The 140,957-nt window shown below is 37.9% G+C and overlaps 12 protein-coding genes and 2 long non-coding RNA genes across 33 annotated transcripts; 9 read left to right on the top strand and 5 right to left on the bottom strand.

The window, feature by feature from the left end:
* Positions 1-7,293: 7,293 nt before the first annotated feature.
* On the bottom strand, positions 7,294-14,381 carry LOC126586254 (serine/threonine-protein kinase CDG1-like). 3 transcript variants are annotated; one of them, XM_050251053.1, is made up of 11 exons: positions 13,779-14,381; positions 13,199-13,332; positions 12,783-12,880; positions 11,667-11,986; positions 10,487-10,936; positions 10,195-10,355; positions 8,760-8,836; positions 8,505-8,652; positions 8,204-8,353; positions 7,804-7,922; positions 7,294-7,681 (listed from the first exon to the last, which is right to left on the bottom strand). In XM_050251053.1, the coding sequence occupies exons 1-10, from the start codon at positions 13,948-13,950 to the stop codon at positions 7,842-7,844; spliced, it is 1,791 nt and encodes a 596-aa protein (XP_050107010.1). In that variant the 5' UTR covers positions 13,951-14,381; the 3' UTR covers positions 7,294-7,681; positions 7,804-7,841. The 3 variants fall into 3 exon arrangements, 2 of the variants coding, with proteins under 2 accessions (XP_050107010.1, XP_050107011.1); XM_050251054.1 differs by having other exon boundaries at positions 13,792-13,923; XR_007610768.1 differs by lacking the exon at positions 7,294-7,681 and having other exon boundaries at positions 8,456-8,652.
* Positions 14,382-16,724: 2,343 nt separating this feature from the next.
* LOC126586253 (pentatricopeptide repeat-containing protein At1g43980, mitochondrial) lies at positions 16,725-19,200 on the bottom strand. Its single transcript, XM_050251052.1, has one exon. The coding sequence runs from the start codon at positions 18,915-18,917 to the stop codon at positions 16,992-16,994; it is 1,926 nt and encodes a 641-aa protein (XP_050107009.1). The 5' UTR covers positions 18,918-19,200; the 3' UTR covers positions 16,725-16,991.
* A 1,351-nt stretch (positions 19,201-20,551) lies between these two features.
* On the bottom strand, positions 20,552-22,845 carry LOC126586259 (pentatricopeptide repeat-containing protein At3g26540). The gene has a single exon (XM_050251060.1). The coding sequence runs from the start codon at positions 22,628-22,630 to the stop codon at positions 21,086-21,088; it is 1,545 nt and encodes a 514-aa protein (XP_050107017.1). The 5' UTR covers positions 22,631-22,845; the 3' UTR covers positions 20,552-21,085.
* A 21,928-nt stretch (positions 22,846-44,773) lies between these two features.
* On the top strand, positions 44,774-52,415 carry LOC126586264 (uncharacterized). Its single transcript, XM_050251071.1, has 2 exons — positions 44,774-45,934; positions 52,108-52,415. Exons 1-2 carry the CDS (start codon positions 45,051-45,053, stop codon positions 52,166-52,168), a joined length of 945 nt encoding a protein of 314 aa, XP_050107028.1. The 5' UTR covers positions 44,774-45,050; the 3' UTR covers positions 52,169-52,415.
* Positions 46,127-46,995, top strand: LOC126586265 (uncharacterized). Its single transcript, XM_050251073.1, has one exon. The coding sequence runs from the start codon at positions 46,158-46,160 to the stop codon at positions 46,812-46,814; it is 657 nt and encodes a 218-aa protein (XP_050107030.1). The 5' UTR covers positions 46,127-46,157; the 3' UTR covers positions 46,815-46,995.
* Positions 52,416-55,910: 3,495 nt separating the features above from the next.
* Positions 55,911-58,622, top strand: LOC126586255 (DEAD-box ATP-dependent RNA helicase 47B). 2 transcript variants are annotated; one of them, XM_050251056.1, is made up of 2 exons: positions 55,911-56,144; positions 56,707-58,622. In XM_050251056.1, exon 2 carries the CDS (start codon positions 56,732-56,734, stop codon positions 58,379-58,381), a length of 1,650 nt encoding a protein of 549 aa, XP_050107013.1. In that variant the 5' UTR covers positions 55,911-56,144; positions 56,707-56,731; the 3' UTR covers positions 58,382-58,622. The 2 variants fall into 2 exon arrangements, with proteins under 2 accessions (XP_050107013.1, XP_050107012.1); XM_050251055.1 differs by having other exon boundaries at positions 55,913-56,144; positions 56,676-58,622.
* Positions 58,623-60,315: 1,693 nt separating this feature from the next.
* On the top strand, positions 60,316-66,874 carry LOC126586257 (TOM1-like protein 3). Its single transcript, XM_050251059.1, has 10 exons — positions 60,316-60,458; positions 61,073-61,223; positions 61,810-61,888; positions 62,160-62,258; positions 62,390-62,503; positions 63,522-63,667; positions 64,510-64,591; positions 65,323-65,408; positions 65,487-65,675; positions 65,858-66,874. Exons 2-10 carry the CDS (start codon positions 61,114-61,116, stop codon positions 66,510-66,512), a joined length of 1,560 nt encoding a protein of 519 aa, XP_050107016.1. The 5' UTR covers positions 60,316-60,458; positions 61,073-61,113; the 3' UTR covers positions 66,513-66,874.
* LOC126586251 (TOM1-like protein 3) lies at positions 60,316-88,964 on the top strand. Of its 10 annotated transcripts, XM_050251041.1 has the most exons (15): positions 67,944-68,101; positions 68,248-68,820; positions 68,905-69,086; positions 69,861-69,994; positions 70,118-70,393; positions 70,506-70,836; positions 73,800-73,950; positions 79,585-79,663; positions 79,976-80,074; positions 80,217-80,330; positions 81,349-81,494; positions 82,214-82,295; positions 87,545-87,630; positions 87,709-87,897; positions 88,080-88,964. In XM_050251041.1, exons 2-15 carry the CDS (start codon positions 68,324-68,326, stop codon positions 88,732-88,734), a joined length of 3,021 nt encoding a protein of 1,006 aa, XP_050106998.1. In that variant the 5' UTR covers positions 67,944-68,101; positions 68,248-68,323; the 3' UTR covers positions 88,735-88,964. The 10 variants fall into 10 exon arrangements, with proteins under 10 accessions (XP_050107002.1, XP_050107001.1, XP_050106995.1 ...); XM_050251038.1 differs by having other exon boundaries at positions 67,942-68,101; positions 68,297-68,820; positions 68,905-69,994; XM_050251039.1 differs by having other exon boundaries at positions 67,943-68,101; positions 68,905-69,994; positions 70,506-70,827.
* Positions 66,333-88,957, bottom strand: LOC126586266 (uncharacterized). The gene is made up of 2 exons (XR_007610770.1): positions 88,810-88,957; positions 66,333-66,591 (listed from the first exon to the last, which is right to left on the bottom strand). It is a non-coding gene; the product is annotated as an uncharacterized LOC126586266 (long non-coding RNA).
* Positions 88,965-90,072: 1,108 nt separating the features above from the next.
* LOC126586252 (disease resistance-like protein DSC1) lies at positions 90,073-94,973 on the top strand. 2 transcript variants are annotated; one of them, XM_050251049.1, is made up of 6 exons: positions 90,073-90,213; positions 90,338-90,863; positions 91,427-92,516; positions 92,621-92,896; positions 93,009-94,103; positions 94,189-94,973. In XM_050251049.1, the coding sequence occupies exons 2-6, from the start codon at positions 90,352-90,354 to the stop codon at positions 94,648-94,650; spliced, it is 3,435 nt and encodes a 1,144-aa protein (XP_050107006.1). In that variant the 5' UTR covers positions 90,073-90,213; positions 90,338-90,351; the 3' UTR covers positions 94,651-94,973. The 2 variants fall into 2 exon arrangements, with proteins under 2 accessions (XP_050107006.1, XP_050107007.1); XM_050251050.1 differs by lacking the exon at positions 90,073-90,213 and having other exon boundaries at positions 90,220-90,863.
* Positions 94,974-112,796: 17,823 nt separating this feature from the next.
* LOC126586109 (disease resistance protein RUN1-like) lies at positions 112,797-118,177 on the top strand. Of its 4 annotated transcripts, none has more exons than XM_050250807.1 (7): positions 112,799-113,153; positions 114,007-114,178; positions 114,532-115,618; positions 115,719-115,994; positions 116,075-117,097; positions 117,256-117,742; positions 117,790-118,177. In XM_050250807.1, exons 1-7 carry the CDS (start codon positions 112,859-112,861, stop codon positions 117,828-117,830), a joined length of 3,381 nt encoding a protein of 1,126 aa, XP_050106764.1. In that variant the 5' UTR covers positions 112,799-112,858; the 3' UTR covers positions 117,831-118,177. The 4 variants fall into 4 exon arrangements, with proteins under 4 accessions (XP_050106767.1, XP_050106764.1, XP_050106763.1 ...); XM_050250806.1 differs by having other exon boundaries at positions 112,799-113,325; positions 113,606-114,178; XM_050250810.1 differs by lacking the exons at positions 117,256-117,742; positions 117,790-118,177 and having other exon boundaries at positions 112,797-113,325; positions 113,606-114,178; positions 116,075-116,788; positions 116,955-117,076.
* Positions 118,178-126,252: 8,075 nt separating this feature from the next.
* LOC126585803 (probable methyltransferase PMT24) lies at positions 126,253-131,797 on the top strand. The gene is made up of 9 exons (XM_050250333.1): positions 126,253-126,476; positions 127,018-128,066; positions 128,149-128,298; positions 128,786-129,056; positions 129,376-129,486; positions 129,583-129,757; positions 130,292-130,561; positions 130,947-131,141; positions 131,261-131,797. Exons 2-9 carry the CDS (start codon positions 127,059-127,061, stop codon positions 131,487-131,489), a joined length of 2,409 nt encoding a protein of 802 aa, XP_050106290.1. The 5' UTR covers positions 126,253-126,476; positions 127,018-127,058; the 3' UTR covers positions 131,490-131,797.
* Positions 131,798-134,858: 3,061 nt separating this feature from the next.
* On the top strand, positions 134,859-135,588 carry LOC126585807 (uncharacterized). The gene is made up of 2 exons (XR_007610656.1): positions 134,859-134,998; positions 135,090-135,588. It is a non-coding gene; the product is annotated as an uncharacterized LOC126585807 (long non-coding RNA).
* Positions 135,589-136,624: 1,036 nt separating this feature from the next.
* Positions 136,625-138,474, bottom strand: LOC126585806 (succinate dehydrogenase assembly factor 1, mitochondrial). 4 transcript variants are annotated; one of them, XM_050250339.1, is made up of 2 exons: positions 138,378-138,474; positions 136,625-137,234 (listed from the first exon to the last, which is right to left on the bottom strand). In XM_050250339.1, the coding sequence occupies exon 2, from the start codon at positions 137,151-137,153 to the stop codon at positions 136,854-136,856; it is 300 nt and encodes a 99-aa protein (XP_050106296.1). In that variant the 5' UTR covers positions 137,154-137,234; positions 138,378-138,474; the 3' UTR covers positions 136,625-136,853. The 4 variants fall into 4 exon arrangements, with proteins under 4 accessions (XP_050106296.1, XP_050106295.1, XP_050106294.1 ...); XM_050250338.1 differs by having other exon boundaries at positions 136,625-137,237; positions 138,378-138,464; XM_050250337.1 differs by having other exon boundaries at positions 138,280-138,430.
* Between the last annotated feature and the right edge of the window lie 2,483 nt (positions 138,475-140,957).

Below are 140,957 nucleotides of genomic sequence, written 5' to 3'. Positions count from 1 at the left end.
ACCAAATATGAATAGTGTCACGGGGTATGAGGATTGGACTCAAACGAAGATGGTTTGTGACGTGCCAGACATTACCAGACAGGACATGATCTTTCAAGGTTAGATGAGGTATGCTGAAGCGAGTAGGGAGAGAAGGCAGGCCATGTCCTCAGAGGGACGCTCTTCCAGGGCCTGCGCGGGTATCATTGCTGGGCATCAAGTGCATGGGTTGCCTCATTCTGCTGGGCCTCAACTAGTGATTAGAGATTGACAATCTCAGAGGCAAGTTAGGCAATCTGTGGGAGGATGCAGGAGTGCCCAAAATAGGAATGCCATTTGTGAAGAGTTGGATGTGGCTAGACCTATTGGAACTACCAAGATTGGCCTGAGCAAGCCAATTTCGGAGTCTCAAATCTTGAGGACATGCCCTATCGTTCACAGTCTTCCTACTTCGCATCATTCAATTCCGTAAATGGGTGAAGGGTGTTCAGAGAAAAACCACCTTACTGCAGTCTTTGGGAAGCTGGGAATGAAGCGAGCAACCAAGGGATCGATGATTAACTCAAAGTAGAATAACACGAAAGGGTAGGATGAAGGTTGCAGTTCGGGTAGTGTTAGGAGGAAAGGTTGGAGAAGATCGTCGAGGGGGTCAACTGTCAAGGTGGGGTATCAACACAACGTGGGTATCCCTGTGGAGGAGGATGATCTTTTGGAGGTCCCAATCCAGGATGTGGTCGACTGGAACCGAAAGGCTATTGACGTAGGGGAATCAAACTATGGCGGTGGTGGCAGGCCCTGAACAGTCGCAAGATCTCCATGATTTTTCTTATGTGGAATTGTCGTGGTCTTGGGTCGGACATAATGGTTTGAGCCCTGCATGAGATGATTGGGCAATATAGACCCTCTATGATTTTTCTCTTAGAAACTAAAATGAAAAATTACAGGAATGAAGGTCTGCGTAGGAGGATGGGTTATCAAGATGCTTTTGATGTTCCCCCTATAGGTGCTGCGGGGGGCCTCAGTCTATGGTGGAATGGAACGATAGAAGTCAACATTCTCAGCTCGTCAAAAAACCTGATCCATTCCGAGTTGAGGGTTAGGGGTGAGTCAGATTGGTTCGTAGCATCCTAGGTTTATGGTAACCCATATAGGGATGCGAATGGGGATTTTTGGAGATGGATCTCTTAGGAATTGGAACCAGTGGGAAGACTTTGGTTTTGTGGAGGAGACTTGAATGAAATTCTATGAGATTTCAAGAATGAGGTGGGTCTCTAGGAATGTTTTCTAGACCTCGGTTTCTACAAGATTTCATGGACACCATGGAGCTGATAGATCTGGTCCAAGAGCGTTTGGATAGGGGTTTGGTGAATGGTGCTTGGCAAGCCCCGTGGCCTCGCACCACCATCACTCACGGGATGGCCCGCGCCTTTGATAATTCCCCTTAATCATTAATTCGGACCCAGGTGGTATGTGGACCAAGAACTTGTTCAAGTTCGAAGCTTTCTGGTGTAAGGAGTCGGGGTGCAAAGAAATTATTGAACGAACCTGGAACATGGATGTTGAGGGTTCGTGGTTGAACAAATGGCACAAGAAAATCCAAGCAACTAAACGAAACCTTAAGAGGTGGAGCGATGCCTCTTTCAGAGGCCGGAAGAATGAGATTGCTTCTTTATCTAACCATCTGGGAAGGCTACAAGTAAATTGGGGGGGGGGTAAAAATGGATGATATTAAGGAGATCACAGAGAAGATCAACTAACTTGAGGAGCAGAAGGAACAATTTTGGCTTCAGAGGTCCCGCGTTCGGTGGTTAAAGCAGGTGATGCAAACATCACTTTCTTCCACCAATCTATGATTCAACGTTGGTAGTCAAACCATATTGGTAGGCTCCAAAATGCAAGTGGGAATTGGACGGATGATCTCTCAGGTATCTGGCGTGTGGTTAAAGACCACTTCTTGCGGTTGTTCTCAATGGATGAGAGTCGATGCTGGGGGGACATTTTGGAATGTGTTGACCCAATTGTTACTGCTGAGATCAATGTTGCTTTAGGAAAGCCGGTGGATAAGGGGGAGATCAGGGAGGCATCGACCCAAATGGGAGGGATGAAAGCGCATGGTCTGGATGGGTTCAAGAGGGTATTCTTTCAAAATTTCTGGGATATTATTTCTCTGGAGGTGATGGGGATGGCTGCTGAATGCCATAGTGGGGGAGCTTGCCCAAACTTGATAAATTCGACACGTATTGTTTTAATTCCCAAGGTCCCGCACCCGGAAAACGTGAATCAATTCAAACTAATAAGCCTTTACAATTACTCTTACAAGGTTTTATCTAAAATCCTTGCCAATCGATTGAAACCTTTTTTGCCGGAGCTAATTTCCCCCAGTCAAAATGCCTTCGTCCATGGTCGCCAAATCCAAGATAATAATATTTTGGCCCATGAGGTTATCCACTTCCTGAAGCTCCAGAAAGCTAAACACTGTTTTGAGCTGGGAATCAAACTTGACATGAACAAAGCTTATGATCGGGTTGAATGGGATTTTTTGGAGGCCGTGATGAGGAAAATGGGTTTCTGTGATGCTTGGGTGAATATTGTGATGTGCTGTGTTTCTTCTGTCCAGTTTTCTATGCTTCTTAATGGGCAGCCCGGAAAGAGTTTCAAGCCGTTAAGGGGGTTGCGTCAGGGGGACCCCCTATCCTCATATTTATTTTTTATTGTCAGTGAAGTTATCTCCCGTCTTCTCAAGAAGGCTACTGATCTTCAATTCCTGGATGGTATTCAGATCAGTGCGAATGGTCCTCGGCTAACCCATCTTCTTTTCACTGATGACACGCTTGTGTTCCTGAAAGCTACTCCTGATAATTGCAGGAACTTGTCGAGTTTATTGAAAGCATACTATAAGGCTTCTGGTCAGCAGGTAAGCCTTCAGAAATCAACGGTTTACTTTAGTGCTAACACTTCTGTTGCTTTGGCCCATGAGCTCAGTGGCATCCTAGAAATGCCGGTTGTGGAGGATCCGGGGACGTACTTGGGTGTTCCTACAATGTGGGGGAGATCGAAATGTGATGCGCTTGCTTTCATCAAGGAGCGAGTCTTGGCAAAAATTTTAGGGTGGAAGCAACAATTCCTCTCCCAGGCAGGTAAATAAGTGCTTATAAAGGCAGTTGCCCTGGTTGTTCCTACATATCCTATGAACATATTCCGGCTGCCCGATCGTCTTTGTAGGGAGATTGACGCATCCCTTGCTAAGTTATGGTGGGGAAATAAAAACAAGGATCGGGGCATTCACTAGTTGAGGTGGGATGACTTGGGGCACACCTAGGGGGATGGAGGGTTGAGTTTCCGAAGCTTGAAAGATTTCAACTCTGCCCTTCTCGCCAAACAGTGTTGGCGCCTTCTCCACGAGCTTGAGTCATTTTGGGTTAAAGTGCTCAAGGATAGATATTTCCCTCAGGACTCGTTTTTTACGGCAAAGCGGGGTGGGTGTGCATCGTGGGTTTGGTCTAGCCTGTTGGAGGGTCGGGACCTAATAATTCATGGTTCTAAATGGCAGGTTTTGAGTGGGAATTCCTTTAATTTGTGGGAGGATAATTAGGTTCCAAGCATCTTCAACGGTCGTTCGATTCCCACGGATGGAAGGGAGATTAACAAGACACGGGTGGTGGCCTCCATCATTGACACGGAACGCAGGACGTGGAGCGAGGATGAGATTAGGGATCTATTTTCTGAGTCTGCTGGGGCTGCTATCTCCAGGATTCATATTGGGGATTCGTGTTCCCCTGATCACCTCATCTGGCCTGCTTCTAAGACTGACGCTTACTCGGTTAAATCAGGGTATTGGTGGTTGCGCAATTCTATTCCTGTTATAAGGCTTGACCATCCATCGACCTCTCATTCTATTCTTCCTCAGGAGTAGGCTGGCATTTGGAAGCTATGGGTCCCTCCAAAAGTGAAATTCTTTTTGTGGCGTTGCGTTAGAGGTGCCATTGTTATTCGGGAGAACCTGTTTAGGAGAATGAGTGCTGAAAACCCATGCTGTCTTATTTGTCTTCTTCATTTGGAATCTGTTGAGCACATGTTGCTCCTATGCCCGTGGGTGCAGCCTGTGTGGTTTGGTGGTCCTCTCTGCATTCGTATTATTGGCGCCTCTATTTCCTCATTTGATGATTGGCTCTCTCACCTGTTTTCGTTGCAGCTGGGGTCCTCCGAGTCTAAGTCAAGGTTTTTGTCTCAGGTGGCTTTCTCTTGTTGGTTTATCTGGAAAGCCAAATGCAACGCGGTGTTCAACGGGCGATCCTCTTCTCCATCTCACACTATTTTTAATTTGTCCAGTACTTGGGAGGCCTTTGCTGATGCTAACTCCAGGATCCATGGCCTTACTCCCTCACCTAGGAACAACCATTTGTGTGAGGTTTCGTGGTCTCCTCCTCCTCCTTCCGTGTTGAAGATAAATGTGGATGTGAGTTGGAGACATGGTGCTTCTTCGGCATGGGTTGGCTTGGTGATTCATGACTCGAGTCGTAGGTGTTTGGAGGTCAGAAGGATGAAGGTCCTGGCCTCTTCTACTGCAATGGCGGAGTCCTTGGTGGTTTTGAAGGGGCGTCTTCTAGCGAAGGGTCTGAATTTCCCCCGGGTGGTGATTGAATCGGATTCAAAACTGGTTACTTCGTGTTTGCAGGATTGTTCTTCGAGCTGCGCTTAGGAACTCTTCCCAATCCGAGATCGTATTTGGTTGGTTGGGAAGGCTTTCCAAGCTTGCTCCTGGTCTTGGATTCCAAGATCAGCAAACTGTGCGGCGAACTTCGTTGTGAAGAACTTCACTCTGAAGATGTGCAACTCTGTTTGGGCTTATAGGCCCCCATCTTCTCTTGTTAGAATTTTAAATAAGGATGGTTTGCCTTGCCCTCCGAGTAGCTAGCTTCGGCTCTTGTTTTTTGGGGATGACGTGTTCGCCAGCTGTGGTAGCGTCTATTTTAATCCCGGGGCTTTGCTCTGTCGTTAGTTCCTTTGTTGCGTTAGCCTTTGCGACTTTCTTTGTTCTTGGCTGGCCTCTGTGCCTTGGTATTGTATCCTTGGTTCAAAAAAAAAAAAAGTGAATTGTTCACAATCTCAAAAAAATGAACACACATGCGATATTAAATGGAAACTCAATTTACTGTAAAGGGTAAAATAGTTAGATGAAAAAGTTGTAAAATAAATGAACTTGGTGGAGTGGAAGGTAGTTATACAGAAAGAGGCATAGACATGGAATGATTTCAGTATATAGCCATACAACTCTCACAATTTTGAAATTTTGAAATTCCGAAACTAGTTCTATTTCCAAAGTTTCAAATTCCGTATGATTTATGAAATCCCGAAATTCTAATTATAAAATTATAATTGATATTATTTCCCAAACTTTTTGGATTGGAATTATAAACATATATTTACGATCTGATCTAGCCTAAAATAGATCTAACAAAATACTTTAAAAATAATCTTTAATTTCTTGTGCAATTTCAATTATATTATCAATCTGAGTTGGTGTGGATAGCAACTGAGAATCTAATTTAACACTTCTTTTTCTCTTTTTATACTTTAAAGTGAATTTGGGGCAGTAATCACATGTTGATTAACCTCTGAGGTGCTAGTTCAATTTTCCTGCTCCCCATTTGTTGGGTGCTTTTGAGTCCCACTACTTTATTTTGAATCCACTACTTTCCAGTTGGGATATTATATATCAATTTCAGACCTACCATAATTAACTTGAGCACATAAATTTGACTGCGTAAAGCCTAGTGGTGTGACGTTGATATTTTAGTTGACAATTGAAGGCAAATGATGTTAGAAACAGTTGCCATGAGAGACACATGATTTCCCTCATTCATGTTTGATGTGTTTGACATATCAATCATGAAATCCGTCGCATAACAAAGGACAAGAAAAGAAGAATAAACTGTTTTCCTCTAGTTCTTATTATAAAAAAAATAAGGAGAAGTTTACAATTCTCAATACCACTTACAAGGTGAAAAGACGGCTTTTAATTATTATCTGGTATGAAAAAACGTTGCGTAAGTGAGTGTCACTTACAGCAAAGAGATGATGGCCATTGTTGTCGTTTGATACCAAAATCGTTGTTTGCAACTAAACTACATGATAATTTTATCTTTAAATCTGTCAAAACTTAATTTCTAGTTATAAGAAGTATACTGTATATTTATAAAAATCCATCTCTCTTGTTCTTTCCTATGGAAGTACGGATAACCCTAATGATATATTATACCTCACACACGTGACACATACAGTTTATGGCGAACACTATTTCTTTGTCCAACCTAGACAACAAATTGGAAACCGTCTTCCCATGAGAGGACGCGTGTTGCAGTTAATATTATACTGACGTCACTAGCCATGCATGGTTGTCCACCTGAAACGACTGCACATTCTCCAAATTTGGCGGAATGCATGCGGCAACTAACAACGGTGATCCACGATGCTCACAAATTATCACATCAATCCATATAATGTTGTCGCCATGGTCTTGTGCTTGTAGCACACATCTACTGTTTCCGAAGCCAAAATATGGGAAAGAAAATTGTTACCATCCACATCTTATAAGACGAAGCAAAACTTTGCGTGTGAGTAGGTTTCTTATTAGCACCCGGTGAATGTAATAGAGCACTTCATTTAGTTGCTTCATTTATAATTTGAGTTGGAGGCTTTTAAAAATGAGATCATATTGTGAACGGATTGGTTGTGTAATATGTTAGCATTTGATGTAAACGTTTCTATTTCAACAACATATGTTTTTCTAGTTACTAATATATAATGAATTGTCACTTAATACTGCGGTCTGATGGTATTTTATCAAAATTTGTATGATCACAGAGAAAATGCATTCTCATAGACATGAGACATCAACAAATAGTTATGTACCAATTCACCACCATTTTCTCCTTTGGAGTTTAGACTGTCGACAAAAACAACCAAATAAAAAAATGGCTCAAGAAGAATTGCATATTACATAAATATTCACAAGTAATTAACTTTTATTGTCAGAGTTAATCAAGAGTATTGTGGTTTCTACCTACTGTGTCTCAGGCTCGAAACTCCTCTTCCCCTAAATTATTCTACTAATTTCAAATCATCCCCTCAGTTAGTACTCCACAAATGCCATCATGCACTTCTTCCTTCAATGTTTTCTTCATATAACATGCAAAATTATTATTTTATAATGCCAATTACATATCCCTTAATCGTTGACGATTAAATTTCATTTAAGAGCTAAACCTTCCTGCTAAGGTGCAATCTTTTGTGATAAATCCAACATAATGCAAGTATGCAACAACCACAAAGTCTGGGACATAGAAATTCGGATTACATACATGTAGTTGTTTTTACAAAACTAGTGGAGAGTAATACTGATGATCCATTTCTTAGATGAAAAGGATCTTATTTTTAAGGCATCAATAGACAAACTTATTGTTTGCCTAAGCCAAACTTCACTCTATGTACGTTCAAGTTTTCAGAGCCTTATAATTAATGCCTCCTTTGATCGAAACCACGCAAAACCAGAGAAGCTAGAGCCACCTTCAAGAAAAACAAGAAAAAAACAATAACCTCAGCCGTCAAACGAAAGTATAGTGTGCCATTGTCTTCGTCGAGGTAGAATTGCTATCCTGGGATGCAGAAATGGTAATTTTTCCCTTCAAGAAGCTACTGCGAACTGGGACAGAACCAAATGAAACATATGTTAGATTGCACTGGCGTCTCACTGCCATGAAATACGACATATATTTGTACATGAGAAGATAGAAACAGTGGATATAACAATATAAACAGCAATACCATCTTCGAAATGAAAATAAACTGTGCCGCTGGATCCTTCACTTTGTGAGATATTGAGGTGCAAAGTGCTCTCCTAGGTGGTGGTAATTGTCATTTTCACCTTCAAGAACGCGGACAACCTGTTGGAAGAAAATCTTTTAAGTTCGTATTGAAATGCAGCATAGAGACATTTGTTGTCGGATACACAAGGATCTCTGTTTACGCCAGCGGTATTTCTAACTACCAACACGACAACATATATTTATGTGTGTTTCATGAGCATTGCATTTTTTGTTTCTTGAGAAAGGCGGTCACATTGTTGTCATACCAGGTTAGAGTATATGAGTTGATCTTGCACCAACTTCTTATACTAATAGTTCCCACAAAACCACAAGAACCCAGAGGGTAAAATTTTGATTACCTCTTGCATTGATGGACGCATTTCAGGATTTCTTTGTACACATAAGAATGCGGCTTTAGCCATGAGGTACACTTCATATGTGTCATATGAATCTCCTAGACGACGATCAATGAGTTCATGTAGTGCCAGCCTCTGGATTATTGGTTCTGCCTACATTTTGCAGATATAGACTTATTAGATTGGAACCCAGAGAATTAAGCACAGCTGTTTTCTGAGATTGAGTAAAAAATGGTTTTCTTTTTGCCCTTTTGCCAGTGAGTATAAAATAAGATGTAAAAACACATCTTGAAGCCCAACATACCCACTCCCGTAGGTATTGAGCTTGCCCTTCTCCGTTTGAATCAACAATCTTGCGGCCAGTTACGAGTTGTAACAGAACCATGCCAAAGGCATATACATCTGTCCGTACAGAAACAATACCGTTCTCTGCATACTCTGGAGCAAGGTAGCTACAAGGACCAAAAATTTACTTGCACAAGTTTAGTGAAAGTTACCAAGACCGGAGAATGTAGGATGTGAAAATCAAATGAAGAAAAAAGCGTATAGAAGTCCTCACCCTAGTGTGCCAATTATCCTTGTCTGGTCAGTGTCATTACTCGCCGTCTTCCATTTGGCGAAGCCAAAATCACCTAACTGTGCAGAAAATCATTCCATTAGCTAGAATAGTTTTTATATTCTTCAGATTCATTGATAATAACTACTCAGATTTTGCAATCAAGGCCTGTTAATTTCAGAGATCAAAACAAAAGATTATGCTCCAAAGTCAAACAAAAGTAGAAGCCAAAAATGCAAAACTTAAAGACAGCATTTCTATCTACACCCACAGAAATCCCAATCTTTACTAAGAACCAAAAGCACATATGGTTCATCTTCTTCCCCCAACAAAAGAATACCATTACTATCTTATTTTTCTCCAAACACCCTAATCTTTACAGCTGCATTGGCTTCATTTCATCGAATGCCACTTGTTGTCGATTGTTGGCAAACATCATCATATGCAAAGAAACAGCTCAAATAATTCAAAAAAGGAATTAGGATTACTGTCAAGAAGAAAAAGGATTTTATTGACAGAAGATCAAACACCTAACAACCCCTAGGACGCAAAAATTAGATTTGAAGAACAAATATATAGGTAATAAACAAACCTCAGACTTTCAAAACCGTTATGCTGTGAAAACGAAATATCTATTTGGGTGTCGAAAACTCAAAATTGTAGGTGCAATCTGTGCCAAGTATTTTCATTATTCAATTGCTGTATTGTTTCCAGATTAACCACGCACAACATAACAAGTAATTGCTATTGAAATTATTTTTCTGGATTCAAAATTTCAAAACACTAGTTTAAAGCATGCAGATAGAATTTATTGGTGTTTAAGGGTAGTTTTTAAGGAAAAAAAAAGTTGGCGTTCTTAGAATGAATTAAAATTTAAATGTTTGGATGGGGTGTAGATAGAAATGTGGGTGAACTTAGATAGGAGGTGGTGTGTAAATAACAAAACAAAAAGATGCGAAAAAAGGGAAAAGAAAGAGAAGAGAATTAATAATACGTAATCTACAAGTCCTCATTATTCTGGGTCGGAGGTATCTAGTTCCTAAAATATTCTTTTAAATATATCAATACTCCATTTGAAATAAGAGAAATGTTTCATGCATCACAATGTGTATTTTCGCACATAGGAAGAAGGGAATTGTTAGCACTCTAAAAAGGTCATCATGCACACCTCCCCTGTATATTTTTTACACTAGGGAGGACTGAAAGATGACCTTTTTTTTTAGTTCAAAGAGCTACTAGATAGAAAGAAATACAAAAATACATAATTCCTAGAAGTTTTACTTGCAGCTCATTAGCATTGGATCTGCTCTAGATTTTTGCACAAATCTGGAGGGCACCAAGACTACCCAACCAGATTCTTAAAGGAACTTTGATCTATTGACGTCATTACCCGCTAACCAAATATAAAGCACACAAAGAACATGGCATATTAATTTACCATTGGAACGTAATCATGTGTTAGCAGTATATTGCTTGGTCGCGTGTCTCGATGAATTATAGGACTTCCACGACATTCTTCGTGGAGGAAACGCAATCCCTTCGCAGTTCCAATGGCGATTTCCTGTCTTTGGTGCCACTCAAGAACTGCTGCCTTTTCATCTACAAATATAGCCAGTAAGGATTAACAAAGGAAGATGCACTAATCATTTTCATATAGTAATAGTATCAACATAAGAACTAACAATAATGAAAAACAAAATATACTGGGGAAAATTTTAACAGAAGTTTACCAAATAAGTGCCATTCAAGAGACTTGTGGCAAATATATTCATAAACCAATATATTTAGGTTCTCCTTGCAACAATAACCCAACAGCATGACAATGTTCTTATGGCGTGCAAAACTCAAGACATAGACCTCAGAGTGAAATTCTGTAAATTCTTGTGTACTTGCTTCTTTCCGCACCTTTGCTGCAATCTGCTGTCCGTCCTTAAACTCACCTTTATACACATGACCATATCCGCCTTCTCCCAATAAATTTTCCTTGGAAAAATCATTTGTTGCAAGCTGTATCTCTGAGTAGCTGAATGTCATAGAATTCTTGACATACATTTCAGTCCGTGTTCCACATATGGAACACAGAATTGGGGCATCTGAGCATCTTCCTCGGAAGGCGTTATTTTGCTTCTGGATTTTTTGAGGAACTATGGAGTGTTTATCGTCTGCTTTGGTTTTTACACCTGGAAAACAGAAAATATAGTCTTAATCTATACAGTAGTGAGTGTTATAGCCCTGGTCATTGCTAAAGTCATACTTTGTCACTACAAACACCTGACGCAATGAATTATTTCAAGCTAAGATGAATATGAAAGAAGGCATTGAGAACTTCTTTGTTATAAACAGAACCATGTTCTTGTCATCCCTTCAGTGGACTAGGCATATGTTTGATGTAAGGCCTTCACCTACTTGTGATTTCAAACTGAATGATGTAGATGGTTAGAAAGACCTGTTTGTTCTAGAGACCGTATGAATATATGTCATTCAAGCAATGAAATAATAACTTTATTCTTCTTCAAATGTGACACATTATCAGTCTTGATCATTTTGACAAGAAACTTATAAAAAATGTTAAATCCAAATATTGGAGAAACTAAGCAAGATTTCTTGCTGTGCTACCTACAAAGTCCGAACTCCAAATAATGAGACACGTATGCCTTAATATTCAACAAAGACAAACAAAGGATACAGACTGATAATGTTACTATTTTTAAATCTAGAGATAGATCGTAGAGCATACAAAAATTTTCTCATTTGAGGTTTGTATGATTTGATGAAACTCTCTACCAAAAGTTATGGCTAAGATTTTATGCATCGATATTACAGCTGTATGAAACCCTTACTGCAGAAACAACAGTATATACCTTGAATTTGTAAATAATATTGTAGAAAGGAATATAAAAAGTTTCTGACCTGAATTTTCTTGAGTAGGGGAAGACCCTAGATTCAATAAAGAACCATAGTCTCGTAACTTAACTGTAGGTGAAGTCAAATAGGTTTTCTGAATATCAGAACTTTCAGGTGAATCACTGAGTGGCTGTTCATTGTTTCTGTTAGATTGATAATTGGATAGTGGAACAGGCTTGGACAATGAAAAAAACAATTTGTGTTCCATGGTATCAGTGTCATCCGTTGTATGAGGTCTTACAACATCCACAGCCAAACTATCTTGTATTATTGCAACCTTGCATGGTATCTTCTTAAGGTAGAACCTCATATCCCGTCTAAGGTGCCTGTGTTAAGCTCTGCAAGTTACAATTGAAGCTAATTCGAAACAAAAAAGAGAATTTGACAGAGGCATTCTCACAAGCACACACAGAGGTAATATAAAAAAAATGGAAAGGAAAACTGAAAGTGCGACAAATTGGAGCTTTCTTTGAAAAAATGGAATGGTCATTTGTTTTCACTGCATCAATATTGATTCAATTGAAGATTTAAGGATATCTAACAAATAAAATTGTGGCAGAAAATTTCTCCAATATGCCAGTTTTGATTCAATTCAAGGTTTTAACTTTTGAGTTGAAAACATATACAAAAGAATATATTATTTACATGATTAAAAAAAAAACCGGTTAAGGGGATTCTTAGTTTAACTAGCTAATTAATCTTTAAGGGATAATCTGAAGGTGCCCATCTATTTTTAATTTTTCACTAATTGTATAATGACCGTTTGCAGTTCAGCACTAAAATGGAGTACTCTCTCAACGCTCTACAACAAAGGCAAGGAATGATGATCTTTATAGGATAGGGCCAAATTCTAGTGATCTTTCAATTAGCAATCACATTAAATTATTGCAGCATCATTGAAGCATGGATCCCTTTTCCATTCATATATAAGACCCACCGTACCTTATGCATGAATATAATATGTCATTCACTTCCTTAATCATCTAAAAGGGTGAAGAATAGAAGTTATGGGTGAGCGGAAATCATTTACATAGGAATGGGTTTCGTAAATCATGAAAGAGCCAAACAGATCTGATATCAACTGTAACTCAAGTGAAGTCTAATATACACAAGCAGAGGTACCTATCAAGTATAACCCAAGCTGCATTGCAGGCCATAATCTCTTGCAAAATAACCTGCTTAACGGGAAAACCAGCAGTAACTTTGACTTCAATGCTGACCTGATTACAGCAGGGAAACTAGCGAGGTGAGCAAAAATAGAAGCAGCAATCATATCTTATTGTTCAGGTGATGTTCATTATAACTATGAAAAAGAACAGGCACATCCATAGTCATCATGTGAATTGTAATGTTACAAGCAGTACAAAATGTAATTCATGATAAGAAAAATGAACTTTCTGCAATCTCGGAAAAAAGATGTCTTGAGTTAAGACTATCTGGTTGAGAGAAAGCCAACACTATGTTAAGGCAGGAACAAAATGAAAGCACAGATTAACAATCAATTAAAATAGCAATGCTTAGCTTCAGAGAATTTGTACCCCTTGATCTTCACACTTTCTCGCACTTTCAAGAAGCATGCTAACATACATGTCAACTTTCTTTGTAACTTCTTCCTCCACTGCACGAATGCTGGTTTCCAAAAAATCTGCGCATGGTTTTATGTGAAAGCCCACTGCCCCAACAAAGATACAAGAAGCACGGATACCGCATTTCAGAAAGAAGCAGACTTTATTATCATATAACCGCAGTACTCATATCTTCAGATCATTTTACTGATAGCATAAGTTGCTGAATATATACGAGCACAGATGCATTTTCCAGAAATGAATCATGATTAGATAGAAAAGATTTCAATGTGCAAGTAGGATCAATGATGGCAATGCAACGATCTTCCAGTAGGTAAGATTCAAATATAGATTCATAACCCAAACCCTTAATTGTTTGCATCTTATTAACCATCCAATCCAACTAATGATATGAATTTATAAGTAAATAGGCAGTGATAAGAGAAGTTTCTTAAAAAACCCATTAAATATTTCATGCCATTATAGGAGAAAACAAGAATAAAAAGCAATAAAAAAAAGTGCAGTTCAGCGAGGCAATTCATCAAACACTTACTGGGGTGGACTACCTTGTGCAAAACTCCAAGCATAATGATGGTATCCCCTGAATGCAAAACGTCACCCCTCTTCTGGAGACTGTCAACTGCGAGTGTAAGCTCATGCACGCCGCGGTCCTTGGTGGCGTCATAGGCGATGACAACGTGGGATGGCGTCAGAGGGCTCGCCATTTACAGAATATTACACACACAACACCAATTTGAAGCTTTCTTTTGAATGTTATGGTGGTGAAAATTGAAGATGCTATTTAAAGGAAGATTGTGGAATGATTTAGCAGTTGGAAATCGGTATACGAATAAACCCCAAAAGGGATTTTGATTGGTTGGCCAATGGCAAGCTTGTTTAGGAGTTCTGGCAAAGTTTTCTTCCATTTTTTTACTTTGTATTTTTAAGCTTTCACAGTGGGGAGCAGGAATAAATTCCATGGATATTCTTCTGCCATGGTGGGGAAGTTACCGTCGTCTTCAATGGAGCCAATGGAGAAACTCTGGCAGACTGGCACCGTGTTGGATTATGCTTTTGAAGGCTAAATCATTGGTCGCCCCGAAAGGTTTGGGGACTCATCTTTGTGTCGTTGAGTCATGTCCCGCCGTCTAAGGGGCATGCATACTTTGTTGCTACATGCATGCAATAAAAACATCGACAATATTTGGGTCTCCACTCAATGTCCACTTCATTTTTGTGAGCCCCACATGGATTCCACGTCACCATACAACATATGATTGCCCTCCGCTGTTTCGCTCTATTTGATAATGGTTTTTATGGTTGTGGTCGCTCTTTTACTCTGTCAAGAAGAGCCTTTGTACCGACTATGACTTACTGCACAAATTTGGATCTTTAAGCACCAATTGCTGTTTAGAGTTTAGGGGGTGGTTCTTGTGTTTCTTGTGTTTCATTCGCATGGCAAATGACTGTTAGAAAGAAGTTCGATGTTTGTTTAAGGTGACTGATACCCAGTTTTTATTCGACCATTACAAGATCATCAAATGATAGCACTACAACTTGCAATATTATCTTTCATGTTGGTTGAACGTGAGTCCTTAGAGACTAAGTAATTGTACTTTATTCCTAATGTGGTTACAATTGTAAGTTTTCTTTCAACGTGTGTACGTTCTTGATCGTTACTAATAAATTAAATTTAGTTACAACATTTGGTTCGCTTTGCCGTACAAATGACATCATAAAAGTCATTCATTCTTTTTATCGTCGATTAAAGATTACCTCTAGAAAATTTATTCAAAATAAATGAATTTGAACGATAATAAAAGGAATGGACAACTTTGTTTATTAAAAGATAGATAACTTGTACAAGTAAGGAGCCGAGCAATAATTGTCCGTTTATTATCTCCTCTCTCGTTGGAACCCAATGTAGATCAAGCTATATGCCATTTCAACCATTAATGAACCATCCAAAAAACAAGACAACAAACCAAAAAACTTTTAATCTCATCTCATTTGCTGTTTAAGTTTGATCTATTTTTACATGTTATTAAATTTTTAATTGTATGGGAATCTAGGATCATGCTGATTCTCTTCAGAATTTTGATTAAAAAATGAACTAATCCGGATCACTGATTATGTTTTTAAATTAAAAAATTGATATCCATATTTGATTTCATCGATGTGCCCGATGGAGAATTGAGCATCAAAATGGTTTCATACTGTGATGATTCTTTAAGAATTCTATTTTTTAAATGGCTCCTTTGTTTAACTTAACTTGGATTGGAATTAAATTATTTAATCGCAATTTAGACAAACTAGGTGTAAGGACAAAATTAGTTACCATTAAAAAAAAACTTTAGGCCAATCTAGGTGTAAGAACTAGATTAGTTAGCATTAAATAAGGAGTAACACTGGGGAGAACAAAACTTAAAAAATTTTGTTTGCAAATTTGATTTAAAAATTTGATCTTCCTAGCATTATCCTAAGGGACCGTATGATAACTATTTCGGTTTCATTCGGTTTCATTTTCGATTTTTAGAGGTTGTTTGATAAAAAAATTTGTTTTCAATTTTCAGTTTTTGTTTTCACCTTCGGTAACTATTTTCAGTTTTTTGAAAATAAAAAGGTGAAAACAAGTCTTGCTTTCAGTTTTCAATTCTCATTTTGAAAACTGTAAGTAGTTACTAGACAGATTTGCAACTGAAAACTAAAAACAAATAGCCGTTTAGTTTTTGGTTTCAATTTTTATTTTTTTGAAAACTGAAAATAATTACGAAACAAATTTTCTGTTTAAAAAAAAAATCAAAACAAAAACTGAAAACTTGAAAACTGAAAAACGATATGTCTCTTTTCCACGAACATTGGACACAAAATTAGAAAACACCACGAACATTGGAGCTCATCCGTGCTGAACTCGCTACAGTATCACTCGCCTTCGACCGGTCGCATATTTCGAGGGAAGAGGGGAAGGTCGGGTTGGGTGGGGGAGGGGATGCCTGTATAGGGCGGTTTGGGGTCATGGCTGGTAGTGTGGTTGGAGGGGGCAGCCTGGTTGAGGATGGCAGCATTATCCTGTCTCTTTTCCATACGACACACCAAACGTAGGACACAACTAATTTCAAGCCAAGCCTATCCAAATCAATCTCTACTACAATTAGTCCAAGCCAAGGCTATCACATGCAGTTCCAAGTATGCAAAATCTTCACGTTCTGCCGCCGAGCATAAAGCCTTCATCAGAGGCAGGCACCCTTCATGCTTAAAGGCAATAACCAGAAAAACTGGTGACAAACCAAAGCATCTTTCCATTTCAAATGGGCATGTTTTGGCTTTTTGGCCTTCGGCTGTCAATCATCTAAAGAGTAACGCTAACAACTTCTGCCCACACGCACCTGCGGCATTTAGTTGTAACTTGCATCCGGGGCTGACAAACCCATATTTGGGCGCATAAGCCACCGTCGCTAGTCCTATCTGAAACTAGGAGCTCTGGAACATCTAAAAACTATTTATTTTCAATGGACTGCATTGCTATTTCAAGTTTCAACAATGGTAAACAGAGTTGCAGCATGGTACAAGTAATTCATTAGGCGTCAGCCTAGCAATTTCACTACAAAAACAATTACATCCGAGACCTGGACATTTTGTTAGCATATTGATTCAGCCACAAATTAGCACAATTCTAGCAGTACAAAGAGATTCAAATCAATTTTTCGTGTTCTACAAATACTTGATATAAAAAGGTCGTACCTACTCTGTTGCTTGTCTTCACTTTTTATCGTCTCAGCACTACTTTTGTTAGATTGTCAGTGTAATCTTCAGCCTCCATTTCCGATGACAGTAATCTCAATATCAAATAAATGTCTTTGCCTCTTGGAGGCTGTAATTCTTCTGCGTTAAAGGTATATACATGGTTCTGAATCCCAATCCAACTGCATCCTACAATTTTCTTCACCCCGTTAAGTTTCATGGATTTCCTGACCCAAATCATGCTTTCCCATTTTCCTCTCATTTCATATGCCCTAGCTAGTACCAAATAAGGTAGAGATGACTGTGGCACCAACTTCATCATCCTTTTTGCAACTCTTTCAGTGAGTTTAAAGTCTTCGTGAATAACACAAGCACGAAGAATCGATTCCCATACCACAGAACCAGGTTCATAAGGCATTGCTGCAAGTACATCCATTGCTTCTCTGAGTTTACCAGCTCGACACAACAAGTCTACTATGGGAGCATAGTGCTCTTCCCCAGGTATGATTCCATATTCCTTCTCCATTGTTAAAAATATGGTCACCCCCTCTTCAATAAAACCCCCAAAGTTGCAAGCCATTAAAACTCCAGCCAGTGTTAAATTATCTGGTGCAGCACCCTTGCTAACCAATTCCTTGAAAATGCTCAGGGTCTTGAATACTTTACCATTGTGAGCCAAACCCATAATTATGGTGTTCCAAGTTATCAAATCTTTCACGCCCATATTTGAAAATATTTTCATGGCATAATTTACCAATCCAGCTTTACTGTACAAACCAACAAGTGAACTAGCAACAATTGCATCTGACTCAAAACCTAACTTAACAACCAAGGAATGAATTTGGCTACCCGGCTCTGCTGGAAGAAAAATGGACACAGAGCTTAGCATGCTGCTGAGTGTAAACTCAGTTGGCCTTAGGTTCTCCCTCAAGGTCAACACAAACAGTTGCACAGCATCCTCCCCACAGCCATGCTGTGCATAGCTTGAAATCATGGAATTACAAACGGCTGAATCCCACCAATCCAGTTCTTCAAAGAGCCGGATTGCATCCTCTAATCTGTTGCATTTCGAAAGCAGGTCAATAGCAGCACTTGATACAATGCTATTAGAAAAAAATCCCACCTTGAAGCAGAATGCAAATGTTTGCTTACCCTTTTCCAAATCAAGCAAGTTACAGCAAACATTGATCACAGTTGATATTGTAAACTCATCAGGTGCACACTCGGTGGCTCTCATCCAAAAGAACTGATCTAGTGCCAATTCCTCATACCCTGATCTATGACAACCCGAAATCAAAGAGTTCCACGAGATAACATCCACCTCCTCCATAGTGAAAAACACGCCAAAAGCATAATCCACACAACCAAGCTTTCCATACATGTCAATTAAAGAATTCCCAAGAACCACATTTGACAAATTCATACCGCTCCTAATCATATCACCATGGATTTGCTTACCATAACAAGCAGACGTCACATGCGTCATCATAATTGAGAATGTGTACTCACTAGGTCTCACGCCAGCGATTTGCATTTGTGAGAAAACCTCCAATGCATTATCAATAAACCCACAGGAAACATGACCCGAAATCATCGAGTTCCAACTAACTACATCTCTTTCAGGCATTGCAGCAAACATATGGCGGGCTTTTTGAATCTCCCCAAATCGACCGAGCCCCTTTAAGCAAATGTTCCACGAAACAAGATTCTTCTCGGTAATTTCATCAAACACTTTCAATGCATCGTGCAGGGTGTCACCAAATCGAAAGTAAACATCGAGACAACGATTACCCAGAAAAGTATGGCTGTTAAACCCTACTTTGATCAACTGGGAGTGTATAATTTTCACAAAATTTACAGACTTTAGTGACAAACAGTGATCTATTAGACGAGAATAATAGGAAAGAGAGGTCTTATGAAATCCATGAAGCTGCTTAAAGTACGAGTGCATGCAAACTCAGTGCTTGTATGGATACAGAGATGGTTGCTTTTGGGCAATGCAGGGTTTAAGCAGTGATACCGTACCGTATTGCCGGGTGATTTTGCTGCTGGGTCTGCTCCTTCTTTTTCCATCTACGTAGCTACCGATCGGTAAAGAACCAATCGACAACGCCTTAAATGTGAAAAGCATTAACAATTTTAAGCAAGTTTTGCCTCCCGCGCAAGCAAAGGACAGCGTTCCTGGCTGCCGTTAGTTTTGTGATTGATAGTGCTATTGGCGCACCCATCGTTGTTAATCTATCGTCATTAACCTTTTTCATATCATTACTTTTGCGAAATTGGGTCCACATAAGGGTCCCATAGTTATAAATTTTAGGAAAATTAATGAAAATGACTTGAAAATTTTGAGTTTTAACGATAAGGACAAAATAAATGGTAAAATAAATAGTACCAAGATTAACTTTTTAGTGTAAAAATATGATTTTTCGTTAAAGTGAACAGTACCATGAGCTTTTTGTTAAAGTTCCCATAAATTTTTTATGCAACGGCAAATGCTCTTAAAAAAAGTGATTTTTACATACTGTTTTTTGTTCACACTCTTTTTGTGATTGTAGGATTGGATAAATAACACAAAAATAACATACAAGATTTTATAGAGGCACTGTTTTAAAAATCCCCGCCAAAGCACTAGGCAGCTGACTATCACCTTTTAACACTCTTCTATGTTATATAATAAATTTAATTATAATTAGAAAATCCACCTAGGCCCCGTCTAGGCTATAGACCTTTAGCTGCCGCCTGACTAGCGCCTTTTAAAACTTTGAACAAAGAGGCACATGAGAGACTAAAAGAGTTTGTTCTTTATATTGAGATTTAACTAAGCTGTTTTTTTCTTAATTATATGTATCTCACCACTCACTGACAATAAACTAATCTTCTTCCCATACAATTTTGGTATTACATGAGGCGACATCGTACTTTTGACCCTCCGGATCAAACAGGATGCCAAAGTAGAACTGCTGTAATGCAGTTCAAGTGGAATCTGGAGAGAATAGGAAGGGAAAGCAGTAGACAAGCTTGGAATAAAAGAGAAGCCGTAGATGGTTAACTCAATTGAGATACAGTTGTATTCAAACTTGGTTGCTGAGTCTCAATTACACCTCATTTAAACTTGAAAAGAAATGTGTGGTGGGCAATGGACTCATGATATGTGGAAGTTTCTTCAGTAGAATCCAGTTTTTGTTAAGTGTTTCATCCTGCTTTAAACTAGACTAAATTGCAGAAAGGGAGATTGGGAAATTCGAGCTCGGTGCATAGAGGGAGCACATCTGTCGTAAACAATGTGGCTACGGCCATGTCTGGCTGCTTACAAGTTATGCCTTTAATCTTGTAAGCTCTTACCAAGGTTAGGGTTAGGGCTTATAATCTATGTTTGGTTGATTTATTTATTTTTGATCAATCAGAGGGGGATTTCAAAATTAGGACCTCTTTGAACGCTAGAACTAGAAGGAACACCAGACAACCCTTAGAAGTTTGACCCTCAACCGTACTCGAAAATGCGTGCTGTTTATGCTTAGATTCTTACGAATGTTCTTCGTAAAATACTTTTAACAAATCAATAAAACAGTAATTCAACGCAAGAAATTGAATCGAGTATGGCTGCTAGCAAAGCCTTTACTATTCTTGTTTGCCTGTTTCTGCATCAGTTAAGTAATAAGTTACAAGATAGATCGGTTAATGCAACGCTATCAGAAGCGAAGCATACAGGAAAAAAGAGAGGAGAAAGGGTGTATCCTCCTGAACCCTGATTTGCAATGATAAACAAAACGGTGACTTTCCAACGTGCAAGCACATAAAATAGGCACATCAAAGTTGGCGAAGTGCTGTCAGCTCCTGTTTGCATATCATTAGCAGTCATTAACTGTAGTTGTGACAGCATCCCAAAAATCATGGAGTTCCACAGAACCACGTCTCGCGAACCCCTTCTTTGAAAACCTTGATAGCATAGTAGATAGACCGACACTTGGAATGCATGACAAGTAAGGCCCCTCTAACCACACCATCCATTGTGTAACCATTTCTGATCATGAAACCGTGTATTTGTTTGCCTTGCTCAAGAGCAAAAATATTTGCACAAGCTGCAGGGAGAATTGAAAACGTAAACTAATCCGGTGTTTCCTACCATTGCATCCCGCAGAAAATTGTCATAGCTAGTTCACTCCGGCCACGACGAGCATAGCTACTCAACAAAGCATTTGAAGAAACTCTATCCCGCCAGTGACTAATTTGGTGAAACCAGACTGTTTTGGCACTTCTCATTTTCCCACATTTACTATACATGTGAAGAAGGCCATTGCCAACAAACATACTGGAAGAGAAACCGTGCCGGTATATGAATCCATGCACCTGTTTCCCCAATTCCACATCCAAAAGGCCAGCACACACCTTGAGGATCAACCCAAGAGTGACTTGATCTATATTATTGGTTGTGTTCCGCATCAAAAATAGAAAATCCACTGCCTCTTCCCACTGGGAGTAACGAGCATACCCGGCCAGCATTGCATTCCAAGATATTACATTGCGTTCGGGCATCTCATCGAAGAGCTCTCTGGCCTTCCATGTCTGTCCACTCATTGCATACCCAGAAACAATTGAAGTCCAAGAAATCACATCTTTTGAATTGGGCTGGTCAAAAATTGCACTGGCACTCTCTAAATCCCCACACTTGGCATACATATCGATAAGGGAGCTTGAAACAATCTCATCGTCATCGAACCCCATTTTAATTGCAACTCCATGAATCTGTATCCCCTCATCAAGTGCAGAAATACTCGAACAAGCAACAAGAGCATTAGAAAAGGTAAACTTAAGTGGCCTTACAGCTGCCTTAAACATCTGGAAAAACATAACTATTGCCTCCTCTCCTTCACCCATCTCCAGATACCGCCTCACGATTATGTTCCATGAAATGTCATTCGGGTTCTTAATCTCGTCAAATATTTTACGGGCATCATCGATAATCACGCATTTCCCGTATATGTCAACAAGTGAACTCCCTATAACCACATTCCCGCCAAAACCATACTTGACAATTAGCCCATGAACTTGCCTCGAAAGCGAAAGCGCCAAAACAGCAGCACAGGAGCCAAGAACACTAGCAAACGTAATCTCATTCGGCAAAAAACCTGACCTACTCATTTTCACAAACAAGCGAAAGGCTTCCTCAGGAGACCCACTTTGTGAGCACGCCGTTATCAAAGCATTCCAAGATCCCCCATCTCTCTGAGGCATTTCCTCGAACAGCTCCCTCGCATCCCCCAAAGACCCGCATTTTGCAAAGGCCTCGATGGCACGGTTCACTAGAAACACCGGCGGGGTGGGGGAGAATGTAAACAAATGGGACTCGACCTTGCGGGCCTCGACAATGGCGCGGCTGCCGGTGGAGGAACAGAGCTGGAAGAGTCGAGCGTATAGAGAAAAATGGAAGGGGAATGGGGCATAAAAGAGGATTGAGACGGCTTTTCGGAGACGGCCGGAGTCGAGGTGGTTGAGAATGGTGGTGGTAACGGCTTTGGCGGTGGCGGGATTTGAAGGTTTGGTCAGATGGCCTTTGTCGCAGAGAAGAAGGTTCAACAGAGAATTGCCGCCCATGCATATGTTGTTGCAATTGCCGTTTGGAATTGCCGCCCATGCATAATTCAATACAAATTGGGTAAAGTACATAAAACTAACTCAAATATTGAGTCAATCACAGTTTCATATTTCATCTTTAAACAATTTCAATATCATACTTTATCTTCGAATTTATTGCAATGTCATACCTTCTGCCAGTTGTCTGTCAATTCCTTCTTTGTTAAATGCTGACGTGGCTTGAGGGCGATGTCCATTTTCTATTAAAAAATAATAATTTACACTTAAAAAAAAAAAAAAAAAAACCATATTCCTTGACCCCTTCTCTTTCCCTACAACCCAAATCCAAAACCACCCCAAACCCAGGTCCTACCCACGCCAACATCTCCCCCCCCCCCCAGACCCACATTCTCATTCTCTGCCGCTGTCACATCATCTTCCTCCCCCTATCCAACCCCCAAGCCTTTGAGCATGGCCATTGGGCATCCGCATCACACCTGAAACAACAGCACGGCACGACCATTCGTCGGTGCCATTCGCCTAAGCTCAGTCCTGAGGCACTCGTAATCAAGATTGCCCTCGCTGACGCAGCATAACTTAACTACGAACAGCGTGGCGGCGAAGAAGGCTACGACGTAGGGGACATGAATGTGGTGGAGTGAGAGAGGAGGAGCGAGAGGGAGTTGAAGAGGTAGGAAAAGTAAGAAGTGATGAGGAAGGTCCCGGAAAAGAGGATGAGAATGGGGATGAGGAGGTCGAGGGTGGCCGACGGTGAGTGCTTGCAGATAAGGGTGCAATTAGGGTTTGAGGATTTAGGTTTAGGGGTTGGATAGGAGGATGAAGAGGAGGATGTGGTAGGGGCAGAAAAGAAAGAGGTGGGTCTTGGGGGGGGGGGAGATGTTAGCGTTGGTGGGATATAGGTTTGGGGTGGTTTTGGATTTGGGTTGCAGGGAAAGGGAAGGGGTCAGGGAAGATGGGGATTTTTTTTTTTAGGGTAAATTATTAATTTTTTTTAATATTTTACTAAATTTTTAATAAAAAGTGCGCCCCACCTCAAGTCATGTCAACATTTAACAAAGGAATTGATAGACAACTAACAGAACATATGACATTGCAACAAATTCGAAAATAAGGTATGACATTGAAATTTTTTAAAGATGAGGTCCAAAACTGTGACTAACCCAATAGTTAAGGTAGTTTTATGTAACTTACCCATACAAATTATATGCCTTTAAAATAAGAACTCAAATAAAGGTAAAATAAACCTCCAATTGGAGAATTTTTTTAGGGATTTTGATATTCATTTTGTTTTTAATTGTTTTGAAACTAAAAAAATTAAAATAGTTATCAAACGTCATACATTGTTTCATATGATGTTATTGATCCAAATTAGAGTTTGGGCTTGAAAACTGGTCGAATTTGACCGTTTTGTCTAGTTTAGTGTGATTTTAATTTCAGATTTGTCAAATTCAGTTTAAGAATCAAATTGAATTGAACTTGTTGAGAATAAATTCCACACAAGCATAGAATTACTATGTTGTCGCTCCAACGAAGAAATAAAAAAATAAGTAAGAGCTTGTCATTTCGTAAATAATTGTTAATCCAATTTGCATGTAAGGATCATATAATAGAGACATATCATGTCGTAAATAAACACATATCAATTGACATGAGGACAGAAGCAAAGTTATTACAAAGTTGGCAAAATTTGAGTGGACAAATGCGGGTTTGGATCGGGAAAACTTATTTTTTGACACATTTTTTTGGAAAAATTAGTATCGGTTCTTAGTTACTAATGTTTTTTTTATTGAAATTTTATTAGTTTTTAAATTTTGATCAAGGGCTCTAGTATTAATGCAATAATGAATTTACATGTCAGTTATATAATTTTTAAAATAAAAATTAATAATTGATTTAAGATTTTAATACCCACACCTTTATTAAACTCCTAACTAATTCTCAATTCAAAACATTTCTCATAAAAAAAATAGAATAAGTTTGTTGATGAGTCAATATTATATTATATATTTTATCCTATTCTTAGTATAATTTGGTAATTATTTTGATAGAATTTTAATATCTTCCTTTATATTTTCAACATAGGACATTCGACTTCTTCCGGAGAAAAACAAAATCAAACGGACCAATTTTGAAGTGATTCAAATTGGAGGACGTTCGTGTGTTCCTTAGCTTGTTCGTATCAAAATTTCAGCAATTTCTACCAAGCAGTTATTTTTTGGCGATTAATTAAAAAGTAGTATGCGTTGCTGGAAAGTAACCTCAAATGAGTTTGTGGCCTTCTGGAGAATTGTTCAGAATAGTCTAAGCTTTAAATCCAGCTATTTTGGGGGCAGTTTTGGAGTTGATATGGGTCCAAAACGTGGCTGTGGAGAATTTTGGACGAATTTACCAAGTTAATTTAGGATTATGTTTCCCAATTTATTTCAATTTATTAGGTTTCCTAGTTTCATTCTAAGACCTTTTACTAGGAGGATTTAATTAGAGTATAAATAAGCTTTTTTGGTTGGCCTTAGGGTTTTTCTCTTACGCAATATTGAAGAGAACAATTTGGCTAAAAGCTTAGATATTTTCATATTTTATTCTACAAGGTGTTTTCAATCTTTTTCTAGTTTAACACAATTCTTTTGATTTTAATTATGAATATGCGTAACTAACTTTCTTTGCTAGGGTGTGGCCATGATCCTTAGCAAGAATATGTAGTCTATTTTTAATTTTCTTATGAATCAATGCATGCAAGTTTTGAATTGTTATTCACCGGTTTAAACTATCTATTTGTCTTAGTGATTCGCAACCATTAAAATATTTAGAAAAGTAATTTGATGCAATTTTGGCAGAGGATTGTCCTTAAAATTGACTAAGGCTTCTTTTGATTAATATGTGTAGATTCATAGGATGGACGACATGTCTTAAGGGTTATATGGTTTTTCAAAAGGTTTTCACAAAACTTAATGAGTCTTGCATGTTCACATTTGATCTGGACACCACGAACGGGTTGCATGTTAGATATACATTCTATGTTGGAGGTTCCAAGTAGGATATATTTTAGGAGAACCTAACCTTCAAAATATGCATGTGTAATTCATAGGAAATTAGAAGAGCCACATAGAATTGTTAGGGTGACGGCGGAATTTTAGTACTTTCTCACTTTGAATTCTAAAAATTGTTTCCTTTTTCCTTATTTAAAATTGCAAATTTTAGTTACCCTTTTTAATTAATTATTTTTTAATTTAAGTCATTAAATCAACCTTTTCCAATCTTTGTTTTCAAATAATTAACTTAAATTTTGGTGTTACATAAATTGTTCTAAATAATTGATGTGGAAACGACCTTACTTGAAACGTTTATATTACGACTACTTTGTTCTCTTGCAAGTATTTTGTGTGTTTTTATACCTACTTTTGCAGATGGGAAAAATCCTATCATTTGTAACCTTAATTTTTTTATAAAAAAATGTTTCCAATTTTTTAATCTTATATGTACCCATTCATGTAATTTTTCAATTTTTTTGAGTGCTAATAAATCCACTGTAACATTCCACATCACCTAGGGGAGTGGATCATGTAAATCTTATATGTATATTCCCATCTCTACCTAGCACGAGGTCTTTTGGGAGCTCACTGATTTCGGGTTCCATCGAAACTTCGAAGTTAAGCGAGTTCGTGCGAAGCAATCCCATTATGGGTGACCCACTGGGAAGTTCTCATGTGAGTTCCCAGAAACAAAACCATGAGGGCGTGGCCAAGGTCTAAAGCGGACAATATCGTGCTACGGCGGAGTCGAGCCTGGGATGTGGTAATGGCCTAGGCCGGGATGTGACAATTTGGTATCAGAGCCAATTTTTGGCCGGAAGTGTGCCGACGAGGACGTCGGGCCCTTAAGGGGGTGGATTGTAACATGACACATCGTCCAGGGGAGTGGATCCTGTAAGGCTTATATGTATATTCCTATCTCTACCTAGCATGAGGCTTTTTGGAAGCTCATTGGCTTCGGGTTCCATCGGAACTCCGAAGTTAAGCAAGTTCGCGCGAGAGCAATCCCATGATGGGTGACTCATTGAGAAGTTCTCGTGTGAGTTCCCAGAAACAATATCGTGAAGGCGTGGCTGGGGCCCAAAACGGACAATATCGTGCTACTGCGGAGTCGAGCCCGAGATGTGATATCCATCCCATTGTCCTATTTCTTTACCTACATTTTAATGAAAATATTAGTGACATGTTTATCTTTATAGAAAAAGACTTTTAAACTCAACCCCTTTTCTGTCCCCCCATCATCTCTCTCTGCGTCCTTGGTTTTCTCTCTTCGGTTTCATCTCTCCCTCGGCTTCAACCGCCATGATCGAAAGTTGTTGTTAGTCTAAAACTTTCATTGTAGCCTAGACCGTAATAGTTACCTATTGCTGGAGAAGGCAAGAGACTAATGACCATCCAAATTTCAAAGGAAATAGTAAGCTCGTCTAGGAGTTTGCCCTTATATCATTTCAATACCAAGATTGGGGATTTTGGGTTGAAAATAGAAGCGGAGGGTTAAAGGAAGCACGGGAGATTGTTGGGGTGGAGGAAGGGCAAGGAGAGGACGAGGAGAAAGAGAGCAGCGGAATGAGAATAGGCATGGGATGATTAGGGGAAAAGGTTTAGTTGTCCTTCATGGGCTACTATTTCTTCCCTATTTTGTACTCTTGACTTGCAACCATGACTACCAATTAACGCATTTGGTTGCTACAGGAAGTTCAAGAAGGGACTGGGGTTGCAAAAAGTCAATGAAGGTGTGGTGCTGTGATAAAGGTTATTTTAGGAATAATAGTGAGTGGGAAAATAGGGTTTCAGTTTATTATTTTTTCATAGTGGGTGAAAAAATAGGACAATAGGATGGGTTTATCAGCATTCTTTTTTTTAATCTTAAAATGTACCCATTCTTAAATATACCAATTTGTTGTAGTAAAATGTACAATTTTTTTTATATAAAATCTATTCAATTTTTTTCTAATCCATTTTTAAACTTATATTATATGGGTACATTCTTTTTCTTGATTTGAGAATGTATCCATGTCAAGTTTAATCAAAGAAATTTACTAATGTTATTAAGCCTAATATCTATTATTTTTTGTGTGGTTTTGAAGAATGTACCCATATTTTGGTACAATAATTTTTTTGTTAATTTTGATGAATGTACCCATGTTTATATACATATATATATATATACACACACACACACATACACAATATAGTGGAGAGTATAATTTATATTTTAATAATTTTAATCCACAAATTATGGGTTTTTTTATTTAAAATATCATTAATAAAAACAACTATAAATTTTAATTTTTAATTTAAAAAATATAGTAACCTACATAGAAATACATTATTACATTAATTTCAGGAACTTCGATCAAAAATTAAAAACGAACAAGGTTTCAGTCAAATAATATTGATAGTTAGGGATCCCTTCCAAAGTGTCCTTATTTTTTTACACACTATGTAAGATTTACTCTGTATTTTTTTTTCAAGGATTCGAACCGTCTATATTTCAATTCATCATTCATAGACCATTCTTACAAAAATTAGATTAATCTAAAACCATTAAGACATTTGTTTTTAGTGAAGAAATTTGACGAATACGGTTAAAGAAGCACTAAAACAACTATAATTTAATCAACAGTTATATGGTTTTAGATATGAGTGAGTTTCAGTAGACATTATATGGTTTTTCCAACTGTTGGTTGGTCCCAAGGTGTATCCGTCCTTGAATGTGGTCTCTGACTTTAAGCATTGTGCAATAATGTGGCCCCATTAGGATTTAGTGTAACATCCCAATCTGGCTCCGCCATAGCACGATATTGTTCACTTTGGACTTACCATTCCCTCACGGTTTTGTTTTTGGGAACTCACGAGCAACTTCCCAGTGGGTCACCCATCTTAGAATTGCTCTCGCTCGAACTCGCTTAACTTCGGAGTTCTGATGGAACCCGAAGTCAGTAAGTCCTCAAAAGGCCTCATGCTACAGAGAGGGGAGCATGTACATATAAGGCACATCACCTCATCTCCGTTGGTTGATGTGGGATCTAACATTTAGTTAATAGTTTTGTTAATGTACTGATGTGGCACCTGCAAACCCAATGACGTGGCTCATTTTGTACTATGAGCGTTTTTACTCACCATCGTATTAATTATCGTTAGATTAATCTAAGCTTTGAGATTTGTGAAATAAATAGATTAAATCAAACTTATCTAATGATTATCAATAGGGTGATAAGCTTCACAACTGAAAAGACAGATTATAAAAGAAAGGCGTAGCTAACAGAAAGAGTGCCACATTAATTAACATCCATAAACAGTTGCATGCCATAGTTCCGATTCTTGTTGAAAAAAAGGCCATACTGCTGGATTGCTTGCTCTTTCTTGTCGTATCCCACCACACTCCCTAACTATTAACATTCTTCAGAAGAAATACTTTGAATACTTCATTATATTATTCATCATCTAGGGTTTACAAATATATAGGCACACATACCTTATTCTACAAAGAAAGCAATTACAAAAGATAAGGAAACTAAATTTTAAAGATTACATATCCTAATCCTACCTAAAATAGGACTCCAATAACATTTACAATTAAGACTCAAATCAAAACTCCTCCTAAAGTTGGTGCATAGATATCATACATGCCCAACTTGATAATTAAGTCTTGGAAAACCTTACTAGATACTGCATGAGTAAGGACATCAGCCAACTACTCTCCTAAACTCACAAACGGTATAGACACAATGTTCTTTTCGAGATTTTCCTTGATAAAGTGTCAATCAACCTCCACATGCCTTGTTCGATTATGTTGTACCAGATTATCAGTTATTTCCCTTGCAGATTTATTGTCACAACATAACTCCATAGCCTCATTTGGTTCAAAACTAAGACATCTCAAAAGTTTACGTAACCAAAGAAATTCATATATTCCATGGACCATACCTTTATACTCAGCTTCAGCAAACGACCTTGACACCACTTTCTGCTTTTTACTACGCCACGTAACCAAATTACCTCCAACAAACATAAAATACCCAAGTGTAGATCGCCTGCCAGTAACATTGCCAGCTCAATCTGCATCTGTAAACCCTTCAACATTTAGATGTCCATGTTTTCTATAAAGTATTCCTTTACCAAGTGCAGATTTCAAATATGCCAAAATTCGCATTATTACGCATTACCACGTCCATATGATCTTCACTGGGTAAATGCATAAACTGACTTACAACACTCACAACATACGCAATATCAGGATGAGTATGAGATAAATAAATTAACCTCCCTACAAGTCTTTGATATCTACCATTATCTACAGAAACTTAATATGGGTAAACACCCAAGTGATGCTTCTTTACCATAAGAGTATCCATAGGTTTACACCCTAACATACCAGTCTCTTTCAACAAATCTAACACATATTTACTGAGTATTTATAGGAGATCTAAATACGGAGGCCCTAAATATGGTACAAACAGTAGTCCCCCAAGTCTTTAGTCAAGAGAGTCTTTTGGCTAGAGACTTGAAATTCAGTTCATGTGTGGGCCGAAGTAACTAGATGTCATCTAGAACTGATACTCGATATGAAGCGGTGCTCAATGTGAAATGATGCTCAACTAAAAGTAGCACATGTTGCGAGGCTGCTCGGCTTGTGGCTTATGTTGCCTTGGTTGGCTTAGCTTGTGGTGTTGAAGGTGAGGGAGTCCCTTTTATAGAATAAAGGCTCGCTCCTCAATACATAAATGATGGGCTAGAGTTGATGTTCGCGGCGATGCGATTGCTCAGTAGGCGGCGATACTCTCTAATGATGGTGAAGGAATCCTTTTTATAGAATAAGGGCTCGCTCCTCAATACATAAGTGATGGGTTATAGTTAATGCTTGCGGCAAGGCAGTTGCTCAGCAGGCGGCGATGCTCTCTAATGATGGTGAGGGAGTCCCTTTTATAGAATAAGGGCTTGCTCCTTAATACATAAATATTGGGCTAGAGTTGATGTTTGTGGCGAGGCGGTTGCTCAGCAGGCGGCGATGTTCTCTAATGATAGTGAGGGAGTCCCTTTTATTGAATAAGGGCTCGCTCCTCAATACATAAGTAATGGGTTAGAGTTGATGCTCACGGTGAAGCGGTTGCTTAGCAGGCAGCGATGCTTTCTAATGATGGTGAGGGAGTCCCTTTTATAGAATAAGGGCTCACTCCTCAATACATAAGTGATGGGCTAAAGTTAATGCTCGGGCGAGGCTGTTGCTCAGCAGGCGGCGATGCTCTCTAATGATGGTGAGGGAGTCCCTTTTATAGAATAAAGGCTAGCTCTTCAATACATAAGTGATGGGTTATGAGTGATGCTCGTGGCGAAGCGGTTGCTCAGCTGGCGGCGATGCTCTCTAATGAAGGTGATGAAGTCCCTTTTATAAAATAAGGGTTCACTCCTCAATACATGAATAATGGGTGTTCTCTAATGAAAGTGAGGGAGTCCCTTTTATAGAATAAGGGCCCGCTCTTCAATACATAAATGATGGGTTAGGTCCCAAGTATTTTTCATGAGGCCCAGTTACAGAAGCCCAATATATGGTACAATGTAGTCTCCCCAAGTCTTCAGTCAATAGAGTCTGTTGGCTGGAGACTTCAAATTCAATCCCTGTGTGGGCCGAAGTGGCGGTTGTTCGGAGGAGGTCTTTGCATACCATGCACTGAAGCTTTGTAGGTGAAGTTTTGAAAGTGAAGCTTTGAAGCTGGTTGACATGAATGTTTATGTTGATTGACATGAGTGATGCTCATGGATGTTGACATGAGTGATGCTCATGGATGTTAACATGAGTAATGCTCATGGATGTTGACATGAGTAATGCTCATGAATGTTTATGTATGATTAACATGTGTGATGCTCATGAATGTTTATGTATGATTGACATGAGTGATGCTTATGTATAATTTTGGAGTACTGGACGTACTTTTGATCACCTGGTTGGTGATAATAGAGGCAGGCTGTCAAATAATTTTGGAGTACTTGACGTACTTTTTATCACCTGGTTGGTGATAATAGCGGCAGGCTGCCGAATAATTTTGGAGTACTGGACATACTTTTGATCACCTGGTTGGTGATAATAGAGGGTGAACCTTAAGTGGAGGGGTGGAGGTTGGAGTTTGAAGCCATATAGCCTGGCTCTTTTGGGCATATGGGTCTTCGCCCTCCACATAACATTCCAGCCCACTATTTTGGGTTTGTGGGCTTGTCGACATTTAGGCCCTGTTTTTTTTTTTTTTTGGCATGCTGTCTTCTTTATTTATTTATGATTACCCTTTGTTGGGGTTTTACAGATGTCTCCAAAAGATAAGAAAAATAAATCACATCATTCAAAACAAAGGTTTCGACACAAAAGCTTTGGCATTTGCAGATCGTTGGTGTGTACTGCACCTACTGCGTACTGGGTTGTTGCAGATCTTTTTCCATGTGCGTACTGCGCCTACTGAATGTTTTACCTTTTCCTTTCTCTTTATTTTTCTTTCTTTTGGCAGACGACAGACAATGGAATAATGCCATTTCCTTGTTTTTGCAGAGGCGGATCAGGAGAGATGAGGATGAGATATTCTTCTTTCCTTCTTTTTCCTTTTTTTTCTCTCTACTTTTGCTTTCTGCTTTTGCTTTTGTTTCCCACTCCATTACCAGACATCCTTTTGCTTTTTCTTTTCTCTTTCCACTGCGCCTCTAATTTCTTAAGTATGGGGTCCGCCCTTCAGTACATTAATGTCTCTTCCCAAGATCTCAGGTCATCGGAGATCGAGTTCAGGAGATCGTGCAGGTCACGTGAGGGGGCATGTTCGAGGCGGAGCGCAGAAGGCAATACTACGAGGAGTTGGCGGCGTGGGATAGACGGTGGATGTGCTGCTTCATGGTGTTTGCTGATGTACGAACGGCGGCAAATCGACCCTGATCTCATTAATGTCGAACCAGAACAAGAACCTATGGACTTGCATCGGGCGTGATCTTGCTGATTTGATGACTAATCTTATGTTGCAGCTCCCTGGTTGAGCTCTGCAATCCTCATTCCAACACGCATGGAATGCTTTAGGAACTTCTCAGCATATCGCCTGACACATGAACTGGAGTCACAGGAACTAGATGTTGGAAGTATGCCCACAAAGCCACTCATTTGATGTAATAGCTTTTGGAATACTTATTGTATTAAACTTTTATATGTTTAATGAAGGGCAAAGCTTATTGTTAATCACTATTTATTGTATCATGTGTTTAAGCAATAAGGGAATCCAAGGAATGTATTTGTTCTAAGAGAGAAGTGATCTAATGAGTTAGATTATCGAGACCTCTCTCTTATGTTCATTCCTAAAACGTTCCTAGCCATAGGATTGCCAATTGGGCATTGACAATCCGCTAAGGTTAGTATGTGTTATGTTGACTCAAACGTGAGTGTGAACTAGTCTCAAGTCATTTGGTGTTGGACACTGAGACAAACACATAGGTGCTCGAAAAGTAATCGAGTACACTGAACGTCGATCAAAAGAGAGTTCGAACATACATGTCATGTATGAACTCTAAAGTTGCAATATGCAAAGTAGTCCTTTGACCTGAGGCATCATAGATGTCTAATGGTTAGGTCCTTGATCTTTGATCATGTCAATGGCATTCCTTCGGATTGTCCACGGCATTGTTGGGGTCAAGCTATCTAGTCATGTAGGCATATGAATGCACAACAAGGGATCTCTAACCTTCCATGGTGGAAGGAGAATACTCTAAGATATGATTCTAAAGTCTTTGGCCAAAGCATATGAATATGACTTAGGAAGTTTGTTCCAAATCATATTCAAAGGAATCATATAGGAAAGTATCACATTGGATAGTAGACATGAAACAAACTATCACTTAAACAATGTGATTAAGAGTATTGTATTAGAGAAGGACCGTATTGCATTGTAGTTGTAACTGGATAGGTTCTCCAACCAATTCTACTTAGCTTGGGTAACCATGATATGCTGCTAGGTGTCACTCATGGTTTGTGGAAGCCCTGAAGATTAGCAAACACTAATCTTAAGGGAGAATTGAAATGTGGTTTCAATTCACAATCGATCGTTAAGAGTAACATCGCCCACTGCCTCGCTAATTGGAACCTAATGGATCGCACACCACATAAGGATGTTAGTGAAGAAATTATATGAAATGGATAAGCAATTAAATGGTTTAATTGAAGAATGGTCAAGATTAATTAATTAGTTAATTAATTATACGAAAGGTTCGTATTGGGCTTATATGTTGGTTTTGGGTTTCGGGGCCCAAAAGTGTTTTGGTCCACAAGGCCCATTATGTTTAAGTTGTATGACAACTAAAACAAAATGGGCAAATTAGCCCAATAACAAGGAGAGGCCGGCCATTAGGGTGAATGGGCAAGCTTGCTTAATTACAAGTTTGCCACTCACCAAAGAAAATGTTATAAAAGCAACTTTATAGCAATTTTCTCATTAAGGGTTTTCTAATAGAAATTGGGTGAAACATTTTCTCTCCTTTTTCTACATAGAGGCCGGCCACTTAGAGGATTTTTACTAGCATCTAAAATCTCTCTAAGTCATCCATATCATCTTCACAATATACAACCTTGGTGAAGAGACTTAGAGACATCAAGCTTTTGATGTTTTTGGAGAACAAATCCTTTTTTCCTCTAATCATCAAAGGAGCACTAAAGGGAGGAAAACACAAGGAGGATTCAAGGAGCTTGGAGGTGACTTGAAGGCCCTCCACTTGGGTGAATCCCTTGTGTAAACAAGGATGAGCTTCAAGGGTAAAGAATCACTAAATCTTTACTTCTCTTTAATTTTGTTAAAGAGTTTATTTTGGTTCACCATATACTAGGCTTTGAAAGTCATGGGTTTTATGAATTGTTTTTGGATGCATGTCTACTTTAAAGTGTTAATAGCTTGCATATGTATTCAAATGTTCATACTTGTTCTTAGCTAGGACAAATTTTTTCCTTCACTAGAGTCATCAATCTCAAACATCAAGACCAAAATGTTCAGCATTTAAAATAAAAGTTTCTAAAAAGAACAACGAATTGGGTATTTCTGAAACAATCTCAGAAGCTCCTGGGAAGCATAAAGTTTGAAACTTTCAGAGAATTTAGGTATTTTTGGAGATGGGTTTTTTGGTTTGCCTGAGGTGGTGTTCTCAGTGAGGCAGAGAGAGCAGAGAGAACGGACGAGAGGGAAAGCAAAGAGGTGACTTCAGCGTGGGTCAGTGAGAGGAGAGAGATATGAGACTGGTTGATGGTTTTTTGTGATTTTGCAGATTCACGGTGGAGGTGAAAAATTAAGAGAGAACCAACACAGCTTTTCGTGTCGATTCCCACAGACGGCACCAAATGTTGATGCACAAAACTGGGAAGGTCTTGGAACAACGTAAATCCGACTGTGAATCTGCAAGAAAGTAAAGAACACAAGATGTATCGTTGTTCACCCCAATGTTTGGGCTACGTCCACACTGATGTTGATATTGTTTCACTTTGAATGGTGAATATACAATAAGGTTATAGGCAATGTGCTCTCTAGCCTATTTTCTCTCTTCCCATGGCCTAAATCTTAACCTCCCCTAATGAGGAAAGTGAGGAGTCCTTATATAGAATAAGGGATCCTCACTTATTACATATCTGCCCCTTCATTTATTACATAATTACATTTGAGTCCCCCGAGTATTTATACGAGGTCTAAATACGGAGACCCTAAATATGGTACAAACATCTTCTATATATAAAATCAATGGAAAAGTTGAATAGTGATTTTGATGTCACCAAGTTTCAACAAAAAATTTAGATAAAAATGCTCCCAAGACAAAAAACTTTAAAGTCATTCCAAAATAATGCATCAAATAAGGCACGCATTTTTGTCATTTTAATAGTATTTTTTTAATAATTAATTTTTTTGTGGTTTTTTTTTTTAATTAGTACTTCACAACAGACTAGCAATAATGTGATTCATTTTTTCTATTTTTAAACACGTTCAAAACATCTTAAGAGACGTGTAATGCTAGTTATAAAAAAAAGCCTTTCGCACGGAGATAATAATGTGATTAAATTAGTTGTCAAATGATTGTTTTTTTTTAACAAACAATATTATCTACACTAAAAGGGACGGGGGTGGGCCTCACAATAGGCTAGCAATAATGTGATTCAATCAGTTGTTTATTAAATATTATTTTCTCTATTTTAAACACGTACAAAACATCTTAAGATGCGTGTAATGCAGGTTATAAAAAAAATCTTTCGCACGTAGATAATAATATGATTAAATTAGTTGTCAAATGATTTTTTTTAACAAACAATATTATCTACACTTAGGGGAAGGGGTGGGCTTAGCCTTAAAAAGGGCTAGCAATAATGTGATTGAATTAGTTGTTTATTAAATATTATTTTTTCTATTTTTAAACATATTCAAAACATCTTAAGAGGCGTGTAATGCTGGTTATAAAAAATATCTTTCGCGGATAATAATTTGATTAAATTATATTAAATTAGTTGTCAAATGATTGTTTTTTTTAACAAACTATATTATCTACACTAAAAGGAAGGGGGTGGGCTTAACCTCACAATAAACTAGCAATAATGTGATTTAACCAGTTGTTTATTAAATATTATTTTCTCTATTTTTAAACATGTTCAAAACATCTTAATAGGGGTGTAATGCTAGTTATAAAAAAGGTATTTCACATGCGGATAATTGTCACAACCCGTCCCAAATTATTATTATTATTTTTTCGATAGCGTGAATTGTCGAAATTGCCCTTGAGTGTTTGGTGATAGTGTGAGTAAATGGGCTAAGGTTTTGGACAAATTAAGTTCATTTCCTAACTATTTGGACCCAATCAAATTTTAAAGTTTTATTTGTTTTGGTTGGTGACCCAATTTGGACCACATACACTCACCCTCATCCAATTCCGTTGACTCTCTCTCTCCCTCTCGATTTTTCTTCCCATTTTCCATATAATCATACGGACAAGTTTCAAGTATCCATTTCATTCACGATCGAAGACTTGAAGGTTGGTTTTGTGTTTCTTGCAAGCCCAGGAACACATTGGTACCCTTAGTTGGTCATGAGGATGTCGGGATCGTGAGAACTCGAATCCCGATTTGATGCACTGTTCATGCACACATAAATGTGTAGTTTTCAGGGAGTTTTGAGGTTATAGGAAGCTTTAGATCACTCCTTCAAATCTCGGAAAAGAGAGTTAAGGCGTTTTGGAAATCAAGAAGCTCGGGAATAGTGAGTTGCAGATGTAGTCGGTTATTGTGGATTTTTCTGGCGAGATCCCGTGAGTTTTAGGTCCTAAAGCTAGTAAGGATTTGTTCTACTTGTCTTAAGTTTCATTTTGGTATAAAATTCGTGAAATTTGGTTGAGAAATGAAGAAGATATTAAGGTTTTTCAAATTTCTAGTTTCTGGTGACCGGCTATTCGCCAGAGAAGTAAGGAGAATATTCCATCGATATTGACGGAATATTCGTAACGGCAGCTAAGGGCGTCATGTTAGTTTTAACGGATTATTCTAATTTTTAGCTGAATATTCCCTAACGGCGGTTAAGGATTCCGTCAGGGTTGGCCGTGCGTGAGAGTGTGTCTGGGCGTGCCTTGTTCGGCGCGTGGTGGCACGTGGGACATCGAAATTTTTGTCTAAAAATATGGGGATGTTCATGAGGTTTAGTAGATCATAGTGGTATATTGAAATACCCCATTTGAGCAATGTATGAGAAGTTATTACCTAATTTTGGTTATGTGCTTTAAATAACGTTTATTCAGTTATTTCGCATATAGGTGAGACCTATCCTGAGGACAAACGTCATCAATCGAGGCTAGGGGGCTATGACCCTTCGACATACCAGTGAGTGGGCTTTTGGTTTTTCGTATATACCTATATACTTGAGATTTTTCCCAGAAAATGGATTTAAATGAATATATGTTTTGGAAATGCCATCCAAGTATCTATCTATTTTAATTATGCATTAGTAGTTGCATACATTCATGATTGGTGCTGCGGACGCACAGGTAAGTGTCAAGTAAGTTCATAAATCAAAGGTATGAGATTGTTTCGGTTATGTGAGATATGTTGTAATGTCTTGAGAGCTCATAAACTTGTACCCCGGTGTTAGGGCTCCCGCCCAGAGTTAGTGCACAGTCCTTCATGTGATGTTCACCTCCCGTACCATATGCTCACTTTGGATCCAAGTTAGGTGCACATGCTTGTCGTACAGACCATTATAAATGGTTCCGACTCGTAGGTGACACCCGCGATCATTCACACAGTCTTCACGTGATCGTAGCACTAGAGCATATTTACTTTACATCTAGTCTTGTCATACAGACCACTGTAGGTGGTTCCGACTTGTGTGCAGGATTTGATTTGATATGATTGAGATTGGTTATGAGCTATATACTCAGCAGTGCAGTTTGAGTTAGAGAGATTTGGTTGATGCGATATTTGATATTTATATAATTTGCATGGTTTACCTATAGCATTGCATTGAGATACTTTGGCATGGCATACTTATGAATATCGTTTTCTGAGCACGGTTTTGGGATATATATATATATTCTATTTTTCTGGGAAAATTATACAGGTTTTACGACGAGGGTTTAGAACTTTTGAGAAATGAAATGATTTTGAAAAGCTTTGTTTTTGCCCACTCACACTTTCTGTTTTGCACCCCTCCAGGTTTTAAGTAGAAGTGATTTGGTGGATCACAAGGATTCTGACGGGGGTTTAGACAGAACATCACCATGTAGGATCACCCTCGGGTGTTGTATTCTTAGTACTTATCCTGCTTGACTGCACTTAGACTATTTATGTTCTGGTTGTGTATTTCACACTTAATATCTCACTAGTACTCTATCTTAACTAGTTCTGCTGGTAGTTTGGTTTTATTCCTTTGCAATTCCTTTATATCTCTATTGTTTCCACATTGTGCACATGGTTACGTCACTCCCATGTGATGGCCAGCATGCCCTGATTTAGGTCGGGGTGTGTCAATAATAATGTGATTAAATTAGTTGTCAAATGATTGTTTTTTTTTTTTAACAAATGATAATATCTACACTAAGAGGAAGAGGGTGGGCTTAGCCTCACAATGGGCTAGCAATAATGTGATTCAATCAATTGTTTATTAAATGTTATTTTCTCTATTCTTAATGTAATTTGTATAGAGACCGATTTTATTATATAAATTCAGCTGCTTTAATTGGTTTATAAGGGGTTTCTTCTAGTATGATCTAAGATTATTCATTTACTTCAAATATTTGACTTTTCTTTTGTCAATTTATGCATATAAATACATTTAAAACGTGTAAGTCGCTTGTAGCACGTTGTAATTTAAAAAATGTCTTATGGATGAATGTGAACACGTGCATGCTAGTATCATTTATTAGCATTATTTTTACGAGATAAAATTGTGTAATCCTCATTGCATATGTGGAGGTGACACTACGAAAAGTTTAATCAGAAGCCACGTATTTGCTAGCCATGCACGACTCGACTGCTGTGGTTCTTCTTGTTTAGTAGTACTGTCACAAACTCACAATGAAAGATGTAAACTTTATAACTGGTTCAATATCGTAATCTTCATTTGAAAATCATACTTAAAAAAAAAATATTTGAATTTGAGATTTTTTAGTCATCTAAATATATTAAATAAATAGACAATTCATCATTAATATGTTACTTGATACATAAACATTTGATTCATTTGGTATATTCGGAAAATGATGTTCAGTTCAAATGATTTTTTGTAGAGATAATCTTTTAATGAAGAGTTAGAAATTGAACGATTCCTATTATGAAATTTTAACGGTAATAATATATTTGCAAATAAAAGAGTAAAGATCATCCCAAAGAGGAAATGCAACAGTATAATTCAGTACCTTTGAAATCCACACTGATCTCTTTGGGTCAATGAAAATATCCAATCAAAACAAAAATTAGTTCTGAAATTTTTTTTGTTGAAAAAGAAAGAGAGAAAAAATAAGGACTAGAAGCTTAATTGATTCTTTGAACCATTGACTATTTGAACTTTCGAAAGTTGTTTAAACCTATGCAACATATGCACTATTTTAACTTTCAAGTCAGGGTATCTTCTATGCATTATTTTTTTTTTTTTGAAAAAATAATGCATAGAAGATACCCTCACCTAAATCTTTAACTCCTTGCATGTGGTTCAATATCTTAGTAAATAAGATGTTAGATTTTTACCCTTGCGTTAACTCTAGGTTCGAAACTCTCATATCTCGTTATTGTAACAGTTTTTCAAACTCTCTCAATTTTCCCTAATAATAGTAAATTCAAAATAAAATAATAATATGAAAAAAAAAATCTTTAACTGAACTTCGCCTCCTCTTTTATTCGGCCAATTTATTTATTCATTGTTTAAATACATAACACATTTTCGCCCAATCTAACTTCACTTTGCAGGACTTATAGTTCAGTTTAATTAAGAATATTTATCACCACATGAGTTCAATTTCTTCTCTCTCAATATCGCTTATATAACGTAAAAACTTAAAATCTCCCTTTTCAAGAAAATAGAAGTATGACTACTTGATGAAATATCTTGGATGATTATATAATAGATAAAATTCCTAAAAGCCTAAAATTTCTTGCATTTTAGATTAAAATATTGCCCAAATAAAAATAAATTAAACATACTAATCTAAATTACATATTAATATAATCCTATTGAGTAAAACGACTATTGAGTTTTCTATCACAACAAAAAAGTTAAGGGCAGTAACATAATATCACAAAATGAAATTTTGCTATTTTTGTTTAAACCTCATTTACTGATGATTTTACCATCTCTAATTATTACAAAAAAAAAAAAAGCCTCTTTCATCCTCGCCCCACGCCCACCTTCTTTCTCACTCTCTTTCTCCCTCCTTCAATTTTAAAAACAAAAATAAAAAATTTCACATACACTTTATGTTTGGGCATTTACTAATAACTTATAATCTAAGTTGTAAAGAGAATTTTACTCAAGCCAATGTAAATAGTTCAATTTCCTTCTCATTTATTAAATAAAATTAGCAAATGTCTACACACTTCGTGTTTGTGAATATTTTTTATTTTTATTTTTAAAATAAGAATGTGAGAAGAAAAGAGAGAACGTGGAATAGGAGTTCGAAGAGAGATTTTTCAATAAATACTATTATTACCATCTTATTATATCGCATTTAGTATACACATACTGAAGTTTAAGTATCAACCTAGGTAGAATTTCTGGTTTTTTTTTTTTAATTTTTTTTTAATTTTTTTTGTTGCTTAAACCTTATACGTTCAACTCCTGTGTACGCTTCATTCTTCCAACTAATCTGAGTCAAACAGAAGATAATTCCAGTGAAATTTCAAAGTTCGGCTAGAAAGCATAAACCATTGAAATTGCAAACTTGGAGTTGGTGACAAAGGTGTTCGGCCCAGCGGTGAGGTTGAAAACGTGAAGAAAATTTTAAGAAAAACTAATAAAAAGGGTTTGAAAACTTTGAGTTGTGATGATAAGGACAAAATAAAGGGTAAAGTGAATAGTACCAGGATTGACTTTTTAATGTAAAAATATGATTTTTCATTAAAGTGAACAGTACCAGGTGTTATTCGTTAAAGTTTTCAAATTTTTACGAGTATTGGGTACTCAGGACAGCTGGTGCTCCCCACCAATGGACACCCGACACAAAAACATTTTCAGAAAATAATTATATAGAAAAAAAAACTTAAAAAGTTACAAAACCGTTGACCCCAGATTGTCGTCCTGAGTCTCCGACCTTCACCCCACCCCCACCCATCTCCGTCTCCCCTTGCCGTCACTATCTCTCTCTCTCTCTCCCTCTCCCTTTCTCTTTCTATCTCCTTCTCTTCCAATTTTTTACTCTACTCCTCCTTTACGTCGGAGAAAGATCCTAAAAGTTGCCCGCGACCACCCTCGCACTTTGATCGGAGGTCGGCGACATCTAATTTGAAGGTCGGAGTGTCGTCGATCAGTCTCCAGTGAAAATATCAACTTCGACATTCTCCAGTGAAAATTATCAACTTCGATTGAGGTGGGTGATTGTCTTGGCTGAGTTCTTGGCGGCACTGGGTGGGTGGTGCTGAGGGTGATTATTCTCAATTTTTGTTAGGGTTTGGGGTAAATTAGAAAATTTGTTAACAAAAAAAATGCTAGTTTGACATTTTCTTAATTAAAAACTTGGATAATTACATCTCAAACTTTTATTCGTTAGGAACACCAACTCAACTGGGGTACCCGGTACCTCAAAAAATTTCTCAAAAACATGAGCAAGTAGGTTTCATTTTTATTTTTTAATAATTTTATTAGTAAAATCATTGATGTAAAATTATAAATATCCACCTTAACATAGGATTTTTTTTAATCGATGTGGATGTCTACCTCAATTGCAATATAAGAAGGAATATTAGTATGGTATATTTAGATGATAAAAATAGAATTACTCGAGAATTTTTTTTTATTCTTTTAATATTAAATATATACTAAAATCATATCTACATGAGATTAAAAAAAACAAAATTTAATTTTATAAAATTACATTATTATATAACATTTTTTCTGTAGTAAAAAGTTAAGTAATTTTGTCGCTATCTTTTAATTTACAAAAGAAAATACTATTAATAGATAATTTAGATAATAAAAAAGTATTTGGCTCTCATGTTTTCTGGAGCCAATTCAGGAGTGAGAAGAAAGGGCGATTATTATATAAAGAAAGTGGGGCCAGGTTAGTAGTTAGTCACAAAAAGTGGAGAAACGTGTAAAGCCTTAAAAGGAAGGGTGAAACTTAAAGCAAGGACCTCTCCTCCTCCAAGTTTGTCTAATCAGACAATATAATTACAAGGCACTAAGCAGGCAGAAGGAGCTTTTGCTGTTTGATATTTGCCCTTTATTTCTTTCCTTCTTTCTTTTTATAAAGGCAACAACAAAATTATAGTATGATTAGATTAATCAAGCTATAATAAACTCCACTTTAAGATATATATAGACGTTACAGGATATCATTTATAGTAGCAAAACACGAAACCAAAAAGTCAAGAAATAATAAATTAAGACAAAGGAATGGGACATGCGGCTCATTTCAGTCCATCCAAATGTACACAGCTATCTCCACCATTTAGTACTACAATTCAAGCTTATTTCTCTTGTCTTAAAGTGTGATGTTTTTAATCACTTAGTATTACGGTTTAGTAGTCTTTACTTGTAAGTAAAAAGTTTTATATTTGATTCTCGCAAAAGAAGAATTTAAAACACATTGTTATGGCTTGTCTGTTGTGATGCTTAGTTCACTCCTCCACCCCTTAGTGTAGCTAATATTACTTGTTCAGAAAATAAATAAAATGTTAAGTTTTGTGTTAGACTCTCGTGGATAGTAAGTTCGACATTAAATTATTATAACATTCTAATTGTGTAGCTTAGCGTAAATTCATAACCTCTTCTTGTAACTGTATCATTGAAAAAATGAATATATTTTGATTGGAGCGATATTCTAATATAAAATAAATTGAGGTGTACTCAATTAAATTTTGAAGGATTTTAAGTTATAAATTCATGGACTGGTTGTTTAGTGGTATCTCATATATTGTTGATGTGTGGTGTTAATAAAACGACCTTTCATGGGGTTTGAGAAAGTTTTAAGGAACTTTCGTAGACTCTATGCAGATTTGAATAGACTCCCTCAAAATATAGGAGAGGGGGACTTGACTTCTTAAAGCCTAAATTTCACTATAAAATCCCTCAAATTCATAAAAAAAAATCCTTCACATTTTAAAAAAGCAACTAAGATAATAAGAGCTATAACTAGATGGTCATCTCCTATCTCTTGACCGGCCTAGTCTCGTCGTATCTGGGAGGAGGAAAGTTACTTGCTCATTAGGGGGAGGGTGGAAACTTCTGCTCCAACGGTTGCTTACCTAGCTCTTGTCTTAGTGACTCTTCCTTTTTCTAGGTTTCTGAATTTTAAAATTAATTAATTCTTATTGGAATTAAACTTTTTAAGATTCTTCAAATTCTCGAGATTGACCATAATACTTACATGATTTAATACAATAACTATTTAACGGTAAGATATAATTTATATGAATTTATGTATTTAACACAATCACTATTTGACGATTGAAATAATAATTATATCATGTAGATGCAAATATTAAAAGAACTTGACTTAAAATTGAGTACATAAAAAAATAGGGTTTTTCTATTAGCACCCCACATATTGTTAAATGCACCCCACATAAAATATTACTTATATACTATAATACAAAAAGACTGTTTAGCCCCCATAAGATTATGAATACACCTCCAAATCATTTTTAGTGTATATTATTTTTTTCAAGCTCTCGAAGCCACTCTCGCCTGCTATTGAACTCAACGACACAATTCAATGCAATGTCATTTATCACATATCAGTTTGTGTTTATGATATTTCTTTGATTGGCTAAAATCTCTTCAGAGAAAAGTGAACGGGTTTGTTTTTGATATGGTGGAGTTTGCTGTTGCTTGTTGGGCATGTACAGAAAGCAAATATTGAAAGCCTTATGAAGCAACTTAGGGCAACTTGTCATAATTCTCACATTATTGCTCCTTACTCGAACCAATAGAAGTAATAGTCTTCAGTGTGATGACTTGATGATGATAGGCACTTCCGAAATTCTCTTGAACAATCTTTTGAATTCACTTGCTAAGATTGCAAAGGCACTATTCTATTTTTTGCAAAACTTGGTTTGCATTCGATGGTTTTGATCCAATTTCTTCAAATACGAAACTTAAAATCCCTAATTGATAGAAAACAAAACACTTAATTGACATAAACCTAGATGTTGATAAAGAGTTTGAGCGTTAGGTGTATATTGAGAGTGTGGGTGTGAGGGTAGTATTGGAAAAAATGTGGGGTGCATTAAGATAAATTTTAATTTAAAAGGTAAAAGTAGGATTTATTAAGTATGTGAGATGTAATCAACAAAATATGAGGTGTGAAGAAAACGACCCAAAAAATAATGTACTGCTCAAACCGATTTTTTTTTTTTTTAAAGTACAATATTTTATTGAAATAAATAGCCTACAAATCTAGTAGAGAAAAAAGGAATTAAAAGCCTAATAAGTTAGCATCTTAGCTCCTCCTCAAAAGACAAAAGAGAAAGGAACAAACAAAGAGAAAATATAGAGAGGACAAGTAAGGTAATCACATCCACCCAGCACAGCCCCCATCTAGAACCCCTTGACCCCCTGCCGTGATATCCCCATTAAAAACTTGGGTGCCAAGAAAATCACAAATACACCCAAAAAAAAAAAAAAGGGTCGGTGATAACGCCCAGCACCCACCCACCTGGCAATCCCTGCTTCAAGCACACTAACTACAACAACCCTACCCTTCACACAATCCCCATTTTCTTTCTTCTTCCATCACTTTCCTTCCCTTTCCCCTCAAAATTTTCCCAGGAAACAAACACCATGCTTGATCCCAACACAAACACACATGAACACCCTTTCCTCTTCAACAGCAGCGCCGACGACCAAATTAAAGGGGACACAACAACCTACGATTCTTGGCAGGCCGTAAATTACGCTTCCCGGGCTCAGAAAACTGCTCAAAATTATGCAAACTACAGGAGTTGGAACAGCATGGACGCCCGTATCAACGTCGAAACTACTCCTGCCGCCCCCTTTGATGAGTCTGACTCGCCGCCGTTGTGGAAGACGACGAACCGCGTGAACAACTACCGGAGTCTTTCCCCGACTTCGAGAACACAAGCGATTGCCAGAGGACAGAGGGAGCTGATGGAGATGGTGAAGAACATGCCCGAGCCATGCTATGAGCTTTCACTGAAGGATCTCGTTGAGCATAAGTATAGGACAATGGGTGGTGAAGAAGAAGATCGAGATCAAGAGGAAGAAGATGATAATAGAAGTACTGAGAACTTGATGATCAGGAGGGGAAATGGAAACGGAAGCGTAAACGAAAGGAAGAACAATGGTGAGAGGAAGAAAATGGTGATGAGGAGTGGGAGTATAGATAGTGGGGGGTTTCTTTTGAAGATGGTTTTGCCAATTTCTTTGGGGGGTAAGAAGAAGAACAATAAGAGCATTAAGAAGAAGGGTGAGTGTTTGGCGGTGGGTGCAAATAGCAATAATATGAGTGCGAAGGTGTCTCCAAAGCCTCAGGGGGTGGATGGATCTGTGAAGGGAGTGGGTGTGGATAATGAATGGTGGAAGATGAAGAGAGTTTCTGTATCAGAAAGGAGTGAAAGTGGTGTTTCTAGTATCAATAGTGGAAGCATGAAAAGCAGCGGCAGCAGCAGCAGCAGCAGTAGTCGTAGCAGCAGAAGCAACAGCAGGTATGTTATCAATTTTACCATAGAGTTTCATTTCATTCCAACGATATTTTAATTTAATCTAATCTAAATTTTAATTTATAAAATTGGTATTTGTAACACTTTTTAGCGAATTAGAACGATAAAGGAAAGTTAATTTATTATATTTTATTTTGGAAACTATTCTCTTTAATTTTTAGTTATGTCTTCATTTCGTCTTCGCCTAAGCCGATCAAAGACAGAATATATGGAGTGCAAGTTCAGTGCAAATGGAGGCCAAAACGAGTTAGGGGTGAGGATCGGTGATCAAGAAATACCAAAGAGCGATCGTTTTCGTTACCTAGGATCTATCTTGCAAAAGAACGGAGAATTAGATGGAGATCTCAACCATAGAATACAAGCTGGATGGATGAAGTGGAAGAGTGCATCCGGCGTGTTGTGTGACCGCCGTATGCCACTGAAGCTCAAGGGAAAATTTTATAGGACGGCAATAAGGCCGGCGATGCTGTATGGCACAGAATGTTGGGCGGTGAAGCATCAACACGTACACAAAATGGGTGTAGCGGAGATGAGGATGCTTCGTTGGATGTGTGGGCACACGAGAAAGGATAAGATTAGGAATGAGGATATCCGGGGTAAAGTAGGAGTAGCCGAAATTGAAGGAAAGATGAGAGAAAATCGGTTACGGTGGTTTGGACATGTGCAAAGAAGGCCTACTGACGCTCCGATTAGAAGATGCGACTATGGGACAGAGGTTCAGGGCCGAAGGGGTAGAGGAAGACCTAAGAAAACTTTGGAAGAGACTCTAAGAAAAGACTTAGAGTACTTGGATCTAACGAAGGACATGACACAGGACCGAGCACAATGGCGTTCTAAGATTCATGTAGCCGATCCCACTCAGTGACTTGGATTTTCCAAGTCTCCAACCGAGAAGTTTTCCTCACTCAGGAAATTAAGGGAACACTACCTCAACCTACATGCTCCACTCACAAAGCTCCAACAAAAGAAAATTCAAAGAACTTAGAGAAGAAGGCTTTGGTGTATTTAACACAATACGTTGAAATGAAGGAAAGCTTATTTATTGATATCCCCGATAAGCTACAAATATGTACATATACATGAGTCAAAATAAACAAACAAGAGAGAGCCTTCACAAAGGTTGCTTAGGAGAAGTCGCAGCAGTCGGTAGAGCCCCAGAAAGAGAAGGCACCGGAGGGGGATCATTCGGAGCCTCAGTACTGGACAGAACCCTAGAAGGAGGAGGCATCAGAGGTTGATCATTTGGAGCTTCATCACGCGGTACAGCCCCAGAAGACGAAGGCAATAAATGCCTTTGGAACAAACCCACAAATCTCTGATGATCAAGTAAAACCTGACCATCAGATTCCTTCATCTGGTCCAGCTTCCTCTTCATGTTTGTAGCATAGTCATGTGCGAGACGGTGCAACTGTTTATTCTCATGCTTGAGCCCTCTAATCTCCTGTTTGAGACTCATCACTTCAGCCGCCAATGATTCAACTTGGCGGGTTCGAGCAAATAGGCGTTGGGCCATATTAGACACAGAACCTGCACACTGAACACTGAGAGCCAGAGAATCCTTAACAGCTAACTCATCAGATCGTTTGGAAAGTAGTCTGTTATCTTTGGGAGTGAGAAGGTTCCTGGCCACCACCGCAGCGGTCATATCATTCTTCATAACGGAATCCCCAACGGTAAGAGGACCAGTAGGGGAGACGAAGGATGGGCGCCATATGTTGTCTGGAGAAGGCGGGGCTGCCTCTTCAACAAGGTTCAAGTCAAAACGACGGTCGGAGGGGCCAGACATTTTCAAAGGTGTTGAAGAGAGAAGAGGTCGAACAAATCAAGATCTTAGAAGTGTAAGAATGGAGCTTCTACTGGTGGAGATTCAAGTGTGCTTTGGAACTTAATGCCAGCCCTATAAAAATCTGCACTCGACGGAGCTTCAGAAATCGAAGAGGCGCCTGCTCAGAAATCGAAGAGGCGTTTGCTTTCTCAAAAGCTGGGCTGCTCAGAGACCACGAGGGTCGATCTCAGAAATCGAAGAGGCGTCTGCTTTCTCAAAAGTTGGGCTGCTCAAAGACCACGAAGGCCGATCTCAGAAATCGAAGAGGCGCTTGCTTTCTCAAAAGTTGGGCTGCTCAGAGACCACGAGGGCCGATCTCAGAAATCGAAGAGGCACCTACTTTTCCAGCCTTGGCAGCACCTGTCACACGCACACTCAGCTTTGCGGAAATTATGGGCATTCTGTCGAAGACTTCTGGTGAAGTAGAAAGCACATGAGTCTTACTGTTCAATCACCCACTTCCCACACGCAATAGTAGCTCATGTGTATCACAGATAACTTTGCCAAAGTTCTCTGCCAAAGTTGAGCACGTGAAGCTTGCAGCTTCCACTACATCGCTCTGACCAAGACGGGTAAAAGAATAGCAAAGAAACAGCACTAACAAAGTTTAGACACATAAATTTTGAAGGTCTAGCTACCCCATATTATTACCCACAAGGGTAAAGGAACAGTATCACTGCTGGATAATTGGAAAGTCCCTGTGTGTCAACCTCTGTGCTTTCGTGGCAAGGTAGACTAGCAAACATGCCCAACCTTTACTCACATTCGAGAAAACACTCCCAACAAGATTGCTTGCTCCAAAATCGAAGAGGCACCGTCCTCCGAATCTCGAGAGCCAGACTCCCAACATGACTACTTTCTCAAAAATCGAAGAGAGGGTAAAGGAACAGTACCATTGCTGGATAATTGGAAAGTCCCTGTGTGTCAACCTCTGTGCTTCGTGGCAAGGTAGACTAGCAAACAGGCCCAACCTTTACTCACATTCGAGAAAACACTCCCAACAAGATTGCTTGCTCCAAAATCGAAGAGGCACCGCCCCCCGAATCTCGAGAGCCAGACTCCCAACATGATTACCTTCTAAAAAATCGAAGAGACACCGCTCTCCGAATCTCGAGAGTCAGACCATCGTTCTCCGAATCTCGAGAGCCAGATCCCTGATAGGATTGCTTGTTCGAAAACCGAAGAGGCAACACTTTCCCAACTACAAGAGCCGGATCTCCTTGGATAAAGCTGTCTGTAATCTTCACACGCAATATCAGCTTTCCACATACCACAGACCACTTTTTCAAAGTGCTCTGACAGGGTAAAGGAATAGCATTACTACTTGTTGTTAAGGAGACTCCTATATATGTCAACCTCCATCCCCAACGGACAGACAGACCTGCAAAAATGCTCAACCCTTCCTCATATATGAGAGGGCACTCTCAACGAAGCCTTTCGAAATATTCAGCTTTCTTTCCCCCCGATAATACCTCTGCAAACAAGTTATACTAGAGCAAGAATATCTCATATCATCAGGGTTAAAAGCAAGAGTATCCCATATCATGCTTTTTCCCTGTCTTTTCCTTTGGCCTTGTTCTTACCTGCAAGACAAGGAGAAAGAGAGCAATCAGTCAGCACTTGGAATCAAGCTTCCAGCCAGGAACTGACTGCCTGGAACTTACTTACCTGGCATTGCTCTCGAGTACTCATCTTCAACATCTTATGCTTCCAGGGAAGATACCGCATCTGCCTGAGGAACAGATAGGGCAAGTGAGAAGGATACAAGGAAGCATGTGGAGACAAGCGTAACAGCACACGTGCCGATACATCCATTACTCTGTCAAAGCAAAAGTATCCCATATCAGTAGGGTCGAACGTACTCTAGATTTGATGGACTTGTTTTGACCCTCAAATTCTTCAGTCGGCCTTATACTCTGGAGGAAACCAGAAAACCCTCCAGCTCAGTTCAAGAATAAGCCTGTGGAAAGTTACTTCTTCAAAAGCAAAAGTATCCCATATCATCTCTTCTCATTTTTCTTCTCTTTATCCTTCATGCTGCCTGCAAGATAGGGAGAATGTGAACAATCAGCCGGAGCTCTGATTGCTTACCTTGTCTGTCACCTCTTTCAGCAAATCCCCTAGCTCGGCAACTTGAGGGACTCCTACTACATGGTTTGTATCGCGCTTGACCAAGCCTGAAACTACAAGTAAGCTTCAAGTGAAATTGATACATTACCTTGTGCATCTCCACCAGTTACAGATACCACCCCTGGATGGAGGAAGAGTACTTCCAGAGAAGATGCCACATCTACCTGTGAGACAGATAAGGCAAGTCAAGACGATACCACATTCCGATACTTAGAAGTTTCGTGATTACGAGATCATTCTCCCACAATATTTCCTAATGTCATTTGTACTAAATCATTCACCTGTACTCACTAAAGGAAAGCTTGAATCTATGTACTTGTGTAAACCCTTCACAATTAATGAGAACTCCTCTATTCCGTGGACGTAGCCAATCTGGGTGAACCACGTACATCTTGTGTTTGCTTTCCTATCTATATCCATTTATATACTTATCCACACTAATGATCGGAGCAATCTAGCGAAGATCACAAAAAGCGACCGTTTTCGCTACCTAGGATATATCGTGCAAGAGAACGGAGAATTAGAGAGATCTCAACCATAGAATAGAAGTTGGATAGATGAAGTGTAAGAGTGCATCCGGCGGGTTGTGTAACCGTCGTAGGCCACTGAAGCTCAAGGGAAAATTTTATAGGACGGCAATAAGGCCAGCGATGTTGTATGGCACAGAATGTTGGGCGGTGAAGCATCAACACGTACACAAAATGGGTGTGGCGGAGACGAGGATGCTTCGTGGGATGTGTGGGCACACAAGAAATGATAAGATTGGAAATGAGGATATTCGAGGTAAAGTAGGAGTGGCCGAAATTGAAGGAAAGATGAGAGAAAATCGGTTCCGGTGATTTGGACATGTGCAAAGAAGGCCTACTGACGCTCCGGTTCGAAGATGTGACTACGGGACAGAGGTTCAGGGCCAAAGGGGTAGAGGAAGACCTAGGAAAACTTTGGAAGAGACTCTAAGAAAAGACTTAGAGTACTTGGTTCTAACGGAGGACATGACACAAAACCGAGCGCAATGGCGTTCTAGGATTCATATAGCCGACCCCACTTAGTGGGAAAAGGCTTTGTTGTTGTTGTTGTTGTTGTTGTCTTCATTTCGTCTTCCTTATTTCCATGATTGTCTTAAAATTGCAGAGCAAGTCATTTTTCTTGATGAAACATGGGAATCTTGAGTTTATTGATTTCATGAGAAAAGTATTAAAAACTTATAAACCAAAACCTATTTAAATTGGGATATTTTTAGTACGAGTCGTTATACAGTGAGATTCTTGGCCGTTAGATTATTGTCATACAATATCGATTGCTCCAGTGCATGCCAAATTCCTCTAAGTCAACATTTAGAAATTTTGGGTGAAGGGGAAAGTTTATCTAAATTTCCTAAATATCAAAGTCTCCATTAACGAAAGAGAGAAAGGGGAAAAGCAAAGAAAGTAAAGCCATAAAACGTGTGAGAGTGGTTGAGTTGCATGTATCTCACTAACATTCTAGAAGCTGATTTGCCAAATGTCATGACTAATATTGAAAGATATATACAAAGGATTGTTTGGTGCACAAGTTGTGCAAGTTTTGGGTAAGGGGGCCTTCTAGAATTTGTCACCATTACAAAATTGTTGTGACGTTTACAAAACTATATATTATTCTAGTATTTTTAGAACCATGGTCAGATATTTTTCGTTTATGAAAAATTTCAAGGTAGGGCCTACAAAAAATTTAAATTAGTACAAACATCCTAATGACTATAAGTTTTATAAATAAAATAAATATATATTTTAGGGACCCCGTTAACTTGTTGTATTGATTCTTAAAACTAGGATTATAAAAATTAAACTCGAATGTCTGATTCCTACATATTAAAATTAAACTCATATGCCGCCTTAGTGCAAGAAATTCCTTTTGTATTATACCAATTGCTTTTGTAAAATTTTGAGTTTGAAGTGTTTTTCTTATAATATGTAACATTATGTAACGTTATATAACAATTTTGAGGCATATATATATATATATGTATGTATATAGATGTTTTTATATTTAGTAGCACCATGACTTATAAATGGACTGTTCGAATGATCGAATGGGTGACAAAATGTACACATCACTTTCAATCTTTAGTCCAACGCACCACAGAATATTCAACTCATCCTAATTTTTTGTCCTTAGTTTATCTGGTTTTTTTCTTAATGGTGTTTTTCTGCTTGAATAATTGCAGGCGCAAGAGTAGCGGCTGCTGGTCGTTCATCATGTTCAAGAAGAACAAGAGGAAGGATTGAATGGATTGCCTTGCCTGCCTTCTAGATACAATACAAGCTGGAGATTAATATTTAATTAAGTGTTTAATTAAGTGTTTGTGTAATTACATCTCAAATAAAAATATGCTTTAAAACATATAGTAGAATATTGCAAAAGAAAATTTGCCGTTGCTTGTATATATTCTGGCAGTTTTTGGAAGAGTTGGTATATTTTTGTTTTTGTTTTTAATTTTTTATTCCCCTTTGTTTAATTGGATTTATGTTTCGACGTCTACTTGTTCTGGCTATATATATATATATATATATATATATAGACGCTTCAACGGTTTGTAATGAATTAATACATATAGACGCTTCAACGGTTTGAAATGAATTAATACATATAGACGCTTCAACGGTTTGTAATGAATTATAGTTAACTAATGGAATATGATTGTGTCCCCTTATTATGGGGACTAGTCCCTTCATTTAAGATTAACAAACATTTATAGTTCGAATATCGTAAACGGAACCATTCATTCTTTTTATATTTATTTAAAGATTGTATATGCAAAAAATCATTCAATGTGAAGATTGTTTAGTCATCCATGTGTATTAAACCAATCAACGGTTTTGGTACCAAGCAGCAACTTCATGATTAACCGTCCATTTGTTTTATACATGTGGGTGACTAAACGATCTTCAAATTGATTATTTCTTGCAAATACAATCTTTAGATGATGATAAAGAGATTGAATGGTTCTGATTATGATGTTCGGATTGTAAAGGTTCGTTAATCATATATGGAGGGACGAGCAAGTCCCCTCTAGGGAGACAAAAGCATTATCCTTTACTAATTTGCTTCACCGAGGGTTCTCTTTTGTATCGATGTGCTCATTTTCTTTAGCAATTTGGTGTAAGGTGTTAGCCTTATTTCAAGTTTTTATGTTATTCTCCAATATTTTTTTTTTGTTATCCTTTTAGGCGTGGTTTAAGTACTCAACATTTGTTATTATGGTGGGGGTATGATTGAGACAAGTTTTTACTCACTTTGGCAAGCTTAAAAATTTTCAGCTTTGAAGGAAAAATGTTTACAGTTGGTTAGTGGCAATTCGCTTGCATGTTTGTGAGGTGAATTCTTGGGCTATGGGTTTTTATGTTATACTTAGTTGATGAGCTTTGCATTCTTAGTGTGCTTCGAGTGCATGGAAGTCCTTCAAAGATGCACAGAATTCACAAGGTTCTTTGACTTTTTCCTTGTGTTTTTTAAGTTAAAGTTAACATTGGCGGTGTGGTTCTCCGGCTGATTTGGGTGGTATTTTTCCGTGACCACTTGGTCATTGTTTTGGATACTTTGCAGGATTTTTTTGGCATTAATAGTGCCTCGGAGGCAGAACTTAAAGCTATTATTCATGATGTTTATATGGCTTTGGAGAGGGGTTGGCATTCTCTTTGGATTGAGTGTGATTCTTCTTTGACAATACATTTTCTTTTTAATGGATCTTCTCAGGTGCCTTGGCATTTATCAGTTGATTGGCAAATTGTTGTACCATTCTATCTTCTATGCATATTTAGTTTTCTCACATTTATTGTATAGGAAATCAGGTGGCAGATTGTTTGGCAAACTATGGTGTTGACCATGTTAGAGTTTTAAAAAAATATGTAATTCAACGAATCATTAAGACGTGTGCGGAAAAACAAAAGTAATTTAAGAAAATACGTACATGTGTGTGTAATACGCATATTATACTCAAATTTACTAACTATGATTGAGAGTATCTAATATCAGACAATAAACTCTCAAACATATCAAGGCGTTGTTGAGAATAATGATCATGTCAAGTAACCGAGCACCAATATCAGATCGTGCTTGCTGAATGTGTATTCCTGTTGTTGATTTCACAAGTCTTTGAACCTATAGTATGTAAGATATTGTTGGCTTCTTCTTAGGAAATAAAAGAAGGAAATTGTTTGAGCTTGGCTTAAAAGTTCATGAAGATGTTTTGTACGTAACTTGAAAGAAAAGAATGATCTATGTTTTGAGGTAGGTAGGGAGGCACATATTTTTCTTGCCTTAACATGCCACACTTGTAAGCATGGAAGGAGGAATTTTATTGACATTATAAAAAAAGAAAAAAAAATGTATGGAAAGCTGAGTGATGATTCCATTCTGCTTTGACCAAACACTAACTAATTATTGATACAGAGAACAAAATAATAATGTATGTGGTTGTTGCTTAACCACTTTGCAAGTGTTCAAACTAAAGCATAAAAGTACAGAGAAAAAAAAGAGATTATAAAGAGCTTAGAATCTACATAATTTTTTTTAACTAATTACATATATCATATTGATTTAAAAATGAATAACCGCATAATAAATAATATTTACAACAACGAGAAGTTTATTGATATCACAAGAATTATTGTCATTTTTTGTCAATGGCCTAATTATTGAGGATGAATCTCACATAAAAAAAAAAAAAATCTTGTATCTGCGTATAAGAAATTGAACTATTCTTCATATCGCTAATTAATTTTATAGTGAAATGTGAACTTTCTTCAGTATTCCAATTACATGCACATGGAACAACCAAAGTAATTATAAACTTATAATACAAAGGTAGCGTCTGCACTTGTCTTGTTCTTTATTTTTTTTCCTTTAATTATCTTTTAATTTGTTAAGATAAACATATAAAAGAGAAAATGACAATGCGAAATGACTTTCCATGATAGGAACCCGTATGACTAAATTGCTAGGATTATTATATTTCTCTATTTCCTTTATTATTTCGCAGATCAACTTGTTCTAGAACCTTGACAGCAAAGTGCCATTTGCCTTTATTTTAGTTTGTTACTTTTATTCAAATATTCCAAATATTTAGAGTGGGCACAATATCAATGGCTCAAGGCCGCCGAAGGTCGTATTGGCCTAAGGCCGAATTAGGTTGAATATCAAAATGGTTTATTTGTTTTAATCGTTTCACTAATTTGGCCTCATAATTCTAAATTCCAACTAAATCAATTTAGTCTATGAATATATTTTGTGGCCTCGTTTGTTAAAGAGGATAAGCGACAATTTCTCTAGCAAAACGAGACATGTTAATCAATGTGATAGATTCCAAACACTTTCTACTCGATGTTGCTTCCACACAAAACCACATCTCAAACACTTATCTGTGGATCCAGATTAAGGCATTGACATTTGGGTGCCTTGTTGCTAAAGGGTTGACAAAGGGAACTGCCAACAAAGCTTTTTCTATCCCCTGCCTATTGGAACCGGATTCCCTCTGGACCCAAAGGAACTGAGCCCACTCATCAAATGATCCGGACGATTGAAATTTGATTTAACGACTACAAACATGTGGCTTTCTAAAAGTTATAATAATTGTGACCGTTGGATCAAATTTCAATGGCCTAAATCATTTGATTTTTGGACTCAGTTCCTTTGGATCCGGAGGGGATCCGGCTTGCCTACTGATGTTGTTGAACTCAAAATGAATGACCTTGGATATTCCCCAAGTAGCCCAAAACCTCCATCCACACCATAATTTACTCAGGAATGGTTCTTTGTATACTCAAGTTTTGTTTCTGAACATTTATTAATTTTATTTTTAAAAATGACTCTATAATCAATACAAAACTACCACAAATGGCTCAATAATTTCTTAAGGAAACCAGTTATTCTCTTTGGACATCCATAGTGTTTCGAAAAGAAACCAAAGTGTCTTGAGACGAAACTTTGATGTACAAAGAACCACCCTATTTATTTTCATAGTATTTTTAGGATCGGAAGCCCAGCTGACCCAAGTCACCAAGCCCATCCTTAGCCATTCATAACCGTAGAAGAACCTCATCCGTAAACCCAGCAGCTCTCCTCCCGCAGTCCCCCTCTTAAACCCTTTCTCAAGTGGAACTTGTCGTCTGAATCAGTTTCTTCCGCCCTTCCTATCTTCTTCTTCTTCCTCAGTTCTTCCTAGGCGCCTTCCATTCCGACGACGTAACCCGTTACCCACAAAAGGTATTTCTCCATTTCTAGTTTAGGGTTTGATTTCTAATCTGCTCTGAGTTGAGCTTCGCTGTGTTGCTGAATTGCTGAATTGCTTCTGTTTTCTGTTTGTTGTATATATATTTGCAGCTGTAAATGTAATTCTAATCTCATCTGTTGTGTTGTCAAATTCGGAAGAACAAAATTTAATATTTGGACACATTTATCTGTTTTGATTCTTTTAGCTTCCATTATTTCAAATTTTTCATGGATTATGTAGTATATAGATGCTAGATATGTTAAATTTGGTCATGAAATTTCTAATTCCGATGCTGTTTTCGTAAATTCGTACTAATTTAAGATTACTAATCTGTTGGTATGGTTCATTTTCCATTTCGTTTTAATGTCAGATGAAGTGTTTCCATATTTTTTACTGATCTGAGTTTTGGTTCAGTAGCTGTTTACTGATAGTTATTAAGTATCTGTTAGTACGCTGTCCAGGATACGTATTTTGTTTCGGTCCTATCATGTAATTCTTGTTTCTTCTCAAATCCGAATATCCAGCTCTGAGTTCAATCCGCTGGTATCTGATTAGTAATTACTGGTGGGGACTATTAAAGATGCCAGCATTGATCTCGCCAAGGTTGCTCATTTTTGGAGAGTCTCTCTCCTTGCATAGGTTTCCACATGTTTCTCGGAATGCTTGGTTCCATAGAAGTGTTTGTAGTCTGAGTCTTGCAAGTCTTGGCTTCAAAGGCGATCTTGAAACGCCGGAGAATGGGAAAATCAATGAAGTCAAGGTGTTGAAGTCGCTTACAGAGGTCCCGAAGAGTAAAGCCAAGGTGGTTAGAAGCCATGTAGTGAAAGCAGCTGGGCCACACAGATCACTTGAAATAGATTCGAGTATCTTTAATGCGAAGTCGTTTTTTGAGCTCGGCCTTCCACCTTTGTTGATCGAGAGGTTAGAGAAGGAAGGCTTCAAGACTCCAACTGATGTTCAAGCCACTGCAATTCCAACAATTCTTGAAGATCATGATGTTGTAATTCAATCTTACACGGGCTCAGGAAAGACGTTGGCTTATCTTCTTCCCATCCTTTCTGAAGTGGGCCCTCTAAAGACGAGAACATCTGAGGGCGATGGTGAACCTGGGAAGAAAACAGATATAGAAGCAGTAATTGTGGCTCCTTCTAGGGAGCTGGGTATGCAAATTGTGAGGGAGTTTGAGAAGATATTAGGGCCTGCACACAAAAAAGTGGTGCAGCAGCTTGTTGGGGGCGCAAATCGAACAAGGCAGGAAGAAGCGCTGAGGAAAAATAAACCTTCCATTGTTGTTGGTACCCCTGGAAGGCTTTCGGAGATTAGTGCAGCTGGTAAGCTTCACACCCACGGCTGTCGTTTCTTGGTCTTAGATGAGGTTGATCAGCTGCTCTCGTTTAATTTTCGGGAGGACATGCACCGGATATTGGAACATGTTGGGAGGAAATCTACTGGAGACTCGCATGGACCAAAAGGATCACTTGCCAAGCGGGCTGAGCGTCAGACCGTTTTGGTTTCTGCCACAGTACCATTCTCAGTGATACGGGCAGCCAGGAGCTGGGGGCACGATCCACTTCTCATCCAAGCCAAAAAAGTCATGTCCATTGAATCTATTTCTCCAACGGGGCCCATTAATTTGTCAGGACAATCGACCAATTCCGATCCATCCCAGAATTTGCAAGGTCAGTCTGCAATACAGAGCCTACCTCCATCTCTTAAACACTACTACTGTGTCACAAAGATACAACACAAGGTTGATGCGTTGAGAAGATGTGTTCATGCTCTCGATGCCAAGTCTGTTATAGTCTTCATGAACCACACTAAGCAGCTTAAAGATACCGTCTTCAAGCTGGAGGCTCGTGGAATGGTAGCGGCAGAGCTACATGGGGATCTTGGTAAACTTGGTAGAACAACAACTCTGAAAAAGTTTAAAAATGGGGAGGTTAGAATCCTGGTGACAAATGAACTTTCAGCGAGGGGTTTGGATGTGGCAGAGTGTGATCTTGTTGTCAACCTGGACTTGCCAACTGACTCAATTCATTATGCACATCGAGCTGGTCGGACTGGTCGGCTTGGCCGGAAGGGCACTGTCGTAACAATATGCGAAGAGTCACAGGTTTTTGTTGTGAAGAAGCTGCAGAAGCAGCTCAGTGTTTCCATTGCAGCTTGTGAGTTCACAGAGGGCAAGCTCGTTATCACCGAAGAAGAGAAGGCTATACCGGCTCTGAGGTGATGATACTTTGCTACTCTTTTCTTGTATACTGATTGCACCGCTGCAACTTATGAGTATTTGCAATTAGCAAAATGACTAATATAGTTTCTCTTGTCATTAAAACGAATAATTAATATAGTTATGTTTTGAGACAAATGAGAGGTTGATAAACCAAAGGAACTAAATGATCCAAACTGTTACTTCTCGTTTGTTGACAGTTATTTGAAAAACGTCAAATAGTAAATCAACGTTCAAGATGCTACTACAATCCTTGTTTATAATGAGTTTTGATTTTCAATTACAGTAAATATACTCCGAAACTATAGACGGGGCTTTTTAGAACACTGCCAGTGAGCACCCTTTACAAATCTCCATTCTGGAACTTGAAGTGAAACACTTAGGGTCCGTTTGATAATTATTTCGTTTTTTGCTGTTATTTCAGCATTGTGTTCGATTCCAATCCCTGACCACTTGGTAATATTTGGTTGACATTCTTAAATTATTCTGTTTAGACCGATGAAGTTATTGGAAGGAGAGTTCTTGTGCATCGAAAGAGAATTTTTTGAAATCAAATTCTCTGTGCAATTTTCTTCGCTTTTTATGTTGGTGAACTTGAACAAATATCCGTGGCTTACTACCATTTAATACGAGAGAGACCCCAAGTTTCAAGCATTGGCTTCTGATACCACTCGCAACAAGTACAACTAAGCCTTCACAAAGTCTGAATTCATCAATATCGCAAATTTAAAACGTTTCATTTACAAATGAAAAAAAATATTAATGAAATAAATATTTGATAACTGACAATGACTCAGTTAAATACGTTATAATTGATAATGATTTAATATTCGTTAACAAAATGAGAGAGAAAATGTTGGAGGGATGAACAAGTTGGAGGGATGAGGCTGACCGCTGACCCAGTCAACCATGGTATCATTTTAGGTTCAGTTGACTTTTGCTCGACACCCAGAGCTCAAAGAATTCAACGCCAACACCGATACAGCCGTTTCCAATGCACCGTCATGTGGGCCCAGTCGCCGCTTCCAAAATGCGTTCACGGTCAGGATTATTTCGCAATCAAAGAAAAGTCTAAACAGGAAGCGCCTAGGAAATTAAAACCTCCAATTTACATGGGAAGGAAACAAAAATTTAAAGAGAAAATGTTGTTTACTAGCATCGTGCAAAACCAATTATATTTTTAATTCTTTTGGATTCTATTTCATCACAAATCAAGATTATTGTAAGATGTTTCATTTTGGCTGAAGAAAATTAATTAACAAACATACATTCGTTTAGATACGAGAAATAATCTTGAAATTTAAATAAAAGTAATAACTTTTAAATTGTCATACATCAATTTTCATTGCTGTTTATGAATATAGAAATTTGAAATTTTGTGTGGCTACTATTTCTTAACAAGATAAATTCGCGTCCAAAAAAATTAGAATTTAAAATTTAAAATTCAAAGAAAGCTTTTTTGAAAGAATATAAATCTTATGCACAACAACCATGTGGGGAAAGTTTAGACCAGTGTTTCCACAAGCTATTTTTTTACTTCTCACACACTTTTTTCAATTTTTTTAATTATAAATCGAATGAGATGAAGAAGATTAATAGACAAAAATTAACAAAAATATGTAAGAAATAAAAAAAAAGTGTGAATAACACAATCTAAAATTTAGAATTTAAAGTCAAATTCCACGTAATCTTATTAAAAATAATTTTGTGCGGATAATAAATACGAGGCTGCACTAACTTTTAGTCCAGTTAAATAAAGCAAAATAATGGCAGACAAACGCAGTAGTCCCGGAAAATTCAGCTTTGCAGTAAAAATAAAAAAAACAAGAGACTTTTGTCTTATAATATATTTTTGTAGGCAACGTTAGTCACAAGTTTTGGTTCTAATTTCTAAACAGCAAAAGCTGACGCAACTAAACATTACACCAAGCAAGCAAACAATCCCCAACAGAGAGAAAAAGAAAAGCGAGAATTCCCCAAGGAAAACCCACTCCCCTAATTATCCCAATTTCTCTCCTCAAATTCTCAAATCTTGGCATTTCGGTCGGTTCTGATTCTCTTTGGTATTGGGTTTCCACAGGTACGCTTTTTCCCCGAGATCCTCACCCAAAATACTCAAAATCTTCTCATTCCTTTCTCTTATTCTCTGATCGTTTTGTCAACTGGGTTTAACTTTAAGCACAGGACCATTATCTTGCTAATTCGAATTTTGATTTTCAATTTTAGCACTAATATCCAATTGGGTTTTGCTTGTCTGTGTTTTTTGGGCACAAATTTTTGTGGGTTTCTTGATGTGGGACTTGGATTGGTGTTAATCGTACTTTGTTGACGATCTGATTGTTTGTTATTTTGATTTGGGATACGTATTTGTGATGGGGATGAGCAGATAGTTGAATTTGTTTATAGACCCTATTTGCTTGCGATTTCGGGTTTTTTATATTTTCTGGATCAATTTTGTATGGGTCAGCTGTTTTCAATTATCGTAATTGAATTGGGATTTCCATAGGTTTTGTCTTGGTGGGTAAGAAATAATTTGTGGAACTTTTGGAATTGAACAAGATAACTGACATCGAGCTAATTAGTGATAGCCTGACAGGTGTCTTATGATCTTCCTTTTCTAGCATTTATTAAGTTCTTTTACATCACAAATGTTGAATTGCACGTAGTTGAACTTGTTTTTGGCTTCTGATTTAGGAAGTTCTAAGGATAAAGACTTGCGTGAAGGGGATTACGACATGGCTGGTAATGGTGCGGCCTGTGCAGAGAGGGCAACAAGTGATATGTTGATTGGTCCAGACTGGGCAATAAATATTGAATTATGTGATATTATCAATATTGACCCTGGGTATGATTACTTTGTTTTCCCTCAGTTTCGTTTTTTAGATTGAATATTATATATAGGTAAATCCACCCGTTTAGAGTTCGCATTTCTTAAATTGTCGAGTACGTTGAATCTTTTCTGAAATATTGATATCGTAGTCGTTGGTTGAAACTTTAAAGTGCTCAGAGCTTATTATGTATTCATATATGCATGTGCACGCACACACACACGAAGTTTAATACTTGGCTCCTGATAGAAGAGGAGATCTCCTCCTGAAATGGAGATGTGGCTCATCTCATAAGGAAATCCTGTCCCCCTGAAAAGTAACACTTTAAAAAATTGACAGGGTAGTAGAATGCTTTCGCTACATTGATTTGGGATGAACTGGAAACTTCGTAGAAGGAGTAATATATTTTTCAAATAGATTCCATGAGCATCTTGGTGTATCGGGCTTTCTTTTATATGTTGGACATTTCTTAGCTCTTAAACTCTGCAGAAGACTATCCTCTTTATTTTCTATTGTTGTAGATTATTTTTCCCATAGAATCTCTTTCCTAATTTAAATATTCGGAATGCTTTGTTTTGCCAATGAACTGGTTTGAACTTTCAGGCAAGCAAAAGAGGCCTTGAAGATACTCAAGAAGCGCCTGGGCAGCAAAAATCCAAAAATACAACTCCTGGCTCTTTTTGTTAGTACTATTCCTTTTCTTTGTGAGACTTTCAGTATTTTTTGTGTTATTTCTTGTCATGTTTTGGCATCTTTCTTTTAAAATTTTAAATTCATGATGTAAAGCTTGTGGTACCCTTCCCATCCCAAAATATGTATACATGTGAAAATGTCAATAAATTTGTGATTTATGATGGACATGATTGCCTTGCATTAGCCTATCATCAACACAAAACAAGCCATTTCTGAGCAATGATGTCTTTTTCCTTCTCCTAATTTATTATTCGATGCAGGCATTGGAGACTGTGAGCAAGAACTGTGGTGAGAATGTTTTTCAGCAGATCGTTGAGCGTGATATCTTGCATGAAATGGTCAAAATAGTAAAGAAGAAGGTGCTGCATTTCTCTCCCAACCTTTTGTTTTCTGTTTTCACTAACTTGTTGCTTCCTTTTTTCTTTCCAGTTTGTACATGAATAGGATACTAACTTTCTTTCTGCTTTGTTATTCTAATTCCATTATGCAGCCAGACCTGAATGTTAGGGAAAAGATACTAATTTTGATAGATACATGGCAAGAAGCTTTTGGGGGACCAAGGGGAAGATTTCCCCAGTATTATGCAGCATATAATGAATTGAGGGTAATTGTTTTATCACATCTTTGTTATACTCATGTTAAGCTTTTGTTTGTAATCTGTACTATGTATACTGCATTTGTACTTGTGCTGTGTTCCCATGGAACTATCTTACTAATTTTCAATTTACTAATCAAAGTAGACCGTCTTCTAAAAAGTATTTCCTTTTAAAACTGCCTTATAGGATATTTCTTTCATTTGTCGAAGAATGGATATAGTATATAGAGAATAGAATCATGTTGTTATATATTTATGATATCACCAGTCTGACCCGGTCCAATCAGTGACATTCTTTGCTGTCATCTTTCTTTTGAGTTGCTCAATAGGCCATGTTTTTAAACATTTCTGTTTAATTATATGACCTAGTCAAGTTAAGATTAATGGGTAAACATGTTCAGCCCAAGTGCCTTAAGCTTTGACAGATGATAGTAAATGTTGTGAACAATGGAAGTAATAGTGATCTTGCAAACCCTCCTCTAGTGCAAGTCACTGCTATGCATCCCTTATCACATCAGTCTGTTGGACCAGTATGATAGTGATGTTAGTTTCTATTCATCACAAGTATTGTGGTGAACTGAGTTTATCTTTTGGGGTTTTGAATATTTGTATGACCAATTGAGTATTTTATTTTTGGGATTGGTTATTATGCTTGAATGACTGTTATAACTTATATGTGGTCATATTGGGATTTCTTATTATACTTCAGGTACTCACTAGCACTTCAACTTATTAGTATTCCATTATTTATATGCTTCCTATAAGATTTCATGTCCGAGAGGCTTATGCCTTGCCTTGTCTGACAAAAAAGGCAACTACGCCTCAGCTTTCACACAATTAGATTTCAACGCATTTACCTTTCTACCTTTTGATGATGTTTAATAGGTCCAAAATAACATTTCCATCATTTTGGCCAGCAATACTTATAAGCTTGCTATTCAATATTTAGTATAACTGTGGATTTTAATTATTTTCTCTTTATTCTGTTTCTTCTTCCACCCTAACTCTCTTAATGAATAACCGACAGGCTGCGGGAGTTGAATTTCCACCAAGAGAAGAGAACAGTGTACCAATATTTACTCCGCCCCAGACCCAGCCAGTAGTTTCTCCTGTTACATCATATGATGATGCTGCCATTCAGGCTTCTCTCCAGTCGGATGCATCGGGCCTTAGGTACTAGCTGAGAATATGGTTTTCTTGGAAACATACATTTTTTGGGCCTTTTCAGTATGGTATTTATTCCCTGTCCAAACAATTATTGTTTCCTTCACATGCATGTTTGTCACAACTATAAACTTGCGTGTTGATTGCATGAGAGAGGTTAAAAATATTTGTAGGCAATTGGAAAATGTCCCAGGATTAAAACCCTCAGTATGACATGTTCTACATATGTTGTACTGCATAAATTGGCGATTCGATTGTTTCTCTTTCATTTTTTATTTCTTCTACTTCTTCAATTTTTTTTTTTTTTTTTTATACCTTTCTCATTATCAAATTTGATTGTGTTGTGCATGCTTTAATACTGCAGAAAAATTTGACTATATATCTGAAAGGCCTTAACCTTGTCAATTATTCATCAATTCTCCCCTTGACATGAGGATGTCTCATACATCCTTACTATTATAAGTCCCGTCAGTCCTAGGGTCTTAATCTTTAGTAAGAGATGTCAGTCGGCATATGTTTTTTATGCTTGTACAACTATTTCAGCTGCTGCTTGTTGAATGTCATGATCCGTAACTGTAATTTATGAAAGAATTCATCCGTGCTTGATTGAATTTTGTGCTAATAAGAAAATTGAACAATAGACTTCAAATCATTTCTCTTCTTTGTATAGTTATTCTATCTTTCCCGAATCCCCCATAATTACCTATACACACAATTCCAACACAATGATATTGTAACAGATGCTATCTTTTTTTTATGCCTTGGGATGCTTTTTTATTTTTGGTATAAATTGTCTGAATTATTATTGAAGCTATGATAGATCCATCCTGATTGGAACTGTCTTTAATCAGCTTGCCAGAGATTCAGAATGCTCGTGGAATTGCAGATGTGTTGATGGAAATGCTTAATGCCTTGGATGCTAAGAATCCTGAGGTAATATATTTTCTACCTTATTTTTTATTTCTGATTAATTTCTTTCCAAAAAGGTATTATTAAAGGATAATTTCTTATTTATGTTTTTCTAGAAATATTTTTGTTGAGAGGCCAATGATTCTATTTTTTTGTTTTTGTGTGTGGAGTTCTCTAGCGGTGAAAGTTTCATATGGGACTCTTACCACAGTAGAAAATTCTGAAAGTTGTATATGGTCAATTGTGGAGAATATTTATGGTCCATACTTTTCTTTGCTTATGCACTGTAAGTAACTTATTTGAGGAGATATATTGATAACAAAACTTTATTTATAAGGCTAGTTATCCAGAGGTGTCAATTACTGTGATTGTAAATTTTTTTGAAGTTGGGACTTTTAGCAGAGTTGGAATTAGGTGGTTAATTACTCGAAAATTAGTACCTTTAAGGGCTGCACTTTTCTTGTGCTTGTAGAACGGAGGAGGTATGGATGATTAAAGGGGAATGGGTGAAATAAAAACTTGAAAGAGAAAATAGAATAGTTGAGATTGATTCAATTTTTGGTTTAAATACCGTTCCATATTCATTTTAATGCTCATCCATCTGAGCCCTTTCTTTCTCCCTATTTTCTCCATACAATTCCTCTTCGGCTTTTACTAAAAAAAAAAAATGAACCAAAATCGTAATATTACCATCCGGGCTCTTAATGTGTGCAAATTTAACGGTCATAAATGGTCAAAATGAAATACTATGGCAGGGTTTGAAGGAAGAAGTGATTGTTGACCTTGTTGATCAGTGCCGTTCATACCAAAAGCGTGTCAGGCTGCTTGTGAATGAGACTGCGTAAGTGATTTGATATGGATTTGAGTTTTACTCGTACATTTGATGCAATAGTGACAGTTGTGGTTGCTCTCCTCTCAGAGATGAGGAGCTTCTATGTCAGGGATTGGCACTGAACGATGATCTGCAGCGTGTAATTTCTCGGCATGACGATATTGTGAAAGGAACTACAACTGTAGTAAGAGGAGCAGAATCTTTAGTTGTGCCACTTGTGAATGTGAACCATGAGGATGATGAGTCCGAGGATGAATTTTCCCAGCTAGCGCACAGGTGATTGTTAGAGGAGCACTTCAAAGTTTTATTTTGTACTGTCATTTCATTCTCACTTGTTTTTGTTTCTACCAATTTTACTTGTATGTGTGTGCTTCAGAATATGAATATTGCAAGTTCTGTTAATTTTTTACTTTTAATATTCTTATCCTCTTAGTAAAATTCGGTAAGATGCATTGCAGGTCATCAAGAGATAATTCACAAGGACAGGGCCAGAGATCAGCCAATGCCAAGGGTGAACCTGTGCGAGTCAGCCCACTTCTTCCTCCTCCACCGTCTTCGCAAAGGCCAATCACTCTAGGTCCTGGTGTGATTGATTATCTCAGTGGAGAAGCCTACAAATCTGAAGGATCCTCTGCAACATCAGAATCCACATCCTTTGCAGCTCCAGTTCATTCCAGCTCCACCTCACGATTGACTCCACTATCACCCTCACCCCCTTCTTCCCAAAACACAACTCCATCACCTATATTCACTGGAAAGCCTGTATATGATGAACCGGCTCCTAGAAGCAAATCTATAGATGGGCTACCTCCTGCTCCTTGGGATACTCAGTCTCTGGGGAATCCTCAGTCTCCTGGCAATGGTCAATCTCCTGTCAGCCTTCCACCTCCGCCTTCCAGGTATAACCAGAGACAACAGTTTTTTGAGAAACAAGGCGTTCCAGGCAGCGGATCTGGTTCATCTTATGACAACTTAGTGGGACAGACTCAGAATCTCTCCCTTAATTCGTCTACCCCAACAAAACAAGTAAAGCAGGAAGATGCTCTTTTCAAGGATCTAGTTGATTTTGCAAAAGCCAAGTCATCTTCTTCAAACCCGAATAGGTCATTTTGAGTTGTGCCCATCAGCGTTTCGGTCAGTTCGGCTCTGGACCTTGTTCCTCACTTACACACACATGAGATCATGAGATTACCTGTTGCTAAATAAATATTGGTAGGAACTTTTTCGGTTTTGGTTTGTCTATGCTGTTTAGTTGGTATATTTCCGAGATGTCAGCAGGCATTGCATATAATTTAATGTATTGATGTACCTTATTGTTTGATTTCTTTGATCTCTGTTTGTTTTTAACGGTTGGCCAAATTTTTCTTTCTTGTGTGTGTCTTTGTTGTATGTATGTGTGTATGTATGGATCAAATTGTCGTACCAACCACATGGACTCGAGATATTGAAATTTAATATTGGTAGGTTTGTCATAATTTGTGGGTTAGTCCTCTCCTCTTTACAAGTAGCATTGTCTCTGGAGATGTAGCATCTCTCTTCTTGCCCGGTTGCTCGCCAGAAATCATTGGCGGGTGAAGGCTGAGGCATACATCGGAAGTTTCTTTGCGTTCTGTTAGAAGTGTGTAACGGCGGTGCCCCCGGTTCTTTGTTTGGCCTGCTGATTTGGTTTCTTGTTCGCCCTCCCTAGGGACTTTGATGATTAATAGTTTTCTGAAGAAAAAAAAAATCAATACAAAATCATTCTTGCAAAAAATTAGCTGAATTGGAATGATTGAGCCCTTTGATTTTCATCGTGACATTTAATTGTTTACCATGTTCGTTTGCTTATAGTTTTGCAGTTAGCTAGATAAGTAAGCAATGATTGATTTGAGTGAGATTTTACATGAATAATCCTTCTTCAATGGTGGCATTCAAAATGATCCGTTTGGATCATCATGAATCTTTGCGAAATGTGCTCAAACGTGTAGCTAGAAACATATTAGCTTACTAATAAGTTAGCACTTCAAAATGATCGGTATGGACCATCAATATTTTAAAGGAGTTTATAATACTCCAGATAAATTTGAATGTGTTCATTCCAGATAAAGTAGTCCAAGAAAATTAATGTGCATTTCTAGTTTGCCATCAAAAAGTTTTTGTTAGAGTTATTTATTTTTTATTTTTCTAAACAACACCGTTGCCTAAGTAAAAGCCCTGTCCACTTAAAGAAAATTAATTTTGTGTCTGTGGAGGAAAAGAACTGCACGCAATAGACATATTACTTAGAAGGGGGAATTGGATCCCATCCGAATTACTTTGTAGGGATTAAATTGTCACCTCAAATTCGGGCCGGGCCAAGAGAATCGAAGTGGACAGGAAAGCACACAAGTTTGTTAGAAACATTCAACAATGGTGTGCTGTGCATTAGTACAAATAATAAAAGTGGAAAATGACAGAAACGAATAAAATAATAATGGACCTACACAAAAGGGGGGAATAGAGCTTACGCGGTTTGACCGTCGGATGAAAAGAAGCAGTTGAATCACGTCCATCAAGCTTACGCGGTGAAGTTTCGTTAGACGACGACGCCCACTCGACGACTTGGTTGGACTTGACGACATACAGACAGACTTGTGGAAAGTACACAGAGACGAAATGGACCTTCAGCCCCTCTCATGCCCAATCTGACTTGATCTGTGAACTCGTTTTCTACATACTCCCAGGTTATTGATCATCTTTCTGATCCATGGTTATTTCTGTTCATGTTATAGGTTAATATAATATTATGAATGCTGAATTGTTTTTCTGATCAGAAGTCTATTTATATTTTCTTGTTTTTGCAAATAATTTTATGATTTGTAATCTCCAGCTGATAGCTTGAAAAACTAATACCATATTAGTTGCTGCTATGCCACCAGCCACCATTTCCAGTTAGCTTGTATTCAATGGCATTGAGCACCCAACGAGCCACTTCATCTCTTCCTCCAGCTCTTGAATGGAAATATGATGTCTTTTTGAGTTTTAGGGGTGAAGACACGCGCTACGGTTTTACCGCCTATCTATATGATAAACTGCATGAACAAGGAATTACAAGAACTTTCTTGGATGATGGCGAACTTCAAATAGGAAGACCAATTTCTGAACTCTTCCCGGCAATTGAAAACTCGAGGCTTGCCATCATTGTCATCTCTCCAAAGTACGCTTCTTCAAAATGGTGCCTGAACGAACTCGTAAAGATTCTTGAATGCATGGAAGAGAGAGGGGCAGTTGTTCCAGTTTTCTACTCGGTGGAACCCTCCGATGTTGGAGATCGGTCCGGGAGTTTTGGGGAAGGCTTCACTGAACTCGAACAAGAGTATGAGGATGACAAAGAGATGGTGGAACGATGGAAAGCTGCCTTAACAAAAGTGGCAAAAATCAAGGGGTGTACTTCAAAGAATAGGTGGACGAAAACAAAATAGTCTAACGTTTTTTTATTTCTTTGTGTATTAGGTCTTATCTTGAACATTGTCTTTTTTTCTTGTAGACAAGAACCAGAGCTCATCAAAGAAATTGTTGAAAAGGTACGAAATGAAGTAGGTCCTTTATCATTGGCGCCTGCAGAAAATCTGGTAGAAATTGAGTCGAAACTGGAGCAACTAGATGTGCTTTTAGAACTAGAGTCAAAAGATGTTCTCTTTATAGGGATATGCGGGATGAGTGGGATAGGTAAGACAACCATTGCCAAAACATATTATGAGAGGATTCTTCATAAATTTGAAGTCAAAAGCTTTCATGACAAAGTTAGAGAGGGTTCTAAGGCACACGGTCTGGCCGGTCTACAGAGGAAGCTTTCCAATAGCCTTATGAATAGAAATATACAAGACTGGTGTGACGGTGAAGCCGCCAGACTGAGAAGCTTCTTACTTCGAAAAAAGGTTCTCATCATTCTTGATGACGTGGACGATTGTAGTCAGTTAGAAAAGCTATGTGGAACCCCAGCTTGGTTTGGTCAAGGGAGCAGAATCATTATTACGACTGCAGATGAACAGTTGCTAATTTCACACGGTGTAGAAAGAAGATTTAAGGTGACAGAGTTGAGTGATGTTGGCGCTCTTAAACTTTTTAGCTTCAGGGCCTTTAAAAGAGATAATCCGCCTAAAAGTCATATGGATCTGTCTAAAAGTTTTGTGAATTATGCCAATGGCCTTCCATTAGCTCTTGAAGTCTTGGGGTTATATTTGTGTGGAAGAGGTCTAGATGCATGGAGCAGTCAATTGCGTAAACTAGGGGATGATTTCATATTTGATGAAAAAATTATGAAGATTCTTAAAATAGGTTACGATGGATTAGATACGCAGGAGAAAGATATTTTCCTTGACATCGCATGTTTCTTTAAAGGAGAGTACAAAGATGGAGTAGTTGAAATACTAGATGGTTGTGGTTTTAATCCAGGTATTGGCATAGATGTCCTTATGAAGAAGTCTCTGATAACAATGTTAGGTAACAAGGTATGGATGCATGAGTTGTTACAAAAAATGGGTCAAGCAATTGTTGGTCAACAATCTAAAGAACCTGGAAAACGGAGCAGATTATGGCTTTCTAAGGACATCTTTCATGTTTTGAGTGAAAATACGGTAAGAGCTTACATCTAACAATTAAAAGGCACGAAAATAAAAAGTTAGTTTTACTCATCTTCCTTTACTTATAATGCGCAGATTATACTGCAATTCACTTGTTTTTTTATTCTTGGTTACCAGGGGACACCGGCGGTTGAAGGCATTGTCCTAGACTTGCTTGAATCAAAAGAGGTCGAATGCCCTCCTGAAGTTTTTTCTCAGATGGTTAATCTTAGATTGCTCATAGTCCATAACGTGCTCCTTCCTAAAGGCCTCAACCGACTCCCTAATTCCTTGAGATTTCTTGAATGGAGAGGTTATCCTCTACGATATCTCCCACCAGGATTCGACCCGGAAGAGCTTGTTGAACTTAGTATGTGTCATAGTAGTATTGAACAGCTCTGGAATGGAAAAAAGGTATACACCTACAACTACAATATTATTTACCTTGTTTGTTATAGAGTATATTTCATTACCTTATTTGAGTTTTGTGGATCTAATTATTCTACATTTCTTGTAAACATTACAGAATTTTGACAAGTTGAAAATCATTAAACTTAGCCATTCCAAAAGTTTGACTAGAACCCCTGATTTTGAAGGGATTCAGAATCTTGAGAGATTAGATCTTGAGGGATGCGAAAATCTAGTCGAGATCCACTTTTCCAAAGGAACTCTCAAAAAGCTTATTTTCTTGACTCTTAAAGATTGCAAAAGTCTCGAGCTTCTTCCTGATGAGATTGAAATGCAGTACCTTGAAGTTCTTGTTCTTTCTGGTTGCTCAAGTGTTAAAAAGATCCCAAATTTTGTGGAACCTATGGAGCATTTATGGAAGCTTTCTTTAGATGGGACTGGTATTGAAAGTATACCTTCATCATTTGAACATCTAACCAGCCTTTCTTTATTGGACTTGAGAGATTGCAAAAATCTGAATTGTCTTCCTAGTGCCATTGGAAATTTGAGGGCTATTAAACTTCTTGACGTTTCTGGATGCTCAAATCTTGCCAAATTGCCAGAAAGCCTAGGGAAATTAGACTTTGTGGAGAAGATTAATTTAAGTGGAACTGGTATCAAAGAATTCCCATCTTCCATTGCCCTTCTGAAAAACCTTAAAGCATTGAGTTTTCGTGGAATGGAAGGGCCATCACAACAATCATGGAGCCTTCATGGAGCCTTCATCCCTTCCATGAGTTTCTTGCCGGCTCTACCAGGCCTTCGTAGTTTAAGGGAACTAGACTTTAGTGGTCACAATCTTTGGGAAGGGGAAATCCCCAATGATATTGGCTGCTTATCGTCTTTGGTATCATTGAACTTAAGTGGAAACTATTTTGTTAGTCTTCCTACAAGCATTAGCCAACTCTCTAAGCTTGAGAATTTATATTTGAGTCGTTGCAGGAGGCTTCAACACCTTCCGGTTCTTTCATCAGATGTAAATTTGCAAGTAACTGCAGATGATTGTACTGAACTGGAAATGCTGGAATGTCCATCAAATTTGGACAGATTGAATTCAACACGCTTCAATCTCATCAATTGCGTTGGCATGCTTGAGAAAGAGAGCTACAATCATATAACATTTACTATGCTCCAAAGTTATCTTCAGGTGCTCTCTCCCTCTCTCTCATTGCTTAACATCCAAATTCCAAAGATATCTTAAGGTGCTGTCTCTCTCTCTCTCTCCCCCCCCCCCCCCCCCATTGCTTAATGTCACTGTTTATCCTGTACAGGGAGTCCATTATGCAGGGGATAGATATGAAATTGTCATGCCTGGAAATGAAATTCCTTGGTGGTTCACTCATCAAAAGATGGGACCAGAAGTAAGCGTCGACCTAACTCGGCAACGGTGTGATAACAAGTGGATGGGATATGCTCTGTGCGCTGTTTTTAAAGTTCATGGGAGCGGATGGGAGATCTCTGGTGTTTTGGAAGTCAATGGAGAGGAAAAGTACCCTGCGCCTCAACTATCTTCCGATGTCCTGCCCGTGTCAGATCATATTTGGCTACTCTATGTGTCTCGAGGTATGAGCTTTGGTACGGAGTGGCAGAACAGTTGCAATCAGTTAAATTTGCACTTCAAAACCTCAGGCCCCTGCTCGGTGAAGAGGTGTGGCACTCGTTTGGTATACGAGAACGATGTGGACGAGTTGACGAGATTAATGAGATTTAAATCTAAAACATCTCACTAGATTATAATACTAAGTGGGTATTAAATGATAATTTAAGGCTTATTTTTTCGATGTCTCTAAAACTTGATTGTAGTCTCAGTTTCTTATTTGAAACTAAAATTCATCCTTTAACTCTTAGGACTCAACTTTTTTTTATACTTTACCTAGATTCTGTATTATTCGTCAACTTTGCTTCGGTGGCAACATAATAAGGACAAGGATAGTATAGGCATTTTAATTGAGATTCATGGCTGATTTATTGTTGAAAGGGGAGATTTTAGTGGAATAAGGCCATGCCCTCTCCACAAAAAGAGTGGGTTTTAGGCAGTGGCTGTTCTGGAGTTTGGGTATAGAAAAATTATAACTTTATTACAATGTGGAGTTTATTTATATACTCAAAATGGAACTACATAATCCATAATAAATCATGCGGTATTCAATAAAAACAGATCATCAATCACAATCTATAAACATCAAGTATAGAATCGTGCTTTATGAAATCAAAATCAAGTCGTTGAAAACTCCGAAGGAGTCACCCAGACATCCAACGACTTTTCTAATTCAAACCACAAGATTCTCAAAAACCATCGTTCATATGTACATTAAAAGCTAGGGCTAGAGGGACGCAGTTTGGCTGAAGCCTATATAAGTAACCAAACAAGAAGTGCCCCGCCAAAAAAAAAAAAAAAAGCGGATTAACTAAGCAGAGCCACCCCTGAGAAAGTAACCAAGTAGGTAGTGACCCCCCAATGTGGATTAACCAAGCAGAGTCACTCTTACAGCAGTGAGGAAGTGATCACCCAGTGCAGATTAACCAAGCATGATCACTCCTAAGCATACATGGCCATAAGGATGGCCCAACACGGATTAACCAAGTGCGATCCATAAATAGTATGGTCCCCCAATGCGGATTAACCACAATGCATATCGTAATTCACGCCAACAAGACTCGAGAAGGTTGCATATCATAGAGTAAGATCATTTACTCTGATACCATTAAAGTTGTCACGCCCCGACCCCGACCTACGTCCAGGATCGACACGTGACATCACTAAATACTCGAACATCCAATATACCCCACCTCCAGGACATGAAATAAGACCACTCAAGGTTCAAATTTCATAATAATTTTTCGTAAGCTTTATGGCTGCATCTAACCTTCTCGTTAGACTGCCTACGTACCCTCAATAGGAATTAAGCCATTTCATAATAATTTTTGCTTGTCTGTGTTTTATGGGCACAAATTTTTGTGGGTTTCTTGATGAGGGACTTGGATTGGTGTTAATCGTACTTTGTTGATGATCTGATTGTTTGTTATTTTGATTTGGGATACGTATTTGTGATGGGGATGAGCAGATAGTTGAATTTGTTTATAAACCCTATTTGCTTGCGATTTCGGGTTTTTAATATTTTCTGGATCAATTATGTATAGGTCAGCTGTTTTCAATTATCGTAATTGAATTGGGATTTTCATAAGTTTTGTCTTGGTGGGTAAGAAATAATTTGTGGAACTTTTGGAATTGAACAAGATAACTGACATCGAGCTAATTAGTGATAGCCTGACAGGTGTCTTATGATCTTCCGTTTCTAGCATTTATTAAGTTCTTTTACATCACAAATGTTGAATTGCACGTAGTTGAACTTGTTTTTGGCTTCTGAATTAGGAAGTTTTAAGGAAAAAGACTTGCGTGAAGGGGATTACGACATGGCTGGTAATGGTGCGGCCTGTGCAGAGAGGGCAACAAGTGATATGTTGATTGGTCCAGACTGGGCAATAAATATTGAATTATGTGATATTATCAATATTGACCCTGGGTATGATTACTTTGTTTTCCCTCAATTTCGTTTTTTAGATTGAATATTATATATAGGTATATCCACCCGTTTAGAGTTCACATTTCTTAAATTGTTGAGTACGTTGAATCTTTTCTGAAATATTGATGTCGTAGTCGTTGGTTGAAACTTTAAAGTGCTCAGAGCTTATTATGTATTCATATATACATGTGCACGCACATACACACAAAGTTTAATACTTGGCTCCTGATAGAAGAGGAGATCTCCTCCTGAAATGGAGATGTGGCTCATCTCATAAGGAAATTGTTGATGTTTAAGCCTTGCAGCTGCCTTGTGTTTGTTGTGTTCTGTTTCATTGTAATTCAAAGTCTCTTTTCTCTTAGTTTTGAAATGTAAGGCTGAGATTAAATCAAAGCTAATAGGCTAAATGTATGTGTGTCTCATGGTATAACATCTCACTCATATGTGAGCATGTGAGATACACGTGAGTTTGTGTAATGGGAGAGGTAGTGCGCCTTCAAACGGCTATATCTTCCCCCACTCTACGTTTGTAGCTTTTTTAATCATTTCAGTCATAGCTGAATGAAATCAGAAAATACACAGAACTCTTCATCTTCTTCGCATCTCCATTTTCGTTTTTGTTCTTGGTTGAAATCAAAATCTTATTGATTTCTTCTTGGTTTTGTGCTCTGCTGTTCCATAGAACTCTAACATGGCCTCAGAACCTAGTTCATCGCTTTAATCTGGGCGTGAATCTGTTTTTTCTGGGTTCTTCAGTGAATCGCTGAAGAATCGAGTTTCTTAAATCTTCAAATCGAAGATCTGGGTCTAACATGGCTGGATCAATGAGTTCTAAACTTCGTACTCCCATTTTCAATGGCGAGAACTATGAATTTTGGAATATCAGAATGCGAACCATTCTCAGGTCTCATGGACTTTGGGATCTTGTAGAGACTGGGTTTACTATCCCAGAGTCATCTACTGTGGTTGAGATAGCTGATGAAAAGAAGGAGAAGGATGCAGCTACTCAAATGTCAACAAACGTTGCGGAGATCATAATGAAGGATGCTAAGGCCCTTGGGTTGATTCAAGGAGCTGTGTCTGATCAGATTTTTCCCAGGATTTCTAATGAAGAAACCTCCAAAGGAGCTTGGGATATCCTACAACAAGAATTCAGAGGTGATAAACAGGTTAGAAATGTGAAATTACAAGGTTTACGCAGAGAGTTTGAGTATACTAGGATGAGAGATGATGAATCTTTGTCTGCATATCTTACTAAACTGTTTGACATCATGAATCAAATGAGGAGTTATGGTGAAGAACTATCTAGGGAGAGGGTTGTTCAAAAATTACTTATAAGCTTGCCTAGAAGTTATGACTCTATCTGTGCTGTGATTGAACACTCAAAGGATATTGAAACACTTGAAATCCAAGAAGTGGTTGCTTCTCTGAAGGGTTATGAACAAAGGCTTGATATGCATACTGATCACTCTACTGAAAAGGCATTTGCTAGTCTAAATGTTGGGTCTAAGTTTCAAAAACCCAGTGGGTTCTCTGGTACACAGAAACCAGGGAAAAGTTGGAAGAACAAAGGGAAAAAGTGGGATACTAAGCCTAATTTTATCTCTAAGCAGAATAATTCTCATGATTCGAACAAAACAGCTTGCAAACATTGTGATAAACTGCACTATGGAAAGTGCTGGTTTGAAGGAAAACCTAAATGCACAAATTGCAATAAATTTGGTCATGAAGTCAGAAACTGTAATGGGAACAAAGTGGTGCAGAAGGCTAACTATGCAAATCAGGTTGATGATATGGGAACATTATTTTTTGCTTGCAACTCTGTGTCTCAGGTGAAGGTCAATAACACTTGGTATATTGACAGTGGTTGTAGCAACCACATGACAGGAAATGAAAGCTTGCTGGTGAATGTGAGTAGAAATCTGAATGCAAAAGTAAAAATGGGAACTGGTGAAGTTGTGAGTGTAGCAGGAATAGGCATACTAGTCATTGAAACCAAGATGGGAAGAAAGCACATACAAGAAGTAATGCTAGTGCCTGGTTTGGACGAAAATCTTCTAAGTGTGGGGCAAATGTTGGAACATGGTTACTATCTGCTATTTGGTGATAATGCAGTTTGTATCTTTGATAGCTGGAACTTGAATGGACTGGTTGCTAAGGTTCAAATGACTAGCAACAGATGCTTTCCTTTAACAATGATGCCTGCCACATCACTAGCATTAAAAGCTAGTGTATCTCATTGCATTCAGATTTGGCACAAGAGGTTAGGGCACTTAAACACAAGGAGTTTGCTGCAACTCAGGGAGCAAGAAATGGTTCATGGGCTACCTCACTTGGAAAATTCCAAGAATGTCTGTGAATGATGTATGCTTGGCAAGCAACATAGAGATGAGTTTCCAAGAGAATCTGCTTGGAGAGCTAAATTCCCACTTGAATTGATACATACTGATATCTGTGGTCCAATGCAAATTGCCTCAAATGCTGGAAACAAGTACTTCATTTTGTTCACTGATGATTGTACGAGAATGACATGGGTCTACTTTCTGAGGTACAAATCTGAGGCATTGGAGTATTTCAAAAGGTTCAAAGCAATGACAGAATTGCAGTGTGGGTACAAAATCAAGTATCTAAGAAGTGATAGAGGTGGTGAGTTCTTGTCTTCTGAATTCAGTGACTATTGCAATGTTTCTGGAATTCAAAGGCAACTAACCATGTCATACACACCACAACAGAATGGTGTGTCAGAAAGAAAGAATAGAACTGTGGTAGAGATGGCAAAAACTATGTTACATGAAAAGGGCATGCCATACCATTTTTGGGCAGAAGCTGTGCACACTGCAGTGTATCTCCTCAACAGATGTCCCACTAAGGCTTTGGATAAAAAGACTCATTTTGAATCCTATAGTGGAAGAAAACCTGGAATTGCACACTTGAAGATTTTTGGGTCAGTATGCTATGTTCATGTTCCCATGAATTTAAGACACAAACTTGAGTGCAACAGTCACAAATGTGTGTTTGTGGGTTATGGAACCAGTGAGAAAGGATACAGATTATTTGATCCTATCACTAGTAAGATTATATTGTCTAGAGATGTAGTATTTGATGAGAGTGCTAGATGGGATTGGGATGACAGCTCTGGAAAACAGTCCAGTGTATCGATCACTACTGATATGGCAGAATCTGATCTAACTCAAGGGTCAAATGTTCAAGATAGCAGTGTATTTCCTGAGGTTATTTCTGATACTTCACTAGATGATTTGAATACTAATGCTGATGATCCAAGCTCAAACATTGATCTATCACAGAGCTATGATTCTACTACAAAGAAATGGAGATCCTTAAATGAAGTCATTGCACAGTGTAATGTATGCATTATGGAACCCGAGAATTATGAAGAGGCTGCCCTAGATTTGTCTTGGATGAAAGCTATGCAAGCTGAGCTAGACATGATTGAGAGGAATAATACATGGATGCTGGTAGATAGACCATCTAGCAAACCTGTGATAGGTGTGAAGTGGGTATACAAAACAAAACTGAACCTTGATGGAAGCATTCAGAAAAACAAAGCTAGACTGGTTGCAAAAGGTTATTCACAGAAGCCAGGCATTGACTTTAATGAGACCTTTGCACCAGTTGCTAGGCTTGACACCATAAGGACTTTGATTGCACTTGCAGCTCAGAAAGAATGGCAACTATTCCAGTTAGATGTAAAATCTGCATTCCTTAATGGTGTACTCAAAGAGGAAGTTTATGTTGATCAGCCTCAAGGATTTGTCATACAAGGCAAGGAGGATAAAGTGTATAAGTTAAGTAAGGCATTATATGGTCTTAAACAAGCTCCAAGAACTTGGTATGATGAAATTGATTCTTACTTCACCAAGGCAGGTTTTAAAAGAAGTCCTAATGAAGCCACCTTATATACTAAGGTTGAAAAGTCAGGGATTCTCATAGTTTATGTCTATGTTGATGATATTGTGTACACTGGAAGTAGTGACACAATGCTTGACAGATTTAAAAACGACATGATGCAGCATTATGAGATGACTGATTTGGGATTGCTACATCATTTTCTTGGTATGGGAATTGTTCAAACCAAGAAAAGCATCTTCATACATCAGAAGAAATATGCAATGAAACTGCTGGAGAAATTTGGACTACAAGGTTGTAAGTCTGTGGTAACACCACTGGTAGCAAATGAAAGGTTATGCAAGAATGATGGGAGTGAAGCTGCAGATGAGTCTGAATACAGGAAATTGGTGGGAAGTCTTCTGTATCTTACTGCCACTAGACCAGATATAATGTTTGGTACTAGTCTCTTGGCAAGATTCATGCATGGTCCAACTAAGAAACATATGGGAACAGCAAGAAGAGTACTGAGATACATTCAAGGTACTATGGATTTTGGCATTGAATATGTAAAAGGAAAGTCAGCAGTTCTTATTGGATATTGTGACAGTGACTGGGCTGGGAGTATTGATGACATGAAAAGTACATCAGGGTATGCTTTCAATCTTGGCTCAGGTGTGTTCTCTTGGGCATCAGTTAAACAAAACACAGTGGCATTATCCACTGCAGAAGCAGAATATGTAAGTGTTGCTGAAGCAACATCTCAGGCCAAATGGTTAAGATTTGTGTTGGAAGACTTCGGAGAAGAACAAGTTGAACCTACTGTGCTAATGTGTGATAACACTTCAGCAATAGCTATTGCCAAGAATCCTGTGTTTCATCAGAAAACAAGACACATTAGCAGGAAATTTCATTTCATCAGAGATGCAATACAAGAGAATGAGATTGAACTTGTTTATTGCAAATCTGAAGAACAAATGGCAGATATCCTGACAAAGGCACTACCAAAGGAGAAGTTCAACTATTTCAGTGAAATGCTAGGAGTAAAGTCAGCTGCCAGCTTAGAGGAGAGTGTTGATGTTTAAGCCTTGCAGCTGCCTTGTGTTTGTTGTGTTCTGTTTCATTGTAATTCAAAGTCTCTTTTCTCTTAGTTTTGAAATGTAAGGCTGAGATTAAATCAAAGCTAATAGGCTAAATGTTTGTGTGTCTCATGGTATAACATCTCACTCATATGTGAGCATGTGAGATACACGTGAGTTTGTGTAATGGGAGTGGTAGTGCGCCTTCAAACGGCTATATCTTCCCCCACTCTACGTTTGTAGCTTTTTTAATCATTTCAGTCATAGCTGAATGAAATCAGAAAATACACAGAACTCTTCATCTTCTTCGCATCTCCATTTTCGTTTTTGTTCTTGGTTGAAATCAAAATCTTATTGATTTCTTCTTGGTTTTGTGCTCTGCTGTTCCATAGAACTCTAACAGAAATCCTGTCCTCCTGAAAAGTAACACTTTAAAAAATTGACAGGGTAGTAGAATGCTTTCGCTACATTGATTTGGGATGAACTGGAAACTTCGTAGAAGGGTAATTTATTTTTCAAATAGATTCCATGAGCATCTTGGTGTATCGGGCTTTCTTTTATATGTTGGACATTTCTTAGCTCTTAAACTCTGCAGAAGACTATCCTCTTTATTTTCTATTGTTGTAGATTATTTTTCCCATAGAATCTCTTTCCTAATTTAAATATTCGGAATGCTTTGTTTTGCCAATGAACTGGTTTGAACTTTCAGGCAAGCAAAAGAGGCCTTGAAGATACTCAAGAAGCGCCTGGGCAGCAAAAATCCAAAAATACAACTCCTGGCTCTTTTTGTTAGTACTATTCCTTTTCTTTGTGAGACTTTCAGTATTTTTTGTGTTATTTCTTGTCATGTTTGTGCATCTTTCTTTTAAAATTTTAAATTCATGATGTAAAGCTTGTGGTACCCTTCCCATCCCGTAAAGCTTGTGGTACCCTTCCCATCCCAAAATATGTATACATGTGAAAATGTCAATAAATTTGTGATTTATGATGGACCTGTTGTGGTTCAATGATTGTCTTGCATTAGCCTATCATCAGCACAAAACAAGCCATTTCTGAGCAATGATGTCTTTTTCCTTCTCCTAATTTATTATTCGATGCAGGCATTGGAGACTGTGAGCAAGAACTGTGGTGAGAATGTTTTTCAGCAGATCGTTGAGCGTGATATCTTGCATGAAATGGTCAAAATAGTAAAGAAGAAGGTGCTGCATTTCTCTCCCAACTTTTTGTTTTCTGTTTTCACTAACTTGTTGCTTCCTTTTTTCTTTCCAGTTTGTGCATGAATAGGATACTAACTTTCTTTCTGCTTTGTTATTCTAATTCCATTCTAATTCCATTATGCAGCCAGACTTGAATGTTAGGGAAAAGATACTAATTTTGATAGATACATGGCAAGAAGCTTTTGGGGGACCAAGGGGAAGATTTCCCCAGTATTATGCAGCATATAATGAATTGAGGGTAATTGTTTTATCACATCTTTGTTATACTCATGTTAACCTTTTGTTTGTAATCTGTACTATGTATACTGCATTTGTACTTGTGCTGTGTTCCCATGGAACTATCTTACTAATTTTCAATTTACTAATCAAAGTAGACCGTCTTCTAAAAAGTATTTCCTTTTAAAACTGCCTTATAGGATATTTCTTTCATTTGTCGAAGAATGGATATAGTATATAGAGAATAGAATCATTTTGTTATATATTTATGATATCACCAGTCTGACCCGGTCCAATCAGCGACATTCTTTGCTGTCATCTTTCTTTTGAGTTGCTTAATAGGCCATGTTTTTAAACATTTCTGTTTAATTATATGACCTAGTCAAGTTAAGATTAATGGGTAAACATGTTCAGCCCAAGTGCCTTCAGCTTTGACAGATGATGGTAAATGTTGTGAACAATGGAAGTAATAGTGATCTTGCAAACCCTCCTCTAGTGCAAGTCACTGCTATGCGTCCCTTATCACATCAGTCTGTTGGACCAGTATGATAGTGATGTTAGTTTCTATTCATCACAAGTATTGTGGTGAACTGAGTTTATCTTTTGGGGTTTTGAATATTTGTATGACCAATTGAGTATTTTATTTTTGGGATTGGTTATTATGCTTGAATGACTGTTATAACTTATGTGTGGTCATATTGGGATTTCTTATTATACTTCAGTTACTCACTAGCACTTCAACTTATTAGTATTGCATTATTTATATGCTTCCTATAAGATTTCATGTCCGAGAGGCTTATGCCTTGCCTTGTCTGACAAAAAACGCAACTACACCTCAGCTTTCACGCAATTAGATTTCAACACATTTACCTTTCTACCTTTTGATGATGTTTAATAGGTCCAAAATAACATTTCCATCATTTTGGCCAGCAATACTTATAAGCTTGCTATTCAATATTTAGTATAACTGTGGATTTTAATTATTTTCTCTTTATTCTGTTTCTTCTTCCACCCTAACTCTCTTAATGAATAACCGACAGTCTGTGGGAGTTGAATTTCCACCAAGAGAAGAGAACAGTGTACCAATATTTACTCCGCCCCAGACCCAGCCAGTAGTTTCTCCTGTTACATCATATGATGATGCTGCCATTCAGGCTTCTCTCCAGTCGGATGCATCGGGCCTTAGGTACTAGCTGAGAATATGGTTTTCTTGGAAACATACATTTTTTGGGCCTTTTCAGTATGGTTTTTATTCCCTGTCCAAACAATTATTGTTTCCTTCACATGCATGTTTGTCACAACTATAAACTTGCGTGTTGATTGCATGAGAGAGGTTAAAAATATTTGTAGGCAATTGGAAAATGTCCCAGGATTAAAACCCTCAGTATGACATGTTCTACATATGTTGTACTGCATAAATTGGCGATTCGATTGTTTCTCTTTCATTTTTTATTTCTTCTACTTCTTCAAATATTTTTTTTTTTAATACCTTTCTCATTATCAAATTTGATTGTGTTGTACATGCTTTAACACTGCAGAAAAATTTGACTATATATCTGAAAGGCCTTAACCTTGTCAATTATTCATCAATTCTCCCCTTGACATGAGGATGTCTCTTACATCCTTACTGTAATTTATGAAAGAATTCATCCTTGCTTGATTGAATTTTGTGCTAATAAGAAAATTGAACAATATACTTCAAATCATTTCTCTTCTTTGCATAGTTATTCTATATTTCCCGAATCCCCCATAATTACCTATACACACAATTCCAACATAATAATATTGTAACAGATGCTATCTTTTTTTTATGCTTTGGGATGCTTTTTTATTTTTGGTATAAATTGTCTGAATTATTATTGAAGCTATGATAGATCCATCCTGATTGGAACTGTCTTTAATCAGCTTGCCAGAGATTCAGAATGCTCGTGGAATTGCAGATGTGTTGATGGAAATGCTTAATGCCTTGGATGCTAAGAATCCTGAGGTAATATATTTTCTACCTTATTTTTATTTCTGATTAATTTCTTTCCAAAAAGGTATTATTAAAGGATCTATTTATGTTTTTCTAGAAATATTTTTGTTGAGAGGCCAATGATTCTATTTTTTTGTTTTTGTGTGTGGAGTTCTCTAGCGGTGAAAGTTTCATATGGGACTCTTACCAACAACAACAACAAAGCCTTTTCTCACTAAGTGGGGTCGGCTATATGAATTCTAGAACGCCATTGCGCTCGGTTTTGTGTCATGTCCTCCGTTAGATCCAAGTACTCTAAGTCTTTTCTTAGGGTCTCTTCCAAAGTTTTCCTAGGTCTTCCTCTACCCCTTCGGCCCTGAACCTCTGTCCCGTAGTCACATATTCGAACCGGAGCGTCAGTAGGCCTTCTTTGCACATGTCCAAACCACCGTAACCGATTTTCTCTCATCTTTCCTTCAATTTCGGCTACTCCTACTTTACCTCGAATATCCTCATTCCCAATCTTATCCTTTCTCGTGTGCCCACACATCCCACGAAGCATCCTCATCTCCGCTACACCCATTTTGTGTACGTGTTGATGCTTCACCGCCTAACATTCTGTGGCATACAACATCGCTGGCCTTATTGCCGTCCTATAAAATTTTCCCTTGAGCTTTAGTGGCCTACGACGGTCCCACAACACGCCAGATGCACTCTTCCACTTCATCCATCCAGCTTGTATTCTATGGTTGAGATCTCCATCTAATTCTCCGTTCTTTTGCAAGATAGATCCTAGGTAGCGAAAACGGTCGCTTTTTGTGATCTTGGCTAGATTGCTCCGGTCATTAGTGTGGATAAGTATATAAATGGATAGAGACAGGAAAGCAAACACAAGATGTACGTGGTTCACCCAGATTGGCTACGTCCACAGAATATAGGAGTTCTCATTAATTGCGAAGGGTTTACACAAGTACATAGGTTCAAGCTCTCCTTTAGTGAGTACAAGTGAATGATTTAGTACAAATGACATTAGGAAATATTGTGGGAGAATGATATCGTAATCACGAAACTTCTAAGTACCGAAGTGTGGTATCGTCTTCACTTGCCTTATCTGTCTCATAAGTAGATGTTGCATCTTCTCTGGAAGTACTCTTCCTCCATCCAGGGGTGGTATCTTTAACTGGTGGAGATGCACAAGGTAATGTATCAATTTCACTTGAAGCTTACTTGTAGTTTCAGGCTTGGTCAAGCGCGATACAAACCATGTAGTAGGAGTCCCCCAAGTCGCCGAGCTAGGGGATCTGCTGAAAAAGATGACAGACAAGGTAAGCAATCAGAGCTCCAAGCAATCAGTCCCAGATCAGAAGTTTGATTTCAAGTTTCGGCTGATTGTTCTCATTCTCCCTATCTTGCAGGCAGCATGAAGGATAAAGAGAAGAAAAATGAGAAGAGATGATATGAGATACTTTTGCTTTTGAAGAAGTAACTTTCCACAGACTTATTCTTGAACTGGGCTGGAGGGTTTTCTGGTTTCCTCCAGAGTATAAGGCCGACTGAAGAATTTGAGGATCAAAACAAGTCCATCAAATCTAGAATACGTTCGACCCTGCTGATATAGGATAGTTTTGCTTTTGACAAAGTAGTGGATGTATCGGCACGTGTGCTGTCACGCTTGTCTCCACATGCTTCCTTGTATCCTTCTCACTTGCCCTATCTGTTCCTCAGGCAGATGCGGTATCTTCCCTGGAAGCATAAGATGTTGAAGATGAGTACTCGAGAGCAATGCCAGGTAAGTAATCAGGTAAGGGGTTCCAGTCAGTCAGTTCTTGACTAGAAGCTTGATTCCAAGTGCTGACTGATTACTTTCTTTCTCCTTGTCTTGTAGGTAAGAATAAGGCCAAAGGAAAAGACAGGGAAAAAGCATGATATGGGATACTCTTGCTTTTAACCCTGATGATATGAGATATTCTTGCTCTAGTATAGCTTGTTTGCAGAGGTATTATCGGGGGGAAAGAAAGCTGAATATTTCGAAAGGCTTCGTTGGGAGTGCCCTCTCAGATATGAGGAAGGGTTGAGCATTTTTGCAGGTCTACCTGTCCGTTGGGGATGGAGGTCGACATATATAGGAGTCTCCCTAACAACAAGTAGTAATGTTATTCCTTTACCCTGCTTGGTCATAGCACGGTAGTGGGAGCTGTCAGCTTCACATGTTTTAACTCTGTCAGAGCACTTTGAAAAAGTGGTCTGTGGTATCTGGAAAGCTGATTTTGCGTGTGAAGATTACAGACAAGTTTTATCCAAGGAGGTCTGGCTCTTGAAGTTGAGAAAGTGGTGCCTTTTCGGTTTTCGAACAAGCAATCCTGTCGGGGATCTGACTCTCGAGATTCGGAGAACGATGCCTCTTCGATTTTTGAGAAAGCAATCCTGCTGGGGTCTGGCTCTCGAGATTCGGATAGCGGTGTCTCTTCGATTTTTTAGAAAGTAATCATGTTGGGAGTCTGGCTCTCGAGATGTGGAGGGCGGTGCCTCTTCGATTTTGGAGCAAGCAATCTTGTTGGGAGTGTTTTCTCGAATGTGGGTAAAAGTTGGGCATGTTTGCTAGTCTACCTTGCCACGAAGCACAGAGGTTGACACACAGGGACTTTCCAATTATCCAGCAGTGGTACTATTCCTTTACCCTTGTGGGTAATAATATGGTAGCTAGACCTTCAAAATTTATGTGTCTAAACTTTGTTAGTGATGTTTCTTTGCTATTCTTTTACCCTTCTTGGTCAGAGCGATGTAGTGGGAGCTTCAAGTTTCACGTGTCTCAACTTTGTCAGAGAACTTTGGCAAAGTTATCTGTGGTACCCATGAGCTAATGTTGCCTCTTCGATCTCTGATATTGGCCCTCGTGGTCTCTGAGTAGCCCAGCTTTTGAAAAAGCAAGCACCTCTTCGATTTCTAAGATCAGCCTTCGTGGTCTTTGAGCAGCCCAGCTTTTGAGAAAGCAAACGCCTCTTCGATTTCTGAGATCAACCCTCGTGGTCTCTAAGCAACCCAGCTTTTGAGAAAGCAAACGCCTCTTCGGTTTCTGAGTAGGCGCCTCTTCAATTTCTGAAACTTCGTCGAGTGCAGATTTTTATAGAGGCTGGCATTAAGTTCCAAAGCACACTTGAATCTCCACCAGTAGAAGCTCCATTCTTGCACTTCTAAGATCTTGATTTGTCCGACCTCTTCTCTCTTCAACACCTTTGAAAATGTCTAGCCCCTCCGACCGTCGTTTTGACTTGAACCTTGTTGAAGAGGCAGCCACGCCTTCTCCAGACAACATATGGCGCCCATCCTTCGTCTCCCCTACTGGTCCTCTTACCGTTGGGGATTCCGTGATGAAGAATGATATGACCGCTGCGGTGGTGGCCGGGAACCTTCTCACTCCCAAAGATAACAGACTACTTTCCAAACGATCTGATGAGTTGGCTGTTGAGGATTCTCTGGCTCTCAGTGTTCAGTGTGCAGGTTCTGTGTCTAATATGGCCCAACGCCTATTTGCTCGAACCCACCAAGTTGAATCATTGGCGGCTGAAGTGATGAGTCTCAAACAGGAGATTAGAGGGCTCAAGCATGAGAATAAACAGTTGCACCGGCTCGCACATGACTATGCTACAAACATGAAGATGAAGCTTGACCAGATGAAGGAATCTGATGGTCAGGTTTTACTTGATCATCAGAGGTTTATGGGTTTGTTCCAAAGGCATTTATTGCCTTCGTCTTCTGGGGCTGTACCGCGTAATGAAGCTCCAAATGATCAACCTCTGATGCCTCCTCCTTCTAGGGTTCTGTCCAGTACTGAGGCTCCGAATGATCCCCATCTGGTGCCTTCTCTTTCTGGGGCTCTACCGACTGCTGAGACTTCTCCTAAACAACCTTTGTGAAGGCTCCCTCTTGTTTGTTTATTTTGACTCATGTATATGTACATATTTGTAACTTATCGAGGATATCAATAAATAAGCTTTGCTTCATTTCAACGTATTGTGTTAAATACACCAAAGCCTTCTTCGCTAAGTTCTTTGAATTTTTCTTTTGTTGAAGCTTGTATGTTAAAGCTTTGTGAGTGGAGCATGTAGGTTGAGGTAGTGTTCCCTTAATTTCCCGAGTGAGGAAAACTTCTCGGTTGGAAACTTGGAAAATCCAAGTCACTGAGTGGGGTCGGCTATATGAATCTTAGAACGCCATTGTGCTCGGTCCTGTGTCATGTCCTCTGTTAGATCCAAGTACTCTAAGTCTTTTCTTAGAGTCTCTTCCAAAGTTTTCCTAGGTCTTCCTCTACCTCTTCGGCCATGAACCTCTGTCCCATAGTCGCATCTTCTAATCGGAGCGTCAGTAGGCCTTCTTTGCACATGTCCAAACCACCGTAACCGATTTTCTCTCATCTTTCCTTGAATTTTGGCTACTCCTACTTTACCCCGGATATCCTTATTCCTAATCTTATCCTTTCTCGTGTGCCCACACATCCAACGAAGCATCCTCATCTCCGCTACACCCATTTTGTGTATGTGTTGATGCTTCACCGCCCAACATTCTGTGCCATATAGCATCACCGGCCTTATTGCCGTCCTATAAAATTTTCCCTTGAGTTTCAGTGGCATACGGCGGTCACACAACACGCCGGATGCACTCTTCCACTTCATCCATCCAGCTTGTATTCTATGGTTGAGATCTCCATCTAATTCTCCGTTCTTTGGGACTCTTACCACAATAGAAAATTCTGAAAGTTGTATATGGTCAATTGTGGAGAATATTTATGGTCCATACTTTTCTTTACTTATGCACTGTATGTAAATTATTTGTGGAGATATATTGATAACAAAACTTTATTTATAAGGCTAGTTATCCAGAGGTGTCAATTACTGTGATTGTAAAATTTTTTGAAGTTGGGACTTTTAGCAGAGTTGGAATTAGGTGGTTAATTACTCGAAAATTAGTACCTTTAAGGGCTGCACTTTTCTTGTGCTTGTAGAAGGGAGGAGGTATGGATGATTGAAAGGGAATGGGTGAAATAAAAACTTGAAGGAGAAAATAGAATAGTTGAGATTGATTTAATTTTTGGTTTAAATACCGTTCCATATTCATTTTAATGCTCATCCATCTGAGCCCTTTCTTTCTCCCTATTTTCTCCATACAATTCCTCTTCGGCTTTTACTAAAAATAAAAAATGAACCAAAATCGTAATATTACCATCCGGGCTCTTAATGTGTGCAAATTTAATGGTCATAAATGGTCAAAATGAAATACTATGGCAGGGTTTGAAGGAAGAAGTGATTGTTGACCTTGTTGATCAGTGTCGTTCATACCAAAAGCGTGTCAGGCTTCTTGTGAATGAGACTGCGTAAGTGATTTGATATGGATTTGAGTTTTACTCATACATTTGATGCAATAGTGACAGTTGTGGTTGCTCTCCTCTCAGAGATGAGGAGCTTCTATGTCAGGGATTGGCACTGAACGATGATCTGCAGCGTGTAATTTCTCGGCATGACGATATTGTGAAAGGAACTACAACTGCAGTAAGAGGAGCAGAATCTTCAGTTGTGCCACTTGTGAATGTGAACCATGAGGATGATGAGTCTGAGGATGAATTTTCCCAACTAGCGCACAGGTGATTGTTAGAGGAGCACTTCTAAGTTTTATTTTGCATTGTCATTTCATTCTCACTTGTTTTTGTTTCTACCAATTTTACTTGTATGTGTGCGCTTCAGAATATGAATATTGCAGGTTCTGTTAGTTTTTTACTTTTAATATTCTTATCCTCTTAGTAAAATTCGGTAAGATGCATTGCAGGTCATCAAGAGATAATTCACAAGGACAGGGCCAGAGATCAGCCAATGCCAAGGGTGAACCTGTGCGAGTCAGCCCACTTCTTCCTCCTCCACCGTCTTCGCAAAGGCCAATCACTCTAGGTCCTGGTGTGATTGATTATCTCAGTGGAGAAGCCTACAAATCTGAAGGATCCTCTGCAACATCAGAATCCACATCCTTTGCAGCTCCAGTTCATTCCAGCTCCACCTCACGATTGACTCCACTATCACCCTCACCCCCTTCTTCCCAAAACACAACTCCATCACCTATATTCACTGGAAAGCCTGTATATGATGAACCGGCTCCTAGAAGCAAATCTATAGATGGGCTACCTCCTGCTCCTTGGGATACTCAGTCTCTGGGGAATCCTCAGTCTCCTGGCAATGGTCAATCTCCTGTCAGCCTTCCACCTCCGCCTTCCAGGTATAACCAGAGACAACAGTTTTTTGAGAAACAAGGCGTTCCAGGCAGTGGATCTGGTTCATCTTATGACAACTTAGTGGGACAGACTCAGAATCTCTCCCTTAATTCGTCTACCCCAACAAAACAAGTAAAACAGGAAGATGCTCTTTTCAAGGATCTAGTTGATTTTGCAAAAGCCAAGTCATCTTCTTCAAACCCGAATAGGTCATTTTGAGTTGTGCCCATCAGCGTATCGGTCAGTCTGGCTCTGGACCTTGTTCCTCACTTACACATGAGATCATGAGATTACCTGTTGCTAAATAAATATTGGTAGGAACTTTTTCAGTTTTGGTTTGTCTATGCTGTTTAGTTGGTATATTTCCGAGATGTCAGCAGGCATTGCATATAATTTAATGTATTGATGTACCTTATTGTTTGATTTCTTTGATCTCGGTTTGTTTTTAACGGTTGGCCAAATTTTTCTTTCTTGTGTGTCTTTGTTGTATGTATGTATGTATGTATGTATGGATCAAATTGTCGTACCAACCACATGGACTCGAGATGTTGAAATTTAATATTGGTAGGTTTGTCATAACTTGTGGGTTAGTCCTCTCCTCTTTACAAGTAGCATTGTCTCTGGAGATGTAGCATCTCTCTTCTTGCCCGGTTGCTCGCCAGAAATCGTTGCCGGGTGAAGGCTGAGGCATACGTCGGAAGGTTCTTTGCGTTCTGTTAGAAGTGTGTAACGGCAGTGCCCACGGTCCTTTGTTTGGCCTGCTGATTTGGTTTCTTGTTCGCCCTCCCTTGGGACTTTGATGATTAATAGTTTTCTGAAGAAAAAAAATAAAAATCAATACAAAATCATTCTTGCAAAAAATTACCTAAATTGGAATGATTGAGCCCTTTGATTTTCTTTATTGTTTACCATGTTCGTTTGCTTAGTGTTGCCATTAGCTAGATATCTAAGCAATGCTCAATTTGAGTGAGATTTTACACGAATAATCCTTATTCAATGGTGGCCTTCAAAATGATCGGTTTGGATCATCATGAATCTTGCAAAATGTGCTCAAACGTGTAGCGAGAAACGTATTTGCTTACTAATAAGTTAGCGCTTCAAAATGACCGGTTTGAACAATCAATATTTTAAAGGAGTTTATAACACTCTAAATAAATTTAAGTGTGTTGATTCCAGATAATGTAGTTCAAGAAGCTTCAGGTGTATTTCTGGTTTGCCATAAAAAAGTTTTTGTTAAGAGTTATTTTTATTCAAACAACACTGTTGTCTAAGTGAATGCACTGGGTCAACTTAAAGAAAATTAAATTTTGTGTTTCTGGAAGAAAAAGAAGGGCTTGCAATTAAATTTTGTGTTTGTTAGAAACATTCAACAATGGTGTGCTCTGCATTAGTATAAAAAATAATAATGGAGCCACACAAAAATAAAATAATGGAGCTTACAGTTCACCAAACGAATAAAATAAAAAATAAAAATAAAAAAAGAGGTAAAATAGAGCTTACGCGGTTTGACCGTCGGATAGAAGAAGCAGTTGAATCACGTCCATCAAGCTTACGCGGTGAAGTTTCGTTGACGACGACATACAGAGAGACTTGTAGCAAGTACACAGAGACAGTGTTTCCTTTTTTCTGACGGATCTTCAGCTCCTCTCATGACCCCTCTGACTTGATCTGTGACTTCGTTTTCTTACATACACACAGGTTATTGCTCATCTTTCTGATTCATGGTTATTTCTGCTCATGTTATTGGTTAATACAATATTATGAATGCTGAATTGTTTTTCTGGTCATGTTTTTGCTTGAAAAACTAATACCACCATTCCAGTTAGCTTGCATTCAATGGCATCGAGCACCCAACGAGCCGCTTCATCTCTTCCTTCAGCTCTTGAATGGCAGTATGATGTCTTTTTGAGTTTTAGGGGTGAGACGCGGTCAGGTTTCACCGCCCATCTACTTGATAAATTGCGAGAACAAGGAATTACAAGAACTTTCTTTGATGACAAAGATCTTGAAATAGGAAGGAAAGTTTCTGAACTCTTCCCGGCAATTGAAAAGTCGAGGCTTGCCATCATTGTCATCTCTCCAAACTACGCTTCTTCAAAATGGTGCCTGAACGAACTCGTAAAGATTCTTGAATGCATGGAAAAGAGAGGGGCAATTATACCAGTTTTCTACCGTGTGGAACCCTGCAATGTTGGAGATAGGTCGGGGAGTTTTGGGGAAGGCTTCACTCTACTCGAACAAGAGTGTAAGAATGACAAAGAGTGTGAGAATCCCGAAGTGATTTTGGAACAATGGAAAGCTGCCTTAAAAAAAGTGGAAAAAATCAAAGGGCCTACTTCAAAGAATAGGTTGGCATTACTTGTTGTTTTTCTCTTTCACTCAAATCAAAAGCTTTAGCAATCTTCATTCTTGATATTTTTTTATAATTCGGTTGAGTTTTGCTAGAGTTCAATTCAATTCTTCTAAAGCCTGATACATGATAAGTTATAGGAAAATCGAAGAATTCATATCATTTACTTTTTGCACAGTACTCAAGGTGCTTCATAACCACTTAATCCCAATACAACTTAATGACTAAACATTGAGGCTTTGTAGACTTTGTTTATTCCTACAGTTCCATCCTAGAGAGCCTTTCTTTTTACCATTGTTTGGTCCATTGAGAGTCTAAGGGGAAAAAATTGGTCCAGTTAAGAATTCATATGTTTGAAATCCAATACTGCTGCGCTTTTTTGTCCTCCCCTTTTCCTAAACCGTCTCTAATTTGGTCCAATACCAAACCACCCTCTTATAAATGGACGTAGTGACCACTTGGTACTATGACTTCAGGTGCTCGAAAACAAAAATAGTCTGTGGCTCTTTTATTTCTTTGTGTATTAGGTCATATCTTGAACATTGTCTATTTTTCTTGTAGAGAACCAGATGTCATCGAAGAAATTATCGAAGATGTACGGAATAAAGTAGGACCTTTATCATTGGAACCTGCAGAAAAGCTAGTTGACATTGAATCGAAACTGAAGGAACTTGATGTGCTTTTAGAACTAGAGTCAAATGATGTTGTTCTCTTTATAGGAATATGGGGGATGGGTGGGATAGGTAAGACAACCCTTGCCAAAGCATGTTATGAGAGGATTCATCATAAATTTCAAGCCAGAAGCTTTCATGACGGAGTTAGAGAGGATTCTAAGGCACACAGTATGGCCGGTGTACAGAGGAAGCTTTCCAATAGCGTTATGAAAAGAAATATACAAGACTGGGCTGCCGGGGAAGCTGCCAGTTGGAGAAATTTCTTACTTGATAAAAAGGTTCTCATCATTCTTGATGACGTGGACGATAGTAACCATTTAAGAGAGCTATGTGGAAAACCAGATTGGTTTGGTAAGGGGAGTAGAATCATTATTACGACTAGAGATGAACGCTTGCTAATTTCACATGGTGTAGAAAAACGATTTAAGATGCCGGAGCTGGGTAAAGTTGATGCTCTTAAACTTTTTAACTTGAGAGCCTTCCCTAGAGAGAATCCACCTGAAAGTTATAAGGCTCTGTCTGACAGTTTTGTGGACTATGCCAGTGGCCTTCCATTAGCTCTTGAAGTCTTGGGGTCTTTTTTGTATGGAAGAGATCTAGATGCATGGAGCAGTCAACTGCGTAAACTAGAGGGTGATTTCACATTGGATGAAAAAATTATGAAGATTCTTAAAACAGGTTACGAGGGATTAGATCCGCAAGGGAGAGAGATTTTCCTTGACATCGCATGTTTCTTTAAAGGGGAGGACAAAGATCGAGTATTTGAAATACTTGATAGTTGTGGTTTTAATCCAGGTATTGACATAGATGTCCTTATGGAGAAGTCCCTGACAACAATTTCAGATAACAGGGTGCGGATGCATGATTTGTTACAAAAAATGGGTCAAACAATTGTTGTTCAGCAATCTAAACAGCCTGGTGGACGAAGCAGATTATGGCTTTCTAAGGACATCTTTCATGTTTTGAAGGAAAAAACGGTAAGAGCTTCCTAATACGTCAAATATAAATTAATCTAACAATTTCGAAGGACATCTTGCATATTATACTGCAATTCACTTGTTTTTTTATTCTTGGTTATCAGGGGACACCAACAGTTGAAGGCATTGTCCTAGACTTGCTTGAAACAAAAGAGGTGGAATGCCATCCTGAAGCTTTTTCTCAGATGGTTAATCTTAGATTGCTCAAAGTCCATAACATGCGCCTTCCTGAAGGCCTCAACCGTCTCCCTAATTCCTTGAGATTTCTTGAATGGAGAGGTTATCCTCTACAATATCTCCCATCAGGATTCGACCCGGATGAGCTTGTTGAACTTATCATGTGTCATAGTAGAATTGAACAGCTCTGGAACGGAAAAAAGGTATGCACTTACATCTACAATATTATTTACCTTATTTGTTAAAGTATATATTTCATTACCTTATTTGAGTTTTCTGGATCTAATTATTCTACATTTCTTGTAAACATTACAGAATTTTGACAAGTTGAAAATCATTAAAGTTAGTCATTCCAAAAGTTTGACTAGAACCCCTGATTTTGAAGGGATTCAGAATCTTGAGAGATTAGACTTTGAAGGATGCGAAAGTCTAGTTGAGATTCACTCTTCCATAGGAACTCTCAAAAAGCTTACTTACTTGACTCTTAAATATTGCAAAAGTCTCAAGCTTCTTCCGGATGAGATTGAAATGGAGCACCTTGAAGTTCTTGTTCTTTCTGGCTGCTCAAGCGTTAAAAAGATTCCAAATTTTGTGGAACCTATGGAGCATTTACGGAAGCTTTCTTTAGATGGGACTGGTATTGAATGTATACCTTCATCACTTGAACATCTAACCAGCCTTTCTTTGTTGGACTTGAGAGATTGCAAAAATCTGAAATGTCTTCCTAGTGCCATTGGAAATTTGAGGGCTATTAAAATTCTTGATGTTTCTGGATGCTCAAATCTTGCCACATTGCCAGAAAGCATCGGGAAATTAGAGTTTGTGGAGAAGATTAATGTAAGTGGAACTGCTATAAAAGAATGCCCATCTTCCATTGCCCTTCTGAAAAACCTTAAAGCATTGATTTTTCGTGGAATGGAAGGGCCATCACAACAACCATGGCTTATCTCGCTCCTTTTAAGATTAATGCCAGGGAGCCGTCATCATCCCATCAGTTTGTTCTTGCCTCCTATATCAGGCCTTTGTTCTTTAATGGAATTAGACTTAAGTGGTCACAATCTTTGTGAAGGAGCAATCCCCAATGATATTGGCTGCTTATCATCTTTGGTATCATTGAACTTAAGTGGAAACAATTTTGTTAATCTTCCTACAAGCATTAGTCAACTCTCTAAGCTTGAGAATTTATGCTTGAGTCGTTGCAGGAAGCTTCAACACCTTCCAGTTCTTTCATCAGATGTAGGTTTACTACAAGTAACTGCAGATGATTGTACTAAACTGGAAATGCTGGAATGTCCCTCAAATTTGGACAGATTGAATTCGTCATGCTTCAATTTCATCAATTGCTTTGGAATGCTTGAGAAAGAAAGCTACAATCATATTACATTTACTATGCTCCAAAGATATCTTAAGGTGCTCTCTCTCTCTCTCTCTCTCTCTCTCTCTCTCTCTCTCTCTCTCTCTCTCATTGCTTAACATCACTGATTCACCTGTACAGGGAGTCCCTTATGCAGGAGATAGATATGAAATTGTCATGCCTGGAAAGGAAATTCCTAGGTGGTTCACTCGTCAAAGTATGGGATCAGAAGTAAGCGTTGACCTAACTCCGCAATGGCGTGATAACAAGTGGATGGGATATGCTCTGTGCGCTGTCTTTGAAGTTTATGGGAGCGGATGGGAGCTCTCTGGTGTTTTGGAAGTCAATGGAAAGGAAGAGTACCCTGCGCCTCTACTATCTTTGGATGTCCAGCCCGTGTCAGATCATATTTGGCTACTCTATGTGTCTCGTGGTATAAGCTTTGGTACAGAGTGGCAAAACAGTTTCAGTCAGATAATTTTTCATTTCAAAAGCTCAGGCCCCTGCTTGGTGAAGAGTTGCGGCACTCGTTTGGTGTACGAGGGCGATGTGGAAGAGTTGGACGAAATAGCGACCCAATCCAGTAGCGATGTGGTAGATTGAAGGGTACATTGGCCGGCTTCGCCAATATGTTTGGAATCCCTCATTTCAAGTAGCAAAGCAATGAAGATGGAGTGAGGTCGACTAAGCCTAACCACGCAGCATCAAGCAAGTAAACATTCAGCATTGGTTTGGTCGCATAAATCTCTCTCAAGCCTCCTCCTATTCATGGGTTGTTTACAATTAGGATTTCGAGGGATTTTAATGGATTTTGATGGATTTTGATGGAGTTTATTTGACTTCTAGATATTCACATGTAAATTTTAGAATGAATTTCCACAAATTATTAGGGAGAGACGTGAGAATATTTAAAATACATTACGAAACCTCTTGAATTCACTCGAATTCCTCAACTTATTAAAATAAATTTCTAATTGAATATACCGGAAATGTTATAAATTCTTTTAAAATCATAATTGAATACACTTATATTTTTAGAAAATCACTTTAAATTTTTAATTAAATTCCCTTAGATTTGTAAAAATAATTAAAATCTCTCAAAATCCTGATTATGGAGACATTGCTTGGAATATGGAGCGGTACAACACATATTTTTATACAATTCAAGGGAAAAAAACCATTTATATGTTAGCATGTGGTGTACCGCTTCATATTGAATACAACCCCTTAGCGTTGTTTACAGCAAAATAGTTTAAACATGCGATTTTAACTAAGTGTAATTCAAACGCCAAAAGTAAATCTTCGACAAATTTGCTTTTATGATTTTAGCTAATCTTGTCCAAATTGTTTTTGTGAGATCAATGTGGTAAGTTTGTTTGTGAAAAACATGAATTGTAAATAAATACTAGTATGCCGATACATAAAATGTATGTGAAATGTTTTATTTTTGTTTTTAAAATTGGAGGAGCGAAGAAGAGAGTGAGAAAGAACGTGGGAACAAAGGGAGTTTAAAATTTTTTTTCTTTCAATTTTAAAGAATTAAAAATATTAAAATCACCTGCAAGTGATGTTTAAACAAAAAAGTAAAATTTTATTTTGTAAAATTACGTTACTGTTGTTGTGGCTTATATTTAACTGAGGGGTGCGGCATAGAGAGAAAGGGAGAGTGGAGAATAGGCTTGAGGAATTGTGTGTTAATTCCCCAGTCCTTGTGCCTTTATTTATAGTAATAAGGAGGAGAGAAACTTGCTCTCCAAGTAATACAAAGTCTATTAGGAAAGATCTTCTAGATCCCAAGGATTCCTATTCTATCTTTACTTAGAATTTATACAATCACAATGTTGGCAAGAACATATGTCACAACACTCCCCCTTGAGTGTGCAAATACTCAAGTAGATGGCGCATCAGATCTTCAAGCAAATGTAGAAGCAGTTGATGAAGTCTTCTTGTCTAGTCGGCACAAGTAGCGAATACGAGTCTCAAAACGAACGGAAGAATGCATGGGTAGTAAAACTCACAAAACTTCGTTGTGGCAAAACCCAATGTGGGAGAAAAACCCATAAGCTATGGAGAAAAGTGAGAAGTTGCATTAAGTCAAAACTATATGCTTTCTGGACACCAATAGAAGAACTCACAAGGGTATGACCAGCCCAGAATGGATGCCTTGTCAAAACCTAGTTAGGTAGCAAAAACCCAGTGGGAAAATGCTCCTAATCGTAGGAAAAAAAAGTATATTAAGGTCAAGTGAGTATACTTCTGGATACTCCCCCCGAGTTTGACAAAACTTCCAAATGAAACTATAAGCATTGCAAATGATAAACTTACGCATACCAATTCCTTGGACAAGCTTCTAGAAGGTAGACTCTAGTAGTGACTCCGTGTAGAGGTCGGCAAGATTGTAAGGGATCGGACTGCTTGACTTCAATCTTTTGATGCTCATACTGATGTAGACACAATATGATTGGCGTTGACTTGTTGTATGTATCATGATCTGGTCGATACATATAGCGTTGTCTTCATGGATCGTTATCGGGACTTAACGATGGATGAAAATCGCAGGGATTTTGAATATGCTCAACAAGAGTTCTTGTCCATATCTCTCACATGATGAGATACAGTGAGTCTTGGAATGATTCAAAAGGTTTCACAGCAAAGGTGTATCTAGTTGACCTCCAAGATATTACCGTGTTCCTTAATGGTAAAGACATAACCATGTGGGAACGTACCTAGTGCGGTCAGACAGATGGTCTGATTCAGCGAATCTCACAAGGTAGGCATCATTCCGAAGATCAAGGGGGTGTAATCTATTCTGAGATACATAGGGATTGATGAGCCCAAATTCGTAGTAACGGAAAAATGTCTTTAACACCAAATTTGGTGGTGGTGGTGTGTAGGTGTAGTGTTGCTTTATGACAAAAGATTATCATCACATAAGATGTCTGATCTAGTGCATTTGAGCTAAGTACAACAAATGCCAATGATACTTAGATATGGCTGCCTTACGTTCCAATATGGAACTTTATGCTTTATACCCTTCGTAAAGGTCTCATTTGCATCTAGCATAAAGACAATAAGGGTATACTCAAACGTGTCACCTTCTGGGTCTAGTTCAACTGGTGGACCAAAATACCATCAGAACTAGCTCGAAACGTCAGGTCGAGGTAATGTCGAGTTCTCATAAGATCATTCATCTTAAAGTCCAACTTTAGTTGCGAGTTAGTTTTCTCAACTCTAGTAATTTCGAATTTTGTACACGCATGGGCTTATATCTCTAACTGATCAAATATTCACTTAGACGGGTATATCACATCCGTCCGGATAGTTCTACATCCATAAAGTGAAGTCCTCATCAGAATTGGGAGGGTGTTCTTGTGGTCTAGAACTATTTGAATCAGTACATGTAAGTTCTTTGGAAACTCTATGTAAGGTTCGTATTAGGATCCCAGAGATACTACAACCACGTTTGTAATGCTGCAATCAATCACATGGTGTATGAAAGAACCCTTGCGCCACAAGGCGTCATTTCGCATTATTTCATTCATCTTATTCATTATAGATTGATTCTTCTTAGTTGACCAATCAGTTCTACGTTGACATTAATCAACGGAACGCGGTTCGTTATTGTCGCTTTTCATTTATCTAATCTTGTCCAAATTGTTTTTGTGAGATCAATGTGGAAAGTTTGTTTATGAAAAACGTGAATTGTAAATAAATACTAGTATGCCGATACATAAAATGTGTGTGAAATGTTTTATTTTTGTTTTTAAAATTGAAGGAGAGAAGAAGAGAGTGAGGAGAGTTAAATTTTTTTCTTTTCTTTCAATTTTTAAAAAGTAAAAATGTTAAAATCACCTATAGGCAAGGAAGAAAATATCGGTAATATCGGAAATATCGGTAGTCCGAAAACACGGAAATATCGATGGAAATATCGGTAAAATATCGAGATCGATAAAAATTACATGGAAACCACGGAAATTGTAAGAAAAACTTGGAAATTTTTATTGAAACTTTGTAGGATGTTTATTTAGTCAATTATCTATTAGTTTATCACAAAAAATTGGAAGGAAATGCATTGCATGATGGATTTAACATTATCAAGTTGATTATATAGCGATCTGACAAATATTGTGAGTGTAGAAAATATGTAGTAATTAATGAAAGAAGTCTAAACACACCATAATCATTTATATATAATGAATTAGTACAATATTTTACACTTTAGTACCACATAGAGTTCCTATGAGGTTCAAATTTTTCACTATCTTCATCATCTCTATGTGTAGAATGAGTGTATTGTGAAGAGTAGTTATCAAATGATAAATCCCCAAAATAGTTTTGCATGTAATTGTTAATATGCCACCCATATGGATCCGAGATTGGTTGAGGTTGTCCATAAGAAAAATCATTTGAAGATTGAGTCTGGGATTGTTTCCATGAGTCGCTCGATTCCATCCCAACAGGAATGGGATATGAAGGGTAGGGAAATGGTTGGTTATGAGTATAACCATAGTTACTACTTCCCAATCCAACAGAGTCTGAAGTTCTAGATAATGAGTCATCTTCTTGACTTGACAAAATCCCCTTGCCTCTTTCTCTGCGAGTATAGTCCTTCCCTATGGCACCAATTCCTGGTCCTGCCCGCCTACTGCCATGGTCATCATCCTGTGTTGCATGCGTGAAGTTTGCCTCACCAGTGAAGGGGCTCATATATCCGGGAGGTGGTGGTCCATAATAGTTTCCATATCCACCACCACTACCTCCAGCTCCACTACCTCCAGCTCCACTATGTCCTTCATCATTCCCACCTCCGGTGGTAGGTGAGTCTCCTGATCTTGTACTAGAGCTATCATTAGTATCAGCACGATGTTGTGGTTGTGTAGGATTTGAAGAAGGTGGAATTCCAGTGTTTCTTGGTCTTGGGTGCAAAAGTTCTTCAAAAGAGTCAGAGCTGCTAGATCCCACCTCCTCCTCTAATACTCTTTCTACATTTATCCCTTCATTACGTGCTTCTTCAGCAACTCTGGGAGTTGGGTTGCCTTCATCATCATCTAAATGAAGAGGTCTAATCCATTGAAAAAGTTGGTTACCCTCCGTATCATCATCTTCACCAACAATATTAAACACATCTAGTGGGTCACCACGGTCGACATGATCGATTTCTGCTTCCTTATCTCGAATTTGAAGCTTCATGTTGTAGTAGCAATAAACTAATTTTTCCAAGCTACTATGAGCCAACTTATTTCTTTGCTTTGTGTGTATGAGTGCAAATGTGCTCCAATTTCTTTTACAAGCAGATGAGGAAGCTGTTTGTGATAATACTTTTATTGCTAACTTTCTCACAGTTGGTGCATCGGTCACATACATGATCCACCATTCAGCTACAATGAAAAATAATGTTGATAAGCCTAATAACTCCAACAAATTCTATTATAAACTTATAGTGAAATATGTTTATACTCACTAGGAGACATATTTGTTCGAGCAGCATGTTGGTTCTCCAAATGTTCTTCTTGCATCTTTAAACCATGTTAGCTGAATACAATAAATTGTGTTAGTTTAATCCAACAAAGTAATTATTATAATTTAAGTAATTGTGTACCTCATTTCCAAATTGGCCAACTGCTGGTGATGCAGGGTCTAATTTAGAGTATACATTATGTACAGCACGTATAAGGTCACCATCATCTCCAACACCGGGTCTGTATTGGTATCGGGGATTCAAATAATATGATGTTCAAAGAAACACATACTCTAATAAGAGAAATAATACTTATGCAACTAAAAAAATGAATTGCAAATTATGACATAATTTATACCTGCTGCATGCAAATCGTGGTATAATGTTTTATACCATCGGTCTTCAATTATTTTTATGACCCACCTTGCACCATGTTTTCTTTCCAATTCATCCTTCACTACACGCATCAACTCATATACTGCCCCCATAGTAGGATACACTTCTGTGTCAACGATCCGTAAAACTTTGTAAAGAGGTTCAAACACTTGACACACATGTTTTGTTTGAGTCCAAAAAGCATGATCAAGCACTATACTTTCCACCATACGACCTGTATTTGAGCGGCTGAAATTGTGGTTGGCCCAATCGTCACTAGTGAATAGTTGCTTCAACCCTGCTTTCTTCTTGAGTAGGCTGTTTAATGCAATATAGTTAGTGGCGAATCGAGTGGTAGCTGGACGGATAATTTCTCCTTTGCAAAATTCACGCATCTTTGCCAACAACCAACCGTGATTGTAAATATAATTTGTGATCGTTCTAGCTCTTTTGACCACAGTAGCAACATTCTCTCTCTTCCCCATTGCCTCAAACATGAGATCAATACAATGTGCTGCACATGATGTCCAAAACACATTATGATGCTTCATTAACTTTTTTCCAGCTTTGACAAATGCAGAACCGTTGTCGGTCACGACTTGGACAACATTATGCTCTCCCACCTCCATGATTACATCCCTCAATAATTTGTAAATATACTTGTAATTCTTTATATGGTCTGAAGCATCAACAGACTTCAAAAAAATTGTCTTTCCCTTAGAGTATACCATGAAGTTGATGATAGATAATCTGGTCGGGCCGGTCCATCCGTCACACATGATTGTGCAACCATTAGTTTCCCACTTTGACCTCAACTTGTTAACATACTCGCCAATGTCTTTATACTCCATATCCAAATATTTGTTTCTTATCTCATAGGGAGTGGGAGGTTGTACTCCAACACCGGCCTGTTGACATCCCACTACCATATTTTTGAAATGATGTGATGATGCCTTCGCAGCAGGGACATTTTCATAGATAAAGAACTTGCTAATTAGACGCCCCATTCCCTCCTTCACATTACCTCCCTTGAAATAACTCCAAACACTCTTTTGACGTGCGTTGGATGACTTATATAAACTTGGGGCTATTGGTGGTGTTGGTTGTGATTCTCTAAGACTGCCTCCCCGTCTCATTTGTGCACCACTACTTGTCCCGGAACCTTGTCCCCTATTAGGAATTTTATGAAGGTGTTCTCTTTCCCATGCTGACTGTTTGGAGGCACGTAATGCTTGTTTCAAACCGCGTCGTTCTTCAGGTCCCATGTCATCATCACATTCGTCCTCATCGTCATCATCATCACTGTCAACCGCTTGGCCATAGACTTCTCCCCGTAGCCCAGCTCAAATATTTTCCATTCCCTGTGCTATCTTTTCCTTCTGCTGTTTTTTATTTTTTAATAATGTGCTGATGAATGCCTTCACTTCTGGGGGGACATTATCGCATCGTCGGACATTTTTTGATGGATCTAATCCACTAAGATGATACTTCAGTCGTGTCACTCCGCCACTCTTCATTACCCGACCACAATATTTGCAAATTGTGCCATGTTTGTTTCCGTCTATTGGGTCTCCATGTTCCCAAGCTGGATCACGTTTACTGGACATCTTAAACGTACCTATATTTATTTTTCATGAAAATTAGACAATTATTTTTTGATAAAATAAGAGAACCTAAATAATAAAGTTATTCTACAGAAGAATTAAATACAAAGTAAAGAAAATGATTGTAAAAATTTAAGTAATTATACAAATAATATGGAATAATAAAACCTAATATTAATGAATAATAATCCAATTTGATAATAATAATCCAATTTAATGAATAATCCACCAATTTGATAAAAAAAATAATCCTAATATAAAACATGGTGATGAATAATAATCCAATTTGATAATAATCCAATTTAATGAATAATCCACCAATTTGATAAAAAAATAATCCTAATATAAAACATGGTGATGAATAATAATCCAATTTGATAATAATAATCCAATTTAATGAATAATCCACCAATTTGATAAAAACAAAATCCTAATATAAAACATGGTGATGAATAATAATCCAATTTGATAATAATCCAATTTAATGAATAATCCACCAATTTGATAAAAAAATAATCCTAATATAAAACATGGTGATGAATAATAATCCAATTTGATAATAATAATCCAATTTGATTATAATCCAATTTAATGAATAATCCACCAATTTGATAAAAAAATAATCCTAATATAAAACATGGTGATGAATAATAATCCAATTTGATAATAATAATCCAATTTAATGAATAATCCACCAATTTGATAAAAAGAAAATCCTAATATAAAACATGGTGATGAATAATAATCCAATTTGATAATAATAATCCAATTTGATAATAATCCAATTTAATGAATAATCCACCAATTTGATAAAAAAAATAATCCTAATATAAAACATGGTCATGAATAATAATCCAATTTGATAATAATAATCCAATTTAATGAATAATCCACCAATTTGATAAAAAAAAAATCCTAATATAAAACATGGTGATGAATAATAATCCAATTTGATAATAATAATCCAATTTGATAATAATCCAATTTAATGAATAATCCACCAATTTGATAAAAAAATAATCCTAATATAAAACATGGTCATGAATAATAATCCAATTTGATAATAATAATCCAATTTAATGAATAATCCACCAATTTGATAAAAAAATAATCCTAATATAAAACATGGTGATGAATAATAATCCAATTTGATAATAATAATCCAATTTAATGAATAATAATCCAATTTGATAATAATCCAATTTAATGAATAATCCACCAATTTGATAAAAAAATAATCCTAATATAAAACATGGTGATGAATAATAATCCAATTTGATAATAATAATCCAATTTAATGAATAATCCACCAATTTGATAAAAAAATAATCCTAATATAAAACATGGTGATGAATAATAATCCAATTTGATAATAATAATCCAATTTAATGAATAATCCACCAATTTGATAATGGTGATGAATAATAATCCAATTTGATAATGAAAATGGTAAGGGAAATAAAATAATAAATAATATTAAACATATTAAAATTATCCTAGGGAATAATTATACAACATTACTTAATTACTTAAAAAAATTAACATGTAATGGTTAACATTACTTAATTACTTACAAAAATTAACATGCAAGTATTAATTACTTAAAAAGATTAACATACGAGTCCACACAAATTTATTTGTTGTTGTATAAATTACAATAATATAAATTTAAGTTTGTAAACTTACCTTAAATATGGAACCCTTTGTGTTCAAGCTTTGGAATGGATCTGGAATGACTTTGAAAATGGTAAGGGAAATAAAATAATAAATAACATTAAACATATTAAAATTATCCTAGGGAATAATTATACAACATTACTTAATTACTTAAAAAAATTAACATGTAATTGTTAACATTACTTAATTACTTACAAAAATTAACATGCAAGTATTAATTACTTAAAAAAATTAACATACGAGTCCACACAAATTTATTTGTTGTTGTATAAATTACAATAATATAAATTTAAGTTTGTAAACTTACCTTAAATATGGAACCCTTTGTGTTCAAGCTTTGGAATGGATCTGTAATGGTTTTGAAAATGGTATGGGAAGAAGAAGAAACGAAAATTCTGTGAATGCCTCTGATACTCCACCACACATACATTGAAAGAATGTAAGTATATAACAGACATTGGCACTGTTTTGCATGTGAAAGAATCTTACTGACTGTCACACGATTTCATTATGAAAGCAGTATTATTTGTTGTCCATGCTCTGAAATTGCAAAAAGTTATTTGGATCATTGGATCAGAGAGCTAGAGATAGGTTTTGAATTATTTGGTTTTGAATTATTTGGAGCATTGGATGCTTTTTTTTTCTTACACGCCACCATACAGACAGTCAAAAACAGTGAAGAACTCACACTCCACCACACACACACTTCGAGACCCCCCACACCACACCACACACGCACACCACACATGCACACCACACACGGAGCTCAGTCTCTCTCTCGATCATTCCTTTTCTTCCTTTCTCGAATCGTCTCAATCTCTCTCTTCTCTCTCTGACCCTTCGTTCTCAGTCTTCTCCCTCCCTTCCCCCTTCTCCAGTTCTTCCACACACACACAGAGACATCATCTCTCGAATCTCGATCCATCTCTCGATCCTCCTCGTCCGTGTCTCCCTCTGCTCCTCCCATCTCACCCGCCCTAAACCCAGTCGTCGACACCATTCGTTAACCGCCTTCTAAACCACCTTGTTCCATGGAGATCGACCGGAAATCATCGTAGTCCCAGCCGTCGACACCACTGAGGAGCACGACGTTGTCCCAGCCGTCTTGGATTCGTGAGGAAGACGATGTTCCCAGGCTCCTACTTCTCTTCTTCTCGGCTTTTAATTTAAATTTTTGTACATATTTCAATTTTTCTGCATGTTGCACCATTGTTGTACTGAAATCGATTTTAGGGATTTAGGAATTAGGGATTCTATTTTTGTACAGATTGCGATTTTTCTGCATGTTGCTTGATTTTTGTATTGAAATCGATTTTAGGGATTTAGGAATTAGGGATTCAGTTCATTTGCTTTGAATTCGAATTTGGGGATTTAGGGATTCGGTTAATTTGCTCCGGCGTTCTTCTCGGCTTGTAAATTACAATTTTTGTACAGATTGCGATTTTTCTGCATGTTGATTTTTGTACTGAAATCGATTTTAGGGATTCCTATATTGTAGATTCAGTTCATTTGCTTTGAATTAGAATTTGGGGATTTAGGGGTTCGGATTATTTGCTCCGGCTTTGTTCTCCGATGAGTCCATACAAAATATCGCGATAGTTTCGAAAATATCGCGATATTATCGATAATATCGATAATATCGCGATATTTTTCCGAAAACAAGTTGGATAGTTAATAAAATATCGGGGTCCCGAAAAAACGATAATATCGGCGATATTTCGCCGATATTATCGATATTTTCTTCACTGCCTATAGGTGATGTTTAAACAAAAAAGTAATTTTTTATTTTGTAAAATTACGTTACTGTTGTTATTTTTTTTGTTGTGATAGAAAATTAAATAGTCTTTTTACTATTTTTTAATGAACAAAATTTTTTTAGGGTAAATTACACTTTACCACCTCAGTTTTGAGGTCTATTGCAACCTCATACAACATCTTCAAAAAAGTTCACTTTCATACATCACGTACTATTTTATTTCAATATAGTACCCCCGTTACATTTATCATCCATCGGTCCGTTAAGAATTGAAGTGGCTGCCACATTTGTGCCACGTGGCTGCCAAATTTGTGCCACGTGGCAAAAAATAATTTTTTATGCATTTAAAATAATTAATTAAAGAAAAATTTATTTAAAAAAAAAAAAAAAAACCAAACCCTAAAACCCATCTTCCCTAACCTTCATCCCTTTCCTCTCATCCCTCCAAGCTCTACGACTCTTGCACGATCTCCCCCTCCCGATTCATTCTATGACTGCCCCTGCGACGCTAGGATCCATGCGCCATGAGCGTGTCTGGATGTGCAAGGTCTGCAACCAAGCCACTGCCGCTGTCACTTGCAAGGTAGACGCCGCCGCACTCTGTGTCACCTACGACCCCGACATCCACTCTGCCAACCCCTTCGCCCAACGCCACGAGTAAAAACCCCCTCGTCCATCCACTCCAACATCCACCGACGTCTTAATTAGAGTGAAAATCCTAAAATCCAAAACGGCGTAATCGCTGTTGTTGTTGCGGATGTGGTTGCCGTTGCTGGTTAAATCGAGGGCAGTGGGATTTTGGGGTGATGTATGGCATCTTTCTGGGGAGGGAGGAGGAACTTGATGGAGTCGGAGGAGGAGATCTTTCCTGTGAGGTAGTTGAGGAGGGGCTTACGGTAAGGAAAAGTGACGGTGAGGGAGAATCTGAGGTTTTGGTGGTGAAGGGAGGGGACGAAGGTCGGGGAGGTGAAGAGGGAGGAAAGGGAGAAGGTGGGGGGGGTTGCGAGGGAGGTAGGGATGGGGTGAGGGGTTGTGGGGAAGTGAAGATAGTGAAGGAGAAGGAGATGGGTCGGGGGGTGGGGAAGATGGGTTTTGGGTTTTTTATTTTATTTTATTATTTTTTAAATAAATAAATAGGGTAAATTATTATAATATTTTAAATGCATAAATTTTTTTTTACCGCGTGTCATAAATTTGGCAGCCATGTCAGCACAAATGTGGATCATATTTGCCACATCATCACTTAACGATTTACTTAACGGATGTATGAAATTGAAATAAAATGATAAGTAAAGGTATGAAATTAAAATGTTTTAAAGATGTTGTAAGAAATTGAAATCGACCCTAAACCTGAGGGGTAAAATGTAATTTACCATTTTTTTTATTTTATTAATATGTTACACTTTACCACCTCAAGTTTGAGGTCTATTGCAACCTCATACAACATATTCAAAACATTTCACTTTCATACCTCAAGTACTATTTTATTTCCATATAATACATCTGTTACATTTTCCATCCATTGATCCGTTAAGAGCTGACGTGGCTACCACATTTGTGCCACATGGCAGCCAAATTTGTACCACGTGGCAAAAAAAATAATTTTATACATTTAAAATATTATAATAATTTACCCTATTAAAAAAAAAAAAACCATCTTCCTTCCCCGACCCTTTCCCTTTCCCTACCACCCAAACTCCCCATCCCACCCTACCCTCACCCCCACCTCCCTCGCAACCCCCCACCCCACCCCCACCTCCCTCGTAACCCCCCATCCCACCCCACCCCACCCCACCCCTACCTCCCCCGAGACGACGTACGACAGCACGACGGCGGGGACCACGAGCTTTGGTGGAAGGAAGCTCTCAAGGATTGAAAACGATTACTATGCCGATCTTCTGAGTTCCGCTTCACGGTACGTTTGTCAAGAAATTTTACCTTTTTTGCTGCATTTGTTCCTGAACTGCACCTTGATTTTTTCTGTTAAGGTGAAAAAACTTGAAAGGGACGTTGAAATCCGTGTGAAATTTATGGGTTTTGGGTTTTATGGGGATGGTGGTGTGTTTTGGTTTGTTGAGCCGCAGATCTAGCTATGTTTCTCCTTTCGATTTCATCACTGTTTGGATTTTTGGGTTTTTTTGGTTGCTGGGAAACTGGTTTGGGGGAAGGCAAAATGGAGATGCTTGTGAAGTTTGTCTCTTTGGGAAACAATTCTCAAGCATTTGCCTTTATCCAACACAACAAAGGGGTGGTTTTTCTTGTGGGGGTGTGGATATGGTGCCAGAGGATTGAATGCTTGGTTTACATTAATCTGACACTATATTGTAAGCCAAAAGACATGTGAGGTTTATGGGGGAGGTAGGGGTGGGGTGGGATGGGGGGTTTGGGTTGCATGGAAGGGGAAGGGGTCGGGGAAGGAAGATGATTTTTTTTTAATAGGGTAAATTATTATAATATTTTAAATGTATAAAAAAAAATTGCCACATGGCACAAATTTGGCAGCCACGTGGCACAAATGTGGCAGCCATGTCAGCTTTAACGGATCAATGGATGGAAAATGTAACGGATGTATTATATTGAAACAAAATAGTACTTGAGGTATGAAAGTGAAATGTTTTGAAGATATTGTATAAGGTTGCAATAGACCTCAAACTTGAGGTGGTAAAGTCTAAATATGTAGTTCAAGTCTAAATAATGGAGATTTGCTGCTGCACATCGGGCGGTTGTATAGCCGTTGACATTTCATTATCCATTCCTATGCTAGAAGACTCTTAGATCTGGATTTGATCGGTCTGAGTTTCTATAAGGGAGAAGAGAAAGAGATATAGAGACAGCTGAGACTTAAGATAGTGACTGTGATTGTGGAACCTTGGCTTGGACTCAGGTAGAACCTAGGGTAGAAACTAACGGTTAAGATTGGATGATAGGTTATCATTCAATCTCGGTTGTTCATTATAATTAGAAACAGGTCGGTCCGGGAACCCGTTTTTATAAATATCTAGACTTAAGCCACCCCATAAATGAAAAGGGCTCAGCCCGGCCCGCCCCGTTTGTTCTCTAAAATATTAGAAACCGGCATGTACCCATCCCGAACCGTGATTACCCGCCTCTACCCATGGGAGTGGGTTGCCCCGCTTGTAACGTACGTGGGTGCTGGGCTTGGGCTCGGCTTGGGAGAGTGCTGGGTCGCAGCTCGGGCCTGCTTGTTTTAGGCTTAGGCCCGTGAGTCTTGAAGTGGCATGGCTTGGCCTTAGGGCGCACTGAGCTCACTCTAGCCTTGGGCCCGCAAGGTTTGGGTTGCTGCCTTAGCAGCTGCAACTGCAGTTTGGGCTTGCTTGTGCTGGGCCGAGCTGGACTTCCTTGTGGCGCGGGTCTGGGCTTGCTATTGTAAGGTGGCATAGGTATGGGCTTGCAGCTACAAGGTGAGGCTTCCACCTTGGGCTCAGATCTCATCGTGGGCTGCCACAGTGGCTATTGTCGTGGTGGCTATCGTTGGCATAGCCACAGTGGTGCCCCTCCACTTATCGTCACGTTGACCCTTGTAGATCATCGTGGTCTAAATTCTCAAACTTAGGAACTTCTGTTTGTTGTGGATTCCGAATCTCTAGTCATTGTACTTTTCTTTTACGTTTATTCAAAGAATTTTATAAAAAAATTCTAGGAACAAGAACGTACGAAAAATCTACGAATGAACTAGAAATGAGAAACATTTAAATGCGAGAGTCTTCTTCGAGCATGTGAATTAAGGCTCTCAATGAAAGCACCAATTTGTGAATGCAAATTTCCTCATTCTTCTCCTTTAACGAAAATGCACCTGCAAAACAATAACACTTGAGATCAAGGCCAAGAGTCTCACACGTCCACAATGAATGAGGGGCTTTGGTCGAAGAATCTCCGATGCCAAAGTTAGAATTTGAGAAAGAAAGTGTTTAGAGAATTTTAGGAAAAGAATGACTTAGGTTTTTGGAGAAATGTGGGGCTATATATAAGGGTGTGGTTGGCCTTATTTGGATAATAGGGTCCAGCCATATATGGTGGGAATATGAGTATAATTGTAAGATATTATGTGAAATAATATCTTGCAATTAATCCTAAATTGAATAGGAAAATTGAGAGTTACCTTTTGAGTGAGGATTTGATGAGAAGTGATGAGAGTGATTTGAATAAATATCATTTTGATCACCTTTTGACTCTTTCTTGATTGAGTCGTTATTGTCCGTTGCATGCGCGTAGGAATCCCGGTGTGTCTCGAAGGTAATTTTGTCCTTTTAATCCAAAAGTGCACGTGTCACCTCCATAATTTTCTTGATTAGTTTTTGCTCCACATGAGGCACCTTAAAAATTTAAGCTCATTTTTGTGGACAAATAAAGCTAATTTTTTTTTTATTACAAAAGTTGAAAAAATTAGTTACAAAATGCCTAATTTTATTGCCCTATTGTCTAATTTTATTTTTAATTGTTGTATTGGCAATCTAATGCTCATTCGTACTAATTAACCAAATACATACAACTCAACAATGTTTAAACAATAGAACGTGAGGAAAAAAAACAAGGAGGAGGGGTGTTTAAAGCCCCCCTAGGCCTTACCTGTCTCCGTTCATGGCTGCTACCATTGCTTAGTATTGACTCATTGCTTTTGCTTGGGAAGGAGTTTTCCGGGATTGCCATGGTCAGTTTCATGGTAGTTTCTGCCAAGGAATTGGTTTTTTTTTCTTTTTTTGTTTTGTTGCAGAACAATCAACAGTTGTTATTGGTGTAGAGTTTGCATATAAGTGGGGTTGACATTGTCTTTGGCTGGAAAGTGACTCTTCTAGTGTTGTTTCTACTCTCTAATTGACTGATTTTGATCCTCATTAGCCTCTTCGTACGCAATGGTCTATTTGTTTGGACCGTATTCGGAAGATAACATTCTAGCCTCTCACATATATCGTGAAGGAAATGTGGTTGCATACACTTTTGCTAACATGGTCTTGTCTTCTCCAAGTTTGGTATGACATGATTCAAATCCTATGGCGGTTCGTGCTGCTTTGTTTTCAGATTATATTGGCTTTCTTGACTTCTATTTCTCAAATAAATGTGCATCTAGGCATACATGTTTGTCTCACCTTCTTGTCTTTCTTCTTAACCTTGTGTCGTTGCTTGTTCTATTTTGCAGGTTTAGACATTTAGGTTCGGCTTTAGAGGGGTTGGGTTACATGTTCCCTCCCTTTTTCTTGTATCTTTGTTGTTTTTGTTTTTAGAAGCGTAAAATTTATGTCTCCCATTTTTTGTCATGTATCTTTTATCATTTTTCTTGTATTATGAGATGTTAGGTTTAAGTCCCCCTAACTAGGTGTATTTTTTTTCTCGATATCAATAAAATTCTCTTTGTACCGTAGAGATTTTCTTAAAAAAAAGAAGTATTTTCAACAAACTGATTTTGCAGTATGTTTAGGTGTAGAAAAACAAGTCAGGAATTGAGGGATGGGAATTGATTTGCTGTGCTTGGCTACTTGACGCGCGGAAATCAACAATTGCCGCACGGAAAAATTCATGAAAATTGGAGCACTAATTTTCCTAGTTTGAATTCCATCATTTCACAATTTCAATTAAGAGGGAAACTATATCTAATCACAATTTCATTTCATTAGCCACCATCTAATCACAATTTCACAAGCAAATAAAACTTTGACCCAAAATAAAAAAGGATATAATAGAAAAGAAGAAACGGACTTGAATTCACTTCACTCTGAGAATGAATTTCTCACTTTTCTGATATAGATGGATGGATTTATCTGAATCCGTTATGAATGGAAATTGGTGATGGCACTGATGGGTGTGCTTGAGATTAAAATTAGATGGTAAGTTTGTCCATAAAAAACGTTGTATCGTACATATGACAAGGTGCTTAATTCAAAACTAGCCGATGAACACATACTCTGTGTGTGTGAACAATTTCATTTTGTTTTTTGTTTTTTTTATTAAGGAATGTGATTATTTTTAAAATTTTAAAAAGAGTATGAAAAAATGATGGTGAGACAATTTCTCTTAATAAGTGCATATTTTATCTTAATATTACATAATTACTGTTTTTTCATAGGATTGAAATAAGGCCAGCGATGCTGTATGACACAGAATGCTGGGCGGTGAAGTATCAACACGTACATAAAATGGGTGTAGTGGAGATGAGGATGCTTCGTTGGATGTGTGGGCACTCGAGAAAAGATAAGATTAGGAATGAGGATATCCGAGGTAAAGTAAAAGTAGCCGAAATTGAAGGAAAGATGAGAGAAAACCGGTTACAGTGGTTTGGACATGTGCAAAGAAGGCCTACTGACGCTCCGGTTCGAAGATGTGACTACGGGACAGAGGTTTATGGCCAAAGGGATAGAGGAAGACCTAAGAAAACTTTGAAAGAGACCCGAAGAAGACTTAGAGTACTTGGATCTAACGGAGGACATGACACAGAACCGAGCGCAATGGCGTTCTAGGATTCATATAGCCAACCCCACTTAGTGGGAAAATGCTTTGTTGTTGTTGTTGTTGTATTACATAATTACTGTTTTTTATCCTCCTTATGTAAATATTGTGTATTAATAGTGATGATAAAATAGGAAAAATAGGGATATGATTGTCATTTTGTAAAAAAAAAAAGGGTAAAATAAGAAAAAATAGGGATATGATTGTTATTGGGGTGTGCTATCCACACACCCCAAATTACTTCTCACACACCCTTGTTAATTTTTGTCCGTTGATCTTCTTCCATTCATCCGATCCGACGGCCGAAAAGTAAAAGGGTGTGTGAGAAGTAAAATGGGGTGTGTGGATATCACACCCCTTGTTATTTTGTCAAAAGGTACAAAATTACTATTCCTCATGTCAATATTGTGTATTAAAAAATGAGGGTAAAATTGGGAAAAAATTGGGAAAAAAGTTGACAAGGCTCTTTTCTTAAGAGTGATGATAGACCCATCACATTGTCTTATTTCTACACCCACATTATAATTTCACCCATCATAAAAATTAAAAAAATTAAAATATTATTTCTCTACCCACCATTATTCCTAAAATAACCTCTAATGTCTAATTTTTTAAACAATAATATTAATATGTTTAAAAAAAAAAATTTCATGCTTCCTTAATTGCCATTACCCTAGCCACATCAGAACCTCCTCCCACCCCCATCAAAAACCAAAATCTTTGACACTTGCTTGGCAGTAACTCCTTTGGAAAGAGAGAGAAACCAAAGGGAAAGGAAGAAAGAAGCACAGGGGAAGTTTTCCAATATAGAGGCAGATTGCTCCAAATTGATTTATTCCAACTAGAATTGGGTATTCTTTTATTTTAAAATCTGGGTTGTCGTCGTTGTTCGTTTATGAGGAAAAGGAGGAGATGATGGAGTTGGTAGTACCATAATTGAAAGGGAGAGTGGGGTGGTGTTTGTTGCTGGGGAGGGTAATGGATGATTAGGGATTTGATAGTCATCGGTCCATCGTGGATGATTTGGGAGGATGATGAATTTATTTTTACTTTCGTTAGTTTTAGTTTTTCTATATTCTCTTTTAGTTTATTTAATTAAAGTTATAACAAATTTATAAAGGTGGATTTAAAAGTCTTTTGCTAAAAGGATAATTATGTGATTAATATTTTGATTAAAAGGTGGGTAGGAAAATAAAACAATGGGGTGGTTTTAGACTTAGTAGCACTCTTTCTTAATAGAATAGAATAGATAATGGATCCTACACAAAAATAAAATAAAAATAAAACGAGAGAAACTAGAGCAACAGTCGATGGCGACTGGAACTTATTAGACGGGTGAGATTTGCTGCTCCGCATCGGACGGTTGTAATTGGCCGTTGACATTTCATATTCCATTCCTATGCTATTAGACCGAGAGATCTGGATTTGATCAGTCTGGGTTTGCATTAAGGAAGAAGAGAGCAGAGATTTCCGTTGGGATCCATGGTGCAAACAAATAAGTACGATGTCTACCTCAGTTTCAGAGGCGAAGACACCCGCATGAATTTCGCAAGCCATCTAGAGGCGGCTCTGAGTAGAAATGGAGTCGTCGTATGGAGAGACGAAGATTGTCTACTTCCTGGGCCAGAACCCATTAACTCACAAATCCGCAAGGCAATCGAAAGTTCAAGAATTTCAATTGTCATTCTTTCAAGAAATTACGCCAGTTCAAAATGGTGCTTGGATGAGCTTCAACAAATTCTCGATTGTAGGCAAGTGACTGGCCAGATAGTTTTTCCTGTCTTCTATGATGTGGACCCATCCGACGTACGACATCAGACAGGCCGTTTCGGTGATGCTTTTGCCGAGCACGAACAACGTTTCAAGGACAATATCCACAAAGTGCGCGCCTGGAGGGATGCTCTTCGTCAATTAGCCGATCTGTCTGGATATGCGCTACTCGAGGATCGGTGAGTAGATTCAGTAGCAAACAGAATTTTATTTTATTTTATATTTTTGCTGTGTAATTTGTATGCTTGTATTCTTTGCCGCTGACTGTAATTTGTGATATCATATGTTAAGCTGTCCAAAGAGATGAATTTCGCTGCTAGCTAGCTTTTCGATTTGTCCTCTCATAAGAGACAGATAGATTATTGTCATACATTTTGGTTCTTAACCAAAAGCCTTACACTTCCATCGGGATTCTTTCAATTATTTCCGGATGATTAACATTTATTTTCTTCTGCATAGGTATGAGTCACAATCAGTCGCACGAATTGTTGAATTCATATTGAATACATTGCAACCTGTGGCACCTGATGTTGAGCAGCAGAGATTTCCGTTGGGATCCATGGCCACCGCGCAACCAACTGATCACGATGTCTACCTCAGTTTCAGAGGCGAAGACACTCGCATGATTTTCGTAAGCCATCTAGAGGCGGCTCTGAGTAGAAACGGAGTCGTCGTATGGAGAGACGAAGATTGTCTACGTCCTGGGGCAGAACCCATTAACTCACAAATCCGCAAGGCAATCGAAAGTTCAAGAATTTCAATTGTCATTCTTTCAAGAAATTACGCCAGTTCAACATGGTGCTTGGATGAGCTTCAACAAATTCTCGATTGTAGGCAAGTGACTGGCCAGAAAGTTTTACCTGTCTTCTATGATGTGGACCCATCCGATGTACGACATCAGACAGGCGGTTTCGGTGATGCTTTTGCCAAGCACGAACAACGTTTCAAGGACAATATCGAAAAAGTGCACGCCTGGAGGGACGCTCTTCGTCAAGTAGCCGATCTGTCTGGATTTGTGCTACGCGAGGATCGGTGAGTAGATTCAGTAGCAAACAAAATTTTATTTTATTTTATTTTATATTTTTGCTATGTAATATGTATGTTTGTATTCTTTGCTGCTGACTGTAATTTGTGATATCATATGTTAAGCTGTGCAAAGAGATGAATTTCGTTGCTAGCTAGCTTTTCGATTAGTCCTCTCATAAGAGATAGATTATTGTCATACATTGATATGATCTGTAATTAGTGATTAGCTTAATCACTATTAAGGGTCTTGAGATTTGTGATCCTATCATACATTTTGGTTCTTAACCAAAAGCCTTACACTTCCATCGGGATTCTTTCAAATATTTCCAGATGATTAACATTTATTTTCTTCTGCATAGGTATGAGTCACAATCAGTCGAACGAATTGTTGTATTCATATTGAATGCATTGCAACCCGTGGCATCTGAAGTTGAGCAGCTAGTGGGAATTGGATCAAGAGTAGAGGAACTATATAGGCTTTTGGATATCGAATCAAATGATGTTCGCTTCATAGGGATATGGGGGATGGGTGGGATAGGCAAGACAACTATCGCCGATGTGATTTTTAACAACATTTCCATTGAATTTGAAATTTTCACCCGTATTCGTAATATTAGGGAGCTAAGTGAAACACAGGGTGATCTGCAACTGCAAAAGAAACTTCTTTATGAGGCTTTGAGGCAAGACATAGATGTTCGAAATGTTAACGAGGGAGCCACAATGATAAAGAACATTCTACGTAAGAGAAAGGTTCTTCTCATTTTAGACGATGTTGACAACTTACACCAACTGGAATCATTGGCTGGAAACAGGGAATGGTTTGGTTTGGGGAGCAGAGTCATCGTTACGACTAGAAATGAGAAATTGCTAAGAAAGCATGGTGTAGATAGCATATTTGAAGTTAAGGAATTAACTGAGGGTGAATCGCTTCAGCTCTTCAATATTTACGCCTTTAAAAGTGTTGAACCCCCAGAAGATTATTTGAATCTGTCTAAACAGTTTGTTAATTATTGTAGAGGCATTCCCCTTGCAATCAAGGTTTTGGGATCCTCACTGTTCCACAGAAGTCTTGAAGAGTGGCATAGCGTATTGAAAAAACGGGAGCACTTTCCTGATGAAACAGTTTCTGAAATACTTGAAATAAGTTATCATGGACTGGCGGACAATGAGAAAAGAATGTTTCTAGATATTGCTTGTTTCTTTCAAGGAATGGACAAGGAACGAGTGGTAGAGATACTAGATTGTTTTGGATTTAATCCCAAGGAGGGGATGGAAGCTCTCATTGTGAGATCTCTCATAACTATTTCAAATAACAAAGTGTTGATGAATGGGTTGATACAAGAAATGGGACAACAAGTGGTACGCAGAGAAGCTGTTAATGATCCTGGAAAGCAAAGCAGGTTGTGGCTTCATGAGGACGTCATTCATGTATTGAAGAATAATATGGTAAGTGGTTTTGAAGGAAGATGGAATATAATAATTTAGTAAGTAGTTCTAAACTTAATTATACTGTCTAATGAACTTATTCTGAATTCTCTGTTATCAGGGAACAAATGCAGTTGAAGGTATAGCCTTAGACTTGCCTAAATTGGAAGAGGCATGTTGGGACTTGGAGGCCTTCTCGATGATGCATAATCTCAGATTTCTCCAAATTCATAATCTGCGAACGACCCAAGGCCCAAAAAAACTTTCTAATGCCTTAAAGTTTCTTGAATGGAGTGGGTATCCTTCAAAATTTCTCCCACAAGAATTTGAACTTGAGCAACTTTGTGAAGTTAACTTGTGCCATAGCAGCATTGAACAACTTTGGAGTAGAACCAAGGTCAGATCACTGGTAGCACATAAATTTTTTTTTTTTTTTTTGAATATATACTAAAATTTGTGCTTTAATGTTTTGAACAGTTATTAGGCAATCTGAAATTCGTCAACGTTAGCTACTCCCAGAACCTGACCAGGACCCCGGACTTTACAGTTACTCCAAATCTTCATAGATTAATTCTTGAAGGCTGCATAAACTTGGTGATGATCCACCCATCCATAGCTGAGCTCAAAAGGCTTATTTTTTTAAATCTTAAGGACTGCAGAAGTCTTGAACACCTTCCCAAACGTTTTGGAACAGAAAGTCTTCAGATTCTTATTCTTTCCGGTTGTTCAAAAATTAGTAAAGTTCCAGAATTTGTGAGACCTATGGAAAACTTGTTGGAACTTTATTTAGATAAGACTGCTGTAGAAGAATTACCTTCTTCAATCGAATGTCTGACTGGCCTTACTTTATTAAACCTGAGAGATTGCAGAAATCTCAGTTCCCTTGCAAGCAGTACTTGCCAGTTGCGCTCCCTCAAAAGTCTCAATCTCAGTGGATGCTCAAAGCTTGAAGAACTGCCAAAAAACTTGGGAAAGATGGTTTGTTTGAAGGAGCTTGATGTGGGCGGTACCTCTATTAATGATCTACCATCCTCCATTTGCCGTCTGGAAAATCTTGAATTGTTATCCCTTTGTGGTTGCAAATCGATGCGAAGAAAGAAGACAAGTCCAATTAGTTTTCTGTTGCCGACCACTGATTCTAGTTTGCTTTCTTTAACAGTACTGAATATCAGTGACTGTAATCTTGAGGAGGTAACAATCCTGGAAAGTCTCGGCTCCTTGTCCTCAATAGTATCGCTTAATCTAAGTAAAAACAGTTTTGTTAGTCTTCCCAAGAGCATCATAGAGCTGTCTAAGCTTCAGATTTTGAATTTGGGTGGTTGTAAGAGTCTTAAAAAATTGCCTGACCTTTCAACAGAATTGAACTTCAGTGTTGAGGGAAAAGGCAGTTATTCACAGGAAAGGCTGTCATCATGTTTCAGTTTTATTAATTGCTTTGAAGTGGTTGACGACCAAGGCTGCAACAATGTAGCATTTGCAGCATTAAGGAGATTCCTTGAGGTTCTCTCTCTCTCTCTCTCTCTCTCTCTCTCTCTCTCTCTCTCTCTCTCTCACACACACACACACACACACACACACAAAAAAAACATTTTGTACTTATTTATAAGACGGACATATCAATTGCTTAACTTCACTATTTGTGATTTTGTATTATATAGGGAATCCCTTACGAAGGGAATAAATTTGAAGCTATATATCCTGGCAGTGAAATTTCTGAGTGGTTTAGTTATCGAAGTGAGAGGCCTGTGGTAAGCATGGAGCTCCCTCAACGCTGGTATAAGAACAAGTGGATGGGATATGTATTGTGTGCTGTTTTCACTCTCCGTCAACGACTCCCACCTAATCTGCTTGGTAAATGGAACTACGGAACCCATAGCACTGCACATGGTCTTCATTGCGAAGTGAAGCCTGGGAATTTGGGTGTAGGTGGCTGGTGTCCTTCCTTCGCCTGCAGCGAAGAGTTAGGGCAAATTGAGAAAGAGCACCTTTGGCTATCCTTTGTATCTGGTGAATACTTTGGTACAACATGGCAAGACAGTTGTCATCACCTTGAGTTTACATTTAAAACCTTAGGCCCTGGTTTGGAGGTGAAAAGGTGTGGAGTCCGTCTCATCTACGAGAGAGATTTGGTTGGATTAAAGCAACCTTTTTGACCAAACATCGCTTGTGCGCAATCATGAATTTGACTATACCTTCATCTAGAGGAAACAAGCAAAACAAGCAACTCCAGTGAGTACGATGCAGTCTCAAAGAACATCTGTTTATCCAAGGAAGCTGGAAACCGGTTATGAGATGAGGTACTTTCTTTACCTGGTAAATGAACTATGCAAATAGGCCGTGTCTTTTTTTAACTCATGTATATTATCTTAATCGACGTCATGCACAATTTTATTATAGTTGTTTCTTTTTTCTGAGTGAAATGCTTGAAATGCGTTATGGTAATTAACAATGCATCCGTGGGAATCAGATTCAACTGTATTTGTATAATGAGTGTAAATTGCATTGGAATGATCTGTCTGTACTTCTTGCATAGACCCTGTGCATCCGAATTCAGTCCTCAATGATATCCAAATTGATAAATTGCTCATCATCTAGGCGCCTAACGTTGACCATAAAAAAATATGGACACCAAAATTTGAGGGGTATTCGAATCATCAAAAACTTTGGCAGTGGTGCAATGTCCTTCCTTTTAATTCAGATTTTCTGAAGGAACCCATGTTAGGCTACAAATAGGTTTCTGAGAAAGTTGGAGTGAGGGGTTGTACATTGAAGAATGTAATTGATAGGCTAAAACTGTGAGAGTTTGTTGTTTCTATTAAAGGCGATTTTAAAAGATTCAGAAGATATGATGCCACTTAATATGGTCTAGTAATATTCATCTTCACTGTCTTAGATTCGACTTCCTTCCTGGATGGTGAGTTGTATCTCTCATAGTCTTTCGAAAGAATCTCTAGTAAACTGACACATGCTATATTGTTTAATCACTTCACATAAAACTTGTGTGATAAGCCACTTAGTACTAGGGGTGGGCACTTGAAACCAAAAACCCAAACCCAAACATGAACCAAATCGGACTGCACCAAATGGTTCGGTTTTGCGGTTTTGAAACGGTTGTGGTTTTGAAACCGAACCGCAGTGTAGGAAACAGTTTGGTTTTGGTTTTGGCATTTGAAAACCGCACCGAAACCGAAAAAGCACCTCAAATTAGATGTCGTGTTTTAATTGGTGGTTAGAGTCTATAGATCTAGTGTGCACATGTCATAATATTATAATAATGATTATTTTTCCCAAAGTTAATACCCTCATCAAGCTTGGCATCTTCACTGTTTCTTTACAGGAAAAGATGAACATTTTATTACCAGTAAAAGCACCTCATAACCCTAATTTTCAAGTTCAGAATGACGGCCTATATAATAAGACTAATCAGAAATGTAAATGAAAATTCAAAAAGAAACAATGAGCATCAAACAAGAGTTACTCACAAAAGGAGAGAAACAAAGACCAATCTCTGATCAAATAATAAGCCACATCACTCCATTTGGGTGCTTTTTCCTGCTCAGTCACAGAGTCCATCACTTGTGCAATTAGCTAGCTAGGCTAACTAGTTGTTTATATATCATTCTCCCATACCATTTTCTTGCTGTGATAAAATGTAAATGAGAGAATAGAGAGAGTAGTAAAGAGAAGAATTCTCATGTGGGTTGATTAATTAATGTATTGTGTGAAAAATGAGACCGTGTTATGCGTAGATAGGTATAAATTTTAAATTGTACATTTAAAAAAAAAAAAAAACTGAACCGAAACTGTTTGAAACGGCACCGAACCAAACCAAACTGTTTGGTTTCATTTCGGTTTTGGCTTCAAAACTACACAAGAAAAAGTTTCTGTTTTGGTTGTGGTTTCACTTAAAACCACACCAAATCAAACCGTGTCCACCTTTACTTAATACTACGATCTAGTAATATTTATCTTCACTTGTAAATGAGGGGTAGGTTTGATTCTGGTCAAACATGAACTTGATCCACATTATTGCTACTCCATTATGAGAATTAGCTCACCCTCTCCTCCTCCTTAGAGTAGATAATATTGTTTGTTAAAAAAACGTGTGTGATAATTCTTAATATTATGAAGATTCATGTGTAAGGAAGTGCTTTGGGCCTTTGGCCTCTCTCCCCAATCAAATAATTTTAAATTTTAAAATAAAAAATGAAAAATAAAAAAGCCCTCATTGGTCAAAATAAATGAAAACCATATGAGACCTATTAAATCCATAAAAAAATATGAGACCTATTAAAACCAAATGCCGCACACAGATATATGCCCACTGTGTTTTCAAACCGCCTTTATCAATAAAAAGGACCCTAGACTTCCCAGGTTCGTGCACAATAATAAAAATAAAAAATAACATAACTTGATCTGAATTTCTTTAGATTTTGATTTGTGTAGAGAAAATGATGCAAAGTATTGAGGCATCTGAATACCAAGATGAGGTAAAAGATGACTCTATTTCTAAAGGGCTTGACTTGTCTGCAATTCTCAAACATCGTATCCATGATTTACCAAGGTATATCTTAATTGTATTTTTATTTATAAACATTGTGTATAAGCATTTAGAAATGTTCTAACTGGTCATGTTTGTCTTATTCGTATCGTTTTCATATCATACCCATTATCTTAACAGTTTGTATTGTGTCGTACCCATTATCTTAACGGATTCTTAACCAGTGACTTGATTACGATCAGTTCTATTAACAGTTTGACCTAAAACATGTTACTTTTGTGTAGTGTCAGGTCTGGTTAATGGGTTATGTAATAAATTGTCAGGCCTAATGAGTAGATTTGGCAAACGACTCGTATTTGTCTTGTTCGTGTCGCTTTCATGTCATATCTATTATTTAATGAATCATATCATGTCAGACCCGTTATCCTAACGGGTGACCTGATAACGACTCAATCTGTAACATCCCACATCGCCCATGGGTGAGGATCTTGTAAGCTTTATATGTATATTCTCATCTCTACCTAGCATGAGGTCTTTTGAGAGCTCACTGGCTTCGTGTTCTATAGGAACTTCGAAGTTAAGCAAGAAAAAGGGCTAGAGCATTTCCAGGATGGGTACCCACTGGGAAGTTCTGCTCTTGTGAGTTCCCAGAAACAAAACTGTGAGGGCGTGGTCCGGGTTCAAAGCTGACAATATCGTGCTACAGTAGAGTCGAGCCCTAGATATAGTGGAGGCCCTAGCTGGGATATGACAATTTGGTATCAGAGCCAATCCTTGGCCGGAGGTGTGACGACGAGGACGTCAGGCCTCTAAGGGGGTGGATTATAACATCCCACATCATCCAGGGGTGAGGATCCTGTAAGCCTTATATGTATATTCTCATCTTTACCTAGTACTAGGCCTTTTAGGAACTCACTGGTTTCAGATTCCATTGGAACTTTGAAGTTAATCGAGTTCGCGCGAAAGCAATCCCAAGATGGATGACCCACTAGGAAGTTCTCGTGTGAGTTTCCAGAAACAAAACGTGAGGGCGTAGTTGGGGCCCAAAGCGAACAATATCATGCTACAGCGGAGTCGAGCCCGGAATGTGGTGGGGACCCGGGCGGGGATGTGACACAATCTATTACTGGGTTGACGCAAAACCTATTAAATTTGTATCGGGTTAACAAGTCGTGCAATAAATTGTCAGATCTAATTATCTATTGATTTTTGTCATTATTACAATAAATATCTTAATTCTAGAACATGTGCAATTAAATTCTTTATTTCATATAAATACTAGTATATGTTATAATTTCCTTGTGAGAATTATATACCAATGTTATTTCAAAATTCTTCTAAGCAACTGCTTTTTAATACCCTTTCTTCTTCACTGAATAAAAGAAAAATAGGGTGAATTGAACTAAATAAAAGAAAAGAAACATTAATGAAAATGATTTGAAAACTTTTAGTTTTAACGATAAAGACAAAATAAAGGGTAAAGTGAATAGTACCAGGATTGATTTTTTAGTGTAAAAATGTGATTTTTTGTTAAAGTGAACAGTACCGGAAGTTTTTCGTTAAAGTTCCCTGAAAGAAAATGAGGGTGAATTGAACTTTCCCCTCTTATTTTCTGGCGTTTCTAAAGATTTGTTTTATTTTAAAAAAAAATTAACGAAGACAAGTCACAAATTTATTGATTGTTCATTTATTTATTTATATTTATTTTGTTTAAGGATAACGTTATCGGCACTATGAGCTGAATAACTCAGGAGGCATCCATGGCTGTGTTCCAGCCTCAAAGGTCATGTGGCTCCTGATATTTCTTCTCTGGCACGGCCAAAGTCAACCAACTTACCAAGGTGCTAGTCCCCAAAGCATGCACCGACAAAATTGACAATGCTTTCATGTCTAACCTTTGAAAGCATTGACACTTCCCTCTGAAACTTTTCCGAGAGTAGGATACAACAATCTTGCCTATGAAAACAAAGTAGCTTCGTGCCTTAATCTCAGTCACAAAATCCGAACTGGCAGTTGCACTGTTCTAATAGGAATATCAAGAAGTAAAAAAAGGGCTTCGTGCTTCCATTTGCGTCCAGCTCACACCATAATTTTGAAGACCCATTAGTCAACAACAGTTTCTAACCAAACTCAGAAGAAAGCTAATCCAGAATGAGTGCGGAAGCATGAAGAATCTCAGCAGCGGTAGCCATTGTTGGCTCGTGATGCCATATCAACAACTCGGAATTACATATTCACAAAAGGAAACCAGTTTTACAGAAAAATGAAGAAGATGAAAGAGTATTTGTGATTCAATGAAATTGTATCCTGATCTTGTTCAAGAGAAAAGAGATTCTAAAGCTATTTATACAGAAAAAGAGTCCTAGGTATTCGTAGCTGTTGAGCATTCGAACAAACTATAGCCGTAACTTTCAAACGAACTCTTCTAACAGCTTACATAAGCTAGACCGGTCTCCACCATTTAATTATAAACAAATAGTCACCATACCTCTTTTCTTTTTTTTTTTTGGTCGAAATAGCACTCCATTTAATGTAAAGGAAATTACAATTTGTGAAAGATGGGCCTAGGTCCAAACAAAACACAAAGCTTTACATAAAACAAAGCAAGACATATAAGATAAAATAGACCCCACAACAAAGTAGAACAACAACCCAAAACACAAAGAGAGGGCCCATACATATGTAGGCCAGTAGGCAACAATAACAGAAAGACAACAAAAACGCTAATCTTAAACATCCAAATGACTACCGCTGCCGTCGTCGCTTCCACCGGGAAAGAAACCATCGCCCCAAAAGAAAAAGAGTACCCGAACCATAATTTTTCGACAAATTTTTCAGCAAGCTGGTTCAGACGTGAATCGTTCCACATTTCGCCCAAATTTTTCGACAAGCCAGTTCGGTAGTGGGCTAGGAGGGTTGGATCTTGTGTCAAAATAGAGCCCAATACTCCAAGATCTAAATCGTGATTCTGGGTTGGAAATAAGAGTGGGAGCAAGAGGAAGGATGGAAAAATGGGTGCAAGGGTGAATGGAAAATGGGCAGGCAGTGAACAACTTCTAAGTGAGGAGTAGGTAGAAATCTGAGACAGGGCTTAGAAGGGAACATAGAGAAGGAAATAGGGAAGAAAAGATATACTAGAGCAAGCTAAAATGAGGGGCTGCCACCGAACCCCAAAGCCAAAGGCTTAGGGCCGATGGCTGAAGATTGGCCTTTCTTCTGGAGCTTTTTAAGGCATCTTCAACTGAAGGGGCCAAAGGGCTATAGGGCCGAAAATAGCCCGAAAATCATCTCTAACCGAGGGCCAGGTCAAAGGACTTGTGGGCTCCATTGAACAAAAAAGGGCCGAAAGGCCAACCGGCCCTGAGCCGGGCTGAAATTCAAATAAAACATTTAACAACATGAAACTTAAACAATATTTTTAAAAACATTTAACAACATAAATTATATTTGAATTTAAGTTGCAGTTTTTAAATAATAAATTATGTTTGGCCCTCGGTTGAAGATGGTTTTTGTGACAGGGCTAAAACGAGTCATATGGCCCTCGGTTGGAGATGGTAAAAAATATAGGACTGCATTATTCATTAAAATATTAATTTCTTGGAGGGCCAGAGGGCTAAAACGAGTCATCTGGCTAGCCTTCGATTAGAGATGGCCTTAAGTGCTTTTTAGAGAGATAAGAGGTTCAAAAATAAATTAATAAATAAAGGTTTTCACCATACATTTGTTAATAATTATCATTGGCTTCCTAAACTTTATTGGATAAATTGACCATTGTCTAAATTTTTGTGGCGTTCAACTGTAGTTATAGGTTCAGGTTATTAGAGGATGAAATTTTAGCATTTTGTTTGTAAGAAGAAAAAGACATATATATTATTTTCACTCCCATCTTTCTTCGTTTTATCTAATTTAATAATTTTTATTGTTAGTCACAGTTTTTTTTTTTTTTTTTTAGTACATCGATATATTTTTACATTAAGGGGAGGGGAAGTTTGGCTAAGCCACACAATAGGTAACTTAATTTGGTATCAAAATCCCCATCCACGATATTTGAATCTAAGACATCTCACTTCCGAGTGAAGAAGAATATCATCAGACCGTAGTACTGAGTGGTTATTGTCAGTCACAGTTTTGATTCGGTAATTTTCACCTACCCTAGGTTTGGAGGGTGACAAGCAGTCCCAAACAAGTTTTAATATTCTAAATTATTTAAATATTTCATATTATTGTCACTTAGTACTATGGTGTAATGATATTTCTCTTCATTTGTAAGTGAGAAATCTTAGGTTCGGTACTTGCCAAAGGCGAAGTAGAACCGTATTGTTATAACTGATTTAGTATGTGGCTTAGCCCACTCTGACACTCACTCACCTCCTTTGATGTAGATACTATGTTTTGTTAAATATATATATATATATATATATATATATATTCTATATTATTCAAGGATAGTATGTTGTAAATTACCTCAATTTCCATTTTTTTTTCTTGCATTTTTTAATCTCTTTACATAAAATGCGTGACAATCCTTCGGAATGTGAAGAATCCTGTGTCGGTAGAGCAATTAATTTAAAGATAATGATGAATTAACGATATAGTAATGTCTATAGGGTCCACTTTCCAAATTGGTCTGAATAAACGAAAAATGATATGAGACCTACCAAAACCTAATCATGTGTACAAATATATCAACTGTGTTTTCAAAACCAAGAGAGTAAACTGTCGGTTTACCCCCTGAACTTTCACCTCATTTTCGATTTCCCCCTGAACTTTTCTATTGGAAAATTAAGGACTCAAACTAATTTTTTTAGCCAATTTGCCCCCTACCGTTAGTTTTTCATATATTTCATCCATATTTCCGTTAAGTGAGACCATGTGCACAACATGTGAGGGTAGTTAAGTTATTTCACTTTTAAAAATGATTAAAAAACTGAAAATCAAAAAAAAAAAAGCAAAACTTTCCCTCTATTTTTTCCCGCTAATTCCTATCCTCGATTTTATTTTTCCCTCCCATTCCTATGCATGAGAAATGACATATGGTGTTATTGTCTACCATTTTTATTTTCTCTAACAAATTAATAATTTGACAAATGCTAATGGTGCTATTGTCTCCAAAGCAGTGCATTAATATAAGAAACCTTAATCTTTTTTATGGACATGTTTCTTATATTAATGTACTGCTTTGGAGACAATAACACCATGAGCATTTGTCAAATTATTAATTTGTTAGAGAAAATAAAAATGGTAGTACATGCTTCAAGAAAAAGATTAACTTAGCTACTTATGAAGACAATAACACCATATGTTATTTCTCATGCATATGAATTGAGAGGGAAAAATAAAATTGAGGATAGGAATTAGCGGGAAAAAATAGAGGGAAATTTTTTATTATTATTTATTTTCAGTTTTTAATCATTTTTAAGAGTGAAATGACTTAATTATCCTCACATGTTATGCACATGGTCTCACTTAACGGAAATATGGATGGAATATATGAAAAACTAACGGTAGGGGGCAAATTGGCTAAAAAAATTAGTTTTAGTCCTTAATTTTCCAATAGAAAAGTTCAGGGGGGAAATTGAAAGTGAGGTGAAAGTTCAGGAGGTAAACCGACAGTTTACCCAAACCAAGATGAGGAGGAATTTGGAGGCATTCTCTCTCTCTCTCTCTTCTCTACATAGCCGGCCCCTAGAGGAAGTTTTCACTAGCATCAAAACTTCTTGTAGACTTCCATCTCCTCTTCACATCTCAGCCTTGATGTGAAAATTTAGAGGCTTTCAACTTAGAAACTCTAGAAATTCTATTCACCAAATCCATGAAGAGAAAATGAGCAAACAAAGAACCTAAGTGGAACACGATAAGGACTTAAGTAGAACATGTTATGACATTCGAAACTACTAATACAAGTAATGTGTTAAACTCTTGTCGCATAACGTTGTGTTAGTGACTTACACACCACAATACCGAAAAACTCGTTATGTGCAAGTCAGTCTCCATTACTGATACCCATTGAAAATATTTCTTCTTTATTTGAATTTTTGGTATGGAAAGAATCTGGTGGATCACCGTCTTTGCATAAGTCTCGTTTGCTGTTTGGTACGCTGCACATTGGACTTTATTGACTATCATTGCTTTTTACAACTTATCCAGCTTTATTGACCATCATTCCCGGATCGCATAAAAAAAACGTATAGAAATACAAGTAGATCTCCTTCCTTTCTCTCCCATCCATTCCTCACTCTGATATTTTCCTCCTTTATATAACAATTATAAATCAGAGAGACACCCCCACACTGAGTGACCGACCAGCTCTCTCTCCCTCTCTCTCTCTCTCTCAGAAGCAGCAAGACCCTACACTTCTTCAATCACCCAGTGACCCAAGTAAGAAAATTCTCACTCTAAATCTTCTCATGTATTATATTGCTTATCATTATTTGATCAGATCTTTGTTTTGGTTGTTTTAATGATCCAAGTACTTTCGTTTTTCTGATGAATAAAAGCAACGACATGCAAAGACACTCAAGTTTGTAGCTTTTGAATATTCCCAGTATAGAGTTTGTATCAGTTCGCGTTTATTTTCCTGCACTTTCTGACCAACCAAACAGTGCGTTGTTCTTATTATTGACTCACCATTTCGTTTCTGTTCGTTGGGTTTTTTTATGCTGAAAAATGGGTTATATTCACTTTTTTTCTAAAGAACTAATTTGTTTGGGGATGTTCTTGTTGAAATCTAACAGAAAAAAGTTCTGATTTTTCTGGGTTTTTTTGTTAATTGATGGATCTGGTCTCTTTGGAAGATCCAATTTGCTATATCAGTTACTTATTCAATGTCCTTGAGAAAATGATATCACTTTCAAGAAACAATCTTTGAGAACAGAAATAACATTGGTAGCTGAGTCTGTTTTGTTATTGCCCTTTTCAGGTGATTTAATAACTTGGGATATCGATCTTCACATCGAAACGATGGCTGTGGGGAAGTATTCCCGAGTTGATGGAAGGAAGTCGTCGAATTGTTGTTCAACGACTAGTCTGGTTGTTTTTGTAACGTTTTGTTTAATTGGGGTCTGGATGTTGATGTCAACGGTTGTTCCGATTCAGAATCAAGGGTCATCATCTGAGGAGACCATGGATGAGGTAAACCGGCAAGTTATAACTGAAAAAAATTCAAAGCAATTCGAAGACAGTTCGGGGGAACTATCAGGAACTTTAGCAAAAGAGGATGAAAATGGCAGTGGTGAAAGCCATTTGGATATTGAGAATGACCAAAATGTTGAGGATGGGTCTGTGAATACAACGGAAGAAAAACAGGAAGAAGTGGTTTCAAAGGAGGGATCTGAGGAGAAGACTGAGCCAGAAAGTGACAATGTTGGTGAGGGAAATCAGCAAGAGAAGCTTGTGGAAGAGAGATCTGATGAGAAACCTTCGATGGAAGAGGGAAAAAAGACAGAGGAAATAACTGATCAAGAAGCTAGTTCAGGAGATGGGGAGTCCAATTCCGAAGCTGGAAGAACGGAGCTGGAAGAGAATTCAGGTACAAAGACATCTGGAGAGGAGACTTCTGATGAAGTAAAGCAGGAAGAGGAAGCTAATAGTCAGACTGAGATGGAAAAGGTTGAGAAAAATCAGGAAGAAAGTGATACCAGTAGTAACACAGAAAGCCAGGAAACTACAGCTGAAAATGAGCAAGGGACAACTGAAGTTGTGGAGTCGCAGAATGAGAAGGAAACCCAAGAATCTTCGTCAGCTGAACATAAGAGTGGGCATCATGAATGGAAGTGGAAAGTCTGTGATGTCACGGCTGGGCCAGACTACATCCCTTGTCTTGACAATTGGGGATCTATCAAGAAGCTTCCAGGTAGAGGCCACTATGAACACCGAGAGAGGCACTGCCCTGATGAAGCCCCCACCTGTCTTGTTCCCCTACCAGAAGGATATAAACGACCCATTCAGTGGCCCACAAGCAGGGAAAAGGTATACCATCTGTCTAGTGGAACAGAAACAGTTACCTTTTTTAATCCTTGAAATTGAAATATGTTCTTGGTTCATGATGCAGATATGGTACCACAATGTCCCTCACACGAAGCTCGCAGAAGTTAAAGGGCACCAAAATTGGGTTAAAGTTACCGGTGAATACCTCACATTTCCCGGTGGCGGAACTCAGTTTATAAATGGCGCTCTTCATTACATTGATTTTATTCAAAAAGTGAGTCCTCTTGGTACATCATCTTATTTTGCCATGTCCTGTCCTCACATTAAGTTGCGTATGTTGAAGCCTATAGAAGTTTTATGAAATCCGTACTTTCTACAGTATAGTAACATTCGCCAACATCTATTAAAGGAAGATACACATGGGTTTTCTTTATTCCATTACCTAATAGTGGGTTTGAATTTTATGGAATGCAGTTCCATCTGATTTCATATCTTCATCAATGCATCGTTTCCATTTCATTGTCTTCATTTTCCCATGGATAGCATGAATTCCTGTTCTTTGGGATGCAGTTCCATCTGATATCATCTCTCTTTTTGTTGTTCTTTTACTGAGTATACTCTAGTATTCAGAATTATTATCTTACTGCTCCAAATTTTCAATATTATAAAAAATAGCATTATTTGTTGGTGAAAGTTTTTTTATTTTTTTTATTTTTGAATATTTCAGTGTGTAAAGTGTATATTTTGTTATGGCTATGCAGTCTCTTCCTGATATCGCATGGGGTAAAAGAAGCCGTGTGATATTGGATGTTGGGTGTGGTGTAGCTAGCTTTGGAGGATTTCTATTTGAAAGAGATGTTCTTGCTATGTCATTTGCTCCTAAGGATGAGCATGAAGCCCAAGTACAATTTGCACTAGAACGGGGAATCCCTGCCATATCAGCTGTTATGGGTACCAAAAGACTACCCTACCCAAGTTGTGTGTTTGATCTTATCCACTGTGCACGGTGTAGAGTCCCTTGGCATATTGAAGGTAATGTTTTCACCATATATATTATATATTTTATATATATCTATAGGAAGCCTTTAAGGGAAGGGATCCCCATTTTAAAAAAAAAATGGGGACACCCCTCTTGACCGTTAGATTTGGCTTTAATGAAATTCTATGTTTGAGATTATGTGGCATGTGATTTAATCTCAACCACAGAATTTCATTAAAGCCAAATCTAACGGTCAGGAGGGTGTCCCCATTTTTTTTGAAAAATGGAGTGTGTGTGTGTGTATATATATATATACATGCGCTGTTTTAGTCCCTATATATTTGTAGAGATATAATTTGAGTTCCATTGCAGGGGGTAAACTGCTCCTGGAGCTTAATCGTGTCTTGCGACCTGGTGGTTACTTTGTCTGGTCTGCTACTCCAGTTTACCAAAAGCTTCCTGAAGATGTTGGCATTTGGAAAGGTAGAATACTTCCTACTACATTGTTTGCCTTTGAAGCATCTTGTATTTTGGTTGCTTCTATCTAACATTCTTTCTCCTCATGTTATTTATTGACAGCTATGTCGAAATTAACAAAGTCAATGTGCTGGGATCTAGTGGTTATTAAAAAGGACAAACTCAATGGAGTGGCTGCTGCCATATATAGAAAACCCTCTACCAATGAGTGCTACAATAAAAGATTACACAATGACCCTCCTCTCTGCAGTGAATCTGATGATCCAAATGCTGGCTGGTACTTCACATTTTTATCTAAATGTTTAAGCATTGGCATTTATTTGTGTTTGTTATTGGTGGCCTCTAGTACAGAAATTGGAAGTGGCATAAAAGAAGGATCCAAAATAATCGGAAAAACTTTTAGGTTGACTAATGGGAGGATTTTATAGTGCAGAAAATTCTTCATGTGCTGTGAACTTGAGATACATAAATTTCAAAACTTTAATTTGTACTTGCCATTGCAAGATCGACCACAAGTGTTGAACTGAAAAAACTTCAAATGATAGTATCTCCTCTTCTCATATTTTTTGAGTTGCTAATAAAATCTGAGGCGATAAGTTCCATTTGAACAAAAATAATTGGAAATTGATGTCATTAGATTTTTCAAGTTGCGTAAAGCGGGAGCCTTGTGCACTGGGTACGACCTTTATCCTTACGCTAAATTGGTCTGCTAAACACCATCAAATGTGATGGTTCAGAAAATATTTTACATTATTGAAGTACCTTAAATTTCCAACAATGTTAAATGTTCTTTATATTTCTCCATCATCAGGAATGTAACATTGGAGGCATGCATGCACAAAGTCCCGGAGGGTGTATTAGACCGTGGATCTCAGTGGCCTCCGCAATGGCCATCAAGGTTGCAGAAACCACCATACTGGTTAAAGTCTCAGCTTGATGTTGATGGGAAATCTGCCCAAGAAGATTTCATTTCTGACTACAAGCATTGGAAAAAAGTTGTTTCTGAGACCTATTTGAATGGGATGGGAGTCAATTGGTCTACTGTGAGGAATGTCATGGACATGAGAGCTGTATACGGAGGGTAAGCAATTATTAATCTTTAACTTTCCTTTTTCTTTATGACAGCATCACCGTCTCTAATTCTCTCAAAGAGTAAATCGCCCAGTTACCCGCCTTCTATTTTTTTCCTCCTTTTTCATTGTTGATTATTTGTATTTCTAACATCTTGGTATCTGAAGGTGAAAAATTCTGATGGGTATGGTATGCCCTTAGATGCAAATACATGGTTGAAAAATTCAGATCAGTTGGAGTTGCGTGTCATATTCTTTGTTAAAAAAATAATCATCTCCTTTTGGCTACTGTTTGTGATTCTTATTTCTCTTGTGCGAAATGCTTTTCCTTTCCAGTGCAGTGAAGATGTTGGAATCTTTCACATAGCCTGACTTTTCTTTCACAACGGCTTGTAGGTTTGCTGCAGCTCTAAAAGACTTAAAAGTTTGGGTTATGAATGTAGTCCCAGTTGACTCTCGTGACACACTTCCAATAATCTATGAGCGCGGTTTAATTGGGATATATCATGATTGGTGTGAATCGTTCAGTACCTACCCCAGATCTTATGATCTTTTACACGCAGATCATCTATTCTCTGTCCTTAAGAAAAGGTATGTAATACAACATTTCCGTTTTGTTACTTGTAAAAAAGACATTTACTGCACTTTTAAATCACAAGAAATTCCTCCAACATTTCCTCTGATTCAATATGGTTGTGTTCTGGCTACAGATGCAGCTTAGTGGCAGTGATTGCAGAAGTTGATAGGATACTGAGGCCAGAAGGGAAACTAATTGTATGGGACAACGCTGAAACCTTAAATGAGATTGAGAGTATGGCTAAATCTCTGCAATGGGACATCCGATTTACTTACACGAAAGACAACGAGGGTTTGCTGTACATTCAGAAGACGTTTTGGCGTCCTGCAGAGAAGGAAACAATTCTGTCGGCCATTGCTTAAATGCTTCAATTTGCGTCTGTGACGGCCTAAGGCTTAGTCAATACTGGCGTTATAGTCCGTTAAGTATTCTGTTGTTTGCTTAGCCATTAACGTACCAAGTATCTATAAACTAAATTAATCCGTTAATGTGTAAATTTCACGTAATTTATATTCTTTCAGCTTCAGAATCCCCCACCCAAAAGCTCTCCTTTTCTTCACCAAGTAAACTTATTCCCTGTTGAAAAGAGGGATTATTTGGCTTACAATTTTTGTATCTTGATATTCCGAGTATAAATGCAAGTGAAATGCTCAAACCCATTGTTGTAGTCTTTTGACATGTTACTGCTCGTTTCTTACTACTACTACTACTGAAATTGCTGTCTTTTGGGTATATTATCACGGATACGGTATGTTCAAAATATGTAAATCATGTTTTTCGCGGTTTAAATGATTGGATTGGAATAGATGACTCTCTAAATTCAAGGCATACTAAGGGTAGAGGAGAGTGATTTTTTTTCTTGAGTGGATTAGAATGGGATTATACACGAAGGAAACTTCTCCATTCTAATCTTACCATTTTGGGGAGGACTGTAATGGATAAATTTTCTTTTTAAGTAATTCATCTTATAAACACATTATAGAGATGAGGTACTAAAATTGTAAAAACCAACTAGACTTGGAAAGCAACTTAATTATATACCACGAGTACACCGTTATCGTGGCCTTCCATAAACAACGTCAAGTGAAGAGAAATTTATACATGTCATTGTATCATTGACATGAAATACGACAATAATGGTATACCCGTACTATGTAAATCCATCTCCTAAACTTGTGCTGCAAGCCAATACGGCTGCCAACTTTGTATATATGTTTTTCCAATGAATGAGAAATTATCTTTTCCATCATATCAGTTTCTAATTCTTAGAAAAGTAGTCATAGGGAGCCAAATTGACTAAACCACTGTGTTTCTCTTCTGCAATCAAGTTCGAGTCACACAAGATCAGACTAAAATATGACATATGACTATACTAAAAATATTGACCAGTGAGAGACATGGTTCAGTATTTTGAGTGAGAACTGACCCTACCACTTTGAGATAGAGTGCAGTGCCCGTCTCCTTCCAACTCCTCTTGTCCCAAAGAGCCTACATAAATTTAAAGATTATCTTTCACCCGACATTCTTCCAACTTTTACGATTTTATAACTCTCAGACACACATGCGCTGAAAATTTCTTTTATATAGGGAATGGTTCTCTTCTCTGTGCGGGACTTAGCTAGCTATATCGAATGCTCAGAAAGTTTGTTAGTAAATGTCACAAGGAAAATGCATTCGATCCTTTTGTAATCATTCACTCATTTCGTTTCTGGTTTATAACAAAAGAAGATTAATCATATACTGCTCAGTGACAGACTAGCACTGTGAATAATTGTTGACGGCTGCCGTTTACAAGTGTTTGTTTTGAATATCTATTCATTACAAATATTGAATTTTTATGTTATAATCTCTGTGTCATTGTGACATGAACCGATGAGCTAATTTAGTATAATTCATAATTATACAAAAAACATATATGTCATAGTATCAAAATGGAAGTTTGTAAGGAAGCCAGAACTTTTTTTTTCTTCTTGATAATAATATGATACTGAACTCGTCATTGAACCTTTTTTTTTCTTTTGGAAGTTTGCAAGTGAATATGAAGTACTACTAAATCATATTAGTAGTCACCCAGGACTTAATTTTTTTTTACTTAAGTTTGAGAGGTGTTTTTGGAAGGATTTGATCCGAAACAACGTTTCCAATTTCCGTTCCAAAATTTTGGAATCAAATCAGATTAGATCACAATTTTTAAATTCAAATATTTTGGCATATTCGGAAATTTCAAATTCGAAGTAATATAGGAGATTTCATAATATAATTCAGAAATTCATATATTTTATAAGTTTTTGAATATCCTCTAATTTTTTATACATGCAATTTATTGTCTTTTCTTAATATTTGGTGTATGTTTATGTATAAATTTAATTAATTTGTGGTATACTAGTATATACACTTGTGCTTTTTAATACGTAAGTGTATGTATAACATAAAAATAATGAACAAATTGGATCCAAAACTAACAATAAAATACAAAAATTGATTACAAAATATATAATTTGAGAAAACAACTATAAAAATAAATCAGAATATTTCGGAAAGTTTTTTTTTTATCGAAATAAAGAAGTTCGGATTAGAATCTCTATATGGATACCAATTTTTGTTCCAATTTTTCGGATTAAAAAATTTTACTGTCAAAGTCGAAAACACTATTCCAACTTTTAACCCTACATGGTTGATTAATTTAATCATGTCTTCTGTGCTTGTCGGAATGAATTCACTTTTGAACTAAGGGATGCACCTCTATAACTAGGAAAATGTGGTGCTCTAATCAGAACCATTTTCATAAAAATATACTAATATCTCACTGACACCACTGATAGCCATTACTTTTTGTTGTAAAACTATTTCTTTTGTTGGCAAAATAGCATACAAAAAGTGTCGAGATGCTTCCTTTGAACTCCTTTAGAATTTTTCTCATCAACTTTTAAGTAGCTAGGCTTGTTCGTTTTGCTGTGAGTAATCTCAAAAAATGGAAAAGGAAACTCTCCCCTCGTGCTTGCATGATTGAAATTCAATACCAACAATAAATAATAATGCTATAATTTTAGGTTGGGTTTTCTCAACCATAGGCTTAAAAAGTTTGTTCCGGTTTAGAGAATAAAGCTTCTACTAGTCACACGTAGTTTAACTCGTCTAATCTATTATCATCATTTTAAAGAAAAAGAATGAAAATCTCCACCCTACCTATATACAATATGTGTGCACTGGTACACACACATATATATATATATATATATATATATATATATTATGGGGACACATAAAATTCTGCAAAGTTTTTTTTTTCTTTGAAAATAGGACCAGTATCGATCTCATTTAATGAGATAAGACTTGGCTGTTGTTTTTGTTGTAAAAAGATGATCAATCGATGGTGAAGCCACAGTAATCCCCCTTACGATGGTCGGAAAAGTTTGCAAAGACATCTCAGCTTCCCATAGACATAAAATTCTGCAAAGCAAAGTTTGGTGAAGTTATTTTATTGTTAGGTCACAAATTGTACAAGTGGCATTACTAATTATACCACTATGAACAACTCTGACAACAAGAATTTGTTACCAGACATGGAAAAATTAAATTTTATACCCAACAAAGGAGGGTCCAATGATATATATAAAAAATAAAAATAAAACCTAAAAACCGTACTTTTTCACTCGAACAGATTCTACACAAAGAGAGCAACCACATGAGCTGCTTCACACAGATTTTAGAATAATCAAATGCCCCATTGTCTGCCATTGCCACCCTTTCCTCGAGCAACACGAGTTGGCAGTCTCCATACATTACTCAACGTGTCCGCTGCCACCAGTACTTCTAAAGCTGCAACTTCCATCTTTGCAAGTTAAAGCAGCAGCGCCTGTCAGTTTCCACAGTATTATTCCAAATTCTCAACAAAATGTCAACTTCTTGGAGCCACAAGTGCTTGCTCTTCACTCTTGTTTTTGCATTCATTGTTCTCTCAGAAGCATCAAGGTTGCCTAATTGGGATCAGATGCTGCCGAAGAAGCTACCAACTCCTGCGTCGTCTCCCTCCAAAGGCACGAACTCGGCGACTAAATCTTCTTCCAAGGCCTTGGAAGCTAGTAGAAATCTCCCTTCATCTGATGGAAAGGTCTAGCCGCTGGCCACCACAGTAATATATGAATGAACATCTTTAGTTTCGATTCTATATCTAATCTTGGACAAGTATGCAATCCGTGGCGTCAAATATGCAATCCGCGGCAATGCACTAATCGGAGGGAAGCACGCAGAGCTTTGAAATTAGTTATATGCTGGTCTGATGAGGTGCTTAGTTATGAACAAAGTTATATGTCCTTGTAGATTTTTCTTTGACGTAATTAGTCAGCGACGGCACAGTCTCTTGTAAAGATCACAGAGTAGCTTTATTATTGGATAGGAGGAAATAGCAATCAGAAGTTTTGGGACAGTAAGAGCTATATGTAGAGCTTCTTTTATTTCAAATTTGGCATTCCTTAACGCCCAATAAATGTATCACTTCAAATTATTTCGATCTTTCTACTTTTTTTCGTGTAAAACTTGAATAATATTCTCAAATTAATTTCCTCTTAAAAGGACTTTTTAGTACTCACTCAAACTCACCATCCATGGTGCTGCCTTGATTTTCTCCGTTAAATACATCTTTATGAGTTAAACATTATCAACTGGTTTATAATTTTCATTTACTGAATTTGGAAAACAGATGGGTTCTTTACTTGCTTGTAATATAAGGAAACATGAGAGAATTATACGGCCCTCGATCAAACGACAAAATCGCTTGAGCAGTGAGCACCATGACAACGACCATCCTCACTTTTAGTGGTCGATATGATATTGCTTGAGCATCAGTCCGGCTATCGGGCAAGAATCAAATTAGTGATACAGATACTTGGTGGCGCTTAATTGCGATACAGATAAAGTAGCTGTAATGCAATCAGTATTCTTTGCTTCAATTTCTGGTCGTCTCATCTCTGCTACTGTCATGGTTGATGTTTGGTGCTTGGTTTTTTCGGTACCTGGTTTTGTTTGCTGGGTCTTGCGTCCTTCAGTATTTAAGCTGGGGGCAAAGGGGAGGCACATTCGTTGTTTTTTCATTTTTTTCGGTTACATTAGTAGGAACCAAAACCTCTAATCTACCTAAACCTAACTCATTACGTGCTTTACTATTCTTCACCGCTTGAGCTATCCCCAAGGGCTCCTATTCGTATGATCTTTACCATCGAAGTTAGATGTCCTGCATAACTAAATCATATTCCGATTCTTTTTACACTTTAATTCCATTTTACCATAAACGAATCCAAATGTCGAAGAACGAAGATTTATGCGCGACAAATATGACTAAAGATTTATACATGACAGTATGGCACTATTATGACATTTTAAGATTGACAACACTAACAACTTTGAATTATGTTGATAATGAAAGGGAACATATCATCCTTGTTGATCTATCTTCATAGGTGATATTTGCTTACCATTCCCATCAAACATTCTTCGTAACTTCTCTTAAATCATTCCGTAATTTTATTGATAGTAAGCAACACAAACAACAGAACTAGGGCGATTACAAGGAATCAAGTATCATCATTATTTGGAAGATAATCGATACAGATTGCATAATTTGGAGTTTTCTAACTAGCATACAATAAGAACTTTCAGCCAAATATTCCTTCTCCTCCATTACCTACATTTGGCTCAACAAATAAATAAGAACAGATGAAACTCTTACTTCAGTGCGTAGGATCTTTCGTTTGAGAGAAACTGACATTTGTGGCTGATAATCCAACAATATCAGGGCTCCTGAGCTGATCAAGCTGTTTCTTACCACGTCGCAGCAAGTACTCAATGTAGAGGAAATTTTTGCGGTCTACTTCCTTTGCATTGCGGCGGAACTCAATTGATACAAGTGACTCAATCCGCTGCCGGTCTTCAGCAGATTTTGTGCGGGCTGCCCTCAGAAACCCTCTGTATAGACTTAGTACTTGCTTCTGCATCCCAGAAAGCCGCCTTGGTGCACTGGAGGGTCCCATTGTGTCTTCTTTTGTTTGGCACCGGATTTTCTTTTGAGAAGAACTTGAAAAGATTATAGCAATTTTTTACTTATGTTGCTTCTGCTGCATAGCAATACAAGTTAGTATATTTCTTAAGCTATAAAAGTAAAACACAATCTACCGTGCAACAAATAGAAGAAGGTTCCTAGCAATGTTCAACAATCTCTTATAAGAAACTGATTTCCATATGTGCAACCAAATACTTACAAAGGGAAATTCCAAGTTTTGAATTAGAAAAACAGAACAATGTTCTGCATAACAACCTCTTCAAAATACGCACAATAAATCCAACTAACGACTCAAACACTAACGTATGCATCTTGCAATACTGATCACAGATATAATATAGTTCATTTCCATACGGACATGATATGGATGAACCCAGCTTCGATACTTTCATCATAAATCCAATGCACAAAATGAACAGGACACAAACAAAATAGAAAATAAAAAACTGTCGTCATTGTTCATACTTGTTTTCAAGTTATTCTATCTGTACAACAACAACAACAACAACAACCACTAAATATTATCCCACTAAATGAGTCGGCTGTATGAATCCTAGAACGTCACTGCGCTCAGTTTAGCACCATGTCTTCCGTTAGCTCCAAGTACTTCATATTCCATCTCTAGTAAACTAAAACAGTTGAATACAGCATTCAATTGATCAATGGCACTGACTCTTTTATTTATTATTTATTTTGTTCCGACTCCATGATGGTTTTCTGTCATGCACTCCATAAAGGACTTTCATCATACAGGTGGTGACCATGAGAAAAAAAATGCATTCCAGGAAACACATCACAAATTATATACTAACTTCCTCATCATAACGCCATTTTGGTAATACCCAGAAGCTAATTTGTGCAGTTTCGTTATAAATTCGATGTTTTGTGCGAAAATTTTAGCAAATACAGACCAGGCAACTCGTAGAAGCAAAATAGTAACACAGCCTAGTTGTTCCTAATGTCAAATTAAGCAATTGAAAATAAAATAAATCGAAGGGAAAATACACACCTAGAAGCAAAATAGTAACACAGCCTAGTTGTTCCTAATGTCAAATTAAGCAATTGAAAATAAAATAAATCGAAGGGAAAATACACACCTAGATCCTCGGAGAAGCAGAAATGCCAAAAACGCAGAGAGAGTGTGTGTGTGTGTGTAGTATTTATATATATGTATGAATGTATATGTATAATAAACCTTATCGATCCTCTTTTTCTCAACTTTGTTGGGTTTTGCCATCATGTGCAGGTCAGTCACGATGATTAGAAGTTTGGTATACTGTAAGAAATTTATGCTTTCTGACTAATGAGAATAAGAATAATGTTAAAAAGATTAAATTTATAAATCAAATTTACGTACCTAATAATTTGACTAATCAGAAATTAAGCACGTTAATTAAAATTTAAAGTTATATCATTTGGTTTACAAAATTTAGTTTAAAAATTTGATCTCCATAACATTATTTTGAGAATAATACACACTTGTACTTCTCCCAAGGTCTAAAATATCGATATTTCGCCGATAATATCGTTTATGTGAGGGGGCGATATTTTCACACTTTTCCGCTTAATTATTGTCAAAATATCGCGATATTATCGATACTATCGCTCCACCTTCCTAACAGGCCTAAGGCCCCAAGGGTTTTGGGAAACGGCCTGAAAGGCATGTGCTCGTCGGGAACTAACAAGGAAGAACAGAGAAGAACGCCGGAGCATCTACAGCTCCGGTCGACTGCAAACTACCACCCTAAACCCTGATCTAGGTACCAAACGAAAGCACAAGGCGAGAGGAGTGCGTTTATACCTTCCGTTTGCCGTGAAACGACCTGTGGTGGTCGGAAAACCTCTTGACACCCCCGGCCTCGCCGAAGATGGGTGTGCCTATTCCCGAGCCGATTTCATCCCAAAAACCTAATCGGAGAAATTCAAGAAACTCACCGGAGGGTTCCTGCGTTCGCCGAGTTACAAAGACGAGAAGGAGAGGGAGAAAGACGAGGTTGCTAATGACGATGGGTGTCTTTCTCGAGCAAGTGCGATGGTGTGCGTGTGTGTATGTGAGTCTCAGTGCAGAGAGAAAGGAGAAAGATGAGAGTTTCGAAAGAGAGAGAGATAGATAATGCAGAAAAGAAAGAAGAATAAAGAAAGGGTTACAGAGTAGGGGACAAAAAGAAAAGAAAAGGATTGTTGGGGTGCTGCCACGTGGCAATTTGAGAGAGAAGAGAATCTTAAGTGTAGATCCGGATTGGGTAAAGGAAATTAGGACTAAATTGATAGATTCCATAAATATTTGGGGAAATACGAAATTAAACATTAAATTTGGGGGTTGGGGTGTTACATTCACTGTCTCTCACTCACTGTCTCTCCTCTCCCTCCCTCTCTCCTCGTCCTGCTCAACTGCGGTGGTGCCTCTCTGGGTAAGCAAATCCAAATTGGCGTTCACCCAAAGCTCGACGCCGACGTCGATCTGTGCGTTTGCGCTCGACCACACCATCTGCAACTCCAATGTTTGCTTCGATCGGTAAATCTTTTATCTAGTTGGGGTTCATCGACTTGTACCCAGTTCCTGAATTTGAAAAGGAAAGGAAAAAGAATAGGAATGAGTAGATACGAACGGAGAAGCTTTGACAAAAAAATAAAGAAAGGAACAAGAAGCATTTGGAAAGGATAAGAAAGAGGGGGAGAGAAAAGGAAAAAGAAAAGGAATGAGTAGAAAGGAACGAAGAAGCTTTGACAAAAAAAAAGAAAGAAAGGAACAAGAAGCATCTGGAAAGGATAAGAAAGAGGGGGGGGGGAGAGAAATAAAGAAATGACAAAAAAATATTTAGATCCCAAAAATAATTTAGTCTATGATTTAGTCAGACAATGTACCAAACGTTCAATTATTCTTATACTAGTTAGTCTATGTCAAGCCAATCCAATTTAGTTTCTGGACTTAATCTAGTCCGAGATAATCCGGTGAAACAAATGCACCCTAAGTTTAACCCCTAAACTATTGCTGATAACTAATTCATGGATAAATTACATAGTAGCCCCTCAAGTTTGATGTCTATTACAACCCCATACAACATCTTTAAAACATTTCACTTTCATACTTCACATACTATTTTATTTCAAAATAATACATCCGTTACATTTTCCATCCATTGATCCGTTAAGTGTTGACGTGGTTGCCACATTTATGCCACGTGACTGCCAAATGTGTGTCACTTGACAAAAAAAATTTAAAAAAACCTAAATCTTCTAAATTTATAAATAAATAAAAAATAAAAAAAACAACCTATCTTCATCTTCCCCGACCCCTCCTTCCTTGCAACCCACCCCTTTCTTCCCTCCCTTGTTCCCCAAACCCATCGTGCACCCATCCTTCACCTCCTCCTCCGCACCCATTACCTGCAACCCAGAAAAGAAAAGAAAAGAAAAAACTCATCCCCCTTTCCCTGCAACCCAGATCCCGTCTTCCCCAATGAGTGTGGATTTAAGGAGTGGGCTGTGTAGAGGAGGGAAGAGGATGCGTGCGAGGGTGGGTGCAGAGGGTAGGTGCGCTGGTTGCAGGTTGGGCTCGGGTTGGGGGAACGGGGGGGGGGGGGGAAGAGGGGAAGATGGGTGCGCGGAGGAGGTGGAGATGGGTGCAGAGGAGGAGGGGTTGGTGAGATCTGGACTTCGGCGGCAGGGGGATATCGGGTTTCGCACGAGGGGGGGTGGTTTAAGGGGATCTGGGTTTTTTTTTTTAATTTAGAAGATTCGGGTTTTTTTTTTAATTTAATTATTTTTTTGCCAC

The sequence above is a fragment of the Malus sylvestris genome, chromosome 10, assembly GCF_916048215.2.
Source record: "Malus sylvestris chromosome 10, drMalSylv7.2, whole genome shotgun sequence".
Taxonomy (NCBI): Eukaryota; Viridiplantae; Streptophyta; class Magnoliopsida; order Rosales; family Rosaceae; genus Malus; species Malus sylvestris.
Note: the sequence above shows the minus strand (reverse complement) of the source record. Positions and strands in the feature narration are given on the sequence as shown.

What these genes read in the sequence shown, in the direction of transcription:
- LOC126586254 (XM_050251053.1), bottom strand. Translation starts at nt 13,950, where the DNA reads ATGGCGAGCCCTCTGACGCCATCCCACGTTGTCATCGCCTATGACGCC. An exon ending in GCACAAGGTAGTCCACCCCA is followed by an intron (nt 13,333 to 13,778) that starts GTAAGTGTTTGA and finishes TTGTTGGGGCAG; the next exon opens with TGGGCTTTCACATAAAACCA. An exon ending in CCCTACTCAAGAAAATTCAG is followed by an intron (nt 10,937 to 11,666) that starts GTCAGAAACTTT and finishes TCTGTTTTCCAG; the next exon opens with GTGTAAAAACCAAAGCAGAC.
- LOC126586253 (XM_050251052.1), bottom strand. Translation starts at nt 18,917, where the DNA reads ATGCACTCGTACTTTAAGCAGCTTCATGGATTTCATAAGACCTCTCTT.
- LOC126586259 (XM_050251060.1), bottom strand. Translation starts at nt 22,630, where the DNA reads ATGTACTTTACCCAATTTGTATTGAATTATGCATGGGCGGCAATTCCA.
- LOC126586264 (XM_050251071.1), top strand. Translation starts at nt 45,051, where the DNA reads ATGCTTGATCCCAACACAAACACACATGAACACCCTTTCCTCTTCAAC. An exon ending in AGCAGCAGAAGCAACAGCAG is followed by an intron (nt 45,935 to 52,107) that starts GTATGTTATCAA and finishes GAATAATTGCAG; the next exon opens with GCGCAAGAGTAGCGGCTGCT.
- LOC126586265 (XM_050251073.1), top strand. Translation starts at nt 46,158, where the DNA reads ATGGAGTGCAAGTTCAGTGCAAATGGAGGCCAAAACGAGTTAGGGGTG.
- LOC126586255 (XM_050251056.1), top strand. Translation starts at nt 56,732, where the DNA reads ATGCCAGCATTGATCTCGCCAAGGTTGCTCATTTTTGGAGAGTCTCTC.
- LOC126586257 (XM_050251059.1), top strand. Translation starts at nt 61,114, where the DNA reads ATGGCTGGTAATGGTGCGGCCTGTGCAGAGAGGGCAACAAGTGATATG. An exon ending in TCAAAATAGTAAAGAAGAAG is followed by an intron (nt 62,259 to 62,389) that starts GTGCTGCATTTC and finishes TCCATTATGCAG; the next exon opens with CCAGACCTGAATGTTAGGGA. An exon ending in TGGATGCTAAGAATCCTGAG is followed by an intron (nt 64,592 to 65,322) that starts GTAATATATTTT and finishes ATACTATGGCAG; the next exon opens with GGTTTGAAGGAAGAAGTGAT.
- LOC126586251 (XM_050251038.1), top strand. Translation starts at nt 68,324, where the DNA reads ATGGCATTGAGCACCCAACGAGCCACTTCATCTCTTCCTCCAGCTCTT. An exon ending in AGCTCTGGAATGGAAAAAAG is followed by an intron (nt 70,394 to 70,505) that starts GTATACACCTAC and finishes TAAACATTACAG; the next exon opens with AATTTTGACAAGTTGAAAAT. An exon ending in TCAAAATAGTAAAGAAGAAG is followed by an intron (nt 80,075 to 80,216) that starts GTGCTGCATTTC and finishes TCCATTATGCAG; the next exon opens with CCAGACTTGAATGTTAGGGA.
- LOC126586252 (XM_050251049.1), top strand. Translation starts at nt 90,352, where the DNA reads ATGGCATCGAGCACCCAACGAGCCGCTTCATCTCTTCCTTCAGCTCTT. An exon ending in AGCTCTGGAACGGAAAAAAG is followed by an intron (nt 92,897 to 93,008) that starts GTATGCACTTAC and finishes TAAACATTACAG; the next exon opens with AATTTTGACAAGTTGAAAAT. An exon ending in TGCTCCAAAGATATCTTAAG is followed by an intron (nt 94,104 to 94,188) that starts GTGCTCTCTCTC and finishes TCACCTGTACAG; the next exon opens with GGAGTCCCTTATGCAGGAGA.
- LOC126586109 (XM_050250806.1), top strand. Translation starts at nt 112,859, where the DNA reads ATGGTGCAAACAAATAAGTACGATGTCTACCTCAGTTTCAGAGGCGAA. An exon ending in TTTGTGCTACGCGAGGATCG is followed by an intron (nt 114,179 to 114,531) that starts GTGAGTAGATTC and finishes TCTTCTGCATAG; the next exon opens with GTATGAGTCACAATCAGTCG. An exon ending in AACTTTGGAGTAGAACCAAG is followed by an intron (nt 115,995 to 116,074) that starts GTCAGATCACTG and finishes TGTTTTGAACAG; the next exon opens with TTATTAGGCAATCTGAAATT.
- LOC126585803 (XM_050250333.1), top strand. Translation starts at nt 127,059, where the DNA reads ATGGCTGTGGGGAAGTATTCCCGAGTTGATGGAAGGAAGTCGTCGAAT. An exon ending in GGCCCACAAGCAGGGAAAAG is followed by an intron (nt 128,067 to 128,148) that starts GTATACCATCTG and finishes TTCATGATGCAG; the next exon opens with ATATGGTACCACAATGTCCC. An exon ending in ACATTGATTTTATTCAAAAA is followed by an intron (nt 128,299 to 128,785) that starts GTGAGTCCTCTT and finishes ATGGCTATGCAG; the next exon opens with TCTCTTCCTGATATCGCATG.
- LOC126585806 (XM_050250339.1), bottom strand. Translation starts at nt 137,153, where the DNA reads ATGGGACCCTCCAGTGCACCAAGGCGGCTTTCTGGGATGCAGAAGCAA.